Genomic DNA, 144,179 nt, shown 5'->3' with positions numbered 1-144,179 from the left:
TCAGGTGACCATTGTACTACTGTGCATGGTCAGGTTTCCCAAGGGAATCATTGTACTACTGTACATGGTCAGGTTACTGCAGGGAACCATTGTACTTCTGTGCATTGCCAGGTTACCTCAGGGAACCTATGAAATACTGTACATGGCCAGGTTACCTCAGGGAACCATTGTTATACTGTGCATTGTCATGTTACCACAGGGAACCATTGTACTACTGTGCATGGTCAGGTTTCCCCAGGGAACCATTGTACTACTGTACATGGTCAGATTACTTCAGGGAACTATTGTACTTCTGTGCTTGGTCAAATTACCTAAGGGAACAATTGCACTACTGTGTCTGATCAGTTTACTTCAGAGACCATTGCACTACTGTGCATGATCAGATTTACTTCAGGGAAACATTGAACTACTGTACATGGTCATGTTACCTCAGGGAACCATTGTACTACTGTGCATGGTCAGTTTATCTTAGAGAACCATTGTACTACTGTGTATGACAAGGTTACCGAGGGAACCATTGTGCTTCTGTGCATGGTCAGGTTACCTCAGGGAACCATTGTGCTTCTGTGCATTGTCAGGTTTCCTCAGGGAACCATTGTACTACTGTACATGGTCATGTTACCTAAGGGAACCACAGTACTACTGTGCATGGTCAGGTTACCTCAGGGAACCATTGTACTATTGTGCATTGTCATGTTACTCAGGGGACCATTGTACTATTGTGCATTGTCATGTTACCTCAGGGGACCATTGTACTACTGTGCATGGTCAAGTTACCTCAGGGAACCATTGTAATACTGTGCATTGTCATGTTACCTCAGGGAACCATTGTACTACTGTGCATGGTCAGGTTTCCCCAGGGAACTATTGTACTACTGTACATAGTCAGATTACTTCAAGGAACCATTGTACTTCTGTGCATGGTCAGGTTACCTCAGGGAACAATTGCACTACTGTGCCTGGTCAGTTTACTTCAGGAACCATTGTACTACTGTGCATGGAAAGTATCCTCAGGGAACCATTGTACTACTGTACATGATCATGTTACCTCAGGGAACCACAGTACTACTGTGCATGGTCAGGTTACCTCAGGGAACCATTGTACTACTGTGCATTGTCATGTTACCTCAGGTGACCATTGTACTACTATGCATGGTCAGGTTTCCAAAGGGAATAATTGTACTACTGTACATGGTCAGGTTACTGTAGGGAACCATTGTACTTATGTGCATTGCCAGGTTACCTCAGGGAACCTATGAAATACTGTGCATGGCCAGGTTACCTCAGAAAACCATTGTTATACTGTGCATTGTCATGTTACCACAGGGAACCATTGTACTTCTTTGCATGGTCAGGTTTTCCCAGGGAACCATTGTACTACTGTACATGGTCAGATTACTTCAAGGAACCATTGTACTTCTTTGCATGGTCAAATTACTTAAGGGAACAATTGCACTACTGTGTCTGGTCAGTTTACTTCAGAGAACCATTGCACTACTGTGCATGATCAGAATACTTCAAGGAACCATTGAACTACTGTACATGGTCATGTTACCTCAGGGAACCATTGTACTACTGTGCATGGTCAGTTTATCTTAGAGAACCATTGTACTACTGTGCATGGTCAGGTTTCCTCAGGGAACCATTGTACTACTGTACATGGTCATGTTACCTCCGGGAACCATTGTACTACTGTGCATGGTCAGTTTATCTTAGAGAACCATTGTACTACTGTGCATTGTCATGTTACCTCAGGTGACCATTGTACTACTGTGCATGGTCAGGTTTCCCAAGAGATTCATTGTACTACTGTACATGGTCAGGTTACTGCAGGGAACCATTGTACTTCTGTGCATTGCCAGGTTACCTCAGGGAACCACTGTACTACTGTGCATGGTCAGGTTACCCCAGGGAACCATTGTAATACTGTGCATTGTCATGTTACCTCAGGGAACCATTGTAATACTGTGCATGGTCAGGTTTCCCCAGGGAACTATTGTACTACTGTACATGGTCAGATTACTTCAGGGAACCATTGTACTTCTGTGCATGGTAAGGTTACCTCAGGGAACAATTGCACTACTGTGCCTGGTCAGTTTACTTCAGGAACCATTGTACTACTGTGCATGGAAGGTTTCCTCAGGGAACCATTGTACTAATGTGCATGGTCAGGTTACCTCAGGGAACCACTGTACAACTAATTCACAATTTCACTCTGGTACATACATGATATGAACATGAATTTTTTTTCTAAGATCAGCTGTTTTGCATGTAAGCCTATGGAGCAGTCATGAACAAGACTGCAACCTTATGTTAATTTAATTTGAATCGATTATATTTGTTGTTATTTTTTGGGTTACCTGAGGTGATCCTGTTATAAAAGAATACTTCGTAGATACTTTGCTGGTATATGCATTTATGCTGTAATTACACAATTTCTTAATTTAAAATGTAGGACTTCATAGATTTGTATTGTTTATGCGATTATATGTAAATGTTACATGAGATCACTTGAGTTAAATGGGTTGTATTTGGTGTTATAATTGGGGTTACCTGAGGTAACCCTGTCATGAATGGATACTTCGTAGATACTTTGCTAGTCTTTACATTAATTGTAATAAACTAATCTATTCATTTTGAATGTAGGACTTCATTGAAGTTATATTGTTTATGGGATATATATGTAAAGGTGATCTCAAATAACTCCAGTTAAGTGGGTTATATTTGCAATTATATTTGGGGCTACCTCAGGTACCCCTGTTATGAAAGAATGCTTATTAGATAGTTTGCTAGTGTAAACATTTATGTTGTAATCAAACAATTCTTTTATTTTACATGTAGGACTTCATGAATGAATTCTTCGTAGATACTTTGCTATTGTTTACATTAATTGTAATAAACAAACTTCTTTATTTCAAATGTAGGACTTCATGAAAGTTGTATTGTTTATGTGATGCACATGTAAAGGTGACCTCAGTTAACTTCAGTTAAGTGGGTTATATTTGTAATTATATCTGGGGTTACCTCAGGTACCCATGTTATGAAGAATGTTTTTAGGATAGTTTGCTAGTGTAAACATGTTGTAATCAGACAATTTCTTTACCTTAAATGTAGGACTTCATAGATGTGTATAGTTTATGTGATATATCTGAAAGGCGACTTAAGTTAAATTGATATGAATGGATAATACTTGTTGCTATTTCATGGGTTACCTGAGGTAACCCTGTCATGACAGAATATTTAGTAGATACTTTGCTAGTATATGAATTTATGGTGTAATAAACCAACTTCTTCATTTTAAATGTAAGAATTCATTAAAGTTATATTGTTTATGTGATGTATATGTAAAGGTGATGTGATTTTACTTGAGTTAAATAGGTTGTATTTGTTGTTATTATTTGTTTACCTATGGTAACCCTGTAATGAATGAATTCTTCGTAGATACTTTGCTTTTGTTTACATTAATTGTAATAAACAAACTTCTTTATTTCAAATGTAGGACTTCATGAAAGTTGTATTGTTTATGTGATGCACATGTAAAGGTGACCTCAGTTAACTTCAGTTAAGTGGGTTATATTTGTAATTGTGTCTGTGGTTACCTCAGGTACCCATGTTATGAAGAATGCTTTTGAGATAGTTTGCTAGTGTAAACATTTATGTTGTAATCGGACAATTTCTTTATTTTAAATGTAGGACTTCATAGATGTGAATTGTTTATGTGACATTTTTGAAAGGCGACTTAAGTTAACTTGATACGAATGGATAATACTTGTTTCTATTTCATGGGTTACCTGAGGTAACCCTGTCATGACAGAATATTTAGTAGATACATTGCTTGTATATCCATTTATGGTGTAATAAATCAACTTCTTCATTTTAATGTAGGAATTCATTTAAGTTATATTGTTTATGTGATGTATATGTAAAGGTGATTTGAATTTACTTGAGTTAAATAGGTTGTATTTGTTGTTATTGTATTGGTTACCTCAGGTAACCCTGCTATGAAAGAATTCTTAGTAGATACTTTGCTAGTGTATACATTTATATTGCAATTCGAAAAATTTTAAAATTGAAATGTAGGACTTCATAGATTTGTATTGTTTATATGATGTATATATATTAAAAGGTGAACTCAGTGAACTTGAGTTAGATGGGTTATCTTTGTTGTTATTGTTATGGTTACCTCAGGTAACCCTGTTATGAATGAATCCTTCGTAGATACTTTGCTAGTGTTTACATTAATTGTAATACACAAACTTCTTTATTTTAAATATAGGACTTCATGAAAGTTGTATTGTTTATGTGATGCACATGTAAAGATGACCTTAGTTTACTTCAGTTAAGTGGGTTATATTTGTAATTATGTCTGGGGTTACCTCAGGTACTCATGTTATGAAGAATGCTTTTGAGATAGTTTGCTAGTGTAAACATTTATGTTGTAATCGGACAATTTCTTTATTTTAAATGTAGGACTTCATAGATGTGAATTGTTTATGTGACATTTCTGAAAGGCGACTTAAGTTAACTTGATACGAATGGATAATACTTGTTTCTATTTCATGGGTTACCTGAGGTAACCTGTCATGACAGAATATTTAGTAGATACTTTGCTAGTATATCCATTTATGTTGTAATAAATCAACTTCTTCATTTTTAATGTAGAAATTCATTAAGTTATATTGTTTATGTGATGTATATGTTAAGGTGATCTGAATTAACTTGAGTTAAATAGGTTGTTTTTGTTGTGTTTGTATTGGTTACCTCAGGTAACCCTGCTATGAAAGACTTCTTAGTATATACCTTGTAAGTGTATACATTTATATTTGAATTTCACAATTTCTTAATTTAAAAATGTAGGACTTCATAGATTTGTATGGTTTATGTGATGCATATATATTTAAAGGTGATACCTGAGTTTACTTGAGTTATATGGGTTGTATTTGTTGTTATTATTGGGTTACCTGAGGTAACCCTGTAATGAATGAATGCTTTGTAGATACTTTGCTATTGTTTACATTAACTGTAATAAACAAATTTCTTTATTTCGAATGAAGGACTACATGAAAATTGTATTGTTTATGTGATGTATATATATATAAAGGTGACCTCTGTTAACTTGAGTTAGATGGGTTATCTTTGTTATTATTGTTATGGTTACCTAAGGTAACCCTGTAATGAATGAATCATTCGTAGACACTTTGCTAGTGTTTACATTAATTCTAATAAACAAACTTCTTTATTTTGAACGTAGGACTTCGTGAAAGTTGTATTGTTATGTGATGCACATTTAAAGGTGACCTCAGTTAACTTCAGTTATGTGTGTTATATTTGTAATTATGTCTGGGGTTACCTCAGGTACCCATGTTATGAAGAATGCTTTTTAGATAGTTTGCTAGTGTAAACATTTATGTTGTAATCAAACAATTTCTTTATTTGAAATGTAGGACCTCATAGATGGGTATTGTTTATGTGATATATTGGAAAGGCGACTTAAGTTAACTTGATATGAATGGATAATACTTTTTTTTCTATTTTATGAGTTACCTGAGGTAACCGTGCATGACAGAGTATTTAGTAGATACTTTGGTAGTAAATGCATTTATTGTGTAATAAACCAACCTTTTTTTTTAATGTAGGACTTCTTTGAAGTTATATTTTTTATGTGATGTATATGTAAAGGTGATCTGAATTAACTTGAGTTAAATAGGTTGTATTTGCTGTTATTGTTTTGGTAACCTCAGGTAACCCTGCTATGAAAGAATTCTTAATTGATACTTTGCTAGTGTTTACATTCATATTAAAATTACACAATGTTTTAATTTGAAAGGTAGGACTTCATAGATTTGTATTGTTTATGTGATGTATATATATTTAAAGGTAACCTGAGTGAACTTGAGTTAGATGGGGTATCTTTGTTGTGATTGTTTTGGTTATCTGAGGTTACCCTGTCACGTAAGAATACGTCGTAGATAGTTTTCCAGAGTATACATTTAACTTGTAATAAACCATTTACTTTTTCAATTTGGACTTCATAGATAAGTATTGTTTATATGATATTCAGGAAAGGCGACTTTAGTTAACTTAATTTGAATGGATTATATTTGTTGTTATTTTTGAACTAACATGAGGTATCTCTGTTATGAAAGAATACTTCGTAGATAATTTGTTGGTATATGCATTTATGCTGTAATGACACAATTTTTTAATCTAAAATGTAGGACTTCATAGATTTGTATTGTGTATGCGAGGTATATATAAATGTAACCTGAGTTAACTTGAGTTGAATGGGTTGTATTTATTGTAATTATTGGGGTTACCTCATGTAACCCTGTCATGAATGATTACTTCGTAGATACTTTGGTAGTGTTTACATTTATTGTAACTAACAAAATTCTTTTTTTTAAATGTATGACTTCATGAAAGTTGTAGTGTTTATTTGATGTACATGTAAAGGTGATCTCAGTTTACTTTAGTTAAGTTAAGTGGGTTATATTTGTTATTATGTCTGGGGTTACCTCAGGTACCCATGTTATAAAGAATGCTTATAAGAAAACATTTATGTTGTAATCAAACAATTTCTTTATTTTACATGTAGGCCTCATAGCTGTGTATTGTTTATGTGATATATCGGAAAAGCGACTTTAGTTATCTAGATATCAATGGATAATACTTGTTGCTATTTTATGGGTTACCTGAGGTAACCTTGTCATAACAAAATACTTAGTAGATACTTTGCTAGTATATGCATTTATGCTGTAATAAACCACTTTTTTCTTTTGTCATGTAGGAATTCATTGAAATTATATTTTTTATGTGATGTATATGTAAAGGTGATTTGAATTAACTTGAGTTAAATAGGTTGTTTTTGCTGTTATTGCTTGGGTTACCGCAGGTTACCCTGTTATGAAAGAATTTTTAGTACATACTTTGCTAGTGAATACATTTATATTTTCATTAAACAATTTCTTCATTTAGAATGTAGGACTTCATAGATTTGTATTGGTTATGTGATGTATATATAAATTTACCTCAGTTGACTTGAGTTTAATGGTTGTATTTGTTGTTATAATTGGGGTTACCTCAGGTAACCCTGACATGAATGAATACTTCAGATCATTAATTGAACTTTTATAAAAAATAAAAGTTTATAATTTTAACAGCCATCCCCACCCTTCACGTACATACGAAATGAATGATCGGTGAATACAAATAATAAAATCATTTGGGAAGTTTGTTGGCATCTTTGGTATTTGGTCACATTAAAATTTGGTATTAAGATCTATCTAAATAAGAACTATATTTTCGTGCGTATTTAATCAATGACGCATTACCACGATTACCTCAGGGCACCGATTACCTCAGGGCATACAGCAGCGGACCTAACTGCCACCTGCTGGTTATATTTATGAAGAGACTGTTAAAAACGGTGAACGAAGAAACGTAAACAATGATGTTTCCTATGTAATCTTATAAAAATATTTCTCCGATGAGTTGGATAACCTTCTATTCACTTCGATATTTGTACATGTAACATTTGATCAGTAAAAAATATAGAAAATCTGCTATATCATGGGCAAAGTATATTGGAAGTGATTTATTTCTAAAGTGCCCTTATTTACTGCAGTGACGTCATTTAGAACTGTTTTACAGTCCTGACCGATTTAGACTAAGTCAGTTCTGCTGACAGTTCTACGGTTAGAACTGATTTGGACAGTTCTACCTAGAACTGATACAGACAGTTCTACCCTAGAACTGATCATGACAGTTCTACCCAGAACTGATTTAGTCAGTTCTACCTAGAACTGATTCTGACAGTTCTACCTAGAACAGTTCAAGGGTAGAACTGTTCTAGGTAGAACTGTTCTAGGACAGGTTTAGAACAGTTCTTTGACAGTTCTCCTGACAGTTTTAATGAGAGATTAGAAGTGATCTCCACTGTATCATATGTATCTACCTTTTTAAAGTTCTGACCTGTTTTAGAAATATGCTGAAAGAGTTCCTTTCTCAAATTATTATGAAGTGAGCATTCGATTGAAAAATGAGGCTCTTCGTCAATTTTATCGGCTGTACAATACGATTTTTTTAGTATCTGACATTTTCAATTCTCAATGTAATTTGTAAGCACCGATTCTTAATTAGCATATGAACTTCCTTTCTTAAAATCAATGATACCTACACATTTGTCTTCTTAAAAACAATCTGTAAATGAAAATCCGTGTACAGTGTGCCACAAAACACATAATGTACTAAGTTTTTACAGTTAGACAATTTTACAAAGACACAAGCGAGAAAAGAATGTCACACACGGTTTTAGATTTTTTACTAATTGTAATGGATTTTTATACTGCACTGTTTTATTTTAGCAGTCAAAATGCGTTGACTGTATATTTCTATGTCATATACAGTCGCTGACCCGATGTATTAACTTTTCCTTATGAATATTTAGATAGTAGGTGCCGAAATGTTCAAGTCCGTCATATTTGTTTGTCGTAATGAAATTTGTTGTAAATCATCAGTCCTGCATCTCCAATAACAATTATAACAGAGACATATTTTTCTTGATTTTAAAATAGGCTCGGGATAAAAAAAATCGGTATCCCTATAAATGTATTGAGTGTCATCTCTCATACTATGTCTGATCGATCGCAATGGAAGTGCTGTGTACTGTCTCCATATTTCGTGGATTCACATTCCCGAACACGATACTATATTCATAATTGGAATTGCTCATCTTTTCTAACGCATATTTCGTCCAATTTCTCATCTTATTTTTAAAGATCTGGGTACTAGTATGTGTTTGTCTCTTTGTTTTTCTCATTTTGATTGATGCTACAGTCCCTTATTTCTGGGACAAAAGTACTTTAAATAAAACTCAGATGATTGATACAAGGGGTAGACAGTGTTGCGACCAAAGAGGACGGGTGGTTTTATCTGACTCCGATATATTTACTAAGTTAAAAGTGGTGCATAAAACCTCACTCTCCTGATACGCGAATGGAGGATACCGAAGATCTAGATAAAGGAGTCAGATTAAGACACACAAAAAACAGCGAACTAGAACAGCACAGAGTGATAGTGGACACACAAACAACGAAATATAAAAACAAATAAAATACCCAGAAACGTAAAACGACAGAGGGACGAGGGTAAGGCCTGGGCAGTTGTAAAAAGCATGTGTATCAACTCCAATATACTGAGACAACTATCCAACATGGAAAGAAAAGTTGGGATCAAAAAGAACAACCACACATATTATAGAGAACGGGGTTGGTCTTTTTAGAGAAAATTTACCCATACACATAAGAAAAATGCATTGTTGGAATAATGAGCTGTCGGAATAATGGGCTGTCAGGGTAATGCGTTGTCGAAATAGTGGCTGTCGGAATAATTGTTGCCAGACTAAGGGCATGTTACCCTCTTAATTCATATTGTAGAATTATACAAAATCAAATGCTAATAATTTATATTAAAAAAAATCACACAGATGCACCTTTTTATATATTTGCACTTTTATTGTTACAGTAAACAAGAACAGATAAAACACAGAAAACAGTCATGTAATGAATAAAAGATTTTTGAATCACAAAATTAAAGTTGTAAATCAATTCACACTATTCAGTTGACTGTATGCTTGCCTTAGTTTTTATAAATGATTGCTTTCACCTTTGTCAGTTTGATTATTAATCGATGGTCCCTTACACAGCTAATTTTGCATAGGTGCTGTTTCTGTATTAAAAATGTGTAGTACTGAAAATTTACTTTTAATATTTAGTACTATTTCTTTACTTTAAAATTATTGTAATATTTAGGTACTTGTATTTTACAGTACTTGATTTGTACTAAATATTTTGGTACAGAAATAATACAACATTCCATGTTTGAAAATCATAATTTTAAGAGATTTGAAATAGAAAAACTTTCAAAATGCTGAAAACTTAACGGTAGTAACCAAAAATATGTAGTACCTAAATTTTAAGTACAAATTAAGTTCTTAAAATACAGGTACCTAGATATTACAATAATTTTTAAAAAGTAGCAAAATAGTACTGAATATTAAAAGTAAATTTCCAGAACTACAGATTTTAAGTACAGAAATACATGTAGTATCTATGCAAAAGTAGCTGTGATGTGATAGAGTCAATTTTTACAGATTTATCTACATAAGGACCAGAATGAAAAATATAAGTCTTATCTTAAATTTGATATAGCAGTTCCTTGTGTGAAAAGCAAAATTACAAAAATACTGAATTCCGAGGGAAATTTCAAAAGGAAAGTCCCTCACCAAAGGGCAAAATCAAAATCTCAAACACATCAGGCGATTTGATAACAACTGTCATTTTCCTGATTTGGTACAGGATTTTACATATGTCATTTAGAAAATAGTGGAATTTGATGTTTTAACAATGATTTTATTGCGAATCTTTAAACATGAGACAGGACACTACGAAGAGTATGACAAACAGTTTTTTTTTACTTTTTATATAGCTAAGTAGGTTGATTTGCATAACACTACTTATATCAAGTTTAGATATCAAATTGCATCACTAAAATTTCGTGGGACGTGTATAACAATCCGTTTGTTTGGAATAAATCTTAACTTGAGTAGTTTGTTTGCACATTAGCCAAGACTTTTTACACTCCAAAAACAATACGATTAATATTGTTTTTGGTAAACGCTTGTAAATAGTTTATCCACTTTTGAATTAATTCTAACATATTTGTGCAGATGAAACATCGACAATACTAATAGTAGGGCTAGTGTTATTTGTTCATCCAAGCATAAATGCACTAGTACAATGTATTTTTAACCCTTGAAATAAGACAAAAGGTTTATTTTTTCAATAAAGTGCAGTTGGAATCCATTAGAATATGTTGGTACTGACACATTTTAAAGATCTCCATTTAATTAATTTATTTATTCAAGAAAAACTTATTTAAATACCCAGGAATGGAAGGCTGATGGCATCTTGTTGGAAACGTTTTCATAATATTAGCAAGCAAAGTAAGATTTTGTTTATTCATGCTGGCAACATGTATATGTTGGTTGTTGTTGTTTGTTTTTTGTCTCAAAACAAATTTTATGACAAAGAGAAATCAATTGGGTAGATCGTGGACGTGTATACGAGAATGACGTAGTAGGTGGATGACGTGTATACGTAAATGGCGTAGATATGTGGATGGCGTGTATACGTGAATGACGTAGATAGGTGGATGACGTGTATACGTGAATGACATAGATAGGTGGATGACTTGTATACGTTATTGACGTAGATAGGTGGATGACGTGTATACGAGAATGATGTAGTAGGTTGATGAATTGTATACGTTAACGAAGTAGATATAGGTGGATGACGTGTATACGTAAATGACGTAGATAGGTGGATGACGTGTATACGTAAATGACGTAGATAGGTGGATGACGTGTATACGTTAACGAAGTAGATAGGTGGATGATGTGTATACGAGAATGATGTAGTAGGTTGATGACTTGTATACGTTAACGAAGTAGATAGGTGGATGACGTGTATACGTAAATGACGTAGATATGTGGATGACGTGTATACGTTAACGAAGTAGTTAGGTGGATGATGTGTATACGTGAATGACGTAGATAGGTGGATGACGTGTATCCGTGAATGAGGTAGATAGGTGGATGACAGGTATACATGAATGACGTAGATAGGTGGATGACTTGTATACTTTTAAATTACGTAGATAGGTGGATGACGTGTATACGAGAATGACGTAGAAAGGTGGATGACGTGTACACGTGAATGACGTAGATAGATGGATAACGTGTCAACGTGAATGGCGTACATAGGTAGATGACGTGTATATGTGAATGACGTACATAGGTGGATGACGTGTATAGGTGAATGACGTAAAATTAATTTGTCAGAAGACACAAGGGTTCGGCTGGAAGCACCATAAAGTTGTTAAATAGTCTGCAAATACAAAAAAAATACTATTTTTACTCACTGTTCTCGGCAAATAATTAGTCGAAATTTGATTATGATGTCTGAATGTTTTGTTTTTCTTCTAAATTTTTCTATTATGACGTCATGATAAAAGGCGACAATGCCTGATGTCGTCGCATATAAAGAGCACAAGTCTTTTTAAATTCTTTGAAAAAGGACGATAAAAAGCATTAGAGAAACAGATTCCGACACTATAACTCAGGTATTACGATATTTCTTTCTCCACTCTCGACAGTTAAATATTATTATTTAAAGAGTTCGGCAAGCCTCGCGCTTTAAATAAAAAAAATTAACTGTCTCAAGTGGAGAAATATCGTAATACACTTGTTGCAGTGTAATAATCTATATTTACAGAAGTGACTACCTCTCTTGATGCAAGATTGATGTTCACTAAAACCAAGTCTAAATGTGTCTATAGATTTGATCCAAGCGTCATTTTGGCATCTACCTTATTTCATAAGTTTAACATGAAGCTAAACGGACAAACCTGAAAAATACAGGGTCTTTTTCTCATTTGTAAAAATGTGCTCTATTGTCCATCTTGTAATTTTTAACAGTCATTCAGTAAACTATGAATGCATTGAAAGCTTACAATTATTGACTGGAATACACCAATTTTATTTGAAATTGAACATTGGGTTTCATCTATAAAAAAAAATATTTATCTAGTTTTAAAATGTTATCTACAATTACCGGAAATGAAATGTGCTGTACACTTGGTTTTTATTTCATGTACATATACCTGATTAAAAATTTATTTTAATGGGATTTGTCAAAACAATATGCAGATCAATGCTGAAGGAGAGAAAACCATTTTTTGGAAACATGTCTGTTAGCATGTTTCTTGTTTTATATCTGAGGATATTATTTACATATGGAGGTAAGTTTCATGATTGATCAAACAAAAAGGCTACCCTTATTTACTTTCGCTAGTTTTTGTTATTTTCACATTAAGCAATTATTGCAAATATGTTGCGCACCCAACTTTTGCAATTTAACGGAACTATATCTAAACAATTGTCATACAAGTGGTAGGTTTTGTTGGCTATACAACATGGTTTAACCAATAATTTTCTGCCAGATATGATTTATTTTTTCCCTTGGTTGATTTTTAATCAATTTTGTCAAAGGCTGTGGACATCTCCTTTATGAAATTACATTCAATTTGGTAATGTCCTAGGGTTCGGGATTCTTTTTAAATTAATCACGTGTGAGCTTAACAATTTTTTTAACCTGCCTAAGTCTGGCGATATATGATTTTATCGTTTACTTTTGATATTTTTTAATCGGTTGGAAAATTGCCTAAAAGAAATAAACCACAATGCCTTTCAACATAAAAATGGTAGCATACGCTATAAATTTATTACTTTGGGATTTCATAAGGCATACTTCGTTAATAGTGACAAACAAAAAGGTAAAACATGCTACACAGAAGAACAAGTGGTCAGTATGCTGGAGTTTTTTTTTATCGACAACATATTTGTTGAGTTTGGAGGTAGACTTTTCCAACAAATTGTCGGCATTCCTATGGGAACAAACTGTGCGCCTCTTCTTGCCGACCTATTCTTATTTTCATATGAATCGGAATTCCTCTAGACACTTGTGAAAAACAAGAGGATCAAAGAAGCCAGATTATTTAATTTCATTTTCAGATATATTGATGATGTTCTTTCCATAAAAAATCCAAACTTTTCTGATTTGGTTCCATAAACTAGAGATTAAAGAAACAACAGACACGGCTTCCTCCGCCTCATTTTTAGACTTATATCTCGAATTTGACTTACACAGTCATCTCAGTTTCAGCATCAATGACAAACGAGACGATTTTAATTTTGAAATTATAAATTTCCCCCACCTTGGTAGCAATTTACCAACTTATACACCTGCATATGGGATATACATTTCCCAACTTATTCGATATTCAAGAGCTTTCAGCTCTTACTCAGACTTTGTAAAACGTCATCAGTGTCTGAGTAGAAAGTTGATGAACCAATGGTATGTCAAAGAAAGTCTCGTACTTTTTCTAAAAAAAAATCATCGGAAGGTACCAAGACCTTGTTGATAAATATTCCGTATCAACTTCTCAAATAATACACGATGGTCTTGATGTATAGATTCTGCGTACTGTTGTTTATCATCTTAAAAACGTGTGTTATTGTTCTTTCATTTGTCTTTGTTCTATTATTAATATTACTTTACTGTTGAATGGTTTTATGTGATATCCGTTTGACGTGGCTCGGTACTTATACATCTCGTCAATGTGTTTGTATTGGTTTTCCTTTTTTGGTGGCTTGTTTTGTATATACGACTTTTTGTTCTCATAATAAAATCAACGGTACCAATTTTGTTGCACCAGATGCGCATTTCGACAATACATGTCTCTTCAGTGATGCTCGTGGCCAAAATATTTGAAATCCAAAGCTTATATAAAAGATGAAGAGCTATAATCCAAAAGGTCCAAAAAGTATAGCCAAATTCTTGAAAGGAATCAGAGCTTTGCACGAGGGAGATAGCGTGACTCTGAACTATAAAAGATCCCGTCAGTATGATATTGTTCTATTATATGTCATTATGATATATTTCTATTATGAATTACTATATACATTGAACCACAAACGTAAAAATCATTCAATCGCGTAGTGGAATTAACTATTTTTGGATTCTTATAAATTCTATATATAACTTTTGAAAAGTTTAAATCTCGTGTCTATATTTGTGAACCCTGTATGCTTACATTGCCTATGTAAATTTTAAAATTGTTTGTATGCACATTGAACGACAAATTTATGTGACGTGTAAAAAATTTCTGACGTCAGACAATCAAATCAATCAATGTGTTCGTAGATAGTAGATGTTTTTTTTGTGTTCTGTTAAATTGTTCCTTTTAAAATTGTCATATATACGATGATGACTGACGTACCCATGTTTTGACTATTTAATTCATTGTGTCTGTTTATTTAACGAATCAATGTAAATATAACGGAATTTGATGAGACTGTCATTAAAGTGAGAGGGTTAGCGCTATAGAACCAGGTTTAATCCACCATTTTCTATATTTAAAAATGCCTGTACCAAGTCAGGAATATGACAGTTCTTGTCCATTCGTTTTTGATGCGTTTTGTTATTTGATTTTGCCATGTGATTATGGACTTTCCGAATCGATTTTTCTCTAAGTTCAGTATTTTTGTGTTTTTACTTTTTAATGTGTTTGTTGTTCAAATGTCCATTGGCTACACCATATATAGAAACACAAAATATTCATTAATGAAGGTGAAATAGTGAAATAATAATTCGCTTTTAAAAGCCAGTTTGATAAAATTATGTCAGAATAAGCTAAGAAATATAATATGAATTATTCACTAAAAGTGTACAATTTAGCCTCATTGAATCCGTATGAAAAAGGTGTGTTCAGTCTAGTAAGGGACAATGGTTGAAGTTGAAACCAGGGTAAACCATTGGATTGACTGATTCGATTCACAAAACTGCATTTCTATACGCATGAAATACTAATACTTATGTTATATTCTTCTTTTTATATTGGTTCGATTATAAGCTCTGGAGGTTTTGACGTTTTAGGATTTTATGTACATTATTTCATAAACGGTCAAAATCTCCAGCGTTTATAATCGGACCAATATAGTAGAGTATAACAAATAAATGATTGGATGTAACAGCGTCCTAACTACTCACAAAGAGGCCATGAGTTTCGCAGAGATTAAGGTAACAGCGTCCTAACTACTCAAAAACAGGCTATGGGTTTTGCAGAGATTAAGGTAACAGTGTCCTCTGTACTCACAAAGAGGCCATGAGTTGTTGAACGCCGTATAGTTTTTAATTTTTGTGTCATTTTGGTGTTTTGTGGATAGTTGTCTCATTGGCAATCATACCACATCTTTTTTATATGACATAAAGAATTCAGCAAGTGTCCCAAGTCACTTAATGCAGGTGACATTGTGAAATAATAATTCGCTTTTAAAAGCCAGTTGGTAAAATTATGTCAGAATAAGCTAAGAAATATGATATGAATTATTCACTAAAAGTGTACAAATTAGCCTCATTGAATCCGTATGAAAAGGGTGTGTTCAGTCTAGTAAGGGAAAATGGTAATATTGAGGTTGAAACAAGGGTAAACCATTGGATTGACTGATTCGATCCACAAAACCGCATTTCTATACGCATGAAATACTAATACTTATCATTTGTTTTATTCTTCTTTTTATATTGGTTCGATTATTAGCTCTAGAGGTTTTGACGTTTTCGGATTTTTTGTACATGATTTCATAAACGGTCAAAACCTCCAGCGTTTATAATCGGACCAATATAGTAGAGTATAACAAATAAATGATTGGATGTAACAGCGTCCTTACTACTCACAAAGAGGCCATGAGTTTCGCAGATATTAAGGTAACAGCGTTCTAACTACTCACAAATAGGCTATGGGTTTTGCAGAGATTAAGGTAACAGTGTCCTCATTACTCACAGAGATGCAATGAGTTTCGCAGAGATTAAGGTAACAGCGTCCTAACTACTCACACAGAGGCATGATTTTCGCAGAGATTAAGCTAACAGTATCCTCTATACTCACAACGAGGCCATGAGTTGTTGAAGGCCGTATAGTTGTTAATGTTTGTATCATTTTGGTCTTTTGTGGATAGTTATCTCATTGGCAATCATACCACATCTTTTTTTTTATATGGCATAAAGAATTCAACAAGTGTCCCAAGTCACTTAATGAAGGAGACATTGTGAAATAATAATTCGCTTTTAAAAGCCAGTTGGTAAAATTATGTCAGAATAAGGTAAGAAATATGATATGAATTATTCACTAAAAGTTTACAAATTAGCCTCATTGAATCCGTATGAAAAGGGTGTGTTCAGTCTAGTAAGGGAAAATGGTAATATTGAGGTTGTAACAAGGGTAAACCATTGGATTGACTGATTCGATCCACAAAACCGCATTTCTATACGCACGAAATGCTAATACTTATCATTTGTTATATTCTTCTTTTTATATTGGTTCGATTATTAGCTCTAGAGGTTTTGACGTTTTCGGATTTTTTGTACATGATTTCATAAACGGTCAAAACCTCCAGCGTTTATAATCGGACCAATATAGTAGAGTATAACAAATAAATGATTGGATGTAACAGCGTCCTTACTACTCACAAAGAGGCCATGAGTTTCGCAGATATTAAGGTAATAGTATCCTCTGTACTCACGTGCACAAAGAGGCCATGAGTTTCGCAGAGATTTAGAACTTTCTTGTTTTGCATTAAAGAAATGTCAAACTTTCGATTTACTAGCCACCAAACTTTCCAAGAAAAAAAATCGTGAACAAAAGAAGATGACCGGTAATTAACCAACGTTCAAATCTTATCAATCAGTTACGAAAATGCAAAGTTAGATGACAATAGTAGCAAAAATTGAGGAAATCATAAAGATTGGGCGAGGCTATGTGCCTAGATTTGGTTATTTATTTCTTTTGGAGACTGACAAGGTCATGTTTTCTCTGGCTGTTTATGACGTCTTTACACTAAATCCATTGGATGTTGGATGTGTACGGATTAATTGATTCGTCTTCGATGCATTATTTTTTTATTAGTTGTTAGTGGCTTTGAACAAGATTTCAGATAACTGCAAATACTCTCAGATCTGTTCATTGGGTCTTTTTGTGTCGGGATGTATAAGTACTCGGCCACGTCCACTTGTATTTTTTGTCCATCTGATGAGTGAAAGCTTTTGAGCTGATTTTTATAGTTTGTACTTATGTTGTGATTTTATACCACTGTTCCAGGTTAGGGGGAGGGTTGAGATCCCGCTTACATGTTTAACCCCGCCACATTATTTATGTATGTGCCTGTCTCAAGTCAGGAGCCTGTAATTCTTCGGTTGTCGTTTATTCATTTGTTACATATTTGTTTTTTTGTTCATTTTGTTACATAAGTAAGGCCGTTAGTTTTCTCGTTTGAATTGTTTTACATTGTCTGGTCGGGGCCTGTTATAGCTAACTGCGGCATGGGCTTTGCTCATTTTTGAAGGCCGTATAGTTGTTAATGTATGTGTCATTTTGGTCTTTTGTGGATAGTTGTCTCATTGGCAATCATACCCCATCTTCTTTTTTATATGACATACAGAATTCAACATTGTTTATACAAAGAAGGTCATTACTTTTTATAATTCATAATATAAACAAAACAAAAAAGAAAAATAAGCCAAAATGCACTGTTACATCTAATTTACGACTGAAAAGACATTTCCCTGTGCTGAAATAATAAGTAAATCTATGTAAATAGATTGAACATCTAAGATATTTTTAAACTTTATTGATTTTTTTCTGATATATTACTCCACTCTGGTGATTTGCGTTGAATTATATATGATGTTTAACGGATTCCAATCTCTGACTCGAAATATATATGTTATAGTGAATTTGTATAATCAGGGATTATGTAGAATCCCTGATTTTTAAGGGGATATGTAGAATCGCTAAATTAGTAATTATATATAATCCCTGCAAATGAACAATGATTTAACATACTCACTGATTATTTTAATAACTATTCTACAAATTCCCTAATATGATTTTAGGGATTCTCAATATTTTAAGGATCCTTTGTTTGATAAAACAATTAATATAGACAATTCGTCATCTTTTTTTCATATTTCTTACCAGATGAAATAATTTTGCTTGAAAACACAAAAGGTGATCTTAAAGATATAACCAACACAGCATTTCGATATAAATTTGACGACTTCAAAATTCAAAATATAAACATTTTTTCTTCTTCAAATAAACAAGAAATTCAAACTATGAGTACTTATGCATCTAATTTGTGCCGAATATTTATCCTTTTGATATATCGTGCATAAAAGTTTACAATACAAGTTTTTAACAATTTTTGTATGATTTCATAGAATACATTATTTTTTTACTTTTATTCATTTTAAGCTCACCTGGCTCGAAGGGCCAAGTGAGCTTTTCTTATCACTTAGCGTCCATCATCCGTAAACTTTTACAAAAATATTCTCCTCTACTAGCCCAAGTTTAACCAATCTTGGCTTTAACCATCATTTAGATGTCTAGTTAAAAATATGTGTTCGATGACTCGACCAACCACCCAAGATGGCTGCCATGGCTAAACATAGAACATAGGGGTAAAATGTAGGTTTGAGTTATATCTCTGCAATCAAAGCAATTAGAGCAAATTAAGTGATATCATAATATTTATAAAGCCAAACAAGTTCAAAATTGAAGAGCATTGTGGACTCAAAATTCCAAAAAGTTGATTAAATATAGTTTTAATGTTTCTATTGCTAAACAACCAGTATGTGATTTAACTAACAGTATTGCAGTAGAATATTTGTCAACTCATCTGATGAAGCAACAGTTATGTTACGGAGTTTTCTTTATATAATATACCACAACGCTTTATTAATAATCATTTGACAAAAGTTACAAAATATCATTTCAACAGGCGCTTAGAGGATTACTTTTTTTCTTCATATTCAAGATTTAGAAAATGGGGTCCATTCTTGCACTTCATTCATACATGAGTCACACAGTATTTTTTTCCATTTCAAGAGTAAATAGTTATCAAAGGTACCAGTATTATAATTTAGTACGCCAGACGCGCGTTTCGTCTACATAATTAGACTCATCAGTGACGCTCATATCAAAATATTTATAAAGTCAAACAAGTACAAAGTTGAAGAGTATTGAGGATCTAAAATTCAAAATTTTGTATCCAAAACGGCTAAGGTAAGCTATACCTGGGATAAGAAAAAAAGTTTTGCAAACAGGAAATTTATGAAAATGACAATATTATTGATATTCATGTCAACACCAAAGTATACAGGGCTGGTGATACCCTCGGGCACGAAACGTCCACCAGCAGAGGTATCGACCCTGTGGTGTAAACAGTTATCAAAGGTACCATTATAATTTAGTACGCCAGACGCTAAAGCTAAATACCAATTTTTATGTACCACTGGTTTGCTGCCTCATCGGGGAACACGCCTTGTATCCTTAAAAAGTATGTGAATATACCTACCATATAGCTATTTGTAACATGCACACATCATGTACTAAATGCACTTATGTATTGTTTAAAAGTTTCATTTCTTGGCGTAAGTGAAAACTTATTATATCCACCGACTTATTTTTTATGTCTTTATTAAACTTCCCGGTTCTGTAGTCTCCTATCGTTCAATAGGAACTGGTATTTTAAAAAGTCAGAATGGGTAAACGTTTTACAGATGGAGTCAACCCCTTTGAAAATAGGACAAATAACATAATCGAAAGTTGTAATGATAAAATGAGGTCCATTCTAAATTACTTTTCAAACCTTCCAGAATTCACAGCTAAAGTAATGATTGCCATTAAATCATTGAGAACAGAAAGGGATCATAAAGCTGAAAAAACGGTAAATTTGTTTGATTCAGAATCTGTTTTATACCAATAGCAAATCTATTCACGCTATTTGCACATGTATATGTATGCATTGAATCATAATTCAACCCGTATCGATGTCGCATTCGAGAAGAAAGGGAACGAGATAAGTGGACACATGTGCTGTACGGAAAGTAAAGAGAGTGAAGTTGTGGTGGAATCATCCATCTTCAAATGCATGTTACTCTCTTGTAGACGTATCTTCAAACTGCAACATTGGACTTATGGAAAGCATTGCTTAGTGGTAGAAATTCCGAAGTTGCAGTTCTGAATGTACAAGTGGAAACACAAAAGTTGGAACAAGCGGTGAAATAAAATCAGAAAGAGATATCATTCAACTAGAAAATGATTTATTGAACTCTACTGTTTCTATTTCGAGTATGGTTTTACCACCTCCAAAAAAAGCAGGAGACCAAAGGGAATTACATGAAATGTAGTAGGATTATGCAAAAATCGGACACATTAGATACAATGCATTCCTTTCGATCAAAATGCGTCTAAAGAGACTCGCATGATTATATAATAATAGGTTGCTGGTGGTCTGTTGATAGAAATCATCTCATCATAGATACCAGGACTAAATTTAGTATATACGCCAGACGCGCGTTTCGTCTACAAAAGACTCATCAGTGACGCTCGAATCCAAAAAAGTTCCAAAGGCCATATAAAGTACGAAGTTGAAGAGCATTGAGGACCACAATTCCTAAATGTTTTGCCAAATGCAGCTAAGGTAATCTATGCATGAGGTAGAAAATACTTAGAAGAGGAAGGCGTGGAAACTCGCACCGAAATGGTTTCAACTTCAGGTCTAGACAAACTAGTTAAAGAAATGTTGTGTAGAAGATGCATGAAAATATATCGACAGCACTTCATGCAATAAATGTATGACCGTTGAATTTAATTTATATATCTGCAACTTTTGCAAAAGCGATGCAGACGCAAAGGAAATAAGCACAGTTCATGTTTGCAGTGGCATTATCCTTCTTTTGCAAGACTTAAGAATGCACCAAAATCAAGACACTAGTTTTTTTGAACACTTGTAAAACATTTTGAGATTGTTACTTCTAAACTAATAGGATATTTGTATTTAAAGTTATTCTTAGAATGTTGATTTTTTTATATGGGTTTGCAATTCTTGCTTAATGTGTATTATATATATTTTTTTTAATATCAATTTTAATATTTACGATTTTATAAAATGTTTTAAAGAAGACTATCATATTAGTTAAGAGATATTCTTATTAAAGTGTGTTTCAATATAACTTTTTCTGTTCTAAATTTAATATACTAAAGCCTTTAATTTAGACTGCCAAAAAAGCAAAACTCTATACAGATTTTTATTTTGCCGGGGCATTTTGATGTCAAAACTGACGCCAAGATCCAGCTTTCACCAAGGTTTGGACTATAGTCGCAAATTTTTGATTTTTGCTCCAATTTCTGTAATTTTCAAGTCCCAATTATTATTATCTAGTGAAACTTTATTGTTGTTTTGTTGATTACACAAATGGATTCGTTACGGGTTAAGGACCAATACTGCATATGGTATAAGTTGTCAATAAATGGTACCAAAGGTAAACTTATATCTGCTATTAAATATTTGTATAATAATGTGTCTACTTGAGTTTAAAGTTTTTATTCTGATTACTTTAAAAATTATTTGGGCTTAATGCAGATAGAAGTGTTACCTCCCATCCTTTTTTTCATTATATGTTAATGATTGTGAAATGGTTTTCATTGAGGATAATGTGTTTCCATAGTTATAAGAATTCAATATATTTCTTCTCATGTACATTGTATGCTGATTTGATGGTTATCTGCTCAAAATCTGTTTTAGGGTTACTAATAAACTCATCATAGATATCAGGACGGTGAACAGGACCTAATTTTGTATATACGAAAATGTGCTTGGTACGTTACCATGGTTACATAAACATACATCAAAGTGGTTATAGAATGTGTTGATAATATGTATACATTGAAAAATAAAAAATGTACTATACTAATCAACATAAGAAACGATACAAGACTTTTTTCAAATTAAAGATAAAGTTTTCCATTCAATGGACCAACATTGAAGGTAGTAATACTTAATCATTATGGAAATATAAATCCGTTAATTTTTTTTTTCCTTTCGTGACGTTTTTTTCGCGATATTTTGTTTTTTTACAAAATTTACATAAAACGACAATTTGAAAAAAATAAGGTCCAAATAATGATGCCAACCTCTTATTTAAAGGTAAAGACAGTGTTTGCCATCAAGTTGTTTTTTAAAATCATACAGTTTCTTTGTTTATTTGTTAAGCAAAGTTTGTCCTCACGAGAAATCGTTAAAATGTATACATTATCAACTGATTTACCATAGACAGTATGTGTAAAGTGATATTCAAAAAGAGGTAACAATCTTAAAACTTATCCGAAAGGTTTCAAATTTACTGTGTGTTGTTTTCATATCTAAAGCATTGATTTGAGACGAAAAGAAAAAAAAAAATTGCATTTTTGAGATTTCAAATTTGACAAAAAACAATATTTCAACCCATTACTTACAACATGAACATTACTTGATTGGCATATTGAATATTTTTAAACAGATTTGAAATTTTATATAGAACCTAGAAAATTATGTGTCGATTTTTTATTCACCTTTCCGCAAAACTAATTTGCACCCTTCGATTGTTTACACTGAATTTAGATGATTTCCGACAAGTTTTGATTTTCATTATCACATGTGAATACATTACAAATGAAAGTTTTTTAAAATTGTGTATCTCTTTTTTTTTTATATTTAACACTTTTTAATAAGTTTTATTTCAAAGTCGTGTATCGTTTCTTTTGTTGACAAGTATATTTTACTTTTAACATTCATGTTAAAGAGAAATGGTATAAAGAAAATTAAAATAAAAATAAAGTCGTAGATAATTCTGGATACCTATGAAATTGGACATTTGCCTATTATGGTATTTTATCTAAAATATAGGTATATGTTTATTTAGTCAAATCAAAGTACCCCACAAAATTACTTTTGACGAGATCAAACAAAGTTTAATTTTGAACTTAAATGTGAATGTGGACCAATTTGATAACGGAGCCAAAATTTAAAATCTCAATATACTTCGTGTAGTGTGGTACGAGAACTATATCGTTATGAAAGAAATGGATAACAGACTGCAATCATGATATAAATGTAAGAAATAACTATAAATTTTGGTTGACAAAAATACAGAAAATACAGAATTGAGAAAAAGTAAGCCATCAAAAAATTAAAAGAATAAACGTTATCAGTGATGTTCTAAAATACCAAGAATACAGAATAATGGACAAATAGATTATGAATTTAAAAAATTGGTTATAAACTTTAAAAAAAAAACAGAAATAAAAGACCCAATCCAGACACTTTACAATGTTACACTAACACCTAAATATTCATAATAACACTTTGAGAAATGTACCAGGACACACTCCAAACCTGGTGTCAGCGGTACCCTGGGTGAAACAGATGATAAAGATGACGTTAAAAAATTAGATTAACTTTCAAAACTCAAATTAAAATATTGCATTCATTCACTTCTTCTAAATATTAATGTAAACGCAAACAGAAAACGAAAGTAAAATATGAAAGTCAATAATTCACAGTGATATCTTATATTTTTTATCCAAAAACGTTGGTTTAATTAAAGGTGCTAAATACGCGTCAATTACATCAATTACAGCGTTAGTGTAAGTGTTTACATATTAATAGTGTTATTGTAAGTGTTTAAAACAATGAAATACCAGAGATTTAACAAATCCGTCAAACCAGCCGACACAGATAATGTGTCTCGTGATAAAATTACACTTTGTCCGAGTACGTCAGATATCATTTATCGCGGTTATCTAACTAGAACACGGTTGCAATAATTATATAATTATCAGCTTCCTTGAGTTACGAGGATAGATATATCTGCAAAAACAATAAGCACAATAAATCGTCATAATATAATACAAATACACTTGAAAAGTTAAATACTACTTAATGAAACTCGACCGTCGGAAGCGATTTTCTTAATTGGCCTTCAGCAGTAACACTCAAACCCAAACATGTGAAACCAGGGGTGTTTATATCTATCTGAAAAAGAATAGTCGGTATGAAAAAAAGTGATTCATACAAATAGTCAAATTCAGCTCAAGTTAACTTCCCGAAGAGAATTGCCAAAACCGTTTGAACTAATCAAATAGTAATGTCGTATCATAAATGAAGGACACAATAAGAAGTTTGGCCACGTGTGCCTTTTGTTTTCTACCTTTCGAAGTTTTTTAACTGTATAAGAGGACAACGGCGAAAAAAACAATTTATTAAACAAATTTGCATCATCCTTTTTTGTTACGTCACCATGTATCAAACCACAACACCACGTACACTACGCGCCGAATGAAATGAAATAAAATTGTTAACACTATTTTCACATAAACATATGTACTGTGTTCACTTGTTAATTACTTTGGCTCACTGACACAAATGCAATTTACGTGGAACTAATATGCAATTTTTAATTTCAAATTCATTTTTTTTTGAATGACGTAAATTAATTTTTATTATAAGTGTTAACAATAACAAAATGAATGCTCAAAATCTGATTCTAATTTTGATTCATGGTTAGTAATTTAGAAATAGAATAAAAGAATAAAATTGTTTATTATAGTGTCACATATTGATTGAAACAAGGCATTCACACAATATTCATATACATACAAACAACAATCAACATCCAGCAAAAAGTTAAAATGACTCATGAGACACTGATCCTTAAAACCAAAATATATACAAATATACTCTATTTAAACTTGTAAATAATCTCATAAAAATTATATCAAAATGGAACAAGTAGCTTAAAATATAAATAATTCTTAGATTAAAAAAAGATATGTATTAACTATAAAATATGAAATACTATAAAATTGGGTAAAAATCTTATAAATAAATGCATTAAAAATTGGTTAATGGATACTATTACTGTAAAAATAATTTTCTACGCAAATAAAGTTTTGTGTAAACATTTGCAAAAATAATACTGGATATTGGTACAATTCATAATTTCAATAAATTTATATTAAAATTTTGAAAGTCTTACATAAGTTTTGAGCATTCATTAAAAAGATTGTATCAATGATCGTCATATAATGAGCATTCCATAAGAAAGTGTTTTTTTTTTCTGTTTCTAAGCTGTTAGTTTCGCACAGCACACATATTCTGTCTTCAATGGAAAAGAACCGGAGCGAAACAGAGCCATTGTACGTCGCTCAGTTTTGAAAATGTTCAGACGGACATACGTTGTCAAACGTTGTTTGTATTACCTACAGTTTTTGTAGATACAGATAAATTGTACACAAGATCTCTCACATTTAGCAAATCAACAGGTTTGTGCACTTTGAAAGCCCAGCCCTTTCTATACCTTGAGGTCCATTTTAGTATTTTATTATAGTTTCTATGTTGATCAAAACGTAAAAGTCTTCACAATAGCCTAGTGTAGTTAAATCGCTGCTTTGTAAGACACGACGTCCAGCCCATATCGCCGCGTGACGCTAAATTAGACGTTTGTTTTCCTTCGGACAAAAAGAACTTACAGGCCCGGTTCTGAATTGTCGATATGGCACTAAACGCTTTAGTATATGTATATAATCTACTACATATTTTCCAGTTGTAGAAATACAGGTAAATTGGTTATCATTAAATCGCCCATTTAGCATGCCGAAATTAACGTCACTTAAACAAAATAATAAACACATCTCCATGATGATTTTCTGTATGATCAATATAATTCCTTTGTTCAACTAGATCAACACCTTCAATATAATTGGAGTTTGATCCAACGAAAGTAATAATCGCCACAAATAAATATTTTTTCCTTTGTGTTTATAAGAATATACCTGATTTAATAGATTTAAAAAAAATACGTCCGAATCCACAGGTCTACATGGATCAGCTGGTGGCAAATGACATATTACAACACAAAAGCATAGTTTTGCTAGCTTAGCTGAAAACTCCAGCATTAAAACTCCCTCCTCCTCTTCATCTTAAACATATATATCAAACATATCCGCTCTATTGTTTTTCACAAATGTCCTTACTCCTGCCCTGCTGAGCCACGAGTGGCACGTTTATGCAATGATTTCCTATTATTTCCATAAAATCTAAAACAATCAACGTGCAGGCGTTCATTTCCACGTAAGAATGTTTCACAAATTCCAGTTATATTACAGCTAATGTAGTAAAAAAAAAATTCCCGGAAAACTGAATTTTCGTTCGATTTTGTAGACTCCTGCAGTTCCATACCCTAAACCGCACTGCATCCTATGAGTCAAGTTCTTGCAAATTTATAGTCTTTTCCTATTTCTTTTAAAACGGTCCTCATCGCATTTGGAAGTTCCTCGTTTCCAACGGCATATCATTTTCTATATGCACGTTTTTTAAATTGTCTACTGCTTTTAACTTTCGATTTACTTTTTATGACTTCCTTTTTGTTTTTCATGTTCCTCGTTTCGACTATCACTATACCAGGGTTAACCCCCTGCTTTCTTTTCTGTGTACACTTTTTATATCAACATTGGCTAAACCCAGTCCATCTCGAAACATACCTTTAACTTTGTGGTTTGTCAATTCATCTTCAGTTAGCTCTCGCTCGTCAAACGACAAATTCTTGATTATGAATCGGTTTCTGGAATTTATTACTAATACGATAACATAATCATTGTCTTATTCTATTCACAGTCGATAATTTCAATTCAAAAGCAAACAAAAATACAGCAACATGTTTTTGGCGTAAACTGTCAGTGTCTTTATCTGATACCTTTTTTTCTTAACTGTTTATTTGACTTTTCATAACATCAAGTTCATCCTTTACCTCAGTTTTTACTTCATCTATCTTTTCCTTCAACTTGTAATCTATCATTGTTGAGATTCTTTCGGACACTGTTATTGATATTTTTCTCCATTTTAGTTTTGAGGTCATCAATTTTTTTTCTGAGATTTACTCATAGATGTAAAATTTGCCGACAATTGAAGAATTAAAGATTCAAGTCTAGTATGGGAATTTTGTCGCTATCAACCGCCGAGGGTGCACTCGAGTAGTTCAAATCACATCTACTTTTCTTGTTTATATTATCTGATTCGATGTAGTGTTCAGCCATTTGATCTGATTGACGTTTTCTTTCGCTAGGTGAATCAACGTTATAATTAAAAGTACTTACAGGCACATGTCAATTATTTGTCATCAAGTTGTTGACATACTGACTGGCGCCATTTGTACACAAACGATAATTATAAATTCGTCCATCGTGAAAAATATCCAGTTATATTGCAGATTAAAATTCCCAGTCGATCGTATTTCCACTAAGCACTGTATAAAGTTACTTAACTAAAATTTGAGTCTATAAAATTAGTAAATACACTAAAATCACTGTTAAGATCACAGAGAAAATACGACTGTCCACTATAACTAGTCACGTGATCAAAATTCAGACACGCTAGAAAGAAAGAGAGAAAATAAGAAAGAGATAAGGATAGAAAAAGAGAAAGACATTCAGACAGACAGACATGACGAAAAATAAATTAACCGATGATACATGGAGTTTTTAAGTTTTCTGACTTAATGTGATTAGGTTCGACATTATAGAAGTATAGTAAATGCCCATGAATTATTTGAAAGGATCAGACGAGTTATTGTTTTCGGAAATACGTACACTCGTGCTTATCTGTATAAAATGTAAGGAAATGAATGGTGTTTACTGAAACAATCATGCTTAGCTGTTTAAATATGAGGGTATGGATAGTGTTAACTGAATAAACTCATGCCTAGCTGTGTAATATAAGAATATTGATGGTGTTTACTGAATACACTCATGCTTATCTGTGTAAAGTGTGATGATACGGATGGTGTTTACTGATAACAATCATGCTTATCTTTGTAAAATGTTAGGTTATGGATGGTGTTTACTGCATACAATCATGCTTAGCTGTGTAAAGTGTGAATATATGGATGGTGTTTACTGAATACAATCATGCTTATCTATGTGAAGTGTGAGCATATGGGTGGTGTGTACTGAATACACTCATGCTAAACTGTGTACAATGTGAGGATATGGATGGTGTTTTTTGAAAACAATCATGCTCATCTGTGTAAAATGTGAGGATACGGATGGTGTTTTCTGAATACAATCATGCTTATCTGTGTAGAATGTGGGGATAGCTTTGTACAGTGTGATGATAAGGATGGTGTTTACTGAATACACTCATGTTTACCTGTGTAATGTGAGGATATGGATGGTGTTTACTAAATACAATCATGCTTATCTGTGTGAAGTGTGAGGATATGGGTGGTGTGTACTGAATACACTCATGCTAAACTGTGTAAAATGTGAGGATATGGGTGTTGTTTCCTGAATACAATCATGCTTATTTGTGTTAAATGTTAGGATATGGGTGGGGGTTACTTGATAAAATCATGCTTATCTGTGTAAAGTGTGAGGATATGAATGGTGTTTACTGAATACACTTAAGTCAAGCTGTGTAAAATGTTATTGTATGGATGGTTGTCATTGAATACAATCATGCCTAGCTGTGTAAAATATGAGGGTATGGATGGTGTTTATTGAATACAATCATGCTTAGCTGATTAGGTTCGACATTATAATATAGAAGTATAGTAAATGCCCATGAATTTTTTGAAAGGATCAGACGAGTTATTAATTTCGGGAAAACATACACTCGTGCTTATCTGTATAAAATTTGAGGAAATGGATGGTGTTTACTGAAACACTCATGCTTAGCTGTTTACATATGAGGGTATGGATGGTGTTAACTGAATACACTCATGCTTATCTGTGTAAATTGTGATAATACGGATGGTGTTTACTGAATACAATCATGCTTATATGTGTAAAATGTGAGGTTATGGATGGTGCTTACTGCATACAATCATGCTTAGCTGTGTAAAGTGTGAATATATGGATGGTGTTAACTAAATACAGTCATGCTTATCTGTGTGCAGTGTGAGGATATGGGTGGTGTGTACTGAATACACTCATGCTAAACTGTGTACAAAAATGTGAGGATTTGGATGGTGTTTTTTGAAAATAATCATGCTTAGCTGTGTACAATGTGAGGATATGGATGGTGTTTACTGAATACAATCATGCTTATCTGTGTGAAATGTGAGGATATGGATGGTGTTTACGGAATACAAACATGCTTAGGTGTGTAGTGTGAGGATATGGGTGGTGTTTACTGAATACACTTAAGCTTAGCTGTGTGAGGATATGGATGGTGTTTACCGAATACACTCAAGCTTATCTGTGTAAAATGTGAGGATATGGATGGTGTTTGCTGAATAAAATCATGCTTATCTGTGTTAAATGTGAGGACATTGATGGTATTTGCTGAATACACTCATGATTAGCTGTTTAAAGTGTGAGGATATGGATGGTGTTTATTAAATTTAATCATGCCTATCTGTGTAAAATGTATTATTATGATGGTGTTTACTGAATACACTCTCGCTTAGGTATGTAGTGTGAGGATATGGGTGGTGTTTTACTGAATACAATCATGCTTAGCTGTGTATAATGTGAGGATATGGATGGTGTGTACTAAATACACTCATGCTTACCTGTGTAGAATGTGAGGATATGGATGGTGTTTATTGAATACAATCATGCTTCTCTGTACAATATGAGGATATGAGTTGTGTTTACTGAATACAATCATGCTTAGCTGTTTCCAATATGAGGATATGGATGGTGTTTACTGAATACAAGTATGCTTATCTGTGTATACTATGAGGATATGGATGGTGTTTGCTGAATACAATCATGCTTAGCTGTTTACAATGTGAGGGTATGGATGGTGTTTGCTGAATACAATCATGCTAAGCTGTTTACAATGTGAGGATATGGATGGTGTTTACTAAATACAATCATGCTTAGCTGTGTATAATATGAGGATATGTGGGGTGTATACTAAATACACCCATACTTACCTGTGTAGAATGTGAGGATATGGATGGTGTTAATTGAATACAATCATGCTCATCTGAGTGAAGTGTGAGGATATGGGTGGTGTTTACTGGATACACTCATGCTAAACTGTGTACAATGTGAGGATATGGATGGTGTTTACTGAATACAATCATGCTTAGCTGTGTAAAATGTGAGGATATTGATGGTGTTTACTGAATACAATCGTGCTTATCTGTGTAAAATGTGAGGATATGGGTGGTGTTTGCTGAATACTATCATGCTTATCATTGTAAGATGTGAGGATATGGATTGTGTTTACTGGATACACTCATGCTAAACTGTGTACAATGTGAGGATATGGATAGTGTTAACTGAATACAATCATGCTTATCTGTGTAAAATATGAGGATATTGATGGTGTTTACTGAATAAAATCATGCTTATCTGTGTAAAGTGTGAGGATATGAATGGTGTTTACTGAAAACACTTAAGCTAAGCTGTGTAAAATGTGAGGGTATGGATGGTGTTTATTGAAAACAATCATGCTTAGCTGTGTTAAATGTGAGGATATGGATGGTGTTTACTGAATACAATCATGTTTAGCTGTGTTAAATGTGAGGCTATGGATTGTGTTTACTGAATACACTCATGCTTATCTGTGTAAAGTGAGAGGATATGGGTGGTGTTTACTGAATACGCTCATGCTAACTGTTTACAATGTGAGGATGTGGATGGTGTTTACTGAATACAATTATGTTTAGCTGTGTAAAATATGAAAATATGGATGGTGTTTACTGAATACACTCATGCTTAGCTGTGTAAAATGTGAGGATATGGATGCTGTTTACTGAATACAATCATGCTGATCTTTGTAAAATATGAGGATATGGGTGGTGTTTACTGAATACACTCATGCTTAGCTGTGTAAAATGTGAGGATATAGATGCTGTTTACTGAATACACTCATGCTTATCATGCTTATTTATCCAATACTGCCGAAAATGTTTTATGCAAAAAAAAAAAGAAAAGAGAAAAAACAGTTTCTTCCTTTACAAAAAAAGCAAAACGTGAACATAAGATCACTGACTGTTCACCAAAAACATGTTGCTGTATTTTTGTTTGCTTTTGAATTGAAATTATCGACTGTGAATAGAATAAGACAATGATTATGTTATCGTATTAGTAATAAATTCCATATGTGGGGTCCTGTAGACATTTACACCTTAAAAAAAGTTCTCAGTTTTTTTCAGTTTCTGATATACTCATGATGTTATTCAATAACTTAGGTAAGTTTTTGTATTCTAGTCTTTTACTTTTTCTGATGTGCATTGGAAATTTACCTTTTTATGTTTCTTTGTTGAATACTTGTTGGTTTTAAAAATGATTAAGATTATAACCTAATATCGACTGCTGTACCCCTTTTTTGGACATTTTACCTATTATATATCTTTCACATATAGACTGAGAAGAATATGACAGTCGTTATCCATTTGTTTGATGTGTTTGAGCTTTTGGTTTTCCCATTTGAATACTGATTTCCTTTTTGAATTTACCTTGGAGTTATTATTTTTTTTATAGTTTTATTTTTACAGTTCACTAAATAATTTCATCTCATAAAGTAATATGTAACCGATTATTTGTTTTGTGGCATTGACGCAGATTGACGACTTTAATGTAAGATTTCCGACACATGTGATGAATTCACCTTTCCAATTATAAGCACTTGAAATGTTTCTGCAGTAACATACCCACTGTCGTTCAATTCTCAACCATAACGTTACGCTCGTGCATCTTCACGTTTAACCAGCTTCATTAACACATGAAGCATGAGTTAATTCCTAACACAAAAACTGAACTTTTATGTCATTTTTTGGTAACAACAAACAAAAGAACTGCCAATTGGACATGCTTTGATACTATATCTGCACTTGAATTTTTACTTGATAACAATTTTGTTCGCTTTAAGTTTCCGTATATCGTCAAGTTATTGGAATTCCAATGGGGACTTACTGTGTGCACCACTTATTGCGGACCTATTTTTTTTTTATTATTATGTGTTACAATTAAGGATTAAAATCAGCAAAGACCAATCGAAACACCATTTGATACACAAATATCTAACAATACTTTTAGATATTTGGATGATATATTGGCTCTCAATAATGACAACTTTAGTGTGTATACTAAAATAATTATCCTGTTGAACTTACTTTTAATAACGCTTATACAAACAATGGCGACTGCCCTTTCCTCGATCTTGATATATATTTCATTAACGGGAATCTTAATACAAAACATTATGATAAAAGAGATGATTTTTCATTTCCTATCGTTAATTTTCCATATTTAGATGGTCACGTATCCTTGTCACCATCTTACGGTGTTTATGTATCTCAATTTGTATGATTCGCTGTGTATTTAACAACGTATTAGATTTTAGGGAGAAACATTTATGTATTCATGAAAAATTATTACATCAGGGTTTTCGATATCATAAACTAGTCAAAACATTTGAGGGATTGTGTCTAATATTCATATGATGAAGACATAACCTCTCAATCAGTTTTATTGAGGTCTGGAGCTGGCATGTTAGTAACTGCTAGTAGTCTGTTGTTATTTATGTATTATTGTCATTTTGTTTATTTTCTTTTACTTCATATTTTGACATCGGACTCAGACTTTTCTTAAACTGAGTTTTACTGTCCGTATTGTTGTGCGTTTTTTTTTCTCAATTGGCTAGAGGTATAGGGGAGGGTTGAGATATCAAAAAACATGTTTAACCCCGCCGCAATTTTGCGCCTGTCTTAAGCCGGGAACATTCTGGCCTTTGTTAGATTTGTTCTTTTTAAATTTAGTTTCGTGTGTATAATTCGGAGTTTAGTATGACGTCCATTGTCACTGTACTAGTATACATAATGGGTGAGGTGCCAGCTGAAGGACGCCTCCAGGTGCGGGAGTATCTAGCTGCATTGAGCACCTATTGGTGGCATTCGGCTGTTTTCTGCTCTATGGTCAGGTGGTTGTTGCTTTGACACATTCCCCATTTCAAATCTCAATTTTATTAAACAGTTTTATGATGTAAAACGACTGACACCGACACTTCATAAACCCTACGGTCAACATGAAAAATGTGTTGACCGATATGAAATGTTTATGACCAAACTCTCTAACGACATGTTTTTGCCCTGATCTTTCGATATCGTTGATGCATACATGACAGGATACGCTTTTGCTTTCGACAGCCGGTCTATGCAGCTCCATTAGGTGTAATAATTAATAAATGGAAATACAACGGTTTTTTTATAGATTAGATCGTAGGTTTTTTCCTCTTTGAATTGTATTACATTAGTCATTTTTAGGGTAGTTTACAGGTTGCTGTTCGTTGTGAGACAAGGCTCCGTGTTAAAACAATATGTTGACTTACAATATATAATGGTTTACTTTTTATACATTGTGACTTGTATGGGGAATTGTCGGATTAACACTCATACCACATCATCTTATTTCAATATGCTGTTTTCATTATCATTTTGCATTTGATTTCTAAATGTTTTCTATCTATATTGTCTAATAAATCATCGATATCTAACCACCTGTGGAGAAATATGAATCTGTATATCAATATTAAGAAAAGGAAAAATAAGCTATTTTATTTTTGATTATGGTATTATTTAAAGATGAAAGTCTCTTTTTTAATATTAAAATATTCATTATTTTTGTTGTCAAATACACTTATTACGTTCATTCGTGCCAAATTTTTATATCAGTTTGAAAAAAGACGCATATCATCAATAACTATGAATTACAAAGTAATATTAAAATCAAGAGAATGTTGTATGATTGCCATTGGGACAACTATCAATAGAGACCCCAAAAAACATACATTTTAGCAACTATAGGTTACCGTATGGCCTTCAACAATGAGCTTAACAGCCATACTGCATAGCAAGTTATAAAAGGCCCGACATGGTAAAATGGGAAATAACTGAAGTGAAGTTATAAAAGATCAATTTAAATTATCATACTCAATTCTTAAATTTTAAAACGACCATCCGTTTTCACTTTAAAGGTTTGGTGACCATACACTGTGATTCATCCAAAATCAGTTCACTAAATAAATCAATATCCAATAAGAGTTGCTGAATTCATCTACATCATATTACCAATCTCTAAGGGGTATACTTGATCTCAAAAACAGACCAAAACAATAACAATATTTTTTAAATTTATTTCTTTATTAATTATTGCTTCTACTTCATATGTTGTAAGTGTGATTGTTTTAAAGCAATTACATGTTTTACGACTAAATCACTTGAAGTTAAACAAAAGACTGGGTGTATGAACATAGAATGTTCAAGACTTCAACACATTTTTATATGATAGAAAAACAAAGGATACGGAATATCCATCCATGACACAAAATCAGTACATGCACAACACAAAACATACAAAAAGCAAAGGTTATATTATGTTTCTTTTCAAAGAGAATATCGTATCAGCTCATTAACTTGAAACGTCAAAAAGAAATGCCTCTTTTGTTTGATTCGCAACTAGAAGCTTGTTATTTTTTCGATCAAAGAACAAAGCTTGTGGCCATTGTATACCAACATTCTCTGACAACAACAATCTGTGTTTGTTTCCGTCTGTTGAAATAACAACGACATTGTGAGAATAAAAGCCTGATACGTAAACACGTCCGTGATTGTCTACCGCAATACCTTCTGCATCTGGAAGAAATGCTGCAAGTTCTGATTTCCATTTTAGTTTCCCTTGAAGATCACAGCATACTACTGAATCATCGATTATATAATAAAGTTGGTCTGACCATATTGCAATGCTACTGTATTGAGACAAAGCAGCATTAACTAGATGTGTCACTGAGTCGTCATCTAAACTTACAACACATAATCCACTGCCATATCCATTATAGAACAATTTCCCATCTTTGTGAACTATTCCATAAATCCATGACCCGACTTTAATAGATTTTTCAGTTGTTCTGTTTTTAATATCGATTATCGTGATAGACATGTCTATGCCAGATGTCACAACAAGTTTTTGACTGTCCTCTATATAGTGTATATGTGATGTATACGATCCTGTCTGTAATGTAAAATCTAACGATCCGTCGGTTTTCATCACATATATTTTGTGACTTGAGTAGCAGGAAAAAATCATTCTGCCATCAGGAAGCACGGAACAACCAGTTACACTCCCGCCAATTGTTTTCACGATTTGTTTTAAAGTAAGTTTAAGATCATCAATGGTAGCAACAGGCGTCATAGGTACCATTATCTGCACTTGTTTGTTCTTCCTGCTTGTAAGTGTTATATCACTTGTACTAGAATCCAAAATAATGGTTCCCATCTTGTTTAGAGCGGTAAGTAGAGATTCAAATGTGTTTTCTTTTTCAAAAGAAATGATCACATGATTCAATTTATCTTCTTTCAATAAAGCTTCTAGGAATGATTCGTTGTTTGTTACATCTTGTTGGATGTGTTTCATTGCCAAGAACGTTTGGAGGTCTGAGGCATGTTGTTTTATGTTATCTAAATTAGTCTGGCATTCTGTAATCTCCCTTTCTTTCTCTTGTATGGATGATATTAAACAGCTGATTTTCTTGTTTTCTTTTTCCTCAGCGGCATACAACTCTTTCATTAGAATTTCCTGCAATTTATCGAGATGATCGTTAATCAACATTCGTGTCTCCTTGATCTCTATTTCAATTTTGGTCTTGTTCTCTTTCAGACTTTGAATGTTGTCTTGTCGACCTTTTCTTATTCTCTGTAAATTGCCCGAGACCTCCACAAGCATTTGTTCAATCTCTAATAATGCATTTGAAGACTTAACATTTTGGATAACGTCATCTATCACGTTCAACTCTCTGCAATTGGCATGCGTTTCAGTAACACATCGTCTACAACAGGGACAATCGTGTTTCTTACAAAATATAACGTATTTTTCATTGTGCTTTGGACAAGTTTGAGTAATTTCCAGTATATTGGAAGGAAGCTTCTGATACTCGGATATTTGAACAATAATGTGTTCTTTGGTCCCCCTCGAAGCTGCATGATGCTCTTTACACTCCCCACAAAGTCCTTCGTCGCATTCCGAACACCAGACTACAGAGGGTTTGTTGATGTTGCGGTATTCACATACTCCACATAAGGTCAACTCACTCGACATGCTGAAAAAAAGAAGAGTGAAAACATTGATTTCACGTTAATTAGCTTAAATCTTTTGTGTAGATTAATTTGAAATGTTTTTTTTTCATTCAATCATTCATAATGTTCAATAGAGACATGTCGTAAACTCTTCGATAAGGAGTTCTATGTATTCTATTCCAATTAAAAGCTAAATGTTATTCTTTTTTTTTTGTAGTTTTTAGTGTTATGTGTCTAACTCATACATGTATTAACTTGATGCGGCATACATACATTTAATCCCTAATAGAGCTTTCTTACAAATTGACGAAAGGTACGAAAGAACGTAAAGGGAACACGTATTTCATTTGTACAATACCACTGGTATTAAAGAGATAATAGTAACTGCAATTACGATTATCCAAATATGGCGACGGCAGATGTAGGTAAAATCTTTACAGTCAATTTACTTAAATGTAGCATTTTTTTGTCAATAGTTACTCAGCTGCAAGGTTTTTCTATACCATTACATCATATTTGAATCTAACGGTGCACTGGAATTGTCTAAGCGCTTTGAAAATTGCCGTTGAAATATTCGGGATGATAATCGTAACTCTATGGATTTTTTCTTGTTTGATAATCGTAATTTCTTTATCGGATAATAGTAACTAAAAAATTAAATGTGTCTTTCAGATTTCAATGGTATTGTGTGTATTAAAATGCAAGTCTAAAGTTAATTGATGACATTAACGGGGGAAAAAATGAAGAAACTTAGAGGTTAATATTTAAGACAAATTTACTTATATATCTCTCGATTTATTGGCGTTTTATTTACAAAACCGTGATTTCTTGTCACAGCCACTTGAAACAAAAATGCTTTTAATCTTTTCAAGTATTCTTTTAAGCAGTCAGTACATTGAATTAGATTTAACATTTTTAAAGCAAAGAAACATACTATTTTTAGAGGGACTAATAAGCTATGGATTCCTGGCATTTCCCTAGACGCCCTTTTCAACATTTATGCTCAAAGTTTGCAAGAGATATACGCATAAGAGTCTTACAAACGAAATGATGTTTTAATAACGGCACTTAAATTGTTGACAAAAAAGAGCAAATCAAATGGACCAGAGTATTTTTGTTAATGTCCACTTCGAAACGGTTCAAATCTCCTTCAGTATCTGTTTTTTTAAATTATGAAACAAAATCAGTGTACAGCTTGATACGTGTTTTGATGAATATAATCATTCCTGTTACTATTGCAATATGGAGATTGTAAACATGTAAATATGTCCACTACAAAACGGTCACCTCCGAAACAAGTATTGGAGATTTTGATTTTTTTTTCAATTCTATTCGTGCAAAACAAATAGCAAGAGTTAGTTTCATGAAACTTTCAGTATGTTATCAACATAGTATAGGGTTGATGTCAACTACGAAACTTTTTGTCCACTACGATCCAAGCAGTTTTGTCCACTCGACACTCATGAAAATGTCCACTACGTAACATAAGTTGTACAATGTTAGCAATATCCTTTAACTCTACTTTCCGCTATATAGATGTCGTTCTTTCCCTAAACAATTCAAAATTTGGTGACTATGTGGAACGCATCTTTCCCATCGAATTGGAGATAAAGGATACTACAAATACAGTTAAGTCGGCTTCATATCTTGACATACATCTAGAAATTGACAATGAGGGTCGGTTGAAAACAAACTTTACGACAAAAGAGATGATTTCAGCTTTCCAATTGTGAAATTTCCATTTCTAAGAAGCAACATTCCAGCAGCACCTGCATACGGGGTATATATCTCCTAATTGATACGATATTCCCGTGCTTGCATTTCCTATCATGATTTTCTTGATAGAGGGTTACTGCTCACAAGGAAGCTATTAAACCAAGAGTTCCAAATGGTGAAGTTGAAATCATCTTTTCGTAAATTTTACGGACGCCATCACGAGATTGTTGACCGTTATGGAATAACTGTTTCACAAATGATATCGGATATGTTCCTTACGTCGTAACTACAATCCCTTCCCTTTCATGAATGTGACCTACCGAATTAGACTATTTACCGGATTTGTAATCACATAAGCAACACGACGGGTGCCACATGTTTCATTATCTGCCATCAGATATACGTTTTTAGTGTCAATATCAATAAAACACTATCCAGCTACGATCATCTTCGCATTTTTTAATACCATAATTACGATTATCTTTTTTCCGAGTTACGATTATCATCCCGAATTTTTCAACAGCAATTTTCAAAGCGCTTAAACAATTCCAGTGCACCGTTACGATTCAAATATGATTTAATGGTATAGAAAAACCTTGCAGCTGAGTAACTAGTGACAAAAACCTGCTACATTTGAGTAAAATGACTGTAAAGATTTTACCTATATCTGCCGTCGCCATATGCGTATAATCGTAATTGCAGTTACTATTATCTCTTTAATACCAGTGAATAACAATTAAAAGAGTCTTTGTTTTATCCAGTAAACAGCATTCTTTTCTGAATCATTTTTTTTAAAAATAATATCGCAAAAAAAACATGTTTTAATATAATCAAACAGAGAAAAATAGTGCCAAATACACTTACGTCCTTTATGTAACTTACGTAAACCACGAGTACACACATTTCCGCGGGAATTTGTAAAGCACAAGTTTCATGATTAACATTTCAACAACATTACTGAAATACGTAAGTCTAAATTTAACAACAAGATTCACATTTATTATTGTTTGTTACAGTACACTTTCAGCAAATTGTCAAAGTGGAATACCGAAATTTGCTAACAAAATGATGCTACAAAGTTTTTAAAAAGTAATGTTGAATAAATTTTGAAAAAAGACTGTGTATAACAAGAAAAAATCTTCAATTTTGCAGTAAGATATTGTGGATTTTATAGGACGATTTAACAGTACACATGTTTGGAAGATAGACGCGAATTTGTCACTTATTATCCAGTGGCTAATATTTCATGAATGTTCAGGACTATAGGCAGCATGCAATTAAACGCAACAATAAACGTTCCATTGCTCCGGTGTATCATATTTCACATTTAGGGGGGGGGGGGCAATGAATATTACCAGGGGAGAGATGATGTTTCAAAAAATTTATGAAACGAGCACCAGCATATGGCATAGTATGGAGATCATTTATTTTTTTTCATTTTCATTTTATTATTTTGAGCGTTGGCAATTTTGAATCAAGGAAGTAATTGTGTTTCTGTTAGGGAAGAAGACAATGTATTTGCTTTGACATTTTCTTATGTTAAACAGTGCAACATTGTAATATTGAAGAGTGGGAGAGGGGTCGGTTTTTAGTCTTCTAGGGGCATTTTTTTCGTCTGACTACTCTATATTAAGAACATTTTGTAGTGTTATCTCCTTCGACCTGGTGGTATCACTAATCATATTCTTACCTATCGTACCTCCCGAAGTCCTAAATATATCTAAAAAAAATCCAATTTAATAATTGTCGTTGCATGCACGATAATTGTCCGCAGTTAAACGACTACTATTTTAATTTGTCAAAATAAAAGATCCCTAAAACGAGTCTTACGTATGATTCGTCAAGTATTCGTACCTTTCGTCATTTTGTAAGAAAGCTCAAAGAATAGAAAAGGGACGATAGATACCAGGAGGAACAGTCAAACTTATAGATCGGAAATAAACTGACAACGCCATGGCTAAAATTAAAAATAAAAACAGACAACTAATAGTACAGAAGACACAACATAGAAAACTAAAGACTAAGCAATGCAAACCCATCCAAAAACTCGGGTGAAACCTATTGCTCCGGAATCGTAGGAAGATCCTGCCCCACGTGTGTCACCAGTCGAATTGCTTATGTGTTTACAAATCCGGTAAATATTCAAATTCGGTAAATCACATTAGTTAAAAAAAGGGTATTATAGTTACGACATAAGGCACATATCTGATACTCTCTGTGAAATAGATGAATATACGAAAAAATAAGAATGCATAAGAAAGGGGTGCGTAAATTTATTTGAATAAAAAATACAGCTTTCCAATGTCACCCGCAATGCATATATTTAGTATTAGTTTGTAACCCGGATTTGTTTGTTTTTTTCTCAATCGATTGATGAATTTCAAACTGCGGAATACTACTGTTGCCTTTATTTATCTACCCACGTTACAAGGGCAAAAACTTAAACACCCCTTCTTTAGTGTATATTTCAATCTTTTAATCAATACATAGAGAAATTAAAGCTCGGAGCACGAGCAAAGTGATTTCCGTTAAAGTTTATATTTCCAAAGGTCATAATTCGATATATATATTTGATAAGATTTTTTGTAAAGTGTCCAAGATATTGCTGATATAAAACATTGATACATACTTCCTGAAATTCTGACAAGAATCGAACATATGAGAGCTCCCCAATGTTATTTGCCATATAATCAATATTTCCAAGGAGCATACCACTTTTAAAATAATTAATAATTATCAATTTTGCTAACTCATTAATAACATTGATGAAATAAACCTATAATATGAATTTGATAAATATCTGGCAAGTATTGTACACATTACAGCGCTCATAAGGAAATTTTCGATATAATTAATATTACTAAGGGCCATTAATCTTTTAAATATTATTGATCGAGCTGATTTTCGAACTAGTCGAATGCATAGCTTATATAAACCTATGATTTAAGTTTTAAAAAATTGACAAAAAATGTACACATTAGATCTAGAACGTTTACACATAAATAATGATTTCAAGGGGCTTCACTCTTTTAAAAAATAATTGAAGGGCACTGATTTTTGAACTCGTCTAAGACTTGCTTATTCAAACATATGATTTAAGTTTCTTTAAAATCTGGCAAGAAATAAACAAATGAGACTGATCACAATGCAAGATTATATATCGTTAATGCATCCATGGGACATAACTCTTTCAAAAAATCGTCCAAAACATTGCTATAATAAACCTATGATATACGTTTCATAAAAATCATAAAAGAATTGTACAAATGAGAGCGCTTACAAGAGCGGATGGACGGACACAAAGACTAACGAAACAAGAGGCTCTCAAGAGCCTGAATCGCTCACCTCAATTTTTTTGGTTAGATCTCTCATCAATGATTATTTTGGCTTTTCAATTTATTTAAATGTTCTTTGAATCGTCCTATTTTCTTCAAAAGCAAAAAAAAAAAAAAAAATCTTCTATGTTCTATTTTAGCCATAGGAGCTATGTTTCTTGACATACAAGGAAATGAAATATAAAATTTATACTAGATACTCTGAAACTCATTTAGCCTAAATTTGGCTGAAATTGAAACAGCAGTTTCAAAGGAGAAGATTTTTTAAAGTAAGTCAACATGATGAACAAATTGTGAAAAAGTCTTTAAAGGGCAATAACTCCTTAAGGGGTCAATTGACAATTTTGGTCATTTTGACTCATTTGTAGATCTTACTTTGCTGAACATTTTTGCTATTAACAGTTAAACTATAATAATATTCAAGATGATAACCAAAAACTGCAAAATTTCTTTAAAATCATCAATTCAGTGGCATTATACCTGAAAAACCAGTTACCAAATTCGGCTGAAAATTTCAGGACAGGTAGTTCTTGACCTAATAAACATTTTTACTCCCATGTCAGATTTGCTCTAAATGCTGTCGTTTTTGAGATATAAGCAAAAAACTGCATTTGACCCCTATGTTCTATTTTAAGTAACGGCGACCATGTTTTTTGACGGATCAAAAATCGAAGCACAAACTTTGTGCAGGATAATCTAAGGAACAATCATGCTAAGTTTCATCCAAATCCATTCAATAGTTTCCGAGGAGTAGATTTTTTAAAAGTAAGCAAATATGATGAACAAATTGTGAAAAATTGTCAATAAAGAACAATAACCCCTGAAGGGGTCAATTGAAAATTTTAGTCATACTAACTTATTTGTAGATCTTACTTTGCTGATAATTTTTGCTGTTTACAGTTTAAATTTATCTATAATAATATTCAATATAATGCCCAAAAACTGCAAAATTTCCTTAAAATTACATATTAAGTGGCAGCAACCCAATAATGGGTTGTTTGAATCATCTGAAAATTTCACGGCTGATAGATATTGACCTAATGAACATTTTAACCCCAATGTCGGATTTGCTCTACATGCTTTCGTTTTTGAGATATAAGCAAAAAACTGCATTTGACCCCCATGTTCTATTTTAAGTAACGGTGGTCATGTGTTTTGACGGATCAAAAATCGAAGCACACACTTTGTGCAGGATATTCTAAGGAACAATCATGTTAAGTTTAATCCAAATCCATTCAGTAGTTTCAGGGGAGATTTTTTTAAAGTTAGCAAATATGATGAACAAATTGTGAAAAATTGTCATTAAAGGACAATTACCCCTTAAGGGATCAATTGACAATCTTGGTCATCTCACTTATTTGTAAATCTTACTTTGCTGATCATGTTTGCTGTTTACAGTTTATCTTTATCTATAATAGTATTCAAGATAATGACCAAAAACTACAAAATTTCCTTAAAATTACCAATTAAGTGGCAGCAACCCAACAATGGTTTGTTTGATTCATCTGAAAATTTCAGAGCAGATAGAAATTGACCTTCTGAACATTTTTACCCCATGTCTAATTTGCTCTAAATGCTTTCGTTTTTGAGATATAAGCCAAAAACTGCATTTGACCCCTATGTTCTATTTTAAGTAACGGCGACCATGTTTTTTGACGGATCAAAAATCGAAGCACACACTTTGTGCAGGATAATCTAAGGAACAATCATGCTAAGTTTCATTTAAATCCATTCAGTAGTTTCAGAGGAGAAGATGTTTGAAAAATTGTTAACGACGACAGACGACGACGACGACGGATGTCAAGTGATGAGAAAAGCTCACATGGCCTTTTAGGCCAGGTGAGCCAAAACGGACAGACGGACAAATGCCCAGTATCAACCGTTGAACGTTCCCTGCATCCCCCTTGCTCGAGGAACAAAAAAGGAAAATAATGGGAACAAACATATATATTGTACCTAAACAACCACGAAATCTTTAGTTGGTCGGTTCAATAATGTATTTTTAGACAAGTGTATTATATTACAATGTATAACATAATAAATATTTGAATTATATTTCATGTCAAAACTTCCTGGGCTAATGCTTTCTTTTATTGTTTTATTTAGAGAGAAATTTATTGTTGATTGCACATCGTATTTAATTATTTTCAACTTAAATATGACATTAGGGTTACATATGTTTCTTATCTTAATCATACTTAATCAAATATCAAACAAGTTTAAAGCAAACGGAAAACGAAAGTAGAATGAGAAAATCAATGATTAACAATATTTCTAGTATTTCAAAATTCTTGTTATGATCAAATGTGGTTAACACGATTTAATTACACATCAAGAGAGTTATTTTCCAAGTGTTTTGAATGTTAAAAAGAAAGTTATACCTGAAATTCAACAAATCAATACACCCAGCAGCGGCAGATAATTTGTCACGTGACCAATATGTGTCATAGATTATTTATAATATTATCGCGGTTTATTTAAACGTAACTTTTCACATACAGAGACAAAATGTTTTATTTATTTTCTCATTATTCTCAATTGATTTTCATAAACATCCCATCATTCATCTTATTTTTTATTCTTTATTTTTTAGCCTATGTATTCTTTATTTTCTAAAGATATAATTCTTTCGCATTGCGTCCCGATCGTAATTAAAAAAACAAAAGACACAAATAACCATTCTACTTGTATATGGCTCCTTTTTACTGTTTCGTTTTCTTTTTAAACCTATGTTCTCCAATCCCATCTGTTAATTATTATGTTATAACTCTGATTGGTGAAATGATTTGTAAATCAACAACAGACATGTATTTGTTTTACATTATTCCAATTAGGTTAGTACTTTCATTAATTGGATGATAGAGAGATGTTTCCTTGTATATATGCTGTAATTAACATTTTATTGAGATTCGTTGATGGATAAGGTCAATTCCTTTCGACACAATAGGAGCTTGGGGATTGATTTTCTTTCTTTCTTCATTTTTTATATTTTGAAAAAGAGGAAATTCATTCCATGATAATCAAAGGTGACACTTATTGAATTTGAGAACTTATTCTTGCTTGGCATCTTTTTTTTTTATCATAGTTCACGCTGCTTTAATTTATATTTTTTTGAGAAAGATGAAACTACAATTTGTCATACGGACATTTTGTTTGAAAATATACAATATTTATAACTTGTCGGTAAATTAGGTCAATGTATTACATAGTAGGACTCATTTTAGTCGAAATATTAATTGATTGTTGTTATTAAACGTTCAATGGCATATATTATAGATGGTCAGACTGAGTTAGGATTTCTTAGGTAATGCAAGAAATGTATCAACCAAGAGGAAAGTAGGACAATATTGAAAAAAGTCCTAGGGCCCGTCGGAAAGGAACTGCAATGTATCTATAATATATTTTTTTAAATGTTCATTTCATTTAAGAACACCAAGATTGGTATCATAATATACCAGCTGGAGTAACCAGCAGAGGTATTATCCACAAGCAATTAGCACAATGATTCCCAATAACAACACAAAAATACAGTGGTAATTGAAAATACTGCCTTATCTGTAGCGTTCAAATGGCTTTTCTATATTTACCTTCATCAACCACAATGAAACCAAACCCTTCCTTCAAAATTAAACTCAGGGTTGAATATAAGCAATGTAACATAATTTGAAATATGAACAGAAGAGACCTCTAAAAATAGTCCATATCAACTGAGGTTAACTTTGCCGGAGAGATTTGCCGAAAAAGTCAAAACTCTTTTATATCCCACGCAGCTCAGTTTAATATATAAGTATATACGGATTGTCAACTGAAACAGAAATCGACAGTCCTTCAAATTACACATTATGTGCATAAATTAACTCAAAATAGATTATGTAGATATAAGGATTCAAATTTGGCATTTGCACTAGACGCACTTATCGTCTACATAAGCCTCATCAGAGACTATCATATAAAATAGCAAAATGACAAAATATGGCACGAAGTTGAAAACCATTGATGCCTAAATTCCTAAAAGCTAATGTAATTTATTTCTACGGTTGAAAAGCCTTTTATTTAGTATTTCAAAAATTCAAAGATTTGTAAACAGTCAATTTATATTAAATATCAATGATAATTCATGTCAACACAACAGTGCTGGCTACTGGACTGGTGATTCTCGCGGGGAATAAATACTCAACCAACAATGGCATCGAGCCAGTGGTTGTAACTAAACTCATCATAGATACCAATATTTAAATTTTATATAAAAGTGACCCTACCTAAATTTGTACTTGATCTCAGATTTGTTGTAATAAGCATTGTTTATAAGTGTCATTGAACTTCGTTGATGTAAAATATATTTTCAGAACGGAAACGACAATTTCAGCATTTTTCATTTGTAAACATGGTAAAGGGGAATTTCTCTAGAACGGTTTATATGAGACCTCAAAATGTAAACTTGATCAGTATTTTGTGATAATAAGCATCGTGTACAAGTTTTATAGCATTTCATTAAGGTAAACTAAAGTAAGAGAACGGAAACGGAAAATTCAACATGTTTTTCTTTTGTAAAGGAGCATTACGTATGGTATACTCTAGAACAGTTAATGTGACACCCTAAAAAATTACACTGTATCTGTATTTTGTGGTAACAAGCATTTCGTTTAAGTTTCAGAGCATTTGGTTGAGGAAAACTAAAATCAGAGAACGTTTTAGCAATTTCTTCATTTGTAAAAGAGCAACTTTAGACCGGTTCTTATGACGCCCCCAAAAAAATAAAAACCTTTGAGACAGACGTACAAACGGACGGACGGACAACCGGACAAGGATAAAACTAAATATCCCCTCCGCTACACCGGGGGCATGGTAATGACGATATACACTTGGAAAAATCCATGTTTAAGCCAAAATTTATCGTCAAATGGAAAAAATTACAAATTCTCTGACAAAATAAATTACCTTAAAAATTCTGGAAACGTTTATACAAGAAAAACGGTGACTGAAAAGTTAAAACGTCTTTTAGCCTATGTAAATTCGACTCAACGGAGAGAGAGAAATTGACGAAATGCAAAGGTACTAGGTACATGTGGAACGTGTACATACACATATATTAAGACAGAAACTGGACAAACATTCTATCATTATACCAAAATGGCGTGTTAAAGTTAAATTTGATTTATACTGCACTCGTTATATTTGAGCAGTCAAAATGCGTTGACTGTATATGTCTATGCCATACACAGTCACTGACATGATATCCCTTTTCCTCATGAATATTCAAATAGAAATTGCCGAAATTGTAATTAATTATTCATGCGACCTATTCAACCTGTTCTTCTTTCCAATGTCTACAACGACTCAAACTTATTTCTTTTACAATTTTTAGAGAAAAAAATATTTCACTTACTATAGTATATCATTATGTTATATGCTTATTGTTGATATTTTAGTTCATTCTAAAACAATTCCTTCACCATCGATTAGGTTTCATCAGGAAATGTACATTTCATTGTGTTGTATATTTCTCCGCCTGCATGATATGAGGCCTTTTTATAAAAGGTGGAGTTTCCCAATATTTAATTCAAATAATAAAATTAACACATTAAACAACAACTGAAAATGTTTTTTTTTCAGATTGCAGTATAAAGACAATAAAAGTGCATTGACTTGACATATCAACGATATAAAGATTTGGCACAAAACAGGGAAAATGCTCGGCATAGCCACGCTTTCCCCGTTTCTAAGCCTCATCCTTATATCGTTGATATCGTTTATTTTACAAAATTTAGTCCTGGTATCTATGATGAGTTTATTGATATACCGTATTGAAAGCTGCGACAGCAAATACATGTACGTCAAATGAACTGGAAATAGTTTAGTTGAATATTATAGTATTAATGAAAGGGTGTTTTTATAATGGCCCTGGTATATGTCCATGGTCTGTAATAATGGTCGATGAAGTCTGTAATGGCCCGAGCCAACGCCGATTGCCATTACAGACATCCGAGGCCATTATTACTGACCGAGGACATATAACAGAGTCATTATAAAAACATTTATTAACCAACTGAACAATAGTGTATGTGTTCCAAATTAATGTTCCCTCTTATTCTTTAAATGACAGTTTAGTTAGAAAACAAATTGTACTTCACCAGGATAAAGCTTTTAATTTACAAAAAATCCAAGATATTAAGTTGAAAGAAGTTATGTGTTGAAAAACAAAGGATGGACAGTGATCCATTTATATAGTTCTTTTACTGGTGGTTGCTGGTTACTCAATTAAACATAATACAAAAACATTTTATACTCTTTATACAACTTAATTTTATTGACTTTATAAGAAATCTCTACTGGGCTTAATACAGTCAAACTGGGTATTAAAACAGGGCCATTACAGAACAACAGGGTCATTACAGAATAAAACAGGGCCATTACAGAATAAAACAGGGCCATTACAGAAAATATGTTATAATTAATAAACAGTCTCATTTGGCAATAATGTTCTTACTAGCTGGTTGATAAAACGCGTTTAAACAACACAACAGACAGCCGCTATAAAGGTAAATCCTTCTAAGTGAATATGTCTGCACCTGTCTTAAGTCAGGAATCTGATGTACAGTAGTTGTCGTTTGTTTAATATGTAATATAAACGTGTTTCTCGTTTCTCGTTTTTTATATATATTAGACTGTTTGTTTTCCCGTTTGAATGGTTTTACACTAGTATTTTATGGGCCCTTTATAGGTAGGTGTTCGTTGTGAGCCAAGGCTCTTTGTTGAAGGCTGTACATTGACCTATGATGGTTTACTTTTTTAAAATTGTTATTTGGATGGGGAGTTGTCTCATTGGCATTCACACCACATCTTCCTATATCTATTTATTGGCATTTTAACATTTTTAATTCGAGTGTCACTAATGAGTCTTTTGTAGACGAAACGCGACTCTGGCGTAAATGTAAAATTTTAATCCTGGTATTCATGATGAGTTTTTTTACGACCACTGGGTCGATGCCACTGTTGGTAGAAATTTATCTCCCGAATTTATCACCAGCCCAGTAGTCAGCACTTCTGTGCTGACTTGAGTTATCATTATATGTTCATAATTATAAATTAACTGTGATCAAAATTTTGAATTTTAGAAAAACCAAGGCTTTTCTACCTCAGGGAAGATTATCATAACTGTATTTGGCGAAAAATTTCGGAATTTTTGGTCCTCAATGCTCTCCAACTTCGTACTTTATTTGGCATTTTAATATTGTTTTTATTCGAGTGTCACTGATGAGTCTTTTGTAGACAAAACGCGCGTCTGAGTTACATATAAAATTTCAATCCTGGTTTCTATCTTCATTATTAAGGAAAGAAAACATAACTCATTTTGTCTTTATTAAAGTAAAGCTATCAATATCACAGCACACACTTCTTATATCAAATTAAAAAAGACGCATATAACAAATAACTATGAATTATACTAGTTACGTAACATTGAAATAAGAGGATGTGGTATGATTGCAAATAAGAAAAATATTACGACATAAATGTTAGCGGCTATAAGTTACCGTTTGTCTTCTTCAACAATGAGCAAAAGCTATACTGCATATGAAGTTATAAGAGACCCGACATGACAAAATCGATAACAATTGCGGTAAGTAAGAGTAAATAAATATTATAAACATACCCAAGTATTAATGTTTGATGTTTATTAGTTTGTTTAATAAAGGCGTTCTGAATATACACTAGTTCTGTTATTTAGCTAATTTTCGTACGATAAACAAATCAATAAACAATAAGTGGGGCTTTATAAACCTACATCGTAATATCAGTCATAATGCAGTTTTCTGTATCTAAACAACAAACCAAAAAAATACCAAGATTATCACTTTATTAATTACAACTTAATTAATTCTTTATATTTGTAAGTTTGATTGCTGTATAGGAATTACATGTATATCGACTAAATCATGTGTAGTTACACAAACGTCTGAGCGTATAAACATCGAATGCTTCAAAATATTTGTTTGTTTCTTTAAGAAGAGTATATTGTACCAAGTCAACAATTTGAAACATTTTAATAAGATATGATGTGTTCCTTTTAATAAAAAGAATAGCACTGAATACTTGTTTTTTTTTTACATATTTCTGTAAATATGTGCAAAACAAAACTTTTGATATACCCTTAAATAAGTCCCCTTTTAACCCCTTTTGGACACTTTTTCAAAAGTCTAACACCTCTTAAAATATTCTGCGGATATTACTCTTTAAATTTTTACAAAAATATTGCGGTACCCTAGGGTGTAACACAGAATTGAAATTTTGCCCTACCAGCTGATGGACTATAATGCAGTCAATATTGTATCTTGCATTTTGTGAGTTAATACCAATTTGCATATTTGATATTAATTTGAAACAAGACTACAATGTTTCTTTAATTTCGCTAGATTGACCACGTGTTAAATCGCAGCAAGGATAAGTGTTATCAGAAATTTTATTTATTAATCGTCGATTTCTTAACTTCCATTGACAAATATTTCATCCGTATTCATTTCAACACAAATTGATAATAAAATCCAATTAGGTATTTCTTGCAGAAATTAAAATCTCAAAAATACTGAACTCCGAGGAAAATAAAAAAAAAGAAAGTCCCTTATCGAAGGGCAAAATCAAATGCTCAAACACATCAAACGAATGGATATCAACTGTCATACTCCTGATTGAGTATATTGATTTTCCTATGTAGAAAATGGTGGATTAAACCAAATTTGAAAGCTAGTCTAACTTTTCATTTGCGTGACACTAGCATCAAATTCATTACATTGACAACAAAGGGAGAACAAACAAACAAATTTTACAGGTACAAATGTCAAAAATAGAGATACTGCAGTCAACATTGTGTACAATCTTAATCAGTTTAAAAACAAACAAATATGTAACAAAGAAGCACAAAATGAAACTCGAAAATTTGATAAATCATACAAAATATTACAATAATTTGCGGTTTCTAATTTCCCATTAAAGACTTAAATGATGTACATGTATGCCCATACACTGTAATCCAGCAAATAAATCGATATCCAATAAGAGAGGCGGAATTAATCTACATCGAAATACCAAAAACAAAGAAATTTACTTGATCTAAACAACAAATTGAAATAATACCAAGCTGAACACATTTTTTTAAAATTATTTCTTACTACTACTGTATATCTTATTAGTTTGATTGGGATTGCTGTAGATGAATATCATGTATCACGACTAAATCAGGGGTAGTTACATAAAATTCTGGGAGTATAAGCATCGAATGTATCACATTTCAAAACATATGTATATGTTCCTTTTAAAAGATCATATGTGCCGTGTCACTTATTAGAAACATCATAAAGAAATGCCTCATTTGTTTGATTCGAAATTAGTAACTTGTTATTTGTTCGATCAAAGAACAAAGATTGTGGATTTTTAATACCATCTTTCTTTAAAAGCAACACCCTATGTTTGTGTCCGTCTGGTGAAATAACAACGACATTGTGAGAATAAAAGCCTGATATATACACACGTCCGTGATTGTCTACCGCAATACCTTGTGCACTTCGAAGAAATGAAGCAAGTTCTGATTTCCATTTTAGTTTCCCTTGAAGATCACAGCATACTACTGAATCATCAATGTTTAGATAATAAAGTTGATCTGACCATATTGCAATGCTGCTATTCGAACGCAACTTAACGTTTTCTAGCTGTGTCACTGAGTCGTTATCTAAACTTACAACACATAAACCACTGTCATATCCATTATAGAACAATTGTCCATTGTTGTAAGCTATTCCATAAACCGATGACCCGCATTGAATCAATTTTTCAGTTTTTCTGTTTTTCATATCGATTATCGTGATAGACTTTTCAATGCCAGATGTTACAACAAGTTTTTGAATGTCCTCTTTAAAGTGCATATGAGATGTACACGATCCTGTCTGTAATGTAAAATCTAACGATCCGTCGGTTTTGATTACGTAGATTTTGTTACTTTCGTAACCGGAGAAAATCATTCTACCATCAGGTAGTAAGGAGCAATCAGTGATATATGCTCCCATTGTATTCACGGTCTGTTTCAAAGTTAATTTTATATCATCAATGGTTGGAACGTGCGTAGAAGGCAGCATTATCTGTGCTTGTTTGTTCTTCCGTCTTGTTAGTGTTATATCACTTGACATGGTATCTACGATAATGGGTCCCATCTTGATAAGAGTGGTAGGTAGATTTTCGAAAACTTTTTCTTTTTTAAAAGAAAGGGTAACATTGTTCGTTTTGTCTTCTTTTAACATGGATTCTATGAATTGTTCGTTTTTTGATACGTCTTGTTGGATGTGTTTCATAGCCACGAATGTCTGGAGGTCTGAAGCATGCTGTTTTATTTTATCGAAATTGGTCAGGTATTCTGTTATCTCCATTTCTTTCTCTTGTATGGATGATATTAAACAGCTGATTTTCTTGTTTTCCTTTTCCTCAGCGGCATACAACTCTTTCAGCAGACTTTCCTGCAGTTTATCGAGATGATCGTTAATCAATATTCGTGTCTCCTTAATTTCCAATTCAATTTTGGTCTTGTTCTCCTTCAGACTTTGAATGTTGTCTTGTCGACCTTTTCTTATTCTCTGTAAATTTTCCGAGACCTCCACAAGCATTTGTTCAATCTCTAAGAATGCATTTGAAGACTTAACATTTTGGATGACGTCATCTATCGCGTTTAACCCACCGCATTGATCATGCGATTCAACAACGCATCGTCTACAGCAAGGACTATCGTGTTTCTTACAAAATATTTGGTATTTTTCATTGTGCTTTGGACAATTATGAGTAATTTCCAGTATATTGGCAGGAAGCTTCTGGTATTCGGAGATTTGTACACAACTATGGTCTCTGGAAACCTTTGAAGCTGCATGATGCTCTTGGCACTCCTTGCAAAGACCTTCGTCGCATTCCGAACACCAGACTACCGAGGGTTTGTTGATGTTGCGGTATTCGCATACTCCACATACGATCAACTTACTCGACATGCTGCAAAATAGAATAGTGATAAGTTTTATCTCATGTTTAATAGCTTTCATTTTGTTTTGATAATAATAAATAAAGGTATACAGATGTCTCGTCAATAATGAGCCCTATTTTTTACCAAATAAAATGTTATTTAGATTGAGGGGGAGTGGAATTTAAGACTTATCTTTCCATCTCGTTTTGTTAAAATAACACTTAATTAATTTAATATATATAAATGGTTTTATGTATACATCCCTGGTTTGTGATCGTTCTCAATGAAGGTTCAAAATGTACATGCGCAAAGAGAATCAGATGCACGAAATTTGTTATTTTCATTTTAAAACAAATCTTTCATGCAAATATATTAACACACTATACAATTCTTGAGACGGCGAGGTTATTGACAAATGTATCCTGTATTAAGAAAGAAACATTTTAAAAGATGTTCCTAACTTGTATGATACTAGTACTTTGAAATATTAATTAAGACGTATACTTTGAAATATTAATTAAGACGGATACAATGAAACAATGAATGGAAAATCCTAAATTCAATAATAATAGATATCTTTTACGAAACTGAACTTTTTTAGAACAATACTCTACAAATGCTAATGCTTATGTTACAATAACTTTCTTTCCTAATTTACAAATTAGCCCTTATTTGTCACAACAATTACTGCAAGTTTAAAAGTTATCATACAATGTACATATTTGTTAATTACTGAAAGGTATCGAAGGTATAAGGTATTAAGAAAAACAAAGAGATTTTGGACATAGAACAAGTTACCATGGCAACAAATCATGACCTTGTTTGCATATGTTGTAAAATTTAGTGATTTTCCTTTAAATTAATTGTTTTATATATATTTTAGATTGAAAAAGTATGTCCGCACCCAAGAATTAATTTTTATATTTTGTCAATAGTTACATGTACAATAAAGCTTCTGTTAATTAATATTGTTGTTTCTTGACTGCACACGATGTTTCCACAACAGAAATAAAGAAAGTAAACTGCCTTAATTCTGTATTGTTTATCGTTTGTATGAAATATTTCATATTATGACGTAATTGTGACGTCATCATCATGATCATATAAAAATCTAAATATTTCGTGACCCTATGCATCTTTAAAGATAATGTGCTAATTTGAAAAATATATCAAACATTTTATTTTCTTGGGCTAAAACCAGGCCTTAATGTCCCTACTCAAGCTTGCCGTTAAAACATATGAGACAGTTAATCATCGCCCATTCGCCTTGTCTAAGGAAGGACTAATTTACATGGATGGCGGTCATACACCCCGACAGTTCATTAACCAATTTTGAAATGTAAAAAGGATTTCTAACAACAAAATTTATTACAGCGTTGGCGAAATATACATAAAATTATATTAAATTTACCTACTTAATGTATACACAATACATAAAGTCAAATAAGAAATTTGATGATATTGGTGGTAATAAATTTCCCATTTATTTTAAGCCTTACTTAAGTGCAGTTTATAAACTGAAATGATTATGAAATTGTGACATAAATCTTTTTTCAAGTAAGGGAACCACTATTTAGCTTGAAGGGATTGAGTTTTGTTGTTGTTACACAAATCGCGAATTGTTTTGTCAAGGAAAATGCATTTGTATTTTAAAGTAAATGGTAAAATCTGTAAATCAGAAAATATCGCCTGATTCTAAATAAAAAAATATTGCCTGATTACAATGTTTTTTCCTGAAAAAATTAACATTGTTAACAAGTTGAAAATTATTAAAAAATAATCTGAAAAATAACAATAAAAGAATCGCTCTATTGCATGTCTTTTGTCTCATTTATGCTGTTAGTGCTTCGGTTGAACAAATGAGAGTATTCACAATGCAATATTAAGTAATTAATGTATCCAAGGGACATAACTCTCAAAAAAATAATTGATTGGATTTTATTTTCGAACTCCTCTAAGAAATTGCTGTTTAAAACCTATAATATAAGATTCATAAATCTGATAATAATTGTACATGTGAGAGGTCGGACAAGACCGGATGGACAGATACACACACTAACGATCCGACGGACAGACGTACGGATGCCCGTTACTTCTATGTTCCAAGCATCATTTCGGGAAAGGAAAACAATTGGCACATAAATATATATTGTATTGAAGCAACCACTAGATCTTTAATTAATGTATTATGAGTGAATTAAATTACAACCGAACCAATATTCCATGTCAGGAATTCAGTGTGTATTCTTTCTTTTATTGTTTGATTCAGAAAATAATCTGCATTTTGGTTGATTTATTGTTAATTGTTAAACAGTCCAGGCGATTATTGTAAAGAGTAATATTACTTAAACCTATAATATAACATAATAAAGTAATATTACAGCTTTATGTAATATAACGTCTATATTACAAAAAGACGTAATAATCAATATTACGAAATGATGTAATATAGTTTTGCTAAATTACGAATATAAGTAATTTAAGTTATGACTACCATTTTTGTAAAATTCGACATCATTGTTACTGACCTCAAGTAGCTTTTCTAATACAGAAATGATCAACTTTCAGTTTAGCATTTGAAAAAAATATTCATTTTACCGCATCAAAGGTTTAAATACAAAATAAACGCTTTTCCGACATGTCATTCTCTTAAAGTCGTCATTTTTGACATAATGCATTTCAACACAGTCTTCAAAGTAATTTCTGTAGGAAGAAATATATTGTAGCTTTTCAGAAAGGTATCATGTGCAAGGATTTTGATAATAGTATAGCGTCGAAAAATGTTTAAAGAAACCCGTGTATCAAAATAAAACAATATTTCAGCGGAGATAACTCTTGGTTACTTAGAATGTGGTATAAGATGGATTTTGGTTGTTTCCCTTAAAATTATTAAACTACAACAATTTTACTGAAATATACTATGTCGTGGTAGGGATCTTTTTATTTTACGTAACTTTTGGATGAGTTTATGAAGTTTAATATATATATTGATATATTTATGATATTTGAAAATGTTTAAACTTCAATAAATCGAACTTGATTTCATATAAATGAATTAACTCCGCACATAATGGTGGGTGGGTAAGGTATTATAGTGTCTCAGTTTTACTTCGAATTTCTTCCAATTTTTTGATTTGGAACATCTTAGTTGGAATGATTTCAGTATTTTGATATAAAAAAAACTCCTATGTAACCACGAGGCATATCACATTGCATTAAAGGACACGACATCATTTTAGTTAAGCTTGAGATAGTCATTTTAAGATGCATTTTTTTTTATATAATCAAATATGTAAATTACATTTTAATTCTTCTTCAATAGATCTCTTGTCATAGGGTGAAACTTGCACATTTATTTCTTATAATAGATCGGCATTTAATTGCCCATATTAATTCACTATGGTCAAGCGTGTTTAGTATTTGTAGATTTATTGTTTTTATGATCTTTAGCAGCCTGTCTGATTTGATGTATGATTCCGCTGTGTTTTAGCTGTAGTCATTTCTAATTAGAAGCCGTATATTATACATTAATGTTTCTGTTTGTTTATATTCTGTCCCTAAACGTCTGTCACCTGGAGATGAATGACGATTTAATGTCGGAGAAATTCATATAAGTAGCAAAGTTCTTAGCAAATAATAAAAGTGGATGAATATTGAGATTCGGGAGGATTGAAGATAGTTAGTGATAGAGAATGGACGTGTCTCTATATTAACAATGTAATGTAATGGAAGTGTTCATATATATATATATATGTGAACTTATGCATATTAAATATGTATATATGAACATTACTTTTTAAAGCTAATGCCTTAGAATAGCTCTGTGACACTAGTTATAATGACAGATCTGCCATCATCAGGGGTCCAACCATACCTATTATTTGTTTATAAATGTTTTCATCAAATTAAAATACATTGTTTTCTAAAATGAATTTCAACAAATTTATAAATACACTTGATTGGCGAAGAACGTCTTTAATGTTAAAAAATAGTTCAAAATACAGTTATAAATTATTCATCAGCTCAAGCTCAAATCAATTAAGTCCTACAATTATTGACTTTTAAATTTTATTTGTCGAAACTGTCATATGCTCGTTCAACAGCAATCAATAGAACTTCTTGATGTAGATTAGTAAGCATCTGTGTGATATCATACGAAACCAAACGAAACCAAAAGGCTATATGCCATAGGTATTATTTCTCGAAGATATCAATGAACGATGTAGCCTACACGTATCTTTTAAATGTGAAGACTGATATGAATTAGACAAAAGTAATACTATCATATTACCCCTTTCTTATAATTTCAATTTGAAAATAAGTTCGATTGTTTATTAATTTGTTATGGTCACTTGTGTTTCTAATTTGCCGTATTTCTTTACCTTAGATAAATCGTCTAAATACATGCTGTGAGTGACAGCTATTTATGTGCAGAAACAGATAAGAATTTGTTTCTTTAAAATATATTTCAAGGTCAAGAATGCCATATGTTGTAAATCTTTTACCTTTAATTACATTATCATCTAAGAACGACATTTGATCGTCTCTATATGTGCCATCATGGCATGATAGAATATTTTGTCTTTATATTGAAATGCAGAAATAACTAGATGCATTATTTCGAACATAAATATGTCACAGATTTCAGGTGACGGAACTGCACCAATTGCCGCACCCATTGTTTGTTTATAATTTTTCCATCAATTTCAAATACATTTATTTAATTTATTTTCTAAAATGAATTTCAATAAATATAGAAATACATTAACTCGTGGAACATTGACTTTATTTGAACTGTCACAGCACAAAATAAAGTTTCTGGAGTACGAGATAAGTAAACATCTGTTGCCATGGGTTTAATTTTCCCAATGATATTGATGGAAACGATGTAGTATCTTAAGTATATATATCAAGAGTCTATCTAAAAAATGAGGTTACATGTTTTATGGCCTTCCAAATACCGTGACGATCCCTAACATCATTTATTGTTGAAATCTGGATCTGGTGTACACAATGATATTGACACCTTATGCTTGTTGCATAACATCGTGGCCACAAGTTAATTATTTTCTGTTTATAATTAAATTTATATTGAGATCCATTTGTTACATCTTGTGATCAATTTTATTTGGCAATAGCAGGGTTAAAGAACATCAGTTGTTCGACCTGTTAGTCAAATGCGTTTTGTTTAAACATACTTTTTCACTTTCTGGTCTTTTGGAAAATTTGTTTTATATACACACGTATAAAAATGGCGGTTTTTATCCACCGCAATCATAGGTTTGAACGTAGTTTTCAATTTAGACTCGTTTATATATATATATATATATATATACAACTCGTCTAAACATCAACCCAACAATGTTAGATCTGTAAATTTGCTTTCGCAAATTTTTGGTTCTTCCCTCGCCGGGATTCGAACCCATGCTACTGTGATATCGTGACACCAAATCGCCTGCACTGCAGCCGTCCCGCTAGACCACACGACAACCTGGGCTCTCAAAAAAAGAGCGTTCGGTGGCCATATGTTACCTTTCCACGTCAGTTTTAATCTAGCGGCGTACTACAGTACATGATATATAAGGCATGAAGATGTAATATATATACAACTCGTCTAAACAGGAACCCAACAATGTTAGCAAATTTTTGGTTCTTCCCTCGCCGGGATCCGAACCCATGCTACTGTGATATCGTAACACCTACTCGCTTGCACTGCAGCCGTCCCGCTAGACCACACGACCACCTGGGCTCTACTAGTGTCTCAAAATAGCAACAATCAACATTCAATCTATCTAGGTGTGGATCAGTTTCAACTGTCACAACATTTGGAAATCTAGAGTTGTGCCATTTCACATCGTAAATACCTATTTTTATTTTTGGCATATTTCTTTATTCTTTGCAGTGTGTTTGGAAATTTTAAAATTGTTCTAGCGTTCGCTTAAATTGTATAAATCAAGATTTTGATAGAGTCTCAATTTGAATTGACATGATTCATTTGTCATCGTGCAATTACCGAAGAAGGATATCTGTTATCCGAAATATCTATTTTTTGTATATTTTATAGTTATTTAATGGTGATGTTATACTTTAAAATATACAAATATTAAATAACTATAAAATATACAAATATTAGATATTTCGGATAACAGATATCCTTCTTCGGTAATTGCACAATGACAAATGAATCATGTCAATTCAAATTGAGACTCTATCAAAATCTCTATATATATAAATATATATGTGTGTGTACAGTGAAGATAACTTCTAACCTCTCATCAAACAGAATCCGTCAGAAGAACTGTTCTAGGTCAGTTTGTAGATCTGTGATCCTGACACCTAGACAGTTCTTACCTAGCATATATTTGGTCAGTTCTATCTAGAACTGATTTAGACAGTTCTAACAAGAATAGTTTTACCCTAAAACTGATACTGACAGTTCTACCATATAACTGATCCTCAGAGTTCTACCTAGAGCTGATTTTATCAGGTTACCTAGTACTGATTCTGATAGTTCTATTTAGAACAGTTCTAAGGTAGAACTGTTCTATGTATATAACTGTTCTATCACAGTTTAAGACAGTTCTATGACAGATTATTCTGACAGTTCTAATGAGATGTTAAAAATGATCTCCACTGTAGACTGATTTTGAACAAATGGTATAAGAAAGTAATCTACGTAATGACCAACAAGTTCAGGTTTGAAACCACACTATGATATAATTGGTCTGCCAGGTGGAATTGTACGTGTGCTCTTTTTTCCTCAGTAGCTGACACATAAACCCTCGAATCAATCACAACTTTCCTTTTTTAAGAATGGAACCTTGTGGATCAACTTCATGGAGATTTATAAATACTCTCAAAGTCAAGTTGTTAATTAGAAACTTTTTTCTATTATCGTCGGACAACGACGACGATTACAATTACGTCATACCATTATAAGAATAAAAAAAAAATGCGGATGTATAGAAAATAACTGAAAAAAATACTGGTCATGAAATGATTTATTTAATGGTATTTAACCCCATCAAAGTGTATAATATACTGATCAAACACAATGTGTAAATATATTGTTTAATTATATGATATATGCTGATTAAAATAATTCATACTTGGATGCAAAATATTTGATAATTTCTATGTTGTTTATAATGAAATATAATATACTTTATTTCAAATCGATCAGCACATTCAGTCTAACATGGCATAACAATTATTAACAATGCATCAAAAATACTTATGGAAAGATCTTTCTTAAATTTAAATGTGACAAATAAACAAATAACAAAACAAAAAACAACTTCACATATGTATATTATATTTTGTACAAATTATGATTAATGTGTCTTGTACATATTGCAAAGGATAATAATATTTACACAAAATAATACAAATACACATCTAAGGTAAGAAATAAGATAATTTTTTGAGGCAAATGAATAAATCAAAAGTATTAGATATATATAATAATTTTCTTCTTTATATTCAATTCAATTACTAGATAAACTAAGTTTAATTGACTGGTTAAAGTATAAACATGACAGTAAAAACTTGCTGTCGCTCATTGTGCTGTTTGTTGCATTTAAAGATTTTTTTTTATTCATTTTCTCCTTTTTTTCCTTTTTTTTATTAAAATCTTTTATATAATCCCGTTTTTACAATTAATTCGTACGAACTTAAAAATTCAATATTGATTTTTATTTAAGTTCCAGTAATATATGCAAGTAGCTAATTGTCCTAACAAAACAAGTTATTGTTGAATGAAGCTTGATTTTTAATAAGAAACCACAAGGACTGAAATACTTTGTCGATATCTTAAAATTAAAACTTAACAATTTTGTTATTGATGCGTATTTAAAATCTTTTAAGAGAGTCATTAGAAATCATATAAAAAACTGTAAACGGATACGCATGTTTCAAGTTATTCACAGCAATAATAACCATTAACCGAAATTTACAATTTGTAAACAATAATGACCTTGTTACCACTAAATTGTTAATGCTTGAGTTTATTTTTATTACATAACTTGCTAGGACAGCTTGTCATTTATACATTTGGTACTGTAATTGATATTATAATTAACCACATCCACATTGTAATGTTGTTGGTGAATAAACTAAACAGGTGCCGTTGTCTTTATTGTTTTAAGCTTATATCGACTATCAGATTAACAAAATAACTTAAAAACACGTTCTTTTTAATAAAGATAAAATAAATAATTACTTTAAATGTTTTTATGAAGTTTGCGACTTTACTTATATTGAACAAATATACAAAATAAATACTATATAACAACTACAAAAGCATTCTAGAGTTTCAAATTGTATTTAATGATACCACTCAATTGTTGTCACCTAAATTGAATTCATGAATTTAAATGTCTAATACCGTTGTCTTCTTTCTACATCTTTTCCCAGTTTTAGGCTGGAAAGCATTTCGTGCCTCAAGATCTTCGTCGTCCACATATGTCCAAAACCGACAGGTATTTTCTGAAAAACGGCAAAAATATTTTTTTACACAAACTTCATGATAAAGTTTTCAAAGTAGTTTCTTTCAAAAATATTCTTGATCAATACAATATTGGAGGCGCGTACAGCGAATGAAAGTAATCAATTTCGAATGAGAAAATGAATTTACATTTTCCTAAAGCAGTTTTTTCAGATATTCATATTATATTCAGAAATTTAAAAAGTGGATTCACCGAAATACAATTGCTAGTGAACATGGTGAATGAATGAATAAGTTGAAGTTTCCAAAGTTTCGTCATCGTAATGTGCATATTCAAGTGTTTAGCAAAGACACATTGACGAATATAACTTATGATTTCCCCTACAACTAAGAAAGTTCACATATGCTTTACAGACATCTTTAGTGAGCTTTCAATACATATCCTATTTTAACCATACGAACTACATTTTTTTATGATCGAATTGTTAAGTATGAGAAATAATTACCTTCTGTAGAGGTGCTACCGTCTTTATCGTGACTATGATCAGATTCGGCATCATTCAGCTCTGTTTTTTTGGCTCTTTCGTTGAATAATTTTTTCAGTTTTTCTGTTGGGATATAAATAAAAAAAATCTTTAGATTTTTTTTCTTTCAAGTATGACAATTAATATAGAAACATTTTAAAGAAAATTGGTACCGTTAATTTTATTACTACCACTGGGTCGATGCCTCTGCTTGTGGACTATTAGTCCCCGAGGGTATCAACAGCCCAGTAGCCAGTACTTCAGTACTGGCATGAACAGATTTTTTGTGTTATTAAAATTTGCTGTAACAAAATATTAGAAATTGTTATAAATTAAGGAATGTATCTCCCTCATGCAAAGCTCTGATTCCTTTCACGGATTGGGCTATACCTTTTGGACCTTTTGGGTTATAGTTCTTCCATCTTTTATATAAGCTTTGGATTTCAAATATTTTGACCACGAGCATCACTGAAGAGACATGTATTGTCCAAATGCGCATCTGTTGCAAGAAAATTCGGACCGTTAATTTTATTTTAACAAATGGCATATATTCAACTGTCAGAGGCATGAATGATTTAATAAATTATATCGTACTTGGTCGAACATATATCAGTAAAATACATTTTGTCATCATTAGCTATAAAATACAATTAAGAAATGTACATTAGAGGCACGAAAGATACCAGAGAGACAGTCAAAGTCATCAATCGAAAATAAACTGACAACGCCATAGCTAACAAAGAAATAGACAAACAGCTAAATAATAGTACAAACGACAAAACATAGAAATCTTAAGACTAAGCAACACGAACCCCACAAAAAAATTAGGGTGTTCCCAGGTGGCCCGGAAGAGTAAACAGATCCTGCTCCACACACAAAGAAGAATCAAACTAAGTACTTCTTGAGCAGCTACGTTTTGAGTATACTATATAGTGCGTAATGTGACGAATTAATGGTTTCTACAACTTCAATTTTTTTAATTTTATTTTCATTTTTGTCTTTTTTTCGAATGCCGATGTTATATAAAAAAAGAAGATGTGGTATGATTGCCAATGAGACAACTATCCACAAAAGATAAAAATGACACAAACATTAACAATTATAGGTCACCGTACGGCCTTCAACAATGAACAAAGCCCAAACGCATATAGTCAGCTATAAAAGGCCCCGATAAGACAATGTAAAACAATTCAAACGAGAAAACTAACGGCCTTATTTAAGTAAAAAAATGAACGAAAAACAAGTATGTAACACATAAACAAACGACAACCACTGAATTACAGGCTCCTGACTTGGGACAGGCACATACATAAGTTATGTCTGTTCTTCGACGTAATAGTTTAAGTCGTTTATATTTTACCATACTTTTTCTCTTAAGACAAAATTAGATAAATGATTCAGATACCTCTCTCAGGGACGCACATTTATTGTAATTAAAAGACTTACCTCTTTTCGATAGATCTGTATTTTTCACATTAGATAAGTTATTCTGCAATAATAATGGAGAAGTATGCTCAATTCTTGTCTATGTTTTGTAGGTACCACTAGCATGCATATGCCTTTTCAAGTCTGTGAAATTTCTGGTAAAAACGACTTGTAATATTAACTTAATTTTGTTTGTTTAATTTGTATTGGCAAACTATTTAGGTTCATAATACGAAGTGACGTATTGTTTTCTTGTTCCAGTTCTTTTTACTTTTTTTCTTTAAATTGGTCACCGCATCGAATGCATGTGTATATGAAGTATGTCCAAAAATGTATGAAAAAGATATTTTTGTAATAGATCAAATCATTTCAATGTATTGTTATAATATAGTTTTGTTATTGAAAAAAAAATATAATTATATGCAATAGTTTTTCCACTATACATTATTTTTACTACTATGAATTTATCTCCGGTGGTTTAAAATTAGAAAGGCCAAATAAAGTTTAAGGACCAAGATACCTAAAAGATTCCCAAATAAAGCTAAGGTCATATATTTCTGAGATAGAAAAGCCTTAGTATTTCAAAAATTCAAATTAAGATAACTTACTCTGTAAAGTCGTGGTAAATTCACGTTATCAGTGCTGTCGTCATCGTCGTCGTCAAATTTAAAATCATCAGTAGTAGCAGCTAAAGCATCATCATCATCATTGGTGTCGTCGTCGTCGTCGTCGTCGTCATCCTTATTGTCATCATCATCGCTATCATTATCATCATCTTCATCGCTATGATTATCATCATCATCATCCTCATCGCTATTATTATCATCATCATCATCCTCATCGTCGTCGTCATCATCGGCGCCGTCATCATTGGCGCCGTCGTCAACGTCGTCGATATCTCCATCTTCATCTTCATTATTATTTTTCGAAGCATCAAAAGCAACAGCATCAACAGCTGAATCGTTATTCACATCAACATCATTATTGTCACTATCATCATCAGCTACTGCAGCAATAATGTTCGTACGTTTACTTTTTACGATCCTAATTCTCTTTCTTGTGACCTTCCTTTGTGGAGTTGCTACATCTATGAGTAAAAAAAATAAATGGAAATATTCAGATTATTTCAGCTTATCTAAGATAAAATTGTTAATCAATACATCCATATTAGTACATGTTGTCATATGGTATATTATATATGCAGATACAAAAATAACTGATTCTCTATATTTGCTTGTCATGTAATACATGTAATACCATCGGACGTCCTGCAATTGATTATACTGTTTTGAGTTCTTATCTTAATAATTGTCAAATGAAAGGTTTCCGTCTGTAATATGTGAACATGGCGAAGTAAGCAAAATACTTGCAAACGATAATGAAGGTATATACGTTTCTTAAAATCAAATGTTTATGGAATTCATTAATACCTGATTAAACACAATTCCATGAAGCAACACTTTCTAAAAATAGATCGTGTATTAAAAAAAATGAAAGCAATAATTTAGAGTAGTAATATAAACAGCATAACGTTATACTATGACAGTAATCATACCATGTGAGTAGGAGTCATTCTCATGACCTGGCTGAATGTTTACATCTTGCAGTGTCTCCATCTGCTCTCTGGCAATATTTCGGGACACTCCTGGACCACACGACAATTTTGTAGGTGTTATGAACTGGGTTTCTCTTAAATTTTCTTCATGAGGGAAATACGTTTCTGTCAACCCATCCCTCTGTTTTTTTCTTTGTATGTCCCTTTTATCCACAATAGGTCTACCATTGAGCAAATTATCATAATAGGCTCCTTTCCCATCTCTCTTAATAGTTTGACGTTGTTGTGTCAAATCGAAGCACACGAACGCAAAAGTCACATTTAGGTGTTTCAATTCTTTAAGTCTTTTAAATTGTTGTTTTATACCACGCAAAGCAGTCGATTTTTTTCTTCTTTCATTGGATATTTCTGATGTTTTCTTTTTCTGCAGCGTATCATAAGTTTTTCTTTCGCCGGGTTTTCTAGGTTTTCTTGGAGTAGACGATTCAACATCATCAATGTTAAATTCATCCTCAGAAGGATCATTCTCTGAATCATACCTAATTTAGAAATACAAAAAGATTTTATAAATAATTAATAAAGACCATGCATATATAAATTACTACAGATCGTATATATATAAGTGAGTATCGTTTGATAAAGATTATACATATATGTCAAAAAGTAGGTTAATTATTTTAAACGCATGTTTTTATTCGTCAGATTGAACATTCTTGTAATCAATAACTTTTCTTTAGAATTGTGTAAACAAAATTACATCCACAGCGTGTACAGTGGTATAGATGGAATTTTTTTTTGCTATATGTTAAAAAAAATCATATTAAGACCATAGCACATATATAGTCATCGAAAAAATAGAACATTTTTTATTTTTTTTTAATTATAAAACGTTACATTTTTTCGTTAGTCTTAAGTTTTTAATCGTATAACATATACTTTTTATGAGCAAAATGATGAGCGATCGTTTATTCTATGTATCTTTTTTTACTCTTTAGCTCTTTTCACGTTATTAAAAACAACAATTAAAAACTTTAATGTATAACAATGAGCAGAGGGACGATCATGTGTTTTGAATGTTGGTACAGCTACTGAGGTTTGTGTCTGAATTGGGTTTTGAAAAAGGAAAGCACATTTACCAGGAGAAAACTGATAATTTCACCGCGCTAATCGTCGTGTGATTTTACATATCTATTGTTTTATGTGCAATTGATTTTGTTGATAATTATCTTTATATCAAATTTTTCTATCGTTAAACAAAAATAAATAAGTATTATCTTTTCATGTTGATTTGTAGTTTTAGTGACTTTAGAAAAAACATGATATTTTATTCGGCCTTAATCATCAATGTATATATAAATTTCAAAATCAAACTAACACTTGTTTATATCACCAATAGACATTTTCCGTTTTTGTTGACGAAAAAATATGTTTATGTGTTAAACTTATAACAAAATTCACTAGAATTTTCTAGTAAATTCTGTAATAAGTTATACACACAAACATCACAATAAGCATAACTACGGGTTTTTTTTAACAGTAAAGCTATTATTGTACTAATTTTACCTAGCCATGTATGATGTATAATATATGAAATCATAGTTCTCGTTCCCATCTACTCCACGAACACTGATGTTGTGCTGCTTACCACGTCTTTCAATTCAAAATAAAGTGTTACATAGACATCACGTTTGATTAGGGGACTTTTTAAGGAATCCAAAATAGTTTGATAATGCCTCTGCAAAAGTTCATCTGATGATAATTGGTCGATAAGTTTCTGTATTTTTATGCTTAATCTTTCCTTTGAAAGCTTGTGTTGATAATCGGTTTATTCATTTATTGTAACATATACGGGTTCATTGTTAACAATCTCTATGGGTTGGCATAAAATCTCCGATTTGATTTTTTGCAAACGTTTTCCAGTAGAAATTGGTAAAAATTGTAACAAATCTGGATGTAGTTCTAGTCCTTTAAGTGAGACAAAGCTTTTCTCATTTGATGAAATGTACCTCCGTAATACAGGTCTAAAACTGTTAATGGCGTTATCAATGTCAAGTTCTTTCGTACCAAATTCAGTAGGATTTTTTAACCCAAGGAGAATTGAAACTTTACTTTCTAATTTTTCAAAAAAATTTAGATTGCAACATATTGCCTTCCATGTCTCGTCGGACGGAATTGATCCTGACGGCAGATATTGTTTCACATTTTTGTTTTTTTCTTCTAGCAGAAAATCCAAATCTTGTCCTTTTGAGCTGTCTCCACTCACCGTAAAAGATATGTTGTTATCCCAAATAGTTTTCACCACATTTGGCATTGTATTGTACTGAACGGTGTCAAAAAGTTCAATGCTCTGGTAATGTGGGTGATGTCGACCGTAGAACAATTCTTTTAAGTGAAATTTTGCACTAGCGACTATCTTGGCATTATTGCGCCTCATTCCCATACGTAAATTTATCAATGCCTGCGAAAATCTGCATACTTGTAAATGTAAATATTGATGTCTAGGAATATGAGACAATACTGTTTTATAAAAAGATATAAAGTTAGCTGCTGAGGAATCTCCTTGGTTTTTTTCTATATGCTTTATAAATGGTATAACAATTTCGCGCATAGCAGAAGTGTGAAATGTAAGAAGAAGTTGCCATGCTACATGATGATCCTTACAGGTTTTAGCAAAGTTCTTCGCATTTGGGCTGTTGAATCCCATGAGCTCGCACATCTTTTCAAGATATGGTATCCAGTTCAACTCAAAAAAGGCCTTGACAGCATTCATTTCAAAATGACCCCCGCCTATTCTAAGATAAAGCCAGTCGAATTCCTTTTGATACGCACTTGGTAAATCGGAATGTTGGCGTTTGTGGTGTTGCGTGTACTCTTCTTTTGATGTAAAAGAGGCTTTATCTGAACACGCCTTGTTATTAATGCAATGTGTACAGATAACAGCTTCATTCAATATCTTCTGGAAGAGACTATGTGGTCTTCCGTCACAGCAGACGAAAGTCCAGTCTCTATCATTATCTTTACCGTATCGCTTAATGTCAGCTTGCATTCCAATGTGTCTTAGTATCATTGCGACAGACTCACTGCTATTGGGGTTCTGAAATGTAGGCATTCCCATGCTTACTGCAGTAGGCCCTTTATGGTTGGTGGATACATATGAAAATCTTGAATAATTTGCTGTGTTTTCTTTTCTCTCTGTGGAATTAGAATTTAGCTCTTCTGTCAACACAGGCTTTTCTTTTTTCTTAGGCTTTGCTGTTGTTTGCGAATTGCTATTTTTTCTTGCTTCCTTTATACCTTTTTTTTCCTTGCATCCTTCACATATTAATTTTTTCCTGGCATTTTCGCTCCCACATAAAGTGCAAATGAGGATATCCTTTTTCCTACTTTCATGGAAATCCTGTTTGTCAATTTCATCCTCAAAATCGTCTGTTGATGATCGCGATGTCATACGATCTGTAATAACTGCATCAATGGCAGTCTGAATGTAGTGTTGAAGATGTTCCAAGTGAATCGATTCGAGTTCTTGGTAGTAATCAGAATCGTTGTCTTGGATGTTGCTTACAATTTTTTTAAATTCTTTTTTTTCAACCTCAGCTACTCGCTGCTTTTCTTGAAGATCGAAACGTTCTGCGTGCTTAATTTTGTCTTCAAAATGATTTATTGAGAAATAATTTTTCGGTTTTAGATTTTCTAAATATTGGATATCTAAATTATCAGCTGAACTTTTCATTATAACATGTACTTGAGTGGTTATGATAGATGACCTAGAGCGATTTTCCGCACTTATACCTCTCTTGTAGCCTATAATTTGTTCATTATCGAAACCGAACATTAACGGTCTTTGTGGACATGGCTGGACTTCGTTTCCTGCATTCGATATCCATTTCTGTAATGTTTTATAGCATCCACTGGGCGATGATTTTGCGATTAAGTCAATAACAGACCGGCTGCTCGTTCTTGCATATATATTCAGAGACAAAAGAAAGGAAAGTGGTGCTACCAATTTCTGCGATATTAAACCATAAACGTGTTCTACAGCACGACATAGCGTTATTTTCTGTGGTTCGGTCGATCTGTTAGGATCGAACAGTGTGATTCCTTTTAGGAAGTTAAGCAATACATTGTTTCGCTTTGAAAGCCATTCATCTGGATTGAAGTCTATTATTTTGGTCTTTTCCAGGGAATCTTGAGACATAAGTTCAGCGTCTGCTTTTAGAAGTTTTGCTTGTTTTGATCCGAGGTTTATTGCTAAAGACGCAATCTCATTTTGTGTTAAAAGAGGGAGAAGTTGTTCTAAGAAAGATGACCGTCCGGTTTTCGACATTTTTTTGAATATGTCGAGCATATTTTTAGTGTTAATTGTTCTTGGAAATTCTAATGAGTTCCCTGAAGAAGTATTTGATTCCGTCAAACCCTCTGGACTTGATTCTCTTTCCCGGTGTTCATTACTAGGCAGAATCACCCTCTTTCTTTTGTCTTCTTCCGGCTGTAAATTGTTTATTTTTCGTTTTTTCCCTCTTTTGATATTACAAATTTTGCAGTCATCATTATGAGGTTTAAAACATACAGGATTTACCCGAGTTTTAAATTCATTCAAGCGGCCTTCTGATTTTAATTTCCTGTATTTCAAAAGTAACATTTCATGAGAACGACATAAAGCCGTGGGATGAATTTCCTTCTGATCTTCTTTGATGTCTACATCAAATACTTCCTTTATTTCAGGTGTGAAAGCGCATTTGTCAAAAGTTGGTCTGTGTAGGTCACGTGTTCCGCATATTCTGCAAATGGTTTTCAACAATATGATGTGTTTCTCCACTTCAATTCTGGAATAAGATCCAGTGGCGTTATGATATAGTTCAACATTATTCTTCATGTTTTATTTTATTATTATTGTATATTCTATCGTTTGTCTTGCGTTATCATTATACTAAAATTGAGAATGGAAAAGGGGAATGTGTCAAAGAGACAACAACCCGACCAAATAAAAAAAACAACAGCAGAAGGTCACCAACAGGTCTTCAATGTAGCGAGAAATTCCCGCACCCGGAAGCGTCCTTCAGCTGGCCCCTAAACAATTAACTGACATGCAAGCTCCAGACTTCAATTAAACTGACTGAAAGATTATGATTTCATCATATGAACATCAGGCACAATCCTTCCCGTTAGGGGTTTAGTATCATACCATCATAACATATATGAGAAGAACATAACCCGTGTCATGCCAACAACTGTTTTTAGAATAAATGTGTTTAGTTCCGACGCAAAGACCTTATCAGTGACTCAATATTAACGCCAAAATATGCAATCTTTAATGGCTTGACAACAGTATCGTAATTATATCCCTTCTTAATAAGTCTATTCATAAGTCTATGCATGTCACAAATGCGTTTCCGTAAGAAAGTCCCTGTTCTAGATATTTTATTTTATATTTCGTTGTCACGATTGGATTTTTAAGATTTGATATGATGATTTAAAGTTTTATAGTTTGTGATTAAGGATTTATAGTACTTCATCTCAATCTGTTTTAAGTGAATAGTTTAAATTTTTTCTCAATTATTAAATAGTTAACATGGTAAAGTGGAGCTGTCAATCTGTCATCTCATGCTGATTAAGAGTGCATTTCTGTCTAACCTAAATTTTGTAAACGTCATATTTGTGTTACGTTTATACGATATGATATGATAGGCACTAGGGCGAATATTTCATTGCATTGTTTGTCTTTTTGCAGATTGTTCCGATGTTCTCTTATAATCTTACTGAAATTCAAGGTTGAAGTTAGAAACAAAGGTAGCGTTTGTACAAACAAACGATGAAAGACAAACTGTAGTAGATGTTAAGCGGGTGCATAGTTTGTCAAACTTGATCAACAAATAATCAAAACATGTGCGCGCTTAGCCGTTTGCATCGTTTGTGTTAGAAAGAAATGCACTCTAAGTAACGGATATTATAATTCGTCAAACCGATAATGCCGAAGTCAAGGATAGAATGAAGTCAATTGTGTTTTTTTACATCTTTATAAGTAGTATTTCAACTTTCATTTAATATATAAAGTTTGATATGTATTTTCCGTTAAAAATAGGAAATTAAAAGTGTTATTCTTTTTTAAACTGTTTTTATAAAAATGGCAGATTGTACTATAAAAACCTGTTTATTGAAGCCGTCTCAGGATTATGGCAATTCATAAGCCCTCTAAAGACACATCCTCGTCCTTTTATATTTATATATTTTATGCGATACTTAAACTTGTCTCAATAAATATATTTTCCTTGGAAATGTTCTATGGTGTAGCCCTATTGGTTGTAATATTTGATGCATTTTTATATGTTTATATAGTTCATTTTTGTTGCTATCTACCTATACTCGAACTCTAAAAATAGACTACTGTTGCAACTAGGACACAAAAAAACTATAACCACCTTTATGAAGTGTATGTATGCCATGTTGGATTAACCTTCTGATGACTTATATATAATAAATCATGTCACTACAACGGCACGTGAATTTGTAATAAATTTTCCAAATGCATGAACAGATAACATACGTCGGTCTAACAGTGTTAATTTAACAGACAATTATACTCTTTGAAAATTTATTTAATTTGTTTGTGTTTTGACTTAATTCCATTATCTATTTATATTGTGTCAGTAACTATTCTTTTCACAGATAACAATAATTACACCATTTTAATAATCAGCATGTTATCAGCGCATTTCTTCTTCATAGATTGATTACAGTTTTCGATTAAAGATATATATTTATATAATAAGTGCTATTTTATGACTCTATTTTGAAAACATATTCTTCAATTCTTTCAAGATGGGGTTTATTCAAATAATGTATATATAAATAAGATGTTTTTAATAAATCAAATTTGCTCTCATTTTGCCAAATAACAATTATTTCCGTAACATGGATGTCAACAGATAAACATATGAAAGATTATTTTTACATGTTTTGATAGATTGATCATGTTGATAATGCGTTCGGACTTCGAATTCAAAACTCCATAAAAGCTGTAGTATCATATTTCTTCAGTCTTTGTGAGATGCAGGGTTTAACAGTTTAAACTACTTTCAGTACAAAATCTGGAAATCAGCACTCAGGCCACATCAAATTCATTTTGAAGATTGATTTTTTTTCTCAAAATAGCGGTATCAAAATGGGGATTTTATACATCTTGAGTTATCTATTTATTTATTTGAATATATACTTTTGTTTACTAGTATCCAGTTTATTTCACTTTAAAGGTTTTCAGGTATAAAAAAAAATATCATAAGGTCTGTGTCAGGAACTTAAAAACTTACCTTTGACGATCCAATTCTTGTCTTTCCATTGCCATGATCTTCTTCACTTGCAACTTTGAGTTTTGTTTCGTCTTTCACAATTTTAACACTTGCGGGAATAACTTATAATGAAACACTTTATGGAATATAGGAATGAACATGGAATGAAATAATTTCGCAAAGAATATATTTTTCCGGCCTTTATATATACTGGTCAATAAAGGGGAGGGTCTTCTTAGAATTCAAAGGACTTTATCAAACATAAGTTTTTATTGGTCCACAGCATCATCTTTTTTATTTATTCATGTATTTTAGTGGGATCTAAGTGGAATTCAATAAAATTTAGGAATTTTGATACTTTGTTGAACCATCATTGGGCATCGTTTGCTCTAAATTATAAATAAAAACGCCTACGAATGAAATAATCCCGAAAATATTGATTTATGTCAAGTAAAGGAATGTACTTCCGTTGACCACGTACGATGGTTATGGCTCGCGTTATTAGAACTAAATGTTATTGCTTCGTCATCAAATTACTCCAAAAAAATGTCTTCCCTCTTTACAGTGTCTTCAAATTATTATCATACAAAAACTTTCTCTGTTAAACCTTCATGTATTTACAGCGGAAGTTCATTTTTTATGCAGAAAATGAAAATTTATCCGGAAATTTTCATGTATGCAATGCATCTCCTCAGAATCCACTGTCTGTTCACCGTGGTCTGTTAGATCTTTGTTACATTCCAATAAATAAGCGCCTGATATATATTGAATACAGTTATAAACCGGAGTTAGATTACTTAGGTGTGCCAGTAAAGAAAGATTTTTTTGACGATTTCCTGCTTTATGACTCTTCAAAAACTATATATATGTTTTGAGTTTTAGGGAAACTGACAATTGGCGAACTTATGATGAAAGGCCCTCTGAATTTGGCTGTCCCGATCGAGCCAATTTTACATCGTTTCACAGACAAAATTTTCAAACATTAAAATGAAAATGCAAACATTATAAATCAAAGCTTTATAATTGTCAAATTTAAAGTATTATAATGTACCACTGTTTGTTCACCTCGAAAGTTTTATTCGGTTATGTTTCAGTTTGTCAAATGATGAGGTGATTTTTCTGTGCCCAAACGAATCCCATCTCTTAATAAGCACTTCTATACATTCAATATTGTCAACATTGTCAGAGTCACTTCTATGTACGTGCAGCATAACCAGATCATCCAATCTCCTTATGCCGGCGCGCACCAAACGTATAGAGAAAATTGACAAATTCAGTACACATTCGTTGCACGCCAGAGAACCCTAAGCAATCGATAAACGCTCGTTGCATAAGTTTGAAGTATGTCGAAAAACAAAGGTATGCGCTTTATGAACGCTACAACTCGAGGAAATTTGTATGCAGCTTAAAAAATTTCATCCAGCTCAAACGTGTGTCTACCGTATACATGTACGCTACACGCACGTAATACAAACGATACAAGCGTGTTTAACGCGCTACAGATAAGTTTGAGACAAGTTAATGGCACGTTGTTTACGCTTCAAGATTGTTCGACCTTAATTAAAACGTATGCGGTGTGTTTGTGTAACACACACCCCATAAAAGAACGTCCAATATACAAGCAGGATGCGTCTAAAATACGGTCAAGAAACTTTTTTCCTTCGTAGCGTGCATTCCATCTACGTTAGACAAGCGCCAAGCATATGCCAACATAGTTTCTTGAACGCCAGATACACGCTTAGGTACGCTTCTCGTACGCCCAATACACACTGAAATTCAAAGCTTGTTGTGGTCACGTTACAGATATGATTGAAAGGTTGAATGCATCCAAAATTACTAAAGTATTGACAGCGTTTATGATTTTTTTTAACACGCCTGGCGTACGTCGGAGCTTCACGCTGATGTGTGACGCCGGTATGATAATATAGACGTCATTTTTGTCCATCTGTGAACTTCTAGGGTACAAGATATCATTTATACTAGTATATAGTGTCTCATTCGCAATTCCGGTAAGTTACAAAATTAATGTGGTAGCAACTAATATCCTTAAAGCATTGACTCAAATTTTACGTGTGCAAAGGAGTTGGGTATATCGTTCAGAGATATTTTCTAGACCTAAATATAAAAAAAAACCACTGTCATCATCATTAATAATCTTGCTGGGTAAAATCAATAGAGCTATTAAAATAATGCATGAGTTTTACCATTTTATTTTATATTTGCAGGTTTCAGGTTTACTTTTTTTCTTTCTGTCAGCCCGCAAAAGAAGGCAACTGCCAACATGTCTCCATGTAATTTACTGCCCTGAGCGCAAGAAAGATAAGTTGCATACAGTATTTTTCACAAGAGTAAAGATAATAAATTTCTCCCTAGTGTTTGCACCAATGTTTCAGTAGGGAAAAATAAGATTCGTAAGGGTTCCGCGAAACTCAGTGTCTTGCCTTCTTTTGCTGTTAGTCGCAAGTGACCGCAATGTTTCCTGGCAAAAAACTAAAACCTTTTGTAAGCAAAACAAATACGGGACAGGATTTGTTTTACCAAATTTACTGCGGGATACTATCTAATGATCTTAGAAAAGCTAAATTTGGAAGAAATCCAGGATGTTTAAGAACGTTATTTAAATTTCAAAAACTTTAACCACAGAGTGAATATGTGTGGACTCCGCCACCAATGACGATGACAGCATGTAAGATCGCTATGTCTCGCTTTTTCGACAAAAGGAAAGGCTGGACAATAACTCTGATATATATATATATTATATAACACATTTTTGAGTGTAGGTCACAACGTAAAAACTAATAACAACACAACAATTTGTTTAATGCTTTAAAGGATATTTATAAGAATCTCGAAATTAAAAGCTTTTTATTTCTGTAGCAATTCTTTCTATAAAACGTTTTCACTTTTTTGCAGGCCTCGGTGACTGCAAAATAGACAATTGTTCGTTGGACTTTTATTTTGGGAGCGAGATTTTTTTTTTATCTTTTGTTGAAGTGAATACTGAAGCCATTGATTTAAAGGAAGGAATATGTGTTTTGTTATTCTTCAAAATCTAATATCAGGCGAGCCGCAACCATTTTGAAAATTCACAGTCAAAGATCACATTTACACATGTTACTTATCATTTTCGAAGTTTAAATTACTGTGAATAGTGCGGCGAGCGATGTATGATATATACTTTAATCATGACAATGTTCATTTTAGTTAAAAGGAATGGAGTGTCTATTCGTCAGGGTAGCCGGACGAATATAGTTGAAAATCTATATTTGTCCGGCCTTCCATTTGCGGATGCGAAAATCTTAAATATCTATAAAAGTGTCATGTGGCGTGGAAAGTGCATGTCATGGATGATGTGTTGGATAACAAACGCGCATATACAATGGACGTTTTGAGAAATAAAGATCGAGATTTACAAAGAAAACTAGAGAGAATGTGATTACTTTAAACCATTTTTTTTTTATTTATTAGCTATAGTGACCCCGGAATAATAGCGTATATATGTACTAGTATACATATTTTTTAAGGGGCCAGCGGAAGGACGCATTTGGGTACGGGAGTTAATCGCTACATTGAAGACTCATTTTATATAGTATACACGAAAACTTAGAGGAATAAAGCCTGTAATCAAACTAAAAATGGAGGCAAAACGCATTTGGATAATGACTAACTCAAATATGCTTGCATGCATTATTTCTAAATTCTACTACAACGGAGATCTATTAACATGTACTGATATATCTGGACTCGGAATATTATACATGTAACAGGGTTGGGGTAACCCCTTTTTTTATTCGATTTAACTTAATCAACATTGGTTTTATATTTTTCTATCGTAAATTCATTTTTACTTTTGGGGAAGGTTACACGTGCCTATCGTTCTCTCTTATTTTCTATAAGTAAAAAATCCCCGAACATTTAAGTAAAAAATCGTGTCTGAACATTATTTGACGACCTGATTTGAACATAACTTCAATAAAACAATAAATTCAAAATCTTCTTTCGGGATCAAAGATGTATATTGGCTATTGTCTATAGTGGTCACACTCTTTACCTTACATGAAATTCACAGGTAGAACAAATAAAAAGATGAGAGTCTTGTTTGCCCTTGCCCTTAACTCATATAGAATAAAAAAAATCTAAATAAAATATATACTTTGTAGTATATTCATTTGGATTTTGATTTGTTTTAATGAATGAATAAAAATAATTTGAACATTTTTTAGCCAAGTAACTAATTCAAAGGTGTATTAGCTGCATAGATGTTGATATGCAATTTTAGACTATATATTGCTCATAACTACTCAAAGCGTTTATTCATCTCCTTAAATCACGATGCTATTTTTTTATCATTATATTTTTAGCCGGACAAATAGCAAAAGACTGTTAAAGTGCTATTTGTCCGGCTTGGCGGATGAATAGACATATTTTTACTGTTTGTCCGGTAGCCGGATGAATAGCTACTACCTAAAAGGAACGCTTACTTAGTAGAAGACACATTTCTCAAGATAACTATATTATATTTTTGACGGCCTATGAATCGATTTAGATATACGGAAGTTGTGGCATAAGTTCCAATGATACATCTCTCCACCTCAGTAATAATTTATAAAAGTAAACCATTATAGGTGAAGGTACAGTCTTCAACACGGAGCCATGGCTTACACCAAACAACATGCTATAAAACGAGAACTACGTATGAACTGCATACACAAACTTGACGTTTACTTATGTTACAAGACCTATGTTGACATATAGCTAGGTGGCTTTTATGTTTTATTTCGTTTCGTTGGGTTACTGCAAGATAAGCAACATATATCTAGCATATCTTTTTGTCTCTTTTTTCATTCAACAACTTGTTATTTTGTAATTAAAACAGGAAAGTTATAATCCAATCACTTATAATATGGAGGCATGGATTAAATGTTATATAGGCAGAAAGAAGAAATGATAAGCAATTAACACAAAGTAAAGATTATGTGTGGTTGGGTATGAAAATACGTTCGCTATGATGATGATAATTTTTACTGTCATGAACTATATAACTATATATTGAACAAAATAAAATGATCATAACAAAGTGTATTGACAAATCGTTGTTAGAGAAGACAATTATCAGAAAAAGACTGTTTCCTTATTTTCAACAATAGGTTTACTATAACAAAAACAAAGACATATGTTCATGCGTTTTAAATTCATGTACAATATGACAAGAGCGGGAACGATAGCTCTACATAACATTTAATGAAAATGCTGATTAAGCATTTCTCACGGCTATTTGAAACTGGGAAGGGTTATGTTTATCATCTCTCTCACTTTTAAACATTCCACTCTAGTTTCCTCTGTAACAAGTGTCATTTATAATTAATCTGACAGAGCGGGAAATCATTAATGTCTGTAGTATTGTGCTACATATTGTGAAAAGGTTTCTACACGAGTTCATGTTTTAGTGTACGCAATTAACCTCCGATTCTCAACTTACATTTCGACACCAAAAAAATAATGTTCGATTCAAATATTAAGATCGATCTCCTTAAAACCACCTCTATAGGTAGACTTTTTAAGTCCGATTGAAGATCGATCCTATTCTTTTTTGTCAGTGTAAACGGGATCTAATTTATACAAAAATAATAGACAACTCTTCACTATCAAAGTCAGGTTGCTCATAATCAAAACATACTGTCTTATTTTTGTTTTTGTTTTATTTGATGTTTTATTTTTGGATCAAGAAGAGCGATACACATTATACATGCTTTATACATGGATATTCTAGTAATCATATTCAAACCAAGTTGTTTGTCTCGCCCGCAAAAAAGTCTCTGATGGCGAAACATAAGGGAGCTACCATTTGATTTTTATGGGGGGGGGGGGGGGGGGGGGGCTAGGATGAAAAATGTTGTCCTGCATTTTTTTTAGTTGTAATCTCTGTCCTGCCTTTTTATTTTTCACTCTATCCGGTCCTGCTATTATTTTTTTTAGTTTATCCCGACTTTTTTTTTTACATAAATTGTCATCCTGACTTTTTTGTTTTTGCAAGTGTCTCATCCTGCCTTTTTTTTACTCAAAACTCCTGTCCTGCCTATTTTTTTTTTCAAATTTCATCCTAGCCCCCCCCCCCCCCCCCCCCCCCCCCCCCCCCATAAAAATCAAATGGTAGCTCAGCCTCCCTAAGTATTGCCTTTTCGATGATGACACACGTCGACGTAGTTAGCGTCAACAATGATTAAGTTTCCAGGCGGTTCCAGCTAGTTTTAAAAGGGGGATCCCAAATCAGGATAAAGCAGGATTTATCTTTATGTCCCCATTATGTAAAATGCCTTGATCTTCCAAAAAAAGGGGGTTTCATCCCCCCTTTTTTTATCCACCATTGGTTTTCTGGTTACGTCAGTTTGATCAGAACTACAAATGTACTTGTGATAAATCAATAACATTTTGTATGAAGTTGCATTAAGATCAGTTCATGATATTATTTGACGACTATTTTGAGGCATTGTTCCCTAGGTCCGGTGACTTCGAATCAATAAGCAATTTTTTCATGGTTAAGATTTCTGCTTAAGTCATTTTGTGATAGATGAAATATATTCTGTAAAAAAAGGTGCATTACAATCAGTATATATGTAGGACTCGGAGGTGCGATGGGGACGTTAGAGTGCGATGGTCACGCTGAAGTGCAATGGACACGCTGACGTGTGATGGTCCTTTCGCTGAAGTGCGATGGTGTTGCAAGACGTTCCAACATTGTGACTTTTTCGAATATAACTTTCAAATACAACATTGATTTTCATACAGGAGGATAGGGTTTTGTAGATGAGTGCATGTTTCATGCTCACACAGGAAATGAAAGGAAAACGAAAGAAAGGAACGATTCAAGTCAATATTAACAGTTTTGAGCATTACATTTGGGAGTTAAAAAAATATTTTTAACCATGTCAGGCAGTAAAATATGGGGAGCAACGGGACTGAATAATGATTGTTGTCAGCAAATGGGCTATCCTATGTTAGGAATAATACTGCACGATAAATAAAACAGAAATAAAGTATACTGATATAATTTTAAAGATTAAAGTTAATTTATCTTTTAGTAAGATTCTCGTGATTAAATGTTGACAATTTAATAAAAAAAAAAATGTTAATGTTGTTTAAAATCGAGATAAATCCTGATTTCTAAAGACACCGTCGCTCTAGTATAATTGTATTGCGGTTACAGTGTAAATTGTCTGCAACATAGTAGTCCGAAATTAACCTGACTGCTCCCTACGCGTACTTCGTAAAAAAATAAATAGGAATAATTGTTGTATTTGTCATAACATTTGATAAACTGATATGAACCCTGTTTAGTGTTATCGGATAGACATACAACCTTTATAACAAAAAATCACCTCTGAACACCCTTTATCTGACTCTATACTACTGCGCGCTAATCGGAAAATGACAAATTTGAAATTACATTTACAAAATCTCAAAAAGTCTTTGGTATGACTTGAACAGAAATTACAAGATTTTTCAAACGTGAGCCTAGCAGCTTTGTAAAATCTAAATAATTTGATTTCATTTTAACAGCTCATGTACATTTTTCTTTTTACTCAACGTCGCAGATTGACCATTGCACTACAGCGTAACCATCGCGGTTCGGACAACCATCGCGATTCCGAATCCTACATATATATCACGTCTTGTTAAGGCTCTGTCCTCAAGGTTCAGTGACTTGAATGATAAACGTGTACTAACAAGTAGTTATTAATATTAATAATGTCCAATATATTAAGTTTTCTGTTGAGTTATTAGTTTGGCAAGAACTACTTGTGATAGATCAATATTTTCTGTAAAGAGCTACTTACACAGAATAGACAACAGTATTTTCTATTAAGTTACAGTACTGTCTGTCTGCACCCAAATTGTCTAAAGATGGACAACACCATTTCTAACTATCAGCATTGTTTCCGATACATCTTAGTTTTATAATAAAAAATAGTATTTTGTATGATTGCCGTTGAGACAGTGAACTATTTAACTTGATTTAAGGTTGTAAACCTTAGTTAAGGAAAATAATTCTTAAAATTGTCAGTGTGTTTATGTCAACCATTTGCATAAGTATATTCTAAGCTTTTACAGGTTACATAGATTATTTCCAATTTGTTTCAGGTAAATGCTTAGAATATATTGATAAAACTTGACTTAAACAAACGCATTACTGATTTAAAGAGTTATCTCTCTGTAATAAATTCGACACCTTTGTTTGGAATTATATCGGCAATCGTACGACCTCAAATAATGATATAAACGATACTATATACCAATAGACGTGTCAAAAAAGGCTCCGACATGAAAAATATCTAACAATTCAAATCGAGAAAACCAATGGCATATTTGATACTATTAACAGATAATTCTACGAATAACGAATATTACAGACATGAACAAATATCAATCACTGCATGAGTCCGTTCATTGGAATCTAAAACGTCACATCAAACATGGGCATAGCGAGCTAATGTAATACGATATATAAACTACCGCAAGACAGTGCCCTAGAAATATCACCGTACAGTATACGAAAATGGAAACTTTAGCAATATCCTTGTTCATATACTTCGGGTGGCGAGATAAAATAAAGAATTTGTGTAATAAAATAAAATACATGAAAAATACAACATGTATAGCTACATGTATAGATATAATATATATAATAAGAAGATATGGTATATAAATTGCCAATAAAACAACTCTGAGTCTCCACCAGATACAAAACGATGTATACATATTAACAACTATATGTCACCGTACAGCCTTTCACGATGATCGAAACTCACGCTTTTAGAAAATGTCAGCGCTATTGATCTCATTTTGCATCTCAGATTTTAATAAAAACTAACAGATCTAGTTTGTATTTAGTTCCCGTTAGTATATGCATGCAACACAAAAGAAAGACTATAGTCCAAAGAATAGTGCCAGGTCTATTTGCCCGGCCAATGCAATGCGCATGTCATATAATGTGCGTTCGGAAGTGCATGTAATATTATCTTCAGTATCACCAAGCGTGTAAATCGATAACTGATTTTCAATTTTAAGATCATGGCTGAAAACGGCGATATCAATAAATTAATGAAAAATCTGTGAGGTGTATCAAGATCTTACTAATCTTTCTGAGTGTGATAAAAATATATGTGGCGTCGACACTTCAAATTTAATAGCATCTCAAAATTTTGCGATCACATTAAAAATATGAAGTTATTCATTAATTTGGGAGTTTAATCGTGAACACTTAATTGTCTTTACAACTTGGCAGTACATTTTCCAATTTGACAATATTGCATAACTCCGCAATGTCGAATCAGAATTTTTTATAAAAGGGATCTTATTTCAATAGATACTGCATAAACAAATAACCAAATGATAACTAGTTTTTGTCCGAAATATTGGGAGAAAAAAAAAACTTTCGTGTGAATTAAAAGTGTCAAAAAAATTATGATCAGGAGATTTCTTTTTAAATCGAAAGGGAACATAAACAATTCACTAAAGTTTCATGAAAATTGTTGAAAGCAAGCCAGAAAACATGTAAATTCCCTCATTTTTATGAATAAAATCCTTACAACCAGGAAACATAAATCTAAAATTTATAAAAATCGAAAGGTATTTTACGTCAATAGATAAAAACAATTCACCACAGTTTAATGAAAAAATATTGTTCGACATGACGGACAGACAGACCGACAGATAGGCGATCAACAATGTTATAATCATATAATAACATTTGATGTATGTTTCATTATAATACGTTATTATTATTGGCCATCTGCACCTCGGTGGGGGGGGGGGGGGGGGGTAACTTCATTTTTTTTGGGGTAGGGGTGAGCAGCTGAGACATCAAGTACCCCACCCTTTTCATATATTTGGTTTATCAAAAATATATACCTTGTCATATATTAATGAATAAAAAACAGACCTATAGATATATTTGGATATTTTTCATCTTCTTGTACATTAGAGTTTACAAAAATTTTGAGTGAGGTCCCGCTCATTTTACGTTTTTGTTTAGATGCAACGCAGTCGCAATAATCACACCTTGCTTTTCCAATAAATTCTAAACTCCTCTATTTGCCACTTTTATATCTTCAACGGCTTAAATTATGAAGAAATTTCAATTTTAAAAGACAATAAATATTGTTTTATCAGATAAATGAAGTAACACTTCAGAACGTATCACTTTTACTGAGTTTACATTAATTAAAAACTGATTTGACGTTGCCTCTTGAAGGACGCTAACACTATATGCTATGGAATTTCTTCAAATGTTTCATGTATGCAAACCTTTCAATGTTTATTAGGTGGAAATGTCAAAATGATTGGATTTATTGCATATATATCTAACATCAGTGGAAATACCACATTGAATAAATAGAGTTTAATTGGTTTGACAAATAGCTGATGCATTTACAACTGATGTTTAACCATATGAACATTTGATTAGTTTCAGATACTTATAATATATATCCAGCAAGTGATAATATCAACCTATTGATATATTTAATCTGAATTTCTCGACCTTTTCATATATCATGAAGACCTATTCCAGCGGCTCATCCCTACCAGTCATTACATAGGAAGTAGCCCCCCGAGATCTGCAAATCTCGCGTTATTCCTTTTAAAAGTAATTGCATAACACACTAAAATTTATCATTCATGATGACACGAGGTCCCACAATAAAGTGCAAAGGTGAATTAAACAAAAACTTGATAAAAATCTTGTTTTTATGATCCTAGCTAAATATTGTAATTATAAGTATTAAATGCTTCTTTTTGTAACTCCATAGGGTCGTAAAAGCGTTGACCGTGTGCACATTTTTAGGATGAAGGGCTTCCACGCTTCGTACAAAATGTACTTCGGTCAACGCTTTTACACCCAATGAAGTTTATACAGAAAAAAAGTATTCAATTCTTAAAATAATACACAAGTAAGTCTCGTAAACGGGCGTATACAAATAAAGAACACTAATTTAGGACTTTAAAATTACCACTAATGTAATTTTACAATTTTTTATATAAGAATATTTTATTTCTATCATCATGCGTTTTATTCAAGAAAACCTAGAGGTATTGAAAAGTATTGCAATTGATATAAATAAATGTTTTAAAATGAGAAAACTATCATAATAATCAATAGAGTACAGATATTGTTTTAAATTTTTAAAAGACGTTGAGAATATTTGCCTGTTAATGATAGATATAAATGTTATGTCTTTTTTCCTTCTAATATGCGCGGGGCTCTGATTTGCAGGCTGTGGTTAACCGTTTAACATCTTATAATTCATATTTATATATGATTTATATCAACATCATTGTGTCAATTAACAAAATCATTGTATTGAATTACTTTGCTCTTCGTGGGCCCTTTAATTGGAATAAAAAAAGATATTTTTAAATAAATATTATCTGTTGTCCAAAATATTCAGATAAATACTGCATGCTTAGGATGTGTTTTGTTCTGAAATTCACCCGTGATATGATAAAGACAAATAATTACATTTGATGTATGTTTCATTATAATACTTTACTGCAGATCATTTGTTATTCCGTAAGCAATTGTATCAGTCAATGCAACCGCCTGTCCTGTGTGTAATCTTTAACATTCAAATCGCTGCACGCCGATCATGCTAGTGCGATAAAACCTTGAACTTTAACAATTTGCGTGGGAGTGTAAACAATAAAGCTGTCATTTCACTATCAAGTATGTAATTACCACTTAACCAACGCTTCGTGCGTGATGTTGAACACGCGCCTTATTGTCAGAATCCCTTTAATAAAATGTGTTGCTATAGAGACTATAACTACGTTCTACTAAAAAAAACATGTCACAAGACACAGCATACATAAGTAATATGACACGAATTAAATCGAAATTAGGTGCAATTTCATTTTAACTGCATACGATATTATATAATGCTAATTTAATTAATTGAAAATTTACAAAGATAATCATATTATTCCAGTAAATAGTCCAGAGTCCCTCGTTCACAACTATAAGGACTTGGTAATGTACATTATAAAAAAAATATTCCCTTACAAACCTATATGTTCTGTTCTTTAATTGTGAACTAAATTACAACATAACAGAAAAACAGTCAGGACGGTGTTGTACGACAGGACCGACATGGACTTTCTACACTGTCCCTCTGTACGATTACCAATTAAAAAACTTTTCACAAAAGCCATCATAATACGGGGTGCCGAATCTTGTGATTTTGTACTCGTATTCAATTTTGTACGGACAAAAGTGACTTTTGTTCAACAAAAATGAGTTCAGTTTAACAAAATTTGTAGAATACTACAAATTTAAAATTTTGTCATACAAAATTATCTTTTAGTGGAAAAAAGTCACTTTTGTCATGACAAAATTCATTTTTGTTACACAGACTTGACTTTTGTTACCAATTTTGAAAATTGGGTGACAAAAGTCAATTTTGTATGCAAATTAGTTTAGTTTGGATTATGTGAACTAATTAGCATACAAATTCAAAAAACAAAATTGAATCCTGTCTCACACAATTGACTTTTGTGTTTTTAATTTCCATATCAGGTAACAAGAGTCAACTGTGTATGCAAAACTTATTTGCACACCTTTTTGACAAAATTGACTTTTGTCATGACAAAAATGAATTTTGTCATCACAAAATTGAAGTTCTCATGAAACAAGTCTATCACATAGTTTTGTAAGACAAAAATGATTTTGTTATGTAATAATTAATTTTGTACAAAACCACAAGAGTCCCATTCGGCGCCCCGTACATAAAGCCTTCAACAAAGAGCGAAACACTGTGTAGTAACGAGGTAGTAACATATCGGTATAGTTAGTTAGAAAGCCTTGTCATATAACCATGAATCCTTTGATATGGTAATACTAAATCATATCGATCTCACATTAGAAATTTGTTGTTTATTTGTCATCCGATTTGCAAGTTTACGTGGTGTTCCTGGTGAAATTAAAGTAAATTGAAGAGACCAAAATTGCAATTCAGATCTGTATAATTTATAAAGAATTATTTTTATTTGTTACGTCCTTCGTTTTACAATATGCTTGCTCAGTTTTATTTTTTGAAAATTTTCAGTAACAGAAATATCTGGCATGCTGATCGTTGAGGTTACACGCCATTATTCCGACAGCCCATTAGTCCGACAGTCCATTGGTCCGACAACCCATTAGTCCGACAACCCAATAGTCCGACAACCCATTGCTCCGATAGCCCAATACACCAACAACCCACAAGTCCGACACTTATCAAGCCAAGTATTAGGGTATCAGGGTAAAATAAAACTTGTCTGTCTGTATAATAACGTTTAGATATGTAATAATATATGTTAAGAAATAACTCCGTATAAACATAAGGCTGGGGTAGTTCGAATACTTTCTATACACTCAATTCGAAATCTGTATATAGAATATAACAGAAAATATTATTTCACTTTCAAATTAAAGGGTATATAAACAGTATATAACTCAAGAACAACCAGTGATGGTGCGTGCTACTGATGATGCTCCCGCACAAATACATGTACTTCGTTGTTGAGTTGTGAATCTGAAAAAAACTCACACCGTATAGTGACTTATGTAAACCTTGAAAAATCATTGTATTGTAGTTACTGCGAAAAATGTGACGAAAATTGTCAACTTGGCCGTCATGTTAAAAGTGTTCGGTAAACAGGAATTTGTTGAGTAATGAATCTGAAAACATATCAGACGATACAGTCGACTTCAATAAACCTATCAGAAATCCTTGTAATGTCGTTCATGAAAAAAATGCAACGAAAATATCCATGGGACGGAAGGACGAACTGACGGACGAGTGGACGGTTGAATGGACGGACTGACAGAGGTAAAACAGTATATTCCCACTTTTGCGGAGCGGCGGTATACTGATTGGGTCAACATTAAGACTTTACAATACTAATATATCATAGTAATAATATGATATAATTATCTTTATAACACCGTAAGCCTCAGTCACAATCAGAGCCAAAACAAAATAGAAAAAAAACCTAGCACATTGATATCAAATAACAGTCAGTATCAAACCATGTACTATATAGTTCAAAAGAACTATCAATATAATCATCATTTGTTTCCTCTATTAGTAAAGTTTTCTTGTGTATACATCGAATATTTATCATATTTAGCATGGCTAACTTTTCAAAGTTCTGACATGTGCTAGACTAAATATGCTGAAAGAGTTCCTCCCTCAAATTTTGATAATGTGAGCATTCGATTGAAAAATTACGCTCATCCTAAACTTTATCAGCTGTACAATACGATTTTTTGAATATCTGGCATTTTCAATTCTTAATGTAATGGGTGAGCACCGATTCTTAATTAACATATGAACTTCCTGCCTTAAAATCAATGATACATTGTATCTCAATATTTCCCCCCTTGAAAACAATCTTTAAATGAAAAATAAGTGTCAATTTTGCCACAAAACACATAATTTAGCAAGTTTTTACAATTAGACAATTTGAGAAAGACACAAGCAGGACAAGAATGTCACACATTGTCTTAGATTTCTTACTAGTTGTTATTGGCTTTTACACTGCACTCGTTCTATTTGAACAGTCAAAATACTTGACTGTATATTTCTATGTCATACACAGTCACCGACCCGATATCACTTTTCCTCATGAATATTTTTAAAAGAAAAAGAAGTTACGGCAATGTTCATGTCCGTCATATTTGTTTTTCGTTTTGTTGTAAATCATCAGTCCTGCACTTCCTTCAAACATTGTAAAAGAGGCATAGTTTTCTAGATTTTGAAATAAGCTCGGGATATAAAATTGATATCACTACAAATAAATTGAGTGTCATCTCTCAGACTATGTCAGATGAGTGATACAAGGGGTAGAAAGTGTTGCGACCAAAGAGGGCGGGTAGTGTTATCCAACATCGATATATTTCTTTATGTAGTTAAAAGTGACGAAACCTCACTCCCCTGATACGCGAAAGGGGGTAACCGACGATCTAGTGAAAGAAGGTAGATCAAGACACACAAAAAAACACAGCGAACTAGAACAGCACCGACTGAGAGTGGACACACAAACAATGAAATGTAAAGAAAAAGAAAATACCCAGACACGTAAAACGAAAGAGGGAACAGGGTAAGGACTGAGCAGTTGCAATAAGCATGTTTATCAATTCCAATTTACTGAGACTTATATCCCGCATGGAAAGAATAATTGGGATCAAAACGGACAACCAAAAATATTACAGAGAACGGAGTTGGTCTTTTTTAGGGAAAATTTACCCATACACATAAGAAAAATGCAGTGTCGGAATAATGGGCTGTCTGAGTAATGGTTTGTCGGAATAATGGGCTGTCGGAGTAATGGTTTGTCGGAATAATGGGCTGTCGGAGTAATGGGTTGTCGGAATAGTGGGCTGTCGGAGTAATGGGCTGTCGGAATAATGGTTGTCGGACTAATTGGATGTCACCATCGTGGACATAGTTTTTAAGAGTTTTATTTAAGATGTTTTTATTAATTCATGTATAAATTTTAATCAAGAACATCTTCGCGCATTGTTATGACATTTTATCGAAAAAAATATTTTCAAATTTTGAAAGATAAAAATCATGAAAGTTGCTCAAGAAGCCATGTGCAATTCAGTTCCAAAGTATAGCCCATTATAGTAAAGATTTTTTAACAAATCTATCAAACAGAGATATTGTCAATGATAAATCTATTTATTGTACATGTATATAATGATATGTGTCCATGACCAATCTAATTAAAAACCAATCTCTCATCGCTCCCGTTTTCTGATATGTCGCGTCCGTTGGTCCATGACTGACTGAATTGTAAATGCAATCAACTTAAACATTAAGCCAAAATAAGTTTGCTTATGCGTTTGTTGTTTTGGGGCTTTTTATTGTTTTTAATTTGTTTCTGATTTTTAATTTACCATTATATGTGGTCATATGCCTTTTCTTAATTTGAAAATGTGTGTATATCAATGTATCAAAATCTATTATACAGAGAGTGCTACATAAAGATTTCAAACTTGACTATGAGTAAAGGGAGATAACGCTTTCTAATCAACTATATTACAAATAACTGTAATATAAGCCACATTATTTTTGCATGTAATATTACTGATATGCGTTATATTACTTGGATAAATAATCGCCTGGACTGTTAAACATCAGGAAGTAAATATTTTGCATTCAAAATGATATACATGAGGGTTAAACATGTGTCTCATTATGATCAAACTTAAGCAAACTAAAATAAAAGGTTAATGCAAACAGAAAACGAAAGTAGATTGAGAAAATAAACGATTTACCATAATTATAGTATTTCAAATCTCTTAGTTTGATAAAATGATGTAAATACGACATAATTACGCACCAACAGTGTTATTTTAAAGTGTTTTAAATGTAAAAACAATGTTATACCTGAGATTCATTAAACCAGTACATCTAGCAGCGGACGATAATTTGTCATGTGACCAATATGAGTCAAAGATTATTTATAAACTTATCGCGGTTTATTTAAACGTACTAGTTACTTACGGAAACAAGAATGTTTTCAAAATTTGTGTATGTTCCCTGACGAAAACATTTTTGACCAAGCAACTGGCAATATCTACACGTAATATGATCAGGAGCCAGAAAATTCAGTGGTTGTCGTTTATTTATGTGTTAAATATTTGTTTTTTCGTTCATTTGTTTACATAAATAAGACCGTTAGTTTTCTCGTTTGAATTGTTCTACATTGTCTTATCGGGGCCTTTTATAGCGGTATGGGCTTTGCTCATTATTGAAGGCCGTACGGATACCTATAGTTGTTACTGTCTGTGTCATTTTGGTCTTTTGTGGATAGTTGTCTCATTGGCAATCATACCACATCTTCTTTTTTATATAGATAGAAATGATATAGGAGTGTATAGATGGTGTCAATCGGTTTTTTTTTTACTTTTCTAAATCTATTTTGCCTATTTTTCTCTTTTTTTATTCACCATTCCGATCTCCTTTCTCTTCTGGAGGAGGGAGGGAAAAGGGGTTTCCTTATTTGTTGGGCTTTAATTCTGTACTATTTTTTTACTTCTATTCCTATTTTATAAACATCGTTCCGCCCTTCATGTAGAAAACCAATGACCAAACTACATCAATGACTGATATAAGGTTTAACTGTTTTCATGTTCTCTTGAATTCTATAATTATTTAGCTTCATCCTTATTTGTTTTTATGTTTTTGAAATGTAACTTGAAAGATACAACATATATGTCTTTGTGTTATATATGTGAGCTGTTCTGCCATCAGACTCTTTATAACCGTGTTTTAATTCACTTTGCGAATTGCTGTTTGATTTGTTCTTCATTGCCTAGAGATATACGGGGATATTAAAGATCTCGCAAAACATATTTAACCCCGCTGCATTTTTGCACCTGTCTCTAATCAGGAGCCTCTAGCCTTTGTTAGTCTTTAATTTTTAATTTTAGTTCATTTATATATTTTGGAGTTTAGTATGACGTCCATTATCACTGTACTGATTTATTTTTCTTTAAGGGCCAACTGAAGCACGGATGCGGGTTCCGGATTTTCACACTGCATTGGAGACCCATTGGTTGTCTTCAGCTGTTTTTTGCTTTATGGTCAGGTTGTTGTCTCGTTGACATATTCACCATTCCATTCTCAATGTATGATATTATATTTAGTTTTTTATAAAGATGCGATAATTTTTTTATATTTATGCATTTTGTGCGAAAACATACACTATAGATAAAAGAAGTTGTGATGTTAGGACCAATGAGACAACTCGCCATCGAAATCACAATTTGTATAAGTAAAACATTTTAAATCAAAGTACTGTCTTTAATATCGATCCTTGGTTCACGCAGAACGACAAGCTATAAAGGTCCCTAAAATGACGTGTGTAAAACCATTCAAACGGGAAAACCAACAGTCTAAGATATATATAAAAAAAACGAGAAACGAGAACACTTTTGACCCACATCAACAAAGAACATCCACTGAACATCCGGTTCCTGACTTCGCACATTATGATACATGTGATTGGTCGGTAAGTTAATGAGCTAAACAAAATGTTTAACACGTTATCCGAAATTTCAATTCATTGTTGTTGTTTAACTTCCTGTGGCAAATATATCATTTTATTTTTTTTCAATAGTCAGGATTTAACATCACCCTTACAGCACCACCTGACTAAGATTGTACAGGGTTTCAAATATTTAACATCATAGGACTATTGTTTTATCAAGATTAACACAATCGAAAATATTTTTTTTGAAAATCTCTTTTTTTTTCCTCTCTCTCTCTCTTTCACTCTCTCGCGCGCTCTCTCTCTCTCTCTCTCTCTCTCTCTCTCCCTCTCTCTCTCTCTCTCTCTCTCTCTCTCTCTCTCTCTCTCTCTCTCTCTCTCTCTCTCTCTCTCTCTCTCTCTCTCTCTCTCTCTCTCTCTTTCTGAGACTCTTTCTCTCTTTTTTCACAATCTCTTCATATAGAAATATCTACAGATAATCTAATAGAAAATAAAGGTTTACATGTGCTATATAGAGAATAATACATGGCAAAATCCGTATCATATGTCGTATCATCCCGAGACATCAATATCAGCACGAGGGCTTTTAGGCCCGAGGGATGATATTGGTCGAGGGTGATACGGCATGTGATACGGATTTTGCCATGTATTATACGCTTTATCATATATTTCAACAGAAGAGTATTATAGTATATGAACTGTTTTCTGATCCATAGCACTGGGTTACCTTCAGTTCTGTTTTTGTCTTGTTTCAAAGCTTTAAAATAACTGCTCAATTATTTATACGAAGCACCTAGGTTACCTTACAATCTGTTGTTTTGAAAATATTTTGTTTATTATTGTATATATTTAAGTGTTTTGCATTTTTTATAGTTGCATTGAGTGTGCCAAAAACATGTTGTAAAAACTTGATGTTCGTGACGTCACATACAATATGAAAACTTGATGTACGTGACGTTACATACCAAACAATGACGTCATTCCAAAAAAATACCTATTTTTAGAAAAAAAATTCTGAAGCAAAAAAATATCCTAAAAAACTGACTTTAGTTAAAAAAAAAAAAAAAAAAAGATATGCGATACGGGGTATGCAATACAGGTTTAGCCATGCGATACGGGGTATGCAATACAGGGTAGGTGATACAGACTGGAAAAAAGAACCTTTATTAGATATACAAAATAGCTGTATTTTGTACTAAATATATGATAAACATACATTACATATTGTTTGCTCTATTCCATAAAAAGGTGAAAAAGATATATATTGATATAAATTTTGTTGTTTAAGATTACAATTCAGGATAAATAAAAAGCATAGGGGCCCAAAGTTTTTCAAGTTCAAAAACTTTGTTGTTTTTTCTTGCTGTATATAACTCTAAGTTATAAAACTTTTTCAGTCTATTTTTTAATTCAATTGCATTTGGAAGCTTTTCTTCTAGCTTGCATTTATAAATGTATGTTTTGGCAAAAATTACAAGAAAATTTAAAAATAAGCTTTCTTCTACAAAACCAAGAAAAAAGTATTTTTTGTTAAATTCAATGTTTACATAGAAATTTTTCAGACAACCACAAAACAAATATAAAACATTAGATGTCACTTGACAATCATAAAATAAATGTCCAATAGTTTCATCTTCACATCTACAAAAAGAACATAACTTTGTATCTTTGATTTTAATCTTATATAAAAATGTATTTGTAGGAATAGTCCTATGTAAAAACTTATATTGGAAATTATACAAATATGTATCTCTACAACCTTCCTGAAGTATACAAAAGTATTTCTTCCAGTCTTCAATGCTAGAATGCAGCTCTTCCTCCCATTTTGAAAATTTTACAACTGGAGGATGTGCACATTTTACAATAAGTTTATTATATATGCATTTGATATTTTTACTCCTAGTAATTTTCTAGTGGCAAATATATCATGCATGGTCAGTCTGAGACCAAATTTGCAATGCACAACATTAGGAACTTCGCAAGTTCTATAAAGTAGACATTTAATCGGAAGGATGGTTGGGAAATCCGATCTGCAAACTTAAACTAAAATGAAGCATAGAGCATGTTGGATAGGAACAGACGTGTTAGTGACCTTCTGTTGTTGTCTGTTCTGTGGTCGGGTTGTTGTCTCTATGACACATTCACCATTTCCATTCTCAAATTTATGTATCTCAAATATATTTATTTCTATGATAATGTCGCTTAACAACTACCATAGAATGCTATAATGTAATTTCAGCTGAAAGGAATCAGAGCTTTGCATGAGGAAGATACATTCCTTAATTTATAATAATTTCTAATATTTTGTAACAGCAAATTTTTATAACACAAAACATCCGTTTTTTCATGCCAGTACCGAAGTACTGGCTCCTAGCTAGGCTGGTGATACCCTGGGGGACTAATAGTCCACCAGCAGAGGCATCTACCCAGTGTTAGTATTAAAATTAACGGTACCAATTTTCTTGCACCAGATGCGCATTTCGACAATACATGTCTCTTCAGTGATGCTCGTGGCCAAAATATTTGAAATCCAAAGCTTATATAAAAGATGAAGCGCTATAATCCAAAAGGTCCAAAAAGTATAGCCAAATCCGTTAAAGGAATCAAAGCTTTGCATGAGGGAGATACATTCCTTAATTTATAATAATTTCTGATATTTTGTAACAGCAAATTTTAATAACACAAAAAAATCCGTATTTTCATGCCAGTACCGAAGTACTGGCTTCTGGGCTGGTGATACCCTCGGGGAGTAAAGGAAGCTGACATTATCTGGGTTTTTTTTGTAAAGTTTTGTATGCAACCAAGTTGAACCCTCATTGTCAATTTTAAGTTGCAAGTAAAGATATGAGGCAGATTAAGCTATACGCGGGATCTCAACCCTCCCCTATAATTTAACAGTGGTGTAACAGTACAACGTGAGAAAGAACTATAAAGATAACCAGGATAACAATTAACTATAAATAAAGTAATATACTGGTGTTCAAAATTCATAAATTGATTGAGAGAAAACAAAGTAAGGTAACCGAGTGAAACAATCAACTATGAGTGGAAAACAAAAGAACAACAGGAGCAGTGGAGTGCATCAAAACAATTTATTTGAATTGAAAACAACTACCATATTCCTAACTTCGCACAGACCATTTTAAGTTATCATGATGGGCTTGAACTTTGTTTAACGGCTAAGCCGAACTTTCTCCAACAAGCGTCGTATGAAATGTATTAAATCTACAACACAAACAAAATGAATTAAAGAGCTGATCCTTTTCTTTTTGTGTAGGTATTTAGGGTTCAGATACTGATTTTGTGCCATAGATAGATTCACCATATCTCGTATTTGTGTTTTCTATTATAGTATATGTTCACATGTTAGCCAATTTAGAACAATTTTTCGAAACTTTATTTATCACTCACTAGTTTATAAAATTCAAACAATTTGGAATCCTTATTTCCCATTCCAAATTTCTAAATATGATGTCGATGTATATCTAAACCATTACACACACACGTGTTATAAAAGATAATAATTGCCATTCAACATCATATACTAATTTCGATTTTTATTAAGTATTTCGGACAGAAAAACTATGTCTCCACTTTATCGTATGAAATCTCCTGTAATAACACAACATAGCACAACTGAACAAATCCAAACAAAATATACCATAAAACATTACAAAAGAAAGATCGACAGACGTATAAATGACAGAAAAAAAAAGAAATTTGGAGTTCATGTTTTGATAAAATAGTTTTTAAAAAGAAAAATATTCTTGCAACGGAATTTAAACATAAACTTAACGATTTCATGTGAGGATATGGATGGTGTGTATGAAATACAACCATGCTCATCTGTGTAAAATGTGAGGATACGGATGGTGTTTACTGAATACAATCATGCTTATCTGTGTAAAATGTGAGGATATGGATGGTGTTTACTGAATACAATCATGCTTAGATGTGTAAAGTGTGAGTATATGGATGGTGTTTACTGAATACACTCATGCTTAGCTTTGTACAATGTGATGATAAGGATGGTGTTTACTGAATACACTCATGCTTACCTGTGTAATGTTAGGATATGGATGGTGTTTACTGAATACAATCATGCTTATCTGTGTAAAGTGTGAGGTTATGGGTGGTGTGTACAGAATACACTCATGCTTAACTGTGTACAATATGAGGATATAGATGGTGTTTTTTTAAAACAATCATGCTTAATTATCTGTGTATAATGTGAGGATACGGATGGTGTTTACTGAATACAATCATGCTTAGATGTGTAAAGTGTGAGGATATGGATGGTGTTTACTCAATACACTTTAGATAATCTGTGTTAAATATGAGGGTATAGATTGTGTTTACTGAATACAATCATGCTTAGATGTGTTAAATGTGAGGATATGGATGGTGTTTACTGAAAACAATCATGCTTATCTGTGTTAAATGTGAGGATATGGATGGTGTTTTCTGAATACACTCAAAGTTATCTGTGTAAAGTGTGAGGATATGATTGGTGTTTACTATATACAATCATGTTTATCTGTATAAAATGTGAGGATATCGATGGTGTTTACTGAAAAAAATCATGCTTATCTGTGTGAAATGTGAGGATATGGGTGGTGTTTACTGAATACAATTATGCTTATCTGTGTTAAATGTGAGGATATTGATTGTGTTTGCTGAATACACTCATGATTAGCTGTTTAAAGTGTGAGGATATAGATAGTGTTTATGGAATTTAATCATGCCTATATGTGTTATATGTATTATAATGATGGTGTTTACTGAATACACTCCTGCTAAAGTGTGTAGTGTGAGGATATGGGTGGTATTTTACTTAATAAAATCATGCTTAGATGTGTACAATGTATGGATATGGATGGTGTTTACAGAATACAATCATGCTTAGCTGTTTACAATGTGAAGATATGGATGGTGTTTACTGAATACAATCATGCTTAGCTCTTTACAATGTGAGGATATGGGTGGTGTTTACTAATAACACTCATGCTTACCTGTGTAGAATGTAAGGATATGGATGGTGGGTATTGAAAACAATCATGCTCATCTGTGTAAAATGTGAGGATACGGATGGTGTTTACAGAATACAATCATGCTTATTTGTGTAAAATGTGAGGATATGGATGGAATTCACTGAATACAATCATGCTTTGCTTTGTACAATGTATTGATAAGGATGGTGTTTACTGAATACACTCATGCTTACCTGTGTAATGTTAGGATATGGATGGTGTTTACTGAATACAATCATGCTTAGATGTGTAAAGTGTAAGGATATGGATGGTGTTTACTCAATACACTTTAGATAATCTGTGTTAAATATGAAGGTATAGATGGTGTTTACTGAATAAAATCATGCTTATGTGTGTAAAATGTGAGGATATGGATGGTGTTTACTGAATACCATCATGCTTATCTGTGTAAAGTGTGAGGATATGGGTGGTGTTTACTGAATACACTTAAGATAAGCTGTGTAAAATGTGAGGGTATAGATGGTGTTTTCTGAATAAAATAGCTTATCTGTGTAAAATATTATTGTATGGATGGTGTTTACTGAATAAAATCATGCTTATCTGTGTAACATGTGAGGATATGAATGGTGTTTACTGAATACAATCATGCTTAGATGTGTTAAATGTGAGGATATGGATGGTGTTTACTGAATACAATCATGCTTATCTGTGTTAAATGTGAGGATATGGATGGTGTTTTCTGAATACACTCAAAGTTATCTGTGTAAAGTGTGAGGATATGAATGGTGTTTACTGAATACAATTATGCTAATATTTGTACAATGTGAGGATATGGGTGGTGTTTACTGAATACAAACATGCTTAGGTGTGAAGTGAAAGGATATGGGTGGTGTTTACTGAATACAATCATGCTTATCTTTGTAAAATGTGAGCATATGGATGGTGTTTTCTTAATACAATCATGCTTATCTGTGTTAAATGTGAGGATATAAATGGTGTTTACTGAACACAATCATGTTTATCTGTGTAAAATGAGAGGATATGGATTGTGTTTACTACATAAAAACATGCTTATCTGTTTAAAATGTGAGGATATGGGATTGTGTTTACTGAATACAATCATGCTTATCTGTGTTAAATGTGAGAATGGTTGATGGTGTTTACTGAATACACTCATGCTAAGCTGTTAGTATGAGGATATGGGTAGTGTTTACTGAATACAATCATACTTATCTGTGTGAAATGTGAGGATATTGGTGGTGTTTTACTGAATACAATCATGCTTAGCTGTGTACAATACGAGGATATGGATGGTGTTTACAGAATACAATCATGCTTGGCTGTGTACAATGTGAGGATATGGATGGTGTTTCCTGAATGCAATCATGCTTAGCTGTGTGAAATGTGAGGATATGGGTGGTGCTTGAATACAATCATGCTTATCTGAGTAAAATGTGAGGATATGGATGGTGTTTCCTGAATACAATCATACTTAGCTTGTAAAGTGTGAGTATATGGATGGTGTTTACAGAATACACTCATGCTCAGCTTTGTACAATGTGAGGATATGGATGGTGTTTACTGAATACAATCATGGTTATCTGTGTAAAGTGTGAGGATATGGGTGGTGTTTACTGAATACGCTCATGATAATTTTGTACAATGTGAGGATATGGATGGTGTTTATTGAATAGAAACATGCTTAGCTGTGTAAAATGTGAGGATATAGACGGTGTCTATTGAATACAATCATGCTTATCTGTGTAAAATGTGAGGATATTGGTGGTGTTTGCTGAATACAATCCAGCTTATTTGTGTAAAATCTGAGGATATGGATGGTGTTTACTGATAAAAATCATGCTTATCTGTGTAAAATGTTAGGATATGGATGGGGTTTACTGAATAAAATCATGCCTAGCTGTGTAAAGTGTGAGGATATGGATGAGGTTATCTGAATACACTTAAGCTTAGCTGTGTTAAATGTGAGGATATAGATGGTGTTTATTGAACAAAATCACGCCTATTTGTGTTAAATGTGAGGATATGAATGGTGTTTTCTGAATACACTTAAGCTCAGCTGTGTAAAATGTGAAGGTATGGATGGTGTTTACTTAATACAATCATGCTTAGCTGTGTAAAATGTGAGGATATGGATGGTGTTTACTGAATACAATCATGTTTAGCTGTGATAAATGTGAGGCTATGGATTGTGTTTACTGAATACACTCATGATTAGCTGTGTAAAGTGTGAGGATATGGGTGGTGTTTTCTGAATACAATCATACTTAGCTGTGTAAAATATGAGGATATGGGTGGTGTTTACTGAATACACTCATGCTTAGCTGTGTAAAATGTGAGGATATGGATGCTGTTTACTGAATACACTCATGCTTATCATGCTTATTTATCCAATACTGCCGAAAATATTTTATGCAAAAAAAAAAGAAAAGAGAAAAAACAGTTTCTTCCTTTACAAAAAAAGCAAAACGTGAACATAAGATCACTGACTGTTCACCAAAAACATGTTGCTGTATTTTTGTTTGCTTTTGAATTGAAATTATCGACTGTGAATAGAATAAGACAATGATTATGTTATCGTATTAGTAATAAATTCCATATGTGGGGTCCTGTAGACATTAACACCTTAAAAAAAGTTCTCTGTTTTTTTTCAGTTTCTGATATATTCATTATGTTATTCAATAACTTAGGTAAGTTTTTGTATTCTAGTCTTTTACTTTTTCTGATGTGCATTGGACATTTACCTTTTTATGTTTCTTTGTTGAATACTTGTTGGTTTTAAAAATGATTAAGATTATAACCTAATATCGACTGCTGTACCCCTTTTTTTGACATTTTACCTATTATATATCTTTCACACATAGACTGAGAAGAATATGACAGTTGTTATCCATTTGTTTGATGTGTTTGAGCTTTTTATTTTGCCATTTGAATACGGATTTCCTTTTTGAATTTACCTTGGAGTTAGGTATTTTTTATAGTTTAATTTTTACAGTTCAGTAAATAATTTCATCTCATAAAGTAATATGTAACCGATTATTTGTTTTGTGGCATTGACGCAGATTGACGACTTTAATGTAAGATTTCCGACATATGTGATGAATTCACCTTTCCAATTATAAACACTTGAAATGTTTCTGCAGTAACATACCCAATGTCGTTCAATTCTCAACCATAACGTTACGCTCGTGCATCTACACGTTTAACCAGCTTCATTAACACATGAAACATGAGTTAATTCCTAACACAAAAACTGATCTTTTATGTCATTTTTTGGTAACAAACAAAAGAACTGCCAATTGGACATGCTTTGATACTATATCTGCACTTGAATTTTTACTTGATAACAATTTTGTTCGCTTTGGAGTTTCCGTATATCGTCAAGTTATTGGAATTCCAATGGGGACTTACTGTGTGCACCACTTATTGCGGACCTATTTTTTTTTATTGTTATGTGTTACAATTAAGGATTAAAATCAGCAAAGACCAATCGAAACACCATTTGATACACAAATATCTAACAATACTTTTAGATATTTGGATGATATATTGGCTCTCAAAAATGACAACTTTAGTGTGTATACTAAAATAATTATCCTGTTGAACTTACTTTTAATAACGCTTATACAAGCAATGACGACTGCCCTTTCCTCGATCTTGATATATATTTCATTAACGGGAATCTTAATACAAAACATTATGATAAAAGAGATGATTTTTCATTTCCTATCGTTAATTTTCCATATTTAGATGGTCACGTATCCTTGTCACCATCTTACGGTGTTTATGTATCTCAATTTGTATGATTCGCTGTGTATTTAACAACGTATTAGATTTTAGGGAGAAACATTTATGTATTCATGAAAAATTATTACATCAGGGTTTTCGATATCATAAACTAGTCAAAACATTTGAGGGATTGTGTCTGATATTCATATGATGAAGACATAACCTCTCAATCAGTTTTATTGAGGTCTGGAGCTGGCATGTTAGTAGCTGCTAGTAGTCTGTTGTTATTTATGTATTATTGTCATTTTGTTTATTTTCTTTATTTCATATTTTGACATCGGACTCAGACTTTTCTTAAACTGAGTTTTACTGTCCGTATTGTTGTGCGTTTTTTTTCTTTCTCAATTGGCTAGAGGTATAGGGGAGGGTTGAGATATCAAAAAACATGTTTAACCCCGCCGCAATTTTGCGCCTGTCTTAAGTCGGGAACCTCTGGCCTTTGTTAGATTTGTTCTTTTTAAATTTAGTTTCGTGTGTATAATTCGGAGTTTAGTATGACGTCCATTGTCACTGTACTAGTATACATAATGGGTAAGGTGCCAGCTGAAGGACGCCTCCAGGTGCGGGAGTATCTTGCTGCATTGAGGACCTATTGGTGGCATTCGGCTGTTTTCTGCTCTATGGTCAGGTGGTTGTTGCTTTGACACATTCCCCATTTCAAATCTCAATTTTATTAAACAGTTTTATGATGTAAAACGACTGACACCGACACTTCATAAGCCCTACGGTCAACATGAAAAATGTGTTGACCGATATTGATATGTTTATGACCAAACTCTCTAACGACATGTTTTTGCCCTGATCTTTCGATATCGTTGATGCATACATGACAGGATACGCTTTTGCTTTCGACAGCCGGTCTATGCAGCTCCATTAGGTGTAATAATTAATAAATGGAAATACAACGGTTTTTTTATAGATTACATCGTAGGTTTTTTCCTCTTTGAATTGTATAACATTAGTCAATTTTAGGGTAGTTTACAGGTTGCTGTTCGTTGTGAGGCAAGGCTCCGTGTTAAAAACAATATGTTGACTTACAATATATAATGGTTTCCTTTTTATACATTGTTACTTGTATGGGGAATTGTCGGATTAACACTCATACCACATCATCTTATTTCAATATGCTGTTTTCATTATCATGTTGCATTTGATTTCTAAATGTTTTCTATCTATATTGTCTAATAAATCATCGATATCTAACCACCTGGAGAAATATGAATCTGTATATCAATATTAAGAAAAGGAAAAATAAGCTATTTTATTTTTGATTATGGTATTATTTAAAGATGAACGTCTCTTTTTTAATATTAAAATATTCATTATTTTTGTTGTCAAATACACTTATTACGTTCATTCGTGCCAAATTTTTATATCAGTTTGAAAAAAGACGCATATCATCAATATTTATGAATTACAAAGTAATATTAAAATCAAGAGAATGTTGTATGATTGCCATTGGGACAACTATCAATAGAGACCTAAAAAAACATACATTTTAGCAACTATAGGTTACCGTATGGCCTTCAACAATGAGCTTAACAGCCATACTGCATAGCAGGTTATACAAGGCCCGACATGGTAAAATGGGAAATAACTGAAGTGAAGTTATAGAAGATCAATTTAAATTATCATACTCAATTCTTAAATTTTAAAACGACCATCCGTTTTCACTTTAAAGGTTTGGTGACCATACACTGTGATTCATCCAAAATCAGTTCACTAAATAAATCAATATCCAATAAGAGTTGCTGAATTCATCTACATCATATTACCAATCTCTAAGGGGTATACTTGATCTCAAAAACAGACCAAAACAATAACAATATTTTTTTAATTTTTGTCTTTATTAATTATTGCTTCTACTTCATATGTTGTAAGTGTGATTGTTTTAAAGCAATTACATGTTTTACGACTAAATCACTTGTAGTTAAACAAAAGACTGGGTGTATGAACATCGAATGTTCAAGACTTCAACACATTTTTATATGATAGAAAAACAAAGGATACGGAATATCCATCCATGACATAAAATCAGTACATGCACAACACAAAACATACAAAAAGCAAAGGTTATATTATGTTTCTTTTCAAAGAGAATATCGTATCAGCTCATTAACTTGAAACGTCATAAAGAAATGCCTCTTTTGTTATATTCGCAATTAGAAGCTTGTTATTTTTTCGATTAAAGAACAAAGCTTGTGGCCATTGAGGACCATCTTTCTCTGCCAGCAACAACCTGTGTTTGTTTCCGTCTGGTGAAATAACAACGACATTGTGAGAATGAAAGCCTGATACATAAACACGTCCGTGATTGTCTACCGTAATACCCAGTGCACCTTGAAGAAATGGTTTGAGTTCTGATTTCCATTTTAGTTTTCCCTGAAGATCACAGCATATTACTGACTCATCTTTGTTTATATAATAAAGTTGATCTGACCATACTGCAATGCTGCTATATTGACGTATTGTAGCTTTAACTAGCTGTGTCACTGAGTCGTCATCTAAACTTACAACACATAAACCACTGTTATATCCATTATAGAACAATTGTCCATTGTTGTGAGCTATTCCATAAACCGATGACCCGCATTTAATCGTTTTTTCTTTTTTTCCGGTTTTCATATCGATTATCGTGATTGACTTGCCACTGCCAGATGTTACGATAAAATTTTGACTGTCCTCTATATAGTGTATATGAGATATTAACGATCCTGTCTGTAATGTAAAATCGAACGACCCGTCGGTTTTCATCACATTTATTTGGCCACTAAAATAGCAGGAAAAAATCATTCTGCCATCAGGTAATAAGGAGCAACTATTAATATTTTCTCCAATTGTTTTAATCGTCTGTCTTAAAGTTAGTTTAAGATCATCAACGGTAGGAACATGTGTGGTAGGCACTATTATCTGTGCTTGTTTGTTCTTCCGTATTATTAGCGTTGTATTACTTGACCTGGTATCTAAGATAATGGTTCCCATCTTGTTTAGAGCGGTAGGTAGATTTTCGAAAGTGTTTTCTTTTTCAAAAGAAAGGGTAACATTGTTCGTTTTGTCTTCTTTCAACAAGGATTCTATGAGCTGTTCGTTTTTTGTTACATCTTGTTGGATGTGTTTCATAGACAAGAACGTCTGAAGGTCTGAGGCATGTTGTTTTATTTTATCTAAATTGGTCTGACATTCTGTTATCTCCCTTTCTTTCTCTTGTATGGATGATATTAAACAGCTGATTTTTTTGTTTTCCTTTTCCTCAGCGGCATACAACTCTTTCATTAGAATTTCCTGCAGTTTATCGAGATGATTGTTTATCAACATTCGTGTCTCCTTGATCTCCCTTTCTATTTTTGTTTTGTTCTCCTTCAGACTTTTAATGTTGTTTTGACGATCTTTTCTTATTCTCTGTAAATTTTCTGAAAGCTCCGCAAGCATGTGTTCCATTTCCAAGAATGCGCTTGATGATTTAACATTTCGAATGACGTCATCAATAGCGTTCAACTCTCTGCAATTGTCGTGCGTTTCAACAACACATCGTCTACAGCATGGACAATCGTGTTTCTTACAAAATATAACGTATTTTTCATTGTGCTTTTGGCACGTTTGAGTAATTTCCAATATTTTGGAAGGAAGCTTCTGATACTCGGATATTTGAACAATAATGTGTTCTCTGGTCCCCCTCGAAGCTGCATGATGCTCTTTACACTCCCCACAAAGTCCTTCGTCGCATTCCGAACACCAGACTACAGAGGGTTTGTTGATGTTGCGGTATTCACATACTCCACATAAGGTCAACTTACTCGACATGCTGCAAAAAAGAAGAGTGAAAACATTGATTTCACGTTAATTAGCTTAAATCTTTTGTATAGATTAATTGGACATGTTTTTTTTTCATTCAATCATTCATAATGTTCAATAGAGACATGTCGTAAACTCTTCGATAAGGAGTTCTATGTATTCTTTTCCAATTAAAAGCTAAAGGTTATTCTTTTTTTTTGTAGTTTTTAGTGTTATATGTCTTACATACATTTAACCCCTAATAGAGCTTTCTTACAAATTGACGAAAGGTACGAAAGAACGTGAAGGGAACACGTATTTCATTTCTACAATAACCACTGGTATTAAAGAGATAATAGTAACTGCAATTACGATTATCCAAATATGGCGACGGCAGATATAGGTAAAATCTTTACAGTCAATTTTCTTAAATGTAGCATGTTTTTGTCAATAGTTACTCAGCTGCAAGGTTTTTCTATACCATTACATCATATTTGAATCTAACGGTGCACTGGAATTGTCTAAGCGCTTTGAAAATTGCCGTTGAAATATTCGGGATGATAATCGTAACTCTGTGGAATTTTTCTTGTTTGATAATCGTAATTTCTTTATCGGATGATAGTAACTAAAAAATTAAATGTGTCTTTCAGATTTCAATGGTATTGTGTGTATTAAAATGCAAATGTACAGTTAATTGATGACATTAACGGGGAAAAAAATGAGGAAACTTAGAGGTTAATATTTAAGACAAATTTACTTTTATATCTCTCGATTTATTGGCGTTTTATTTACAAAACCGTGATTTCTTGTCACAGCCACTTGAAAAAAAAATGCTTTTAATCTTTTCAATAAAATTGAGAATGGAAATGGGGAATGTGTCAAAGAGACAACAACCCGACCAAAATAAAAAAACACAACAGCAGAAGGTCACCAACAGGTCTTCAATGTAGCGAGAAATTCCCGCACCCGGAGGCGTCCTTCAGCTGGCCCCTAAACAAATATATACTAGTTCAGTGATAATGAACGCCATACTAATTTCCAAATTGTACACAAGAAACTAAAATTTAAATAATACAAGACTAACAAAGGCCAGAGGCTCCTGACTTGGGACAGGCGCAAAAATGCGGCGGGGTTAAACATGTTTGTGAGATCTCAACCCTCCCCCTATACCTCTAACCAGTGTAGAAAAGTAAAAGCATAACAATACGCACATTAAAATTCAGTTCAAGAGAAGTCCGAGTCTGATGTCAGAAGATGTAACCAAAGAAAATAAACTAAATGACAATAATACATAAATAACAACAGACTACTAGCAGTTAACTGACATGCCAGCTCCAGACTTCAATTAAACTGACTGAAAGATTATGATTTCATCATATGAACATCAGGCACAATCCTTCCCGTAAGGGGTTTAGTATCATACCATCATAACATATATGAGAAGAACATAACCCGTGTCATGCCAACAACTGTTTTTAGAATAAATGTGTTTAGTTCCGACGCAAAGACCTTATCAGTGACTCAATATTAACGCCAAAATATGCAATCTTTAATGACTTGACAACAGTATCGTAATTATATCCCTTCTTAATAAGTCTATTCAAAGGTTTTGTAAGTTTATGAGGTGAATACTGACACCTTTGTGCTTTATAAAGAATATTTCCATAAAAAATTGGATGTGAAATACCTGAACGTATAAAAAGTCTGCATGTTGAGCTATATTTACGAATGATGTCTTTATACCGATGATAAAATTTAGTAAATGTTTTGACTAGTTTGTGATATCGAAAACCCTTGTGTAATAATTTTTCAGTAATACATAAATTTCTCTCGTTAAAATCTAAAACATTGTTACATACACGAGCGAATCGTACAAGTTGAGATATATAAACACCGTAAGATGGTGACAAGGGAACGTCACCATCTAAAAACGGATAATTAACGATAGGAAATGAAAAATCATCCCTTTTATCATAAATTTTAGTATTCAGCTTTCCGTTAGTGATATAGATATCAAGATCGAGGAAAGGGCAGTGGTCATTGTTAGTATTAGCTTTATTTAAAGTGAGTTCACCAGGATAAATTTCATTAATATACATGCTGAAGTCGTCATTATTGAGAGCCAAAATATCATCCAAATATCTAAAAGTATTATTAAATTTGTTTATCAGATGTTGTTTTGATGGGTCTTTGCTTATTTTTGTCATAAATTGTAACTCGTAACAATACAAAAAGAGGTCCGCAATAAGTGGTGCACAGTTAGTCCCCATTGGAATTCCGATAATCTGACGATATACGGAATCCCCAAAGCGAACAAAAATGTTATCTAGTAAAAATTCAAGGGCATATATAGTATCAAAGCATGTCCAATTAACATAGTTTTTTTGTTTATTGCTACTAAAAAATGACCTAAAAGAGTTTGAACATATATATTCACATTCTGATTTTTTGAATGCCCATTTAATTAGATGTGTGAAATTTTTCTTAATGAGAATGTGAGGCAATGTGGTATACAGGGTAGAAAAATCAAAACTTTGAACAGATTCAAAATCACCAATATAAGCATGCAATTTATCAAGTACTTCCAACGAGTTCTTGACACTCCAAAAGTAATTTATTCCACTATTTTCGAAGGCCTTATTTGAACAATTTATTATAAGGTTTTTAATTGTACCAAGTGTGCTGGTAAGAATAATAGACAATTTAGTAGTTGAACAATGGCTTGAAGACGAAATAAATCTATATTTGTAAGGGGTTTTGTGTAGCTTCGGAAGCCAATACATAGTTGGAACTTTCATTGTATTTGGCTCTGCTTGTAAAGCGGTGGCTAAAAGTTTATGTTTGTTACAGATTTCGTTTTCTGAAAATGGAGTCAGTTGGAATGTTGGTGAATTGGTGATTTCCCTTTTCAGAACCTCGATGTAAAATTTACGTCAAACAATAATAATATTATTAGCAGCTTTATCGGCCGGGACAAAAACAAATTCCTTGGCTAGTTCTTTTAGTTTATGTTTGATACGAGAAATAGGTTTATTGTGGTTATTGTTAATAGTAAAATGTTCTTTAAAATGTTGAATACGTATATCAACTATCTTCATTACTGAATTAAAAAAAGAGTCCAAAGATTTTTTGTCAGCTTTTTCCCGTTTTATCCATTTCATACAGTAAGTAAGGAGTGAGTCGTGGATGATATAACGACACTCATTCCAATTAATAATTGACGGGGGACGATATTTAGGTCCTTTACTGAGAAATGATTTTAACTCTCGGTCTTGAACGATGTTAAGATCTCCTGTTATAACATGGGAAATGGGTCCATAAATATATTCGGAATTACTGCAATTACATGAAGTAGGTGTATTTTCACTGATATTAACATCTTTACACAATTGACTATAATTAAACACAAATTTCCGGGTAGATTTCTTGTAAATATAACAAATAAGAGGTAGCTCAGTATTGTCAAAATATCCAGGAATTTGTTCTTTAACAGAATGGTCGTTAAATATACCGGCAATATTTACAAAATCAAAGCCTTTGTTGACATACTTAATTTTAATAAAATGTTTTTTATGATCTTCAGGGCGATCAATTTTGGGAAATAATTTAAAATAACAATATGCCATAATAATTTGAACAATTTCATACTTAGGACTGCTATATGAAATTGTGTTGCAATCCTCCAAAATTTTATTTAACTTATTAACCGGTAACGAACAGAGTTTTGTTAACAGATAATGTCTGCCGTTGTTTTTTGAAATAGAAATAAGGTCCGAAATATTGGTATGATTGGCCCGAAATTTTCTTTGATTGCGATTTGTTCTACAACCGTGAGAACGGTTTTTACGAACAGTTTTAGAAACAATATCCAAAATGTTAACGGAATTGGTTCTAGATATATTACCAATTCCCATGATATTATCATTTAGACCGAGAGGGTAAACTGTCTGTAATTTTTTAATCCAATTTAATTCAATTATTTTCCGTGATCGTACAAACTTTGAATGCGATTCACCAGGCTGCTTATTTACTACTTCTAAAGGTTGAACTGCTAAATATTTAAAAGGATGGTTGTGCTTCTTAAGGTGTTGGTAAATGATACTTTTGAATTTATTAGGTCTTTTAAAACGATACAGATGTTCTTGAGTGCGTTTTGATAAATATCTTCCAGTTTCTCCTACGTACTGAATACCACATCCCGGTTTGTTTCATGTGAGTAAATAAATAATACTGTTTGTTTTTCAAGTAATATCAGTTTCAAAATTTAAAGAAAATGTGCGACCATTAAACGTGGACCTTACCGTATTGTTGGTGGAAAGACGGGGACATGTAAGTCATTTTTTGGCATGACACTTATCGATAAAAGGGTAACCACGATTTTTATTGTTAAAAATGTTAGCGATGGTAGTATTTTTAGATAACCGATTTTGAAAATTGAGACGTGTAGATACCCTTTGAACAAGTTTAGTATTTAGTATTTTTCCGTTTCTTAGTTTCATAATTGTTTTGTTAGTGAATTACATAATAAAGGAGCAAAGATTGGCGTCCAGAATATGAACCAGCATACAATAATTAAGTTAAGTAAAAGTGATAAATTTGTTCGGCTGAAAATGTCGAACGCTATCAGTATTAATTACCCGAAAAAGATAGTGTATATCAGGGTATGACTGATGGCTGACCAATTAGTAGAATGGGGCTGAATATTGAAATACTACTTTTTGATAAACATTCCTAAAGTAGTTATTCTTTTAAGCAGTCAGTACATTGAATTAGATTTAACATTTTTTAAGCAAAGAAACATACTATTTTTAGAGGGACTAATAAGCTATGGATTCCTGGCATTTCCCTAGACGCCCTTTTTAACATTTATGCTCAAAGTTTGCAAGAGATATACGCATAAGAGTCGTACAAACGAAATGATGTTTTAATAACGGCACTTAAATTGTTGACAAAAAAGAGCAAATCAAATGGACCAGAGTGATACCGTATTTTTGTTAATGTCCACTTCGAAACGGTTCAAATCTCCTTCAGTATCTGGTTTTTAAAATTATGAAACAAAATCAGTGTACAGCTTGATACGTGTTTTGATGAATATAATCATTCCTGTTACTATTGCAATATGGAGATTGTAAACATGTAAATATGTCCACTACAAAACGGTCACCTACGAAACAAGTATTGGAGATTTTGATTTTTTTTCAATTCTATTCGTGCAAAACAAATAGCAAGAGTTAGTTTCATGAAACTTTCAGTATGTTATCAACATAGTATAGGGTTGATGTCAACTACGAAACTTTTTGTCCACTACGATCCAAGCAGTTTTGTCCACTCGACACTCATGAAAATGTCCACTACGTAACATAAGTTGTACAATGTTAGCAATATCCTTTAACTCTACTTTCCGCTATATAGATGACGTTCTTTCCCTAAACAATTCAAAATTTGGTGACTATGTGGAACGCATCTTTCCCATCGAATTGGAGATAAAGGATACTACAGATACAGTTAAGTCGGCTTCATATCTTGACATACATCTAGAATTTGACAATGAGGGTCGGTTGAAAACAAACTTTACGACAAAAGAGAGGATTTCAGCTTTACAATTGTGAAATTTCCATTTCTAAGTAGCAAAATTCCAGCAGCACCTGCATACGGGGTATATATCTCCTAATTGATACGATATTCCCGTGCTTGCATTTCCTATTATGATTTTCTTGATAGAGGGTTACTGCTCACAAGGAAGCTATTAAACCAAGAGTTCCAAATGGTGAAGTTGAAATCATCTTTTCGTAAATTTTACGGACGCCATCACGAGATGGTTGACCGTTATGGAATAACCGTTTCACAAATGATATCGGATATGTTCCTTACGTCGTAACTACAATCCCTTCCCTTTCATGAATGTGACCTACCGAATTAGACCATTTACCGGATTTGTAATCACATAAGCAACACGACGGGTGCCACATGTTTCATTATCTGCCATCAGATATACGTTTTAGTGTCAATATCAATAAAACACTATCCAGTTACGATCATCTTCGCATTTTTTAATACCATAATTACGATTATCTTTTTTTCGAGTTACGATTATCATCCCGATTTTTTCAACGGCAATTTTCAAAGCGCTTAAACAATTCCAGTGCACCGTTACGATTCAAATATGATGTAATGGTATAGAAAAACCTTGCAGCTGAGTAACTGGTGACAAAAACCTGCTACATTTGAGTAAAATGACTGTAAAGATTTTACCTATATCTGCCGTCGCCATATGCGGATAATCGTAATTGCAGTTACTATTATCTCTTTAATACCAGTGAATAACAATTAAAAGAGTTTGTTTTATCCAGTAGACAGCATTCTTTTCTAAATCATTTTTTTTCAAAAATAATATCGCAAAAAAACCATGTTTTAATATAATCAAACAGAGAAAAATAGTGCCAAATACACTTACGTCCTTTATGTAACTTACGTAAACCACGAGTACACACATTTCAGCGGGAATTTGTAAAGCACAAGTTTCATGATTAACATTTCAACAACATTACTGAAGTACGTAAGTCTAAATTTAACAACAAGATTCACATTTATTATTGTTTGTTACAGTTCACTTTCAGCAAATTATCAAAGTGGAATATCGAAATTTGCTAACAAAATGATGCTACAAAGTTTTTAAAAAGTAATGTTGAATAAATTTTGAAAACATTTTGAAAAAAGACTGTGTATAACAAGAAAAAAATCTACAATTTTGCAGTAAGATATTGTGGATTTTATAAGACGATTTAACAGTACACATGTTTGGAAGATAGACGCGAATTTGTCACTTATTATCCAGTGGCTAATATTTCATGAATGTTCAGGACTATAGGCAGCACGCAATTAAACGCTACAATAAACGTTCCATTGCTCCGGTGTATCATATATACACATTTAGGGGGGCAATGAATATGACCAGGGGAGAGGTGATGTTTCAAAAAATTTATGAAACGAGCACCAGCATATGGCATAGTATGGAGATCATTTATTTTTTTTCATTTTCATTTTATTATTTTGAGCGTTGGCAATTTGGAATCAAGGAAGTATTTGTGTTTCTGTTAGGGAAGAAGACAATGTATTTGCTTTGACATTTTCTTATGTTAAACAGTGCAACATTGTAATATTGAAGAGTGGGAGAGGGGTCGGTTTTTAGTCTTCTAGGGGCATTTTTTTCGTCTGACTACTCTATATTAAGAACATTTTGTAGTGTTATCTCCTCCGACCTGGTGGTATCAATAATCATAGTCTTACCTATCGTACCTCCCGAAGTCCTAAATATATCTAAAAAAAATCCAATTTAATAATTGTCGTTGCATGCACGATAATTGTCCGCAGTTAAACGACTACTATTTTAATTTGTCAAAATAAAAGATCCCTAAAACGAGTCTTACGTATGATTCGTCAAGTATTCGTACCTTTCGTCATTTTGTAAGAAAGCTCAAAGAATAGAAAAGGGACGATAGATACCAGGAGGAACAGTCAAACTTATAGATCGGAAATAAACTGACAACGCCATGGCTAAAATTAAAAATAAAAACAGACAACTAATAGTACAGAAGACACAACATAGAAAGCTAAAGACTAATCAATACAAACCCATCCAAAAACTCGGGTGAAACCTATTGCTCCGGAATCGTAGGAAGATCCTGCCCCACATGTGTCACCAGTCAAATTGCTTATGTTTTGACAAATCCGGTAAATATTCAAATTCGGTAAATCACATTAGTTAAAAAAAGGGTATTATAGTTACGACATAAGGCACATATCTGATACTCTCTGTGAAATAGATGAATATACGAAAAAATAAGAATGCATAAGAAAGGGGTGCGTAAATTCATTTGAATAAAAAGAACAGCTTTCCAATGTCACCCGCAATGCATATATTTAGTATTAGTTTGTAACCCGGATTTGTTTGTTTTTTTCTCAATCGATTGATGAATTTCAAACTGCGGAATACTACTGTTGCCTTTATTTATCTACCCACGGTACAAGGGCAAAAACTTAAACACCCCTTCTTTAGTGTATATTTCAATCTTTTAATCAATACATAGAGAAATGAAAGCTCGGAGCACGAGCAAAGTGATTTCCATTAAAGTTTATATTTCCAAAGGGCATAATTCGATATATATATTTGATAAGATTTTTTGTAAAATGTCCAAGATATTGCTGATATAAAACATTGATACATACTTCCTGAAATTCTGACAAGAATCGAACATATGAGAGCTCCCCAATGTTATTTGCCATATAATCAATATTTCCAAAGAGCATACCACTTTTAAAATAATTAATAATTATCAATTTTGCTAACTCATTAATAACATTGATGAAATAAACCTATAATATGAATTTGATAAATATCTGGCAAGTATTGTACACATTACAGCGCTCATAAGGCAATTTTCGATATAATTAATATTACTAAGGGCCATTAATCTTTTAAATATTATTGATCGAGCTGATTTTCGAGCTAGTCGAATGCATAGCTTATATAAACCTATGATTTAAGTTTTAAAAAATTGACAAAAAATGTACACATTAGATCTAGAACGTTTACACATAAATAATGATTTCAAGGGGCTTCACTCTTTTAAAAAATAATTGAAGGGCACTGATTTTTGAACTCGTCTAAGACTTGCTTATTCAAACATATGATTTAAGTTTCTTTAAAATCTGGCAAGAAATAAACAAATGAGACTGATCACAATGCAAGATTATATATCGTTAATGCATCCATGGGACATAACTCTTTCAAAAAATCGTCCAAAACATTGCTATAATAAACCTATGATATAATTTCATAAAAATCATAAAAGAATTGTACAAATGAGAGCGCTTACAAGAGCGGATGGACGGACACAAAGACTAACGAAACAAGAGGCTCTCAAGAGCCTGAATCGCTCACCTCAATTTTTTTGGTTAGATCTCTCATCAATGATTATTTTGGCTTTTCAATTTATTTAAATGTTCTTTGAATCGTCCTATTTTCTTCAAAAGCAAAAAAAAAAAAAAAAAATCTCCTATGCTCTATTTTAGCCATAGGAGCTATGTTTCTTGAAAAACAAGGAAATGAAATATAAAATTTATACTAGATACTCTGAAACTCATTTAGCCTAAATTTGGCTGAAATTGATACAGCAGTTTCAAAGGAGAAGATTTTTAAAAGTAAGTCAACATGATGAACAAATTGTGAAAAAGTCTTTAAAGGGCAATAACTCCTTAAGGGGTCAATTGACAATTTTGGTCATTTTGACTCATTTGTAGATCTTACTTTGCTGAACATTTTTGCTATTAACAGTTAAACTATAATAATATTCAAGATGATAACCAAAAACTGCAAAATTTCTTTAAAATCATCAATTCAGTGGCATTATACCTGAAAAACCAGTTACCCAATTCGGCTGAAAATTTCAGGACAGGTAGACCTTGACCTAATAAACATTTTTACCCCCATGTCAGATTTGCTCTAAATGCTTTCGTTTTTGAGATATACAGATGGGTGCGGTCCTAACCTTGACAAAATTTAACTTAGAGTTAACTTGTTGACTGCTTTCTATGTTAACTTGAGAATTTTTAAGCATTCAAGCAAGTTAACTTCGTCGTTGGTGGACCAGACCTACGGTTTGCATTTTTAGGACTGCTGCAGACCTATCGACAAGTCTGCTCCAGACCAGACCTATGGACAAGTCTGCTTTTGACCAGTCCTGAGGACAGGTCTGCCCCAGAACAGACCTGTGGACAAGTCTGCTTTTGACCAGTCCTGAGGACAGGTCTGCCTCATACCAGACCTGTGGACAGGTCTGCTCCTGACCAGACGTGAGAACAGGTCTGCTTTTGACCAGACCTGCGGACAAGTCTGCTATTGACCAGACCTGAGGACAGGTCTGCTTATGACAGATTATCGTTATAAGAGTTTTCATATCAGCCTTGAGCTTTCCACATGATTAAAATATGTAAACAACATTCGCATTGTTTTTCCACAGATATCATTTATTATTTACTCGCTAGACTCTACTAGATATTTGTCATGGTGTGTTATTTGGCTTCAATTTGTGTTAGTGTTATTTTGGATAAAAATATGTTTTATTTTATGAAAGAAAATTTAATGTTTGTATTTTGAAAAAGTTTTATTAATCTGTTTAATTAATTTTACCTATGCTGTGGCATTAGTACTCGAAATGTCACAGTTTGCTCAAAGCACTTATTTTGAAATATTAATTGTAATTAACACATGTCACTTTGAAAGTTTAGGTTTTATCAAAACATTACAGGATTAGGCTTTGTCAATTAAAGTATATTTTTGCTAATGAGAGTATTATTAACATGTCGAGACATATTTATTTATTTTAGATTTTAGTATAAATATCGTTGTGAAATTTTGGAAAGGCAGTCAGTGTTTCGGAAGCGTGACCTCACACTACTCATGTCATTATACTGGCCCTATAAGACTGTCTACCAGTCTACCAGTTGACTGTGTAGTGTTAGACTAAATTTATCTCTGACTCATAATTTAACTTTGGAAATACTTTTGAGAAACTTTTATTTTGAGACTTTTATATTTTGAAATTGAGATTAAGTACATTTTATGATTCAGTAGTTTTGGCATTTATTTTGGATTTTACATTAAAGGAGAAATAGTTTTTACTTTGGAATTGATATTTAGATTTGATACTTTGTACTTGATTTAGATTATTATTATTATTTGGTATTGTTTACTAATTGATTTGTTATCATCATTCGTTTAAATTGTTACAGTAATTAAATTATGAAAACCTTCCTTGCGTTTTAGCTATGCCTATCAGAACATTAAGTCTAGCGATAGACTGACCCCCTGTTCCTTGGTTCCAGCACATACGAGTTAGCTCCCCCTTATCTAACAGTGCTATCGAGTGAACATTGGTGACAGATATGGCGGAGTTGACCCGAGGCATGATACAAATTAGATTCTAAAACTGCATAGCTAGAATGTAGGTTGGCAAAATTAATTCAAAATTATTAAAAACTTCAAATTTCAAAATTGAGATAACAGTAGGAGAGACAATGAGATGAAGAGAGAACCAGTAGCAGGAGAGACAAGTTGCAGATTAAACAACACATAACTAAAAGATAAGTACATCTTGTCTATTATAATACACTTTAATAACTTTTAAGTGAAAAGTATAGATGTATGTTGATTCTTGGTGTGAATCTGTTAACTTTAGATAAATATTTATTTGTGCAAAAACTTTACAGGAGATAAAATTCAGTTCAGGAGAAACTGTACTTGTGCAAATAAATTTATACGATCTGGAAATTTGACTCATAGTAGAGAGAATTTAACATTTAGTTCAGGAGAGATTTTATTTGCATAATTAATAAAGTTATAACTTAAGGTAGAGAGAATCGAACATAAACAATATACTGACAAAAATACTTTAAGTTTCAGTTTGGTAATTGGAATAGAAATATCATCATGGGTAGAAAAAGGATTTCAAAAGGATGGTGCTGCCAAAAAGACAGATGTGCCAGGCTATCCAGTGTAATACCAGGAACAGCAAGTTTCCAGTTTACTACAACCATGGAGAGGAACTTTGTCGAAATTGGACTAGAAGACCACCAAGTGAGATGTTAAGTTGACAGTGGAGCATATTTTAGCTGTATCAGTCAACATCAGCTGTACCATCTAAACACTACTACAGCGATACAGAAATCAACGATAAATAGTGCAATAGGTGTCTGTGGAGAAGTGCATGCGATAATTGGTGAAATAGTACTACAGCTATCTTTTGGACAATACAAAATTTACCAGAAATTCCGTATATTTGAAACACTACATGCAAAAGCTATATTAGGATTAGATTTTTTGAGAGACAATAAAGTGAAACCCGACTTTGAAAATATGACTTTAACAATACCAACTCAGAAGAATTCAGCAATGAACATGGAACATCAAGATAGTGTTGCTCATGTTACCATAGCAACCTTTCAAGACAATAGTGCAGTTACAGCTTTGGCAGAAACCGTGAATTCAGTGATTTTAGAACCTCAATCAGAAACAATTATACCGGTTAAAATTCCAAAATTTCAAATAGGAAGTACAGTAATTTTAGAACCGTGCCATAAACTTCAGTCACGCTTTTCTATAGCTGGTGGAAAAACAGTTTGTAATATTGATAATAACAACATGGGAATTTACAGACTTTTAAATCCAACTAATCAAACTATCTATTTGGACTCGAAATTACAAATTGCTGTTGTGCAGCTACTTAACTTTAGAAATATTCATGCTTTCAAAGAACAAGATGAAGGATTTTTATGCAGTGTTTTGGAAAGTGAGAAATATTGGAATAATAACTGTCAAAATGTGTTAACAGACTTAGGGATTAATTTAGATGATGCAGACTTAAGTTTAAATCAGAAGCAGAAACTTTGTGAATTTTTAAGCCAGAACAGAGATATATTTGCCAAGGATTTATCTGAACTTGGTAAAACTGAAATGCATTATCATACCATCCATACAAAAGGTGATAAGGTGGTTAGTTTAGCACCTTATCTTCAATCACCACAGATGCGTGCAGAAATCGAGCGACAACTAGATGAGATGGAGAGACATGGTATCATCGAAGAATCTACATCACCATTCCACAGCCCTGTAGTGTTAGTGAAGAAGCAAAATGGTAAATTTTGTTTTTGTGTGGACTTCCGAGTGCTCAACAAGATAACAGAGCCACTTTCGTTTGGAATTCCACACATGTCTGACATTTTGGATACATAAGCTGATGCCAAACCTGAGCTATATTCAACTATCGACCTTCGTTCAGGATTCTGGCAGGTACCGTTAGACCCTGCCACAAAATACAAGAGTGCATTCATCACACACAAGGGAGTTTATGAATTCAACAGACTAGCATTTGGTATGATGAATTCACCAATGACATTCCAGTGTTTAATGACCAAAGTGCTGAAAAATCTAAATTTTAAGATCGCGTTAGTCTACATAGATGATGTTTTAATTTTTTCAAAGAACTTTGAGGAACATTTGCAACATTTAAATTTAGTGTTTACCAATTTAAGAAGTGCTAATCTGAAATTACATCCGTCCAAATGTAAATTCGCAAAGAAGGAAGTTAAGTATTTAGGACATGTTATTTCTAAAAATGGAATTAAAGTGAACCCAGAAAACACAGAAAAAGTGAACAATTTTCAAACTCCTAAGAATGCAAAACAAGTGAAAAGTTTTCTAGGGATGGCAAACTATTACAGGAAGTTTGTAAAGGACTATGCGTGTATTGCCACACCGTTAACATCACTTTTGAAGAAAAATATAAAATTCAACTGGACATTGGAATGTCAGAGGGCATTTGATACTCTGAAAAATGCACTTATTTCCGCACCTATTCTAGTGTTTCCAGAATTTGATAAACCATTCATATTATCCACAGATGCATCTGAAAATTCAATGGGATATGTGTTAAGTCAGATTCAGAATGGAGTGGAGCATTCCATTGCTTATGGTGGAAGATCTCTTCGTGGTTCTGAACTTAGATGGCATATTACAGAAAAGGAAGCACTAGCTCTAGTGGATGGAATACAGCACTTCAAACATTATTTGGCAAATCAAGAATTCACTGTGTATACCGACAATGTATCTGTTAAGTATCTGCAGAAAATCAAAGACTGTCAAGGTCGTCTAGGAAGATGGAGTTTGCTACTTCAGGGATACAACTTCAAGATTATACACCGTGAAGGCTCTAAGAATACTGCAGATTGTCTATCCAGGCAACAGTACACAAATTCAACAGCACAATACTCAAACGATTTGGGAGAACATTTGTACAATATCAATGAAAAAGAGTATACTGAAACTGTGTTTTTTTATAAAGGAGAGAGTGAAGAAAATGTAATCGCAAACATACAAGGAACTGAAATTCAAGAACCAGAACTTATGAATTTATCCAAACATCAAAAACAGTGTCGTAACTTTGCAGAGATTTACAAATATAAGTTCAATAGAGAATTGCCAGATGATGCAATTTTAGCGAGAACAATAGTGGCTGAATCATACAATTTTGAACTAGAGGACGGAATTTTAAAACATTTTTATTCAAAGAGATAAGCAAGTGCCAAGACATGAGCGTTTAGTGAAACAGATAGCTGTTCCTAGAATTTTACGTGACGACGTTTTAAGGTCTTACCATGACTGTATTCTAGGCGGTGGTCATCAAGGTTTTGACAGAACATACTCATCACTGCGTAATAAGTACTTTTGGCCTTCAATGTATGAGGATATTAAACAATACGTTAAGACATGTGAAGTGTGTCAACAATCGAAAAGGAATTATGGTGCTAGACGACCACCTCTTAAACCACAAATAAGTGATGACATATTTAGTAGATGGCATATGGACATACTTAGTGGTCTACCTACAACTCCAGACAAATACAAACATGTACTTTTAGTGGTGGACAGCTATTCTAAGTGGAGTGAAATATTCCCTTTAAAAACACAAGAAGCTGGTGAGGTAGCAGGAATACTGTACAGGGAGATTATCTCACGATACGGAGCACCTAGAGTTCTCATATCAGACCGCGGCAGGAATTTTACGTCGAACCTTGTAAAAGCATTATCTGAAATGTTTCAGATTACAAGACACTTAACGAGCTCCTATCATCCGCAAACAAATGGATCTGTTGAAAGAATGAACTCCGTTATTCTCCAATCTATTCGCAGTTATGCTAAAGATCAGCAAGATGACTGGGTTCATCTATTACCAGGAATCATGATGGCATACCGAGCCACTCCTGCAACTCAGTCAACTGATTTCTCACCATTTTTCTTGTTGTTTGGACGAGAGATGTGTCTGCCGATTGATACTTCTCTCATACCTAAGGAACATTTAGCCCAAGATCATAGGATATTTTTAGGAAGAATTCTGCAAAATTTAGAAAGATCCAGGAAAATTGCATCAGAGAACATAGAAGTAGCCCAAAAGAGAAATAAACGCCAATACGACAAGAATACACAGGAACCAGAATTTAGACCTACCCAAAGAGTTTGGCTATACTGTACTAAAGTTCCTGTAGGAAAGGCTCCAAAATTGCATCGTAAATGGGTAGGTCCATATTATATAACTCTTGTGAACAGATCAAACCACACATATAGAATCAGAAATTGTGCGAACAACAAAGAAGTGAAGTCACTAGTAACTGCGCATAGGTTGAAGCCATACTATGACCCTAACACTAGACCAACTAATCCGCCTCCAGAACATGAAAATGATGACGATGAGTTAGATCCAGACGAAATAGGTCGACAAGATAACAACGACAGACAACTACAAAATCGAAGACAGCAAAATGGAGACAACAATGACAGACAACAACAGAACAGGGGACAGCAAAATGATAAAAACAATGATAGACAACAACCAAACACAGACCAGAGAATTGGTAACAACAACCAGAACCAACCACACAATCCGCCTGTTGGCAACACCAAACCATCGTGTCAAGATTGTAAACGTGGAAATTGTACTCCATTTAGTGAAGAAAACATTGACCGTCTAATGGCTTCAAATCGAGGTAATGGTACACTATATTACAAAATAAAATTCAAAACAGGACAAACCGAGTGGCATTTTCCATGTAAAATTCCAACAAATATAGTGCGTCAATTTCATGTGGACAGAACAATGAGCGGGAAAAGGAGAAAAAGACCTCTAAATCAAACTAAGCATAAATTCTTTAATAAATCTGCCAAACCAGGAAATGAAGAAAATAACGAAACAAGTACCAATTCGCAAAAGGAATCTGTAAATGTGCTATCAACCAATAACAACCGTTCTTTGGATTATTCACAACCTGAAAAATTACTAGCAGTGCGTTTAATAAATAAAAAGGCTTATTATCTTATTCAATCTGGAACTATCCAAAAGTGGCATTCAGTTACATCCGTCCGTAACCATGCACACAAATTTATCAACTACTTTACAACAATATTTGAGGAGAGATTGTTGCAAGAGAAATTGAACTTTCTTCGGGAAAAACACCAGAGAACATTGAGACAAGAATTTTGTACCTGTGGTCAAGGGTATGAATTACATGAAGCAAGAGTTGACAATAGTGGAAAAACGGAATTCTTGTTAAGTTGGATGAACCCAAATATGCCTCCAAAATGGCAGACTTTTGGTGAACTGCCGAATGGGTGCATTGACACTTTCTTAAAAGAATTAACTAAAGAGTTCCAAAGTGAGATAAATCCATGGTGATTTGTTTTAAACAATTTGTGACTCGTTAGGACAGTGTTTGAGACTTGAAAATAGTATTTTAGGAGCAAGTAAATCTATTTAGTTTTTCTAAAACATTTTTTTTTGGGGTAGGTAGTTCTAGGACTTAGTGTGAGTGCACGCATACTATTTCTTATTACTACATCTTTTGATTTTGGTTAAAGTGTCTTGTCTTTTTAGAGATTACACAAAAATATAAAGGTTGAGAAAAACTAGCTAGCTCACAATAATTGTATATATATTTTTTTTCTGGCGCCAGGTTATATATAATTTGTATAGAGTGTATTGAGATATTTTTAAGTCGTTTATATGTGAATGTATATATCATGTTTGGGGACAAACATATTGGAGTAGGGGGGAATATGTCATGGTGTGTTATTTGGCTTAAATTTGTGTTAGTGTTATTTTGGATAAAAATATGTTTTATTTTATGAAAGAAAATTTAATGTTTGTATTTTGAAAAAGTTTTATTAATCTGTTTAATTTATTTTACCTATGCTGTGGCATTAGTACTCGAAATGTCACAGTTTGCTCAAAGCACTTATTTTGAAATATTAATTGTAATTAACACATGTCACTTTGAAAGTTTAGGTTTTATCAAAACATTACAGGATTAGGCTTTGTCAATTAAAGTATATTTTTGCTAATGAGAGTATTATTAACATGTCGAGACATATTTATTTATTTTAGATTTTAGTATAAATATCGTTGTGAAATTTTGGAAAGGCAGTCAGTGTTTCGGAAGCTTGACCTCACACTACTCATGTCATTATACTGGCCCTATAAGACTGTCTACCAGTCTACCAGTTGACTGTGTTGTGTGAGACTAAATTTATCTCTGACTCATAATTTAACTTTGGAAATACTTTTGAGAAACTTTTATTTTTAGACTTTTATATTTTGAAATTGAGATTAAGTACATTTTATGATTCAGTAGTTTTGGCATTTATTTTGGATTTTACATTTAAGGAGAAATAGTTTTTACTTTGGAATTGATATTTAGATTTGATACTTTGTACTTGATTTAGATTATTATTATTATTTGGTATTGTTTACTAATTGATTTGTTATCATCATTCGTTTAAATTGTTACAGTAATTAAATTATGAAAACCTTCCTTGCGTTTTAGCTATGCCTATCAGAACATTAAGTCTAGCGATAGACTGACCCCCTGTTCCTTGGTTCCAGCACATACGAGTTAGCTCCCCCTTATCTAACAGTGCTATCGAGTGAACCTTGGTGACAGATTATACAAATGCTCTCTTTTATTTGATATACTTGTATTCTTATATAAATAAAACAATGGCTATACGATCACACAGAGTTTTTTTTTGTTAGAAGGCGGATAGAAAGGTTATCCAACGCATCGGAACAATATTTTTATATCACGGGATATCGGCAACATTGTCTACGTTACTTCGTTCCCCGTTGTTTACCCGTCCCTTCCTAAATTTACTTTATGCATAAATTTATACTTGCATGGATATTTCATTGATATTCAACTTGTTTGCATTGGATTAATTTACTATTCTATTTCCCGTAGAATATTCTAACAGAAATTGTACAGTGTCCGTAAGCGTACGGTGTATTAAAACTATCAACAATCTCGTCAAATTCGTCAGATTTATCGAGCTTGTCGAGAGATTTGTCATTGCCGATATTTATATGGCAGTGTCTGCGCGTACCCGCATGCGGGTACGAATAGTCAAATTGCCGTTCTAGGCTGCGCGTACCCACATCCGGTTTTCTAATAAAATGCCATTGGATCGGGTATAAAACGTGAAATATCTACGGAAATTATCGATAAAATGGGGATATCGTGTAGAACGAGTGAAAAGTATGAAAAATAATATTTTCAAATTGTATTTATTAAATAATGATACATAATAATCATTGCAAAATTAAATGCACAATGATGGAAAATGAACCTGTACAGTCCCTGTAAAAGAAAAACATGATAGAAATTTTAAATACTATTAAAAAAATTTAATGCAAATTTAAAGAATACTTTTTTTATAAATTGAAAATATACTCATATGATATTTTAAAATAATCTTTAAGTTAAATGTTAAACAGAAACTAAAATTTTAAAAATATATAAAACTACTAAAATTAAAGCATGAGTTTATAAAAATTGAAATTAAAAGAAGCAAGTAATAACGATTAATGAAACGTGAACGGAGGCTGGCAACATTTGAAATGTGCAGCCGTGTTGAAATCCGTGCCAAAACAATCATATTTGATATGTAAAATGTGTTCCAAATCTTAATTAGTAACATGAATCTTTTGTAATTGGTTTAAATTGATATTATATGGGACATCCTAAAATTATACTCAATGCGCACTCTAATGAAATAGTTGCCACTTGACGTTTAACTAAAAACAAAATCAATCAACCGACATAATAGATTCCAAGAAGAGAACCTCGTATACTTTTTTTTTATTAAATCATTGTAAATAGTACAAATGAATTCAGACATGTCAGTGTTGGTACTTTGATGATGTGGCATAATAGTTTTGTTTTAGACATACACCATCATGAACTCCTATATATGATCTGACTGTTATAATGAATAAAGAGATGAAATTCGGACGTTCTCAATTTAATCAGAATATTTTTTGCATTAATAGTTTTCCAATATTATTGATTACGTGTACATTTACGGTCCTACTAAAATGTGAACAGGAGCGCCAGGAGAAGACATTAAGGCGCTCGGTACAATGGTTTGCGGGTATATAGATTTGCAAATAAAAGTGCACATATGATCAGTTTTGGTCAACTAGTTTTGTTTTCCAAGTCAGCATGAGGTATTAAAACTACTGAAATTTTGTTACGTATAAATATTTTGAATAAAAGGAGGACACGCTGGTATCCTAAATTAATTAACCAATATTGCTGTCCATTGTCATGATTATATTATACATTGATTCCTGACATAAAAAATATGGCTGATTAATACTATGTGGGTACCTCATGGTGTATATAGATTTACAAATTAAATACACATATGGTCAGTTTTGGTCAAATAATTTTTTTGTACAAGTCAGCTGGAGGTATCAAAACTACTGAAATTTTGTTACGTATCAATATTTTGAATAAAATGAGGACATGCTGGTATCCTAAATTTATGCGAACAAAAATTTGTTATTATTATATTGCAATATTGCTGTCCATTGTCATGATTGTATTATACATTGAATCCTGACGTAAAAAATAAGGCTGATTTACAATGCGGGTATATAGATTTACAAATTAAATACACATATAGTCAGTTTTGGTAATGCGGTCAAATAATTTTGTTGTACAAGTCAACTGGAGGTATCAAAACTACTGAAATTTTGTTACGTATCAGTATTATAAGTAAAAAGGGGACATGCTGGCACCCTTAATTTAGGGGAACAAAAATTTGTTGCTATTATATTGCAATATTGCTGTCCATTGTCATGATTGTATTATACATTGAATCCTGACATTAAAAATAAGGCTGATTTACTACGCTGGTATATAGATTTACAATTTAAAGTAAACATATGGTCAGTTTTGGTAATGCGGTCAAATAATTTTGTTGTGCAAGTCAGCTGGAGGTATCAAAACTACTGAAATTTTGTTACATATCAATATTTTGAATAAAATGAGGACATGCTGGTATCCTAAATTTATGCGAACCAAAATTTTTTGTTATTAAATTGCAATATTGCTGTCCATTGTCATGATTGAATAATACATTAAATCCTGACATAAAAAAAATGGCTGATTTACTATGCAGGTATATAGATTTTCAAATTAAAGTGAACATATGATCAGTTTTGGTGGATGCAGTCAAATAATTATGTTGTACAAGTCAGCAGGAGGTATCAAAACTACTGAAATTTTGTTACGAATCCATATTTTGAATAAAATGAGGACATGCTGGAATTCTAAATTTATGTGAACAAAAATTTGTTGTTATTATTTTGCAATATTGCTGTCCATTGTCATGATTGCATTATACATTGAATCCTGACATTACAAATAAGGCTGATTTACTATGTGGGTATATAGATTTACAAATTAAAGTGCATATATGGTCAGTTTCGGTGGATGTGGTCAAACAGTTTTGTTTTCCAAGTCAGCATGAGGTATTAAAACTACTGAAATTTTGTTACGTATCAATATTTTGAATAAAAGGAGGACACGCTGGTATACTAAATTTATGCGAACAAAAATTTGTTGTTATTAAATTGCAATATTGCTGTCCATTGTCCTGATTATATTATACATTGATTCCTGACATAAAAAATATGGCTGATTAATACTATGTGGGTACCTCATGGTGTATATAGATTTACAAATTAAATACACATATGGTCAGTTTTGGTAATGCGGTCAAATAATTTTGTTGTACAAGTCAGCTGGAGGTATCAAAACTACTAAAATTTTGTTACGTATCAATATTTTGAATAAAATGAGGACATGCTGGTATCCTAAATTTATGCGAACAAAAATTTGTTATTATTATATTGCAATATTGCTGTCCATTGTCATGATTGTATTATACATTGAATCCTGACATAAAAAATATGGCTGATTTACAATGCGGGTATATAGATTTACAAATTAAATACACATATGGTCAGTTTTGGTAATGCGGTCAAATAATTTTGTTGTACAAGTCAGCTGGAGGTATCAAAACTGCTGAAATTTTGTTACGTATCAGTATTATAAGTAAAAAGGGGACATGCTGGCACCCTTAATTTAGGCGAACAAAATTTGTTGCTATTATATTGCAATATTGCTGTCCATTGTCATGATTGTATTATACATTGAATTCTGACATTAAAAATAAGGCTGATTTACTATGCGGGTATATAGATTTACAATTTAAAGTTAACATATGGTCAGTTTTGGTAATGTGGTCAAATAGTTTTGTTGTGCAAGTCAGCTGGAGGTATCAAAACTACTGAAATTTTGTTACATATCAATATTTTGAATAAAATGAGGACATGCTGGTATCCTAAATTTATGCGATCCAAAATTTTTTGTTATTAAATTGCAATATTGCTGTCCATTGTCATGATTGTATAATACATTAAATCCTGACATAAAAAAAAATGGCTGATTTACTATGCGGGTATATAGATTTTCAAATTAAAGTGAACATATGGTCAGTTTTGGTGGATGCAGTCAAATAATTATGTTGTACAAGTCAGCAGGAGGTATCAAAACTACTGAAATTTTGTTACATATCAATATTTTGAATAAAATGAGGACATGCTGGAATTCTAATTTTTTGTGAACAAAAATTTGTTGTTATTATATTGCAATATTGCTGTCCATTGTCATGATTGTATTATACATTGAATCCTGATGTAAAAAATAAGGCTGATTTACTATGCGGGTATATAGATTTACAAATTAAATACACATATGGTCAGTTTTGGTAATGCGGTCAAATAATTATGTTGTACAAGTCAGCAGGAGGTATCAAAACTACTGAAATGTTGTTACGTATCAATATTTTGAATAAAATGAGGACATGCTGGAATTCTAAATTTATGTGAACAAAAATTTGTTGTTATTATATTGCAATATTGCTGTCCATTGTCATGATTGCATTATACATTGAATCCTGACATTACAAATAAGGCTGATTTACTATGTGGGTATATAGATTTACAAATTAAAGTGCATATATGGTCAGTTTTGGTGGATGCAGTCAAATAATTTTGTTGTACAAGTCAACTGGAGGCATCAAAACTACTGGAATTTTGTTACGTATCAGTATTTTAAGTAAAAAGAGGACATGCTGGCACTCTTAATTTAGGCGAACAAAAATTTGTTGCTATTATATTGCAATATTGCTGTCCATTGTCATGATTGTATTATACATTGAATCCTGACATTAAAAATAAGGCTGATTTACTATGCTGGTATATAGATTTACAATTTAAAGTTCACATATATATGGTAAGTTTTGGTAATGCGGTCAAATAATTTTGTTGTACAAGTCAGCTGGAGGTATCAAAACTACTGAAATTTTGTTACGTATCAATATTTTGAATAAAATAAGGACATGCTCGTATCCTAAATTTATGCGAATCAAATTTTTTTGTTATTATATTGCAATTTTGCTGTCCATTGTCATGATTGTATTATACATTGAATCCTGACATAAAAAATATGGCTGATTTACTATGCGGGTATATAGATTTACAAATTAAAGTTCACATATGGTCAGTTTCAGTGGATGTGGTCAAACAGTTTTGTTGTACAAGTCAGCTGGAGGTTTCAAAACTACTGAAATTTTGTTACTTATCAATATTTTGAATAAAATGAGGACATGCTGGTATCCTAAATTTATGTGAACAAAAATTTGTTGCTATTATATTGCAATATTGCTGTCCAGTGTCATGATTGTATTATAAATTGATTCTGGCATAAAAAATATGGCTGATTAACTATGTGGGTAATACTGGGTATATAGATTTACAAATTAAAGTGCATATATGGTCAGTTTTGGTGGATGCGGTCAAATAATTTTGTTGTACAAGTCAACTGGAGGCATCAAAACTACTGGAATTTTGTTACGTATCAGTATTTTAAGTAAAAAGAGGACATGCTGGCACCCTTAATTTAGGCGAACAAAAATTTGTTGTTATTATATTGCAATATTGCTGTCCATTGTCATTGTATTATACATTGAATCTTGACATAAAAAATATGGCTGATTTACTATGCGGGTATATAAATTTACCAATTAAAGTGCATATATGGTCAGTTTCGGTGGATGTGGTCAAACAGTTTTGTTTTCCAAGTCAGCATGAGGTATTAAAACTACTGAAATTTTGTTACGTATCAATATTTTGAATAAAAGGAGGACACGCTGGTATACTAAATTTATGCGAACAAAAATTTGTTGTTATTAAATTGCAATATTGCTGTCCATTGTCATGATTATATTATACATTGATTCCTGACATAAAAAATATGGCTGATTAATACTATGTGGGTACCTCATGTTGTATATAGATTTACAAATTAAATACACATATGGTCAGTTTTGGTAATGCGGTCAAATAATTTTGTTGTACAAGTCAGCTGGAGGTATCAAAACTACTGAAATTTTGTTACGTATCAATATTTTGAATAAAATGAGGACATGCTGGTATCCTAAATTTATGTGAACAAAAATTTGTTGCTATTATATTGCAATATTGCTGTCCAGTGTCATGATTGTATTATAAATTGATTCTGGCATAAAAAATATGGCTGATTAACTATGTGGGTAATACTGGGTATATAGATTTACAAATTAAAGTGCATATATGGTCAGTTTTGGTGGATGCGGTCAAATAATTTTGTTGTACAAGTCAACTGGAGGCATCAAAACTACTGGAATTTTGTTACGTATCAGTATTTTAAGTAAAAAGAGGACATGCTGGCACCCTTAATTTAGGCGAACAAAAATTTGTTGTTATTATATTGCAATATTGCTGTCCATTGTCATTGTATTATACATTGAATCTTGACATAAAAAATATGGCTGATTTACTATGCGGGTATATAAATTTACCAATTAAAGTGCATATATGGTCAGTTTCGGTGGATGTGGTCAAACAGTTTTGTTTTCCAAGTCAGCATGAGGTATTAAAACTACTGAAATTTTGTTACGTATCAATATTTTGAATAAAAGGAGGACACGCTGGTATACTAAATTTATGCGAACAAAAATTTGTTGTTATTAAATTGCAATATTGCTGTCCATTGTCATGATTATATTATACATTGATTCCTGACATAAAAAATATGGCTGATTAATACTATGTGGGTACCTCATGTTGTATATAGATTTACAAATTAAATACACATATGGTCAGTTTTGGTAATGCGGTCAAATAATTTTGTTGTACAAGTCAGCTGGAGGTATCAAAACTACTGAAATTTTGTTACGTATCAATATTTTGAATAAAATGAGGACATGCTGGTATCCTAAATTTATGTGAACAAAACTTTGTTATTATTATATTGCAATATTGCTGTCCATTGTCATGATTGTATTATACATTGAATCCTGACGTAAAAAAAATGGCTGATTTACTATGCGGGTATATAGATTTTCAAATTAAAGTGAACATATGGTCAGTTTTGGTGGATGCAGTCAAATAATTATGTTGTACAAGTCAGCAGGAGGTATCAAAACTACTGAAATTTTGTTACATATCAATATTTTGAATAAAATGAGGACATGCTGGAATTCTAAATTTTTGTGAACAAAAATTTGTTGTTATTATATTGCAATATTGCTGTCCATTGTCATGATTGTATTATACATTGAATCCTGATGTAAAAAATAAGGCTGATTTACTATGCGGGTATATAGATTTACAAATTAAATACACATATGGTCAGTTTTGGTAATGCGGTCAAATAATTATGTTGTACAAGTCAGCAGGAGGTATCAAAACTACTGAAATGTTGTTACGTATCAATATTTTGAATAAAATGAGGACATGCTGGAATTCTAAATTTATGTGAACAAAAATTTGTTGTTATTATATTGCAATATTGCTGTCCATTGTCATGATTGCATTATACATTGAATCCTGACATTACAAATAAGGCTGATTTACTATGTGGGTATATAGATTTACAAATTAAAGTGCATATATGGTCAGTTTTGGTGGATGCAGTCAAATAATTTTGTTGTACAAGTCAACTGGAGGCATCAAAACTACTGGAATTTTGTTACGTATCAGTATTTTAAGTAAAAAGAGGACATGCTGGCACTCTTAATTTAGGCGAACAAAAATTTGTTGCTATTATATTGCAATATTGCTGTCCATTGTCATGATTGTATTATACATTGAATCCTGACATTAAAAATAAGGCTGATTTACTATGCTGGTATATAGATTTACAATTTAAAGTTCACATATATATGGTAAGTTTTGGTAATGCGGTCAAATAATTTTGTTGTACAAGTCAGCTGGAGGTATCAAAACTACTGAAATTTTGTTACGTATCAATATTTTGAATAAAATAAGGACATGCTCGTATCCTAAATTTATGCGAATCAAATTTTTTTGTTATTATATTGCAATTTTGCTGTCCATTGTCATGATTGTATTATACATTGAATCCTGACATAAAAAATATGGCTGATTTACTATGCGGGTATATAGATTTACAAATTAAAGTTCACATATGGTCAGTTTCAGTGGATGTGGTCAAACAGTTTTGTTGTACAAGTCAGCTGGAGGTTTCAAAACTACTGAAATTTTGTTACTTATCAATATTTTGAATAAAATGAGGACATGCTGGTATCCTAAATTTATGTGAACAAAAATTTGTTGCTATTATATTGCAATATTGCTGTCCAGTGTCATGATTGTATTATAAATTGATTCTGGCATAAACAATATGGCTGATTAACTATGTGGGTAATACTGGGTATATAGATTTACAAATTAAAGTGCATATATGGTCAGTTTTGGTGGATGCGGTCAAATAATTTTGTTGTACAAGTCAACTGGAGGCATCAAAACTACTGGAATTTTGTTACGTATCAGTATTTTAAGTAAAAAGAGGACATGCTGGCACCCTTAATTTAGGCGAACAAAAATTTGTTGTTATTATATTGCAATATTGCTGTCCATTGTCATTGTATTATACATTGAATCTTGACATAAAAAATATGGCTGATTTACTATGCGGGTATATAAATTTACCAATTAAAGTGCATATATGGTCAGTTTCGGTGGATGTGGTCAAACAGTTTTGTTTTCCAAGTCAGCATGAGGTATTAAAACTACTGAAATTTTGTTACGTATCAATATTTTGAATAAAAGGAGGACACGCTGGTATACTAAATTTATGCGAACAAAAATTTGTTGTTATTAAATTGCAATATTGCTGTCCATTGTCATGATTATATTATACATTGATTCCTGACATAAAAAATATGGCTGATTAATACTATGTGGGTACCTCATGTTGTATATAGATTTACAAATTAAATACACATATGGTCAGTTTTGGTAATGCGGTCAAATAATTTTGTTGTACAAGTCAGCTGGAGGTATCAAAACTACTGAAATTTTGTTACGTATCAATATTTTGAATAAAATGAGGACATGCTGGTATCCTAAATTTATGTGAACAAAACTTTGTTATTATTATATTGCAATATTGCTGTCCATTGTCATGATTGTATTATACATTGAATCCTGACGTAAAAAATAAGGCTGATTTACAATGCGGGTATATAGATTTACAAATTAAATACACATATGGTCAGTTTTGGTAATGCAGTCAAATAATTTTGTTGTGCAAGTCAGCTGGAGGTATCAAAACTACTGAAATTTTGTTACATATCAATATTTTGAATAAAATGAGGACATGCTGGTATCCTAAATTAATGCGAACCAAAATTTTTTGTTATTAAATTGCAATATTGCTGTCCATTGTCATGATTGTATAATACATTAAATCCTGACATAAAAAAAAATGGCTGATTTACTATGCGGGTATATAGATTTACAAATTAAAGTGCATATGGTCAGTTTTGGTGGATGCAGTCAAATAATTATGTTGTACAAGTCAGCAGGAGGTATCAAAACTACTGAAATTTTGTTACATATCAATATTTTGAATAAAATGAGGACATGCTGGAATTCTAAATTTTTGTGAACAAAAATTTGTTGTTATTATATTGCAATATTGCTGTCCATTGTCATGATTGTATTATACATTGAATCCTGACGTAAAAAATAAGGCTGATTTACTATGCGGGTATATAGATTTACAAATTAAATACACATATGGTCAGTTTTGGTAATGCGGTCAAATAATTTTGTTGTACAAGTCAGCTGGAGGTATCAAAACTACTGAAATTTTGTTACGTATCAATATTTTGAATAAAATGAGGACATGCTGGTATCCTAAATTTATGTGAACAAAACTTTGTTATTATTATATTGCAATATTGCTGTCCATTGTCATGATTGTATTATACATTGAATCCTGACGTAAAAAATAAGGCTGATTTACAATGCGGGTATATAGATTTACAAATTAAATACACATATGGTCAGTTTTGGTAATGCAGTCAAATAATTTTGTTGTGCAAGTCAGCTGGAGGTATCAAAACTACTGAAATTTTGTTACATATCAATATTTTGAATAAAATGAGGACATGCTGGTATCCTAAATTAATGCGAACCAAAATTTTTTGTTATTAAATTGCAATATTGCTGTCCATTGTCATGATTGTATAATACATTAAATCCTGACATAAAAAAAAATGGCTGATTTACTATGCGGGTATATAGATTTACAAATTAAAGTGCATATGGTCAGTTTTGGTGGATGCAGTCAAATAATTATGTTGTACAAGTCAGCAGGAGGTATCAAAACTACTGAAATTTTGTTACATATCAATATTTTGAATAAAATGAGGACATGCTGGAATTCTAAATTTTTGTGAACAAAAATTTGTTGTTATTATATTGCAATATTGCTGTCCATTGTCATGATTGTATTATACATTGAATCCTGACGTAAAAAATAAGGCTGATTTACTATGCGGGTATATAGATTTACAAATTAAATACACATATGGTCAGTTTTGGTAATGCGGTCAAATAATTTTGTTGTACAAGTCAGCTGGAGGTATCAAAACTACTGAAATTTTGTTACGTATCAGTATTATAAGTAAAAAGGGGACATGCTGGCACCCTTAATTTAGGCGAACAAAAATTTGTTGCTATTATATTGCAATATTGCTGTCCATTGTCATGATTGTATTATACATTGAATCCTGACATTAAAAATGAGGCTGATTTACTACGCTGCATGGTATATAGATTTACAATTTAAAGTTCACATATGGTCAGTTTTGGTAATGTGGTCAAATAGTTTTGTTGTGCAAGTCAGCTGGAGGTATCTAAACTACTGAAATTTTGTTAAATATCAATATTTTGAATAAAATGAGGACATGCTGGTATCCTAAATTTATACGAACCAAAATTTTTTGTTATTAAATTGCAATATTGCTGTCCATTGTCATGATTGAATAATACATTAAATCCTGACATAAAAAAAATGGCTGATTTACTATGGAGGTATATAGATTTTCAAATTAAAGTGAACATATTGTCAGTTTAGGTGGATGCAGTCAAATAATTATGTTGTACAAGTCAGCAGGAGGTATCAAAACTACTGAAATTTTGTTACGTATCAATATTTTGAATAAAATGAGGACATGCTGGAATTCTAAATTTATGTGAACAAAAATTTGTTGTTATTATATTGCAATATTGCTGTCCATTGTCATGATTGCATTATACATTGAATCCTGACATTACAAATAAGGCTGATTTACTATGTGGGTATATAGATTTACAAATTAAAGTGCATATATGGTCAGTTTCGGTGGATGTGGTCAAACAGTTTTGTTGTACAAGTCAGCTGGAGGTATCAAAACTACTGAAATTTTGTTACTTATCAATATTTTGAATAAAATGAGGACATGCTTGTATCCTAAATTTATATGAACAAAAATTTGTTGCTATTATATTGCAATATTGCTGTCCATTGTCATGATTGTATTATAAATTGATTCTGGCATAAAAAATATGGCTGATTAACTATGTGAGTATATAGATTTACAAATTAAAGTGCATATATGGTCAGTTTTGGTGGATGCAGTCAAATAATTTTGTTGTACAAGTCAACTGGAGGCATCAAAACTACTGGAATTTTGTTACGTATCAGTATTTTAAGTAAAAAGAGGACATGCTGGCACCCTTAATTTAGGCGAACAAAAATTTGTTGCTATTATATTGCAATATTGCTGTCCATTGTCATGATTGTATTATACATTGAATCCTGACATTAAAAATAAGGCTGATTTACTATGCTGGTATATAGATTTACAATTTAAAGTTCACATATGGTCAGTTTTGGTAATGCGGTCGAATATTTTTGTTGTACAAGTCAGCTGGAGGTATCAAAACTACTGAAATTTTGTTACATATCAATATTTTGAATAAAATGAGGACATGCTGGTATCTTAAATTTATGCGAACCAAAATTTTTTGTTATTATATTGCAATTTTGCTGACATAAAAACATTCCTAGGACCAAGTCCGCTTTTCAAGTTAACTAGATTTTGGTTCAAGGACTGGTCAGAGCAGTCCTTTATTCGGTCACAGGTTAATTTTGACCAGTCCAAATGACTGGTTATCAAGTTAACTTGCTGTACAGGTTAGGAGTGCACCCATCTGTAAGCAAAAAACTGCATTTGACCCCTATGTTCTATTTTAAGTAATGGCGACAATGTTTTTTGATGGATCAAAAATCGAAGCACAAACTTTGTGCAGGATAATCAAAGAAACAATCATGCTAAGTTTCATCCAAATCCATTCAATAGTTTCCGAGGAGTATATTTTTTAAAAGTTAGCAAATATGATGAACAAATTGTGAAAAATTGTCATTAAAGAACAATAACCCCTTAAGGGGTCAATTGAAAATTTTGGTCATACTAACTTATTTGTAGATCTTACTTTGCTGATAATTTTTGCTGTTTACAGTTTAAATTTATCTATAATAATATTCAATATAATGCCCAAAAACTGCAAAATTTCCTTAAAATTACATATTAAGTGGCAGCAACCCAATGATGGGTTGTTTGATTCATCTGAAAATTTCATGGCTGATAGATATTGACCTAATGAACATTTTAACCCCCATGTCGGATTTGCTCTAAATGCTTTCGTTTTTGAGAAATAAGCAAAAAACTGCATTTGACCCCCATGTTCTATTTTAAGTAACGGTGGTCATGTGTTTTGACGGATCAAAAATCGAAGCACACACTTTGTGCAGGATAATCTAAGGAACAATCATGTTAAGTTTCATCCAAATCCATTCAGTAGTTTCAGGGGAGATTTTTTTAAAGTTAGCAAATATGATGAACAAATTGTGAAAAATTGTCATTAAAGGACAATTTCCCCTTAAGGGGTCAATTGACAATCTTGGTCATCTAACTTATTTGTAAATCTTACTTTGCTGATCATGTTTGCTGTTTACAGTTTATCTTTATCTATAATAGTATTCAAGATAATGAGCAAAAACTACAAAATTTCCTTAAAATTACCAATTAAGTGGCAGAAACCCAACAATGGTTTGTTTGATTCATCTGAAAATTTCAGAGCAGATAGATCTTGACCTTATGAACATTTGAACCTAGTCAGATTTGCTCTAAATGCTTTCGTTTTTGAGATATAAGCCAAAAACTGCATTTGACCCCTATGTTCTATTTTAAGTAACGGCGATCATGTTTTTTGACGGATCAAAAATCGAAGCACACACTTTGTGCAGGATAATCTAAAGAACAATCATGTTAAGTTTCATCCAAATTCATTCTGTAGTTTCAGGGGAGATTTTTTTAAAGTTAGCAAATATGATGAACAAATTGTGAAAAATTGTCATTAACATGATTAAAGGACAATTTCCCCTTAAGGGGTCAATTGACAATCTTGGTCATCTAATTTATTTGTAAATCTTACTTTGCTGATCATGTTTGCTGTTTACAGTTTATCTTTATCTATAATAGTATTCAAGATAATGAGCAAAAACTACAAAATTTCCTTAAAATTACCAATTAAGTGGCAGAAACCCAACAATGGTTTGTTTGATTCATCTGAAAATTTCAGAGCAGATAGATCTTGACCTTATGAACATTTTGACCTAGTCAGATTTGCTCTAAATACTTTCGTTTTTGAAATATAAGCCTGCATTTGACCCCTATGTTCTATTTTAAGTAACGGCGACCATGTTTTTTGACGGATCAAAAATCGAAGCACACACTTTGTGCAGGATAATCTAAGGAACAATCATGCTAAGTTCATTTAAATCCATTCAGTAGTTTCAGAGGAGAAGATGTTTGAAAAATTGTTAACGACGACAGACGACGATGACGACAGATGCCAAGTGATGAGAAAAGCTCACATGGCCTTTTAGGCCAGGTGAGCCAAAACGGACAGACGGACAAATGCCCGGTATCAACCGTTGAACGTTCCCTGCATCCCCCTTGCTCGAGGAACAAAAAAGGAAAATAATGGGAACAAAAATATATATTGTACCTAAACAACCACGAAATCTTTAGTTGGTCGGTTCAATAATGTATTTTTAGACAAGTGTATTATATTACAATGTATAACATAATAAATATTTGAATTATATTTCATGTCAAAACTTCCTGGGCTAATGCTTTCTTTTATTGTTTTATTTAGAGAGAAATTTATTGTTGATTGCACATCGTCAAGTATTTAATTATTTTCTACTTAAATATGACATTAGGGTTACATATGTTTCTTATCTTAATCATACTTAATCAGATATCAAACAAGTTTAAAGCAAACGGAAAACGAAAGTAGAATGAGAAAATCAATGATTAACAATATTTCTAGTATTTTAAAATTCTTGTTATGATCAAATGTGGTTAACACGAGTTAATTACACATCAAGAGAGTTATTTTCCAAGTGTTTTGAATGTTAAAAAGAAAGTTATACCTGAAATTCAACAAATCACTACACCCAGCAGCGGCAGATAATTTGTCACGTGACCAATACAGTCCAGGCGATTATTTATCCAAGTAATATAACGCATATCAGTAATATTACATGCAAAAATAATGTGGCTTATATTACAGTTATTTGTAATATAGTTGATTAGAAAGCGTTATCTCCCTTTACTCATAGTCAAGTTTGAAATCTTTATGTAGCACTCTCTGTATAATAGATTTTGATACATTGATATACACACATTTTCAAATTAAGAAAAGGCATATGACCACATATAATGGTAAATTAAAAATCAGAAACAAATTAAAAACAATAAAAAGCCCCAAAACAACAAACGCATAAGCAAACTTATTTTGGCTTAATGTTTAAGTTGATTGCATTTACAATTCAGTCAGTCATGGACCAACGGACGCGACATATCAGAAAACGGGAGCGATGAGAGATTGGTTTTTAATTAGATTGGTCATGGACACATATCATTATATACATGTACAATAAATAGATTTATCATTGACAATATCTCTGTTTGATAGATTTGTTAAAAAATCTTTACTATAATGGGCTATACTTTGGAACTGAATTGCACATGGCTTCTTGAGCAACTTTCATGATTTTTATCTTTCAAAATTTGAAAATATTTTTTTCGATAAAATGTCATAACAATGCGCGAAGATGTTCTTGATTAAAATTTATACATGAATTAATAAAAACATCTTAAATAAAACTCTTAAAAACTATGTCCACGATGGTGACATCCAATTAGTCCGACAACCATTATTCCGACAGCCCATTACTCCGACAGCCCACTATTCCGACAACCCATTACTCCGACAGCCCATTATTCCGACAAACCATTACTCCGACAGCCCATTATTCCGACAAACCATTACTCAGACAGCCCATTATTCCGACACTGCATTTTTCTTATGTGTATGGGTAAATTTTCCCTAAAAAAGACCAACTCCGTTCTCTGTAATATTTTTGGTTGTCCGTTTTGATCCCAATTATTCTTTCCATGCGGGATATAAGTCTCAGTAAATTGGAATTGATAAACATGCTTATTGCAACTGCTCAGTCCTTACCCTGTTCCCTCTTTCGTTTTACGTGTCTGGGTATTTTCTTTTTCTTTACATTTCATTGTTTGTGTGTCCACTCTCAGTCGGTGCTGTTCTAGTTCGCTGTGTTTTTTTGTGTGTCTTGATCTACCTTCTTTCACTAGATCGTCGGTTACCCCCTTTCGCGTATCAGGGGAGTGAGGTTTCGTCACTTTTAACTACATAAAGAAATATATCGATGTTGGATAACACTACCCGCCCTCTTTGGTCGCAACACTTTCTACCCCTTGTATCACTCATCTGACATAGTCTGAGAGATGACACTCAATTTATTTGTAGTGATATCAATTTTATATCCCGAGCTTATTTCAAAATCTAGAAAACTATGCCTCTTTTACAATGTTTGAAGGAAGTGCAGGACTGATGATTTACAACAAAACGAAAAACAAATATGACGGACATGAACATTGCCGTAACTTCTTTTTCTTTTAAAAATATTCATGAGGAAAAGTGATATCGGGTCGGTGACTGTGTATGACATAGAAATATACAGTCAAGTATTTTGACTGTTCAAATAGAACGAGTGCAGTGTAAAAGCCAATAACAACTAGTAAGAAATCTAAGACAATGTGTGACATTCTTGTCCTGCTTGTGTCTTTCTCAAATTGTCTAATTGTAAAAACTTGCTAAATTATGTGTTTTGTGGCAAAATTGACACTTATTTTTCATTTAAAGATTGTTTTCAAGGGGGGAAATATTGAGATACAATGTATCATTGATTTTAAGGCAGGAAGTTCATATGTTAATTAAGAATCGGTGCTCACCCATTACATTAAGAATTGAAAATGCCAGATATTCAAAAAATCGTATTGTACAGCTGATAAAGTTTAGGATGAGCGTAATTTTTCAATCGAATGCTCACATTATCAAAATTTGAGGGAGGAACTCTTTCAGCATATTTAGTCTAGCACATGTCAGAACTTTGAAAAGTTAGCCATGCTAAATATGATAAATATTCGATGTATACACAAGAAAACTTTACTAATAGAGGAAACAAATGATGATTATATTGATAGTTCTTTTGAACTATATAGTACATGGTTTGATACTGACTGTTATTTGATATCAATGTGCTAGGTTTTTTTTCTATTTTGTTTTGGCTCTGATTGTGACTGAGGCTTACGGTGTTATAAAGATAATTATATCATATTATTACTATGATATATTAGTATTGTAAAGTCTTAATGTTGACCCAATCAGTATACCGCCGCTCCGCAAAAGTGGGAATATACTGTTTTACCTCTGTCAGTCCGTCCATTCAACCGTCCACTCGTCCGTCAGTTCGTCCTTCCGTCCCATGGATATTTTCGTTGCATTTTTTTCATGAACGACATTACAAGGATTTCTGATAGGTTTATTGAAGTCGACTGTATCGTCTGATATGTTTTCAGATTCATTACTCAACAAATTCCTGTTTACCGAACACTTTTAACATGACGGCCAAGTTGACAATTTTCGTCACATTTTTCGCAGTAACTACAATACAATGATTTTTCAAGGTTTACATAAGTCACTATACGGTGTGAGTTTTTTTCAGATTCACAACTCAACAACGAAGTACATGTATTTGTGCGGGAGCATCATCAGTAGCACGCACCATCACTGGTTGTTCTTGAGTTATATACTGTTTATATACCCTTTAATTTGAAAGTGAAATAATATTTTCTGTTATATTCTATATACAGATTTCGAATTGAGTGTATAGAAAGTATTCGAACTACCCCAGCCTTATGTTTATACGGAGTTATTTCTTAACATATATTATTACATATCTAAACGTTATTATACAGACAGACAAGTTTTATTTTACCCTGATACCCTAATACTTGGCTTGATAAGTGTCGGACTTGTGGGTTGTTGGTGTATTGGGCTATCGGAGCAATGGGTTGTCGGACTATTGGGTTGTCGGACTAATGGGTTGTCGGACCAATGGACTGTCGGACTAATGGGCTGTCGGAATAATGGCGTGTAACCTCAACGATCAGCATGCCAGATATTTCTGTTACTGAAAATTTTCAAAAAATAAAACTGAGCAAGCATATTGTAAAACGAAGGACGTAACAAATAAAAATAATTCTTTATAAATTATACAGATCTGAATTGCAATTTTGGTCTCTTCAATTTACTTTAATTTCACCAGGAACACCACGTAAACTTGCAAATCGGATGACAAATAAACAACAAATTTCTAATGTGAGATCGATATGATTTAGTATTACCATATCAAAGGATTCATGGTTATATGACAAGGCTTTCTAACTAACTATACCGATATGTTACTACCTCGTTACTACACAGTGTTTCGCTCTTTGTTGAAGGCTTTATGTACGGGGCGCCGAATGGGACTCTTGTGGTTTTGTACAAAATTAATTATTACATAACAAAATCATTTTTGTCTTACAAAACTATGTGATAGACTTGTTTCATGAGAACTTCAATTTTGTGATGACAAAATTCATTTTTGTCATGACAAAAGTCAATTTTGTCAAAAAGGTGTGCAAATAAGTTTTGCATACACAGTTGACTCTTGTTACCTGATATGGAAATTAAAAACACAAAAGTCAATTGTGTGAGACAGGATTCAATTTTGTTTTTTGAATTTGTATGCTAATTAGTTCACATAATCCAAACTAAACTAATTTGCATACAAAATTGACTTTTGTCACCCAATTTTCAAAATTGGTAACAAAAGTCAAGTCTGTGTAACAAAAATGAATTTTGTCATGACAAAAGTGACTTTTTTCCACTAAAAGATAATTTTGTATGACAAAATTTTAAATTTGTAGTATTCTACAAATTTTGTTAAACTGAACTCATTTTTGTTGAACAAAAGTCACTTTTGTCCGTACAAAATTGAATACGAGTACAAAATCACAAGATTCGGCACCCCGTATTATGATGGCTTTTGTGAAAAGTTTTTTAATTGGTAATCGTACAGAGGGACAGTGTAGAAAGTCCATGTCGGTCCTGTCGTACAACACCGTCCTGACTGTTTTTCTGTTATGTTGTAATTTAGTTCACAATTAAAGAACAGAACATATAGGTTTGTAAGGGAATATTTTTTTTATAATGTACATTACCAAGTCCTTATAGTTGTGAACGAGGGACTCTGGACTATTTACTGGAATAATATGATTATCTTTGTAAATTTTCAATTAATTAAATTAGCATTATATAATATCGTATGCAGTTAAAATGAAATTGCACCTAATTTCGATTTAATTCGTGTCATATTACTTATGTATGCTGTGTCTTGTGACATGTTTTTTTTAGTAGAACGTAGTTATAGTCTCTATAGCAACACATTTTATTAAAGGGATTCTGACAATAAGGCGCGTGTTCAACATCACGCACGAAGCGTTGGTTAAGTGGTAATTACATACTTGATAGTGAAATGACAGCTTTATTGTTTACACTCCCACGCAAATTGTTAAAGTTCAAGGTTTTATCGCACTAGCATGATCGGCGTGCAGCGATTTGAATGTTAAAGATTACACACAGGACAGGCGGTTGCATTGACTGATACAATTGCTTACGGAATAACAAATGATCTGCAGTAAAGTATTATAATGAAACATACATCAAATGTAATTATTTGTCTTTATCATATCACGGGTGAATTTCAGAACAAAACACATCCTAAGCATGCAGTATTTATCTGAATATTTTGGACAACAGATAATATTTATTTAAAAATATCTTTTTTTATTCCAATTAAAGGGCCCACGAAGAGCAAAGTAATTCAATACAATGATTTTGTTAATTGACACAATGATGTTGATATAAATCATATATAAATATGAATTATAAGATGTTAAACGGTTAACCACAGCCTGCAAATCAGAGCCCCGCGCATATTAGAAGGAAAAAAGACATAACATTTATATCTATCATTAACAGGCAAATATTCTCAACGTCTTTTAAAAATTTAAAACAATATCTGTACTCTATTGATTATTATGATAGTTTTCTCATTTTAAAACATTTATTTATATCAATTGCAATACTTTTCAATACCTCTAGGTTTTCTTGAATAAAACGCATGATGATAGAAATAAAATATTCTTATATAAAAAATTGTAAAATTACATTAGTGGTAATTTTAAAGTCCTAAATTAGTGTTCTTTATTTGTATACGCCCGTTTACGAGACTTACTTGTGTATTATTTTAAGAATTGAATACTTTTTTTCTGTATAAACTTCATTGGGTGTAAAAGCGTTGACCGAAGTACATTTTGTACGAAGCGTGGAAGCCCTTCATCCTAAAAATGTGCACACGGTCAACGCTTTTACGACCCTATGGAGTTACAAAAAGAAGCATTTAATACTTATAATTACAATATTTAGCTAGGATCATAAAAACAAGATTTTTATCAAGTTTTTGTTTAATTCACCTTTGCACTTTATTGTGGGACCTCGTGTCATCATGAATGATAAATTTTAGTGTGTTATGCAATTACTTTTAAAAGGAATAACGCGAGATTTGCAGATCTCGGGGGGCTACTTCCTATGTAATGACTGGTAGGGATGAGCCGCTGGAATAGGTCTTCATGATATATGAAAAGGTCGAGAAATTCAGATTAAATATATCAATAGGTTGATATTATCACTTGCTGGATATATATTATAAGTATCTGAAACTAATCAAATGTTCATATGGTTAAACATCAGTTGTAAATGCATCAGCTATTTGTCAAACCAATTAAACTCTATTTATTCAATGTGGTATTTCCACTGATGTTAGATATATATGCAATAAATCCAATCATTTTGACATTTCCACCTAATAAACATTGAAAGGTTTGCATACATGAAACATTTGAAGAAATTCCATAGCATATAGTGTTAGCGTCCTTCAAGAGGCAACGTCAAATCAGTTTTTAATTAATGTAAACTCAGTAAAAGTGATACGTTCTGAAGTGTTACTTCATTTATCTGATAAAACAATATTTATTGTCTTTTAAAATTGAAATTTCTTCATAATTTAAGCCGTTGAAGATATAAAAGTGGCAAATAGAGGAGTTTAGAATTTATTGGAAAAGCAAGGTGTGATTATTGCGACTGCGTTGCATCTAAACAAAAACGTAAAATGAGCGGGACCTCACTCAAAATTTTTGTAAACTCTAATGTACAAGAAGATGAAAAATATCCAAATATATCTATAGGTCTGTTTTTTATTCATTAATATATGACAAGGTATATATTTTTGATAAACCAAATATATGAAAAGGGTGGGGTACTTGATGTCTCAGCTGCTCACCCCTACCCCAAAAAAAATGAAGTTACCCCCCCCCCCCCCCCCCACCGAGGTGCAGATGGCCAATAATAATAACGTATTATAATGAAACATACATCAAATGTTATTATATGATTATAACATTGTTGATCGCCTATCTGTCGGTCTGTCTGTCCGTCATGTCGAACAATATTTTTTCATTAAACTGTGGTGAATTGTTTTTATCTATTGACGTAAAATACCTTTCGATTTTTATAAATTTTAGATTTATGTTTCCTGGTTGTAAGGATTTTATTCATAAAAATGAGGGAATTTACATGTTTTCTGGCTTGCTTTCAACAATTTTCATGAAACTTTAGTGAATTGTTTATGTTCCCTTTCGATTTAAAAAGAAATCTCCTGATCATAATTTTTTTGACACTTTTAATTCACACGAAAGTTTTTTTTTTCTCCCAATATTTCGGACAAAAACTAGTTATCATTTGGTTATTTGTTTATGCAGTATCTATTGAAATAAGATCCCTTTTATAAAAAATTCTGATTCGACATTGCGGAGTTATGCAATATTGTCAAATTGGAAAATGTACTGCCAAGTTGTAAAGACAATTAAGTGTTCACGATTAAACTCCCAAATTAATGAATAACTTCATATTTTTAATGTGATCGCAAAATTTTGAGATGCTATTAAATTTGAAGTGTCGACGCCACATATATTTTTATCACACTCAGAAAGATTAGTAAGATCTTGATACACCTCACAGATTTTTCATTAATTTATTGATATCGCCGTTTTCAGCCATGATCTTAAAATTGAAAATCAGTTATCGATTTACACGCTTGGTGATACTGAAGATAATATTACATGCACTTCCGAACGCACATTATATGACATGCGCATTGCATTGGCCGGGCAAATAGACCTGGCACTATTCTTTGGACTATAGTCTTTCTTTTGTGTTGCATGCATATACTAACGGGAACTAAATACAAACTAGATCTGTTAGTTTTTATTAAAATCTGAGATGCAAAATGAGATCAATAGCGCTGACATTTTCTAAAAGCGTGAGTTTCGATCATCGTGAAAGGCTGTACGGTGACATATAGTTGTTAATATGTATACATCGTTTTGTATCTGGTGGAGACTCAGAGTTGTTTTATTGGCAATTTATATACCATATCTTCTTATTATATATATTATATCTATACATGTAGCTATACATGTTGTATTTTTCATGTATTTTATTTTATTACACAAATTCTTTATTTTATCTCGCCACCCGAAGTATATGAACAAGGATATTGCTAAAGTTTCCATTTTCGTATACTGTACGGTGATATTTCTAGGGCACTGTCTTGCGGTAGTTTATATATCGTATTACATTAGCTCGCTATGCCCATGTTTGATGTGACGTTTTAGATTCCAATGAACGGACTCATGCAGTGATTGATATTTGTTCATGTCTGTAATATTCGTTATTCGTAGAATTATCTGTTAATAGTATCAAATATGCCATTGGTTTTCTCGATTTGAATTGTTAGATATTTTTCATGTCGGAGCCTTTTTTGACACGTCTATTGGTATATAGTATCGTTTATATCATTATTTGAGGTCGTACGATTGCCGATATAATTCCAAACAAAGGTGTCGAATTTATTACAGAGAGATAACTCTTTAAATCAGTAATGCGTTTGTTTAAGTCAAGTTTTATCAATATATTCTAAGCATTTACCTGAAACAAATTGGAAATAATCTATGTAACCTGTAAAAGCTTAGAATATACTTATGCAAATGGTTGACATAAACACACTGACAATTTTAAGAATTATTTTCCTTAACTAAGGTTTACAACCTTAAATCAAGTTAAATAGTTCACTGTCTCAACGGCAATCATACAAAATACTATTTTTTATTATAAAACTAAGATGTATCGGAAACAATGCTGATAGTTAGAAATGGTGTTGTCCATCTTTAGACAATTTGGGTGCAGACAGACAGTACTGTAACTTAATAGAAAATACTGTTGTCTATTCTGTGTAAGTAGCTCTTTACAGAAAATATTGATCTATCACAAGTAGTTCTTGCCAAACTAATAACTCAACAGAAAACTTAATATATTGGACATTATTAATATTAATAACTACTTGTTAGTACACGTTTATCATTCAAGTCACTGAACCTTGAGGACAGAGCCTTAACAAGACGTGATATATATGTAGGATTCGGAATCGCGATGGTTGTCCGAACCGCGATGGTTACGCTGTAGTGCAATGGTCAATCTGCGACGTTGAGTAAAAAGAAAAATGTACATGAGCTGTTAAAATGAAATCAAATTATTTAGATTTTACAAAGCTGCTAGGCTCACGTTTGAAAAATCTTGTAATTTCTGTTCAAGTCATACCAAAGACTTTTTGAGATTTTGTAAATGTAATTTCAAATTTGTCATTTTCCGATTAGCGCGCAGTAGTATAGAGTCAGATAAAGGGTGTTCAGAGGTGATTTTTTGTTATAAAGGTTGTATGTCTATCCGATAACACTAAACAGGGTTCATATCAGTTTATCAAATGTTATGACAAATACAACAATTATTCCTATTTATTTTTTTACGAAGTACGCGTAGGGAGCAGTCAGGTTAATTTCGGACTACTATGTTGCAGACAATTTACACTGTAACCGCAATACAATTATACTAGAGCGACGGTGTCTTTAGAAATCAGGATTTATCTCGATTTTAAACAACATTAACATTTTTTTTTTTATTAAATTGTCAACATTTAATCACGAGAATCTTACTAAAAGATAAATTAACTTTAATCTTTAAAATTATATCAGTATACTTTATTTCTGTTTTATTTATCGTGCAGTATTATTCCTAACATAGGATAGCCCATTTGCTGACAACAATCATTATTCAGTCCCGTTGCTCCCCATATTTTACTGCCTGACATGGTTAAAAATATTTTTTTAACTCCCAAATGTAATGCTCAAAACTGTTAATATTGACTTGAATCGTTCCTTTCTTTCGTTTTCCTTTCATTTCCTGTGTGAGCATGAAACATGCACTCATCTACAAAACCCTATCCTCCTGTATGAAAATCAATGTTGTATTTGAAAGTTATATTCGAAAAAGTCACAATGTTGGAACGTCTTGCAACACCATCGCACTTCAGCGAAAGGACCATCACACGTCAGCGTGTCCATTGCACTTCAGCGTGACCATCGCACTCTAACGTCCCCATCGCACCTCCGAGTCCTACATATATACTGATTGTAATGCACCTTTTTTTACAGAATATATTTCATCTATCACAAAATGACTTAAGCAGAAATCTTAACCATGAAAAAATTGCTTATTGATTCGAAGTCACCGGACCTAGGGAACAATGCCTCAAAATAGTCGTCAAATAATATCATGAACTGATCTTAATGCAACTTCATACAAAATGTTATTGATTTATCACAAGTACATTTGTAGTTCTGATCAAACTGACGTAACCAGAAAAC

The 144,179-nt window shown here is 32.5% G+C and overlaps 4 protein-coding genes and 1 long non-coding RNA gene across 5 annotated transcripts; all 5 read right to left on the bottom strand.

Annotated features, from left to right (window-relative positions):
• Positions 1–34,626: 34,626 nt before the first annotated feature.
• On the bottom strand, positions 34,627–44,067 carry LOC134681318 (uncharacterized). Its single transcript, XM_063540893.1, has 2 exons — positions 44,011–44,067; positions 34,627–36,601 (listed from the first exon to the last, which is right to left on the bottom strand). Exon 2 carries the CDS (start codon positions 36,598–36,600, stop codon positions 34,918–34,920), a length of 1,683 nt encoding a protein of 560 aa, XP_063396963.1. The 5' UTR covers position 36,601; positions 44,011–44,067; the 3' UTR covers positions 34,627–34,917.
• Positions 44,068–48,969: 4,902 nt separating this feature from the next.
• Positions 48,970–88,329, bottom strand: LOC134681317 (transcription intermediary factor 1-alpha-like). The gene is made up of 2 exons (XM_063540892.1): positions 88,286–88,329; positions 48,970–52,648 (listed from the first exon to the last, which is right to left on the bottom strand). The coding sequence occupies exons 1-2, from the start codon at positions 88,294–88,296 to the stop codon at positions 50,959–50,961; spliced, it is 1,701 nt and encodes a 566-aa protein (XP_063396962.1). The 5' UTR covers positions 88,297–88,329; the 3' UTR covers positions 48,970–50,958.
• LOC134682078 (uncharacterized) lies at positions 60,389–63,758 on the bottom strand. Its single transcript, XR_010100773.1, has 4 exons — positions 63,623–63,758; positions 63,036–63,078; positions 61,572–61,673; positions 60,389–61,106 (listed from the first exon to the last, which is right to left on the bottom strand). It is a non-coding gene; the product is annotated as an uncharacterized LOC134682078 (long non-coding RNA).
• Positions 64,547–67,126, bottom strand: LOC134681494 (uncharacterized). The gene is made up of 2 exons (XM_063541130.1): positions 66,133–67,126; positions 64,547–65,108 (listed from the first exon to the last, which is right to left on the bottom strand). Exons 1-2 carry the CDS (start codon positions 66,138–66,140, stop codon positions 64,547–64,549), a joined length of 570 nt encoding a protein of 189 aa, XP_063397200.1. The 5' UTR covers positions 66,141–67,126.
• Positions 88,330–100,516: 12,187 nt separating the features above from the next.
• On the bottom strand, positions 100,517–134,367 carry LOC134681316 (uncharacterized). The gene is made up of 2 exons (XM_063540891.1): positions 134,315–134,367; positions 100,517–102,491 (listed from the first exon to the last, which is right to left on the bottom strand). Exon 2 carries the CDS (start codon positions 102,488–102,490, stop codon positions 100,805–100,807), a length of 1,686 nt encoding a protein of 561 aa, XP_063396961.1. The 5' UTR covers position 102,491; positions 134,315–134,367; the 3' UTR covers positions 100,517–100,804.
• Between the last annotated feature and the right edge of the window lie 9,812 nt (positions 134,368–144,179).

Source organism: Mytilus trossulus, chromosome 8 (assembly GCF_036588685.1).
Source record: "Mytilus trossulus isolate FHL-02 chromosome 8, PNRI_Mtr1.1.1.hap1, whole genome shotgun sequence".
NCBI lineage: Eukaryota > Metazoa > Mollusca > Bivalvia > Mytilida > Mytilidae > Mytilus > Mytilus trossulus.
The sequence above is the reverse complement of the archived record's forward strand: the minus strand, read 5'-3'. Positions and strand labels throughout refer to the sequence as shown.

Bases quoted from the DNA above. Each gene is read 5' to 3' on its own strand.
- LOC134681318 (XM_063540893.1), bottom strand. From the start codon at position 36,600: ATGTCGAGTGAGTTGACCTTATGTGGAGTATGTGAATACCGCAACATC.
- LOC134681316 (XM_063540891.1), bottom strand. From the start codon at position 102,490: ATGTCGAGTAAGTTGACCTTATGTGGAGTATGTGAATACCGCAACATC.